At 42.9% G+C, this 144,179-nt stretch overlaps 2 protein-coding genes and 2 long non-coding RNA genes across 5 annotated transcripts; all 4 read left to right on the forward strand.

Annotated features, from left to right (window-relative positions):
- The first annotated feature begins 17,919 nt into the window (after positions 1-17,919).
- On the forward strand, positions 17,920-22,794 carry LOC127931276 (uncharacterized). 2 transcript variants are annotated; one of them, XR_008140592.1, is made up of 3 exons: positions 17,920-17,989; positions 20,611-20,688; positions 22,686-22,794. It is a non-coding gene; the product is annotated as an uncharacterized LOC127931276 (long non-coding RNA). The 2 variants fall into 2 exon arrangements; XR_008140593.1 differs by lacking the exon at positions 17,920-17,989 and adding an exon at positions 20,307-20,376.
- Positions 22,795-28,159: 5,365 nt separating this feature from the next.
- LOC127931075 (uncharacterized) lies at positions 28,160-28,616 on the forward strand. Its single transcript, XR_008139694.1, has 3 exons — positions 28,160-28,210; positions 28,241-28,360; positions 28,474-28,616. It is a non-coding gene; the product is annotated as an uncharacterized LOC127931075 (long non-coding RNA).
- A 2,258-nt stretch (positions 28,617-30,874) lies between these two features.
- On the forward strand, positions 30,875-93,178 carry mao (monoamine oxidase). The gene is made up of 15 exons (XM_052522122.1): positions 30,875-31,034; positions 61,120-61,214; positions 61,492-61,629; positions 72,867-72,971; positions 73,122-73,213; positions 73,493-73,634; positions 79,226-79,375; positions 80,120-80,279; positions 81,211-81,307; positions 81,407-81,460; positions 81,624-81,681; positions 88,459-88,556; positions 88,772-88,883; positions 92,228-92,290; positions 92,443-93,178. Exons 1-15 carry the CDS (start codon positions 30,890-30,892, stop codon positions 92,596-92,598), a joined length of 1,665 nt encoding a protein of 554 aa, XP_052378082.1. The 5' UTR covers positions 30,875-30,889; the 3' UTR covers positions 92,599-93,178.
- Positions 93,179-128,018: 34,840 nt separating this feature from the next.
- LOC118370603 (gamma-crystallin M2-like) lies at positions 128,019-129,316 on the forward strand. The gene is made up of 3 exons (XM_035755670.1): positions 128,019-128,075; positions 128,406-128,651; positions 128,965-129,316. Exons 1-3 carry the CDS (start codon positions 128,064-128,066, stop codon positions 129,262-129,264), a joined length of 558 nt encoding a protein of 185 aa, XP_035611563.1. The 5' UTR covers positions 128,019-128,063; the 3' UTR covers positions 129,265-129,316.
- Positions 129,317-144,179: the final 14,863 nt, after the last annotated feature.

Here is a 144,179-nt window from a genome sequence, read left to right on the forward strand (position 1 = left end):
TATAGCCCAGTCCAGAAACAACCCTTTTCCTCTTTATCTTACGTTTCTGTAGCCCTGAAGGAGATATTAGAGGTGTAAGCGATATGACAAAGCTCTCCTAAGTTCATCGGAAGGCTTAGAGTAGCCATCCCCAAACATATTGCTTATCTGGTCTTTTCAGAGCTGGTAACACCAAAACTGTATAGGGATATGGGTTATTTTTGGACTGGGTACTTGAATTGAATCCTGTTGTCCAGACTAAAATGTATGGTGGGACATCATCGCCCTCTGTTGGACCATTGGAATACGCACAACTGTTGAATAAACTCCACTCTCAAACATTGCCTGCAGTTTTGAGCAACTCTGTCCATGAACTAAATCTAAATCCTCATACAATATTTCTGGATCCTTTTCTAACCTTACAATGGTCTCACTGGAATTGATCCCCAACTCTGACAGCTACATTCTATCTCCTCTGTCGTTGCATGTCACAATGGTTTGGTATACTCATACTGCATTTCTACATCAACCCAAACTAAAGACTCATCTAACTACAGCCAACCCAGCCGTCTACGGCATAAACTATTAGCACCTCTACACATTCTCGGTAAACAGTGATAGCTCACCTGAAAGGCATTAGTATTGTTCTTTTTACATAATAAATGTCTAATGCGTGATGCATTTATCAAAGCAAATTGATAATTTGCATTGTAATAAACAATGAAAACACCTCGCAAACGGGAGAAACCAAATGATTTCCATGCATTCACCTAGATATATAGTATCTTCATTTGGTTATATTCTCACAGCAGGAAGATCATTCTGCAGCAACAGGAAATGTGAATTATCGTGTGGATTATAATGAATGGACATTTTTGTAGGGGTTGATACATTTTTTGTTTGGGCAAATCAAGCCTGACATTTTAAAGTGGAAATAATTCATTTTAGAAGCCTTTTTAAACCTACAAGTTTGAATTTCCTGTTGTCCAGGAAATTTCCTGCAACAACAGAGTGATCAAAATTACGATCCTACATCTATGCTAATATTTTATCACTGTTTTTATGAAGATTTATATACATTCTCCTGTTCAGCGAGCCCCATAGATATGGATACTTTTGGTATATAATTACCTGTATTATCAGATAGCCAGGACCTGGACTGCACTATAACAGAAGAGGAGGTTAGAAATTACACTTTATCTATGAAAACAGGGAAATCACCCGATCTGGACGGCCTTCCTGTAGAATATTATAAAAAGTATATTGACATTCCTGAGTTTATAAGGAAGTGCATTGGAGATGTTGTACCCACTATGACTATTAAAACCTACACTAAACAGAAACTGCGGAGAGATGGCGACATTCGCGCAAAACTGAAAGTGCGAAACACTGCATTCAACCATGGAAAGATGACTGGGAATATGGCCAAATATAAACATTTTAGTTATTCCCTCTGCAAGGCAATCAAACAAGCAAAATGTCAGTATTAAGACAAAGTGGAGTCGCAATTCAACGGCTCAGACACAAGACGTATGTGGCAGGGTCTAGGGACAATCACGGACAACATAAAGAAAACCAGGCACGTGGTCCGTGACGTCTCGTTTCCAGACAAACTAAACACCTTCTTTGCACGCTTTGAGGATAATACAGTGGCACCAACGCGGCCCGCTACCAAGGACTTCGCCCCCCTCCATCTCCATGGCCGATGTGAGTAAGATATTTTAAAGTGTTAACCCTCACAAGGCCGCCGGCCCAGACGCGTCCTCAGAGCATGCGCAGATCAGCTGGCTGGTGTGTTTACGGACATATTCAATCTCTCCCTATCCCAGTCTGCTGTCCCCACATGCTTCAAGATAACCACCATTGTTCCTGTACCCAAGAAGGAAAGATAACTGAACTAAATGACTAGATTTAGATGCACTATTGTAAAGTGGCTGTTCCACTGGGTGTCATAAGGTGTATGCACCAATTTGTAAGTCGCTCTGGATAAGAGCGTCTGCTAAATGACTTAAATGTAAATGTAAATGTAAATTTCCCCGCAGCACTCACTTCTGTCATCATTTGAGAAAATAATCAGGGGAGAGGTCTGTTGATACTCTGTTATATAGTCCTACAGGGGAGAGGTCGGTTGGTACTCTGTTATACAGTCCTACAGGGGAGAGGTCTGTTGGTACTCTGTTATATAGTCTTACAGGGGAGAGGTCTGTTGAAACTCTGTTATATAGTCCTACAGGGGAGAGGTCTGTTGGTACTCTGTTATACATTTACATTACATTTAAGAGGTCTGTTGGTACTCTGTTATATAGTCCTTACATTTAGTCCCTAGGGAGAGTTTACTTATACTCTGTTATATAGTCCACAGGGGAGAGGTCTGTTGGTACTCTGTTATATAGTCCTTACAGGGTGCATTCACCTTATGACATCAGTCTGTTGGTACTCTGTTATATAGTCTTACAATAGTGCATCTAAATATTTTACAGGGGAGAGAAGGTTTACTCTGTATATATCCTAGGTATTTGATACCTTAATAGTCCTACAGGTGGGGTTGTTGGTACTCTGTTATATGAACAGGTGGTCTGATTGACTCTGTTATATGTCCTGGCGTCGGAGGGAGTTTGTTCCACCTTACAGGGGAGCCAGAGCAGCATGTCTGTTGGTACTCTGTTATATCAGTCTGTTGGCTACTGGGAGGTCTGTTGGTACTCTGTTTGTTCCTACCAGAGGTCTGTTGGTACTCTGTTATATAGTCCTACAGGGGAGAGGTCTGAACAGGTCTGTTGGTACTCTGTTATATAGTCCTACAGGGAGAGGTCTGTTGGTACTCTGTTATATAGTCCTACAGGGGAGAGGTCTGTTGGTACTCTGTTATATAGTCCTACAGGGGGAGGTCTGTTGGTACTCTGTTATATAGTCCTAGGGAGAGGTCTGTTGGTACTCTGTTATATAGTCCTACAGGGGAGGTCTGTTGATACTCTGTTATATAGTCCTACAGGGCTGTTGGTACTCTGTTATATAGTCTTGGGGAAGGTCTGTTGGGTTATATAGTCCTACAGGGAGAGTCTGTTGATACTCTGTTATATAGTCTGGGGAGGTCTGTTGATACTCTGTTATATAGTCCTACAGGGGAGAGGTCTGTTGGTACTCTGTTATATAGTCCTACAGGGGAGAGGTCTGTTGGTACTCTGTTATAGTCTTACAGGGAGAGGTCTGTTGGTACTCTGTTATATAGTCCAGGGGAGAGGTCTGTTGGTACTCTGTTATATAGTCCTACAGGTGAGAGGCCTGTTGGTACTCTGTTATATGATCCCACAGGGGAGAGGTCTGTTGATACTCTGTCACAGTCTTACAGGGGAGAGGTCTGTTGGTACTCTGTTATATAGTCCTACAGGGGAGAGGTCTGTTGGTACTCTGTTATATAGTCCTACAGGGGAGAGGTCTGTTGGTACTCTGTTATATAGTCCTACAGGGGAGAAGAGGTCTGTTGGTACTCTGTTATATAGTCCTACAGGGGAGAGGTCTGTTGATACTCTGTTATGTAGTCCTACAGGGGAGAGGTCTGTTGGTACTCTGTTATATAGTCCTACAGGGAAGAGGTCTGTGGGTACTCTGTTATATAGTCCTATAGGGGAGAGGTCTGTTGGTACTCTGCTATATAGTCCTACAGGGAGAGGTCTGTTGGTACTCTGTTATATAGTCCTACAGGGGAGAGGTCTGTTGGTACTCTGTTATATAGTCCTACAGGGGAGAGGTCTGTTGGTACTCTGTTATATAGTCCTACTCTGTTATAGGGGAGAGGTCTGTTGATACTCTGTTATATAGTCCTACAGGGGAGAGGTCTGTTGGTACTCTGTTATATAGTCCTACAGGGAGAGGTCTGTTGGTACTCTGTTATAGGTCCTACAGGGAGAGGTCTGTTGATACTCTGTTATATAGTCCTACAGGGGAGAGGTCTGTTGGTACTCTGTTATATAGTCCTACAGGGAGAGGTCTGTTGGTACTCTGTTATATAGTCCTACAGGGGAGAGGTCTGTTGGTACTCTGTTATATAGTCCTACAGGGGAGAGGTCTGTTGGTACTCTGTTATATAGTCCTGGGAGGTCTGTTGGTACTCTGTTATATAGTCCTACAGGGGAGAGGTCTGTTGGTACTCTGTTATATAGTCCTACAGGGAGAGGTCTGTTGATACTCTGTTATATAGTCCTACAGGGGAGAGGTCTGTTGGTACTCTGTTATATAGTCCTACAGGGGAGGTCTGTTGGTACTCTGTTATATAGTCCTACAGGGGAGAGGTCTGTTGGTACTCTGTTATATAGTCCTACAGGGAGAGGTCTGTTGATACTCTGGTATATAGTCCTACAGGGTACTCTGTTATATAGTCCTAGGTCTGTTGGTACTCTGTTATATAGTCCTAGTCTGTTGGTACTCTGTTATAGTCTTACAGGGAGAGGTCTGTTGGTACTCTGTTATATAGTCCTACAGGGGAGAGGTCTGTTGGTACTCTGTTATATAGTCCTACAGGGAGAGGTCTGTTGGTACTCTGTTATATAGTCTTACAGGGGAGAGGTCTGTTGGTACTCTGTTATATAGTCCTACAGGGAGAGGTCTGTTGATACTCTGTCACAGTCTTACAGGGGAGAGGTCTGTTGGTACTCTGTTATATAGTCCTACAGGGGAGAGGTCTGTTGGTACTCTGTTATATAGTCCTACAGGGGAGAGGTCTGTTGGTACTCTGTTATATAGTCCTACAGGGGAGAGGTCTGTTGATACTCTGTCACAGTCTTACAGGGGAGAGGTCTGTTGGTACTCTGTTATATAGTCCTACAGGGGAGAGGTCTGTTGGTACTCTGTTATATAGTCCTACAGGGGAGAGGTCTGTTGGTACTCTGTTATATAGTCCTACAGGGGAGAGGTCTGTTGGTACTCTGTTATATAGTCCTACAGGGGAGAGGTCTGTTGGTACTCTGTTATATAGTCCTACAGGGGAGAGGTCTGTTGGTACTCTGTTATATAGTCCTACAGGGAAGAGGTCTGTTGGTACTCTGTTATATAGTCCTACAGGGGAGAGGTCTGTTGGTACTCTGTTATATAGTCCTACAGGGGAGAGGTCTGTTGGTACTCTGTTATATAGTCTTACAGGGGAGAGGTCTGTTGGTACTCTGTTATATAGTCTTACTCTGTTGGTACTCTGTTATATAGTCCTACAGGGGAGAGGTCTGTTGATACTCTGTTATATAGTCTTACAGGGAGAGGTCTGTTGGTACTCTGTTATATAGTCCTACAGGGAGAGGTCTGTTGGTACTCTGTTATATAGTCCTACAGGGGAGAGGTCTGTTGATACTCTGTCATAGTCTTACAGGGGAGAGGTCTGTTGGTACTCTGTTATATAGTCTTACAGGGGAGAGTTGTCTGTTGGTGAGATACTCTGTTATATAGTCCTACAGGGAGAGGTCTGTTGGTACTCTGTTATATAGTCCTACAGGGGAGAGGTCTGTTGGTACTCTGTTATATAGTCCTACAGGGGAGAGGTCTGTTGGTACTCTGTTATATAGTCCTACAGGGGAGGTCTGTTGGTACTCTGTTATATAGTCCTACAGGGGAGAGGTCTGTTGGTACTCTGTTATATAGTCCTACAGGGGAGAGGTCTGTTGGTACTCTGTTATATAGTCCTCTGTTGGTACTCTGTTATATAGTCCTACAGGGAGAGGTCTGTTGGTACTCTGTTATATAGTCCTACAGGGGAGAGGTCTGTTGGTACTCTGTTATATAGTCCTACAGGGAGAGTTATATAGTTACTGTTGATACTCTGTTATATAGTCCTACAGGTGAGAGGTCTGTTGGTACTCTGTTATATAGTCCTACAGGGGAGAGGTCTGTTGGTACTCTGTTATATAGTCTTACAGGGGAGAGTTGGTACTCTGTTATATAGCCTTACAGGGGAGAGTCTGTTGGTACTCTGTTATATAGTCCTACAGGGAGAGGTCTGTTGGTACTCTGTTATATGAGTCCCACAGGGGAGAGGTCTGTTGATACTCTGTTATATAGTCTTACAGGGGAGAGGTCTGTTGGTACTCTGTTATTATATAGTCTGTTGGTACTCTGTTATGTAGTCCTACAGGGGAGAGGTCTGTTGGTACTCTGTTATATAGTCCTACAGGGAGAGGTCTGTTGGTACTCTGTTATATAGTCCTACAGGGGAGAGGTCTGTTGGTACTCTGTTATATAGTCCTACAGGGGAGAGGTCTGTTGGTACTCTGTTATATAGCCTTACACGGGAGAGTTATGTTGATACTCTGTTATATAGTCCTACAGGTGAGAGGTCTGTTGGTACTCTGTTATATAGTCCTACAGGGGACAGGTCTGTTGGTACTCTGTTATATAGTCTTACAGGGGAGAGGTCTGTTGGTACTCTGTTATATAGTCCTACAGGGGAGAGGTCTGTTGGTACTCTGTTATATAGTCCTACAGGGGACAGGTCTGTTGGTACTCTGTTATATAGTCTTACAGGGGAGAGGTCTGTTGGTACTCTGTTATATAGTCCTACAGGGGAGAGGTCTGTTGGTACTCTGTTATATAGTCCTTACACTCTGGGGGAGAGGTCTGTTGATACTCTGTTATATAGTCCTACAGGTGAGAGGTCTGTTGGTACTCTGTTATATAGTCCTACAGGGGAGAGGTCTGTTGATACTCTGTTATAGTCTTACAGGGGAGAGTCTGTTGGTACTCTGTTATATAGTCCTACAGGGGAGAGGTCTGTTGGTACTCTGTTATATAGTACTCTCTGTTGGTATATAGTCCTACAGGGGAGAGGTCTGTTGGTACTCTGTTATATAGTCCTACAGGGGAGAGGTCTGTTGGTACTCTGTTATATAGTCCTACAGGGGAGAGGTCTGTTGGTACTCTGTTATATAGTCCTACAGGGGAGAGGTCTGTTGGTACTCTGTTATATAGTCCTACAGGGGAGAGGTCTGTTGGTACTCTGTTATATAGTCCTACAGGGAGAGGTCTGTTGGTACTGTTATATACTCAGGTATATAGTCTATAGTCCTACAGGGGAGAGGTCTGTTGGTACTCTGTTATATAGTCCTACAGGGAGAGGTCTGTTGGTACTCTGTTATATAGTCCTACAGGGGAGAGGTCTGTTGGTACTCTGTTATATAGTCTTACAGGGGAGAGGTCTGTTGGTACTCTGTTATATAGTCCTACAGGGGAGAGGTCTGTTTACATATAGTCCTACAGGGGAGAGGTCTGTTGGTACTCTGTTATATAGTCTGTCTGTTGGTACTCTGTTATAGTCCTACAGGGGAGAGGTCTGTTGGTACTCTGTTATATAGTCCTACAGGGTTGAGAGGTCTGTTGGTACTCTGTTATATAGTCCTACAGGGGAGAGGTCTGTTGGTACTCTGTTATATAGTCCTACAGGGGAGAGGTCTGTTGGTACTCTGTTATATAGTCCTACAGGGGAGAGGTCTGTTGATACTCTGTTATATAGTCCTACAGGGGAGAGGTCTGTTGGTACTCTGTTATATAGTCCTACAGGGGAGAGGTCTGTTGATACTCTGTTATATAGTCCTACAGGGGAGAGGTCTGTTGGTACTCTGTTATATAGCCTTACAGGGGAGAGTTATGTTGATACTCTGTTATATAGTCCTACAGGTGAGAGGTCTGTTGGTACTCTGTTATATGATCCCACAGGGGAGAGGTCTGTTGATACTCTGTCACAGTCTTACAGGGGAGAGGTCTGTTGGTACTCTGTTATATAGTCCTACAGGGGAGAGGTCTGTTGGTACTCTGTTATATAGTCCTACAGGGGAGAGGTCTGTTGGTACTCTGTTATACTCTGTTATATAGTCCTACAGGGGAGAGGTCTGTTGGTACTCTGTTATATAGTCCTACAGGGGAGAGGTCTGTTGGTACTCTGTTATATAGTCCTACAGGGGAGAGGTCTGTTGGTACTCTGTTATATAGTCCTACAGGAGAGGTCTGTTGGTACTCTGTTATATAGGGGAGAGGTCTGTTGGTACTCTGTTATATAGTACTCTGTTATACTCTGTTATATAGTCTTACAGGGGAGAGGTCTGTTGGTACTCTGTTATATAGTCCTACAGGGAGAGGTCTGTTGGTACTCTGTTATATAGTCCTACAGGGGAGAGGTCTGTTGGTACTCTGTTATATAGTCTTACAGGGGAGAGGTCTGTTGGTACTCTGTTATATAGTCCTACAGGGAGAGGTCTGTTGGTACTCTGTTATATAGTCCTACAGGGGAGAGGTCTGTTGATACTCTGTTATATAGTCCTACAGGGAGAGGTCTGTTGGTACTCTGTTATATAGTCCTACAGGGGAGAGGTCTGTTGGTACTCTGTTATATAGTCCTACAGGGGAGAGGTCTGTTGGTACTCTGTTATATAGGGGAGAGGTCTGTTGGTTATATAGTCCTACTCTGTTATATAGTCCTACAGGGGAGAGGTCTGTTGGTACTCTGTTATATAGTCCTACAGGGAGAGGTCTGTTGGTACTCTGTTATATAGTCCTACAGGGGAGAGGTCTGTTGGTACTCTGTTATATAGTCCTACAGGGGACAGGTCTGTTGGTACTCTGTTATATAGTCTTACAGGGGAGAGGTCTGTTGGTACTCTGTTATATAGTCCTACAGGGAGAGGTCTGTTGATACTACTCTGTTGGTATATAGTCCTACAGGGGAGAGGTCTGTTGGTACTCTGTTATATAGTCCTTACAGGGGAGAGTCTCTGTTATATAGTCCTACAGGGAGAGGTCTGTTGGTACTCTGTTATATAGTCCTACAGGGAGAGGTCTGTTGGTACTCTGTTATATAGTCCTACAGGGGAGAGGTCTGTTGGTACTCTGTTATATAGTCCTACTCTGTTGGTACTCTGTTATATAGTCCTACAGGGGAGAGGTCTGTTGGTACTCTGTTATATAGTCCTACAGGGAGAGGTCTGTTGGTACTCTGTTATATAGTCCTACAGGGGAGAGGTCTGTTGGTACTCTGTTATATAGTCTTACAGGGGAGACTCTGTTATATAGTCTGTCTGTTGGTACTCTGTTATATAGTCTTACAGGGGAGAGGTCTGTTGGTACTCTGTTATATAGTCCTACAGGGGAGATACTCTGTTGATAGTCCTACAGGGGAGAGGTCTGTTGGTACTCTGTTATATAGTCTTACAGGGGAGAGGTCTGTTGATACTCTGTTATATCTGTTGGTACTCTGTTATATAGTCCTACAGGGAGAGGTCTGTTGATACTCTGTTATATAGTCTTACAGGGGAGAGGTCTGTTGGTACTCTGTTATATAGTCTTACAGGGGAGAGGTCTGTTGATACTCTGTTATATAGTCCTACAGGGAGAGGTCTGTTGGTACTCTGTTATATAGTCCCACAGGGGAGAGGTCTGTTGATACTCTGTTATATAGTCTTACAGGGGAGAGGTCTGTTGGTACTCTGTTATATAGTCCTACAGGGGAGAGGTCTGTTGGTACTCTGTTATATAGTCTGTTATATAGTCTGGGAGAGGTCTGTTGATACTCTGTTATATAGTCCTACAGGGAGAGGTCTGTTGGTACTCTGTTATATAGTCCTACAGGGGAGAGGTCTGTTGGTACTCTGTTATATAGTCCTACAGGGGAGAGGTCTGTTGGTACTCTGTTATATAGTCCTACAGGGAAGAGGTCTGTTGGTACTCTGTTATATAGTCCTACAGGGGAGAGGTCTGTTGGTACTCTGTTATATAGTCCTACAGGGGAGAGGTCTGTTGATACTCTGTTATATAGTCCTACAGGGGAGAGGTCTGTTGGTACTCTGTTATATAGCCTTACAGGGGAGAGGTCTGTTGGTCCTACTCTGTTGATACTCTGTTATATAGTCCTACAGGGGAGAGGTCTGTTGGTACTCTGTTATATAGTCCTACAGGGGAGAGGTCTGTTGGTACTCTGTTATATAGTCCTACAGGGGAGAGGTCTGTTGGTACTCTGTTATATAGTCCTACAGGGGAGAGGTCTGTTGATACTCTGTTATATAGTCCTACAGGGGAGAGGTCTGTTGGTACTCTGTTATATAGTCCTACAGGGGAGAGGTCTGTTGGTACTCTGTTATATAGTCCTACAGGGGAGAGGTCTGTTGGTACTCTGTTATATAGTCCTACAGGGGAGAGGTCTGTTGGTACTCTGTTATAGTCCTACAGGGGAGGTCTGTTGGTACTACTTATATAGTTATATAGTCTACAGGGGAGAGGTCTGTTATATAGTCTTACAGGGGAGAGGTCTGTTGATACTCTGTTATATAGTCTTACAGGGGAGAGGTCTGTTGATACTCTGTTATATAGTCTTACAGGGGAGAGGTCTGTTGGTACTCTGTTATATAGTCCTACAGGGGAGAGGTCTGTTGATACTCTGTCACAGTCTTACAGGGGAGAGGTATGTTGATACTCTGTTATATAGTCTTACAGGGGAGAGGTATGTTGATACTCTGTTATATAGTCCTACAGGTGAGAGGTCTGTTGGTACTCTGTTATATGATCCCACAGGGGAGAGGTCTGTTGATACTCTGTCACAGTCTTACAGGGGAGAGGTCTGTTGGTACTCTGTTATATAGTCCTACAGGGGAGAGGTCTGTTGGTACTCTGTTATATAGTCCTACAGGGGAGAGGTCTGTTGGTACTCTGTTATATAGTCCTACAGGGAGAGGTCTGTTGAGTTATATAGTCCTACAGGGAGAGGTCTGTTGGTACTCTGTTATATAGTCCTACAGGGGAGGTCTGTTGGTACTCTGTTATATAGTCCTGGGAGAGGTCTGTTGGTACTCTGTTATATAGTCCTACAGGGGAGGTCTGTTGGTACTCTGTTATATAGTCCTACAGGGGAGAGGTCTGTTGGTACTCTGTTATATAGTCCTACAGGGGAGAGGTCTGTTGGTACTCTGTTATACAGGGGAGAGGTCTGTTGGTACTCTGTTATATAGTCCTACAGGGAGAGGTCTGTTGGTACTCTGTTATATAGTCCTACAGGGGAGAGGTCTGTTGATACTCTGTCACAGTCTTACAGGGAGAGGTCTGTTGGTACTCTGTTATATAGTCCTACAGGGGAGAGGTCTGTTGGTACTCTGTTATATAGTCCTACAGTTATATAGGGAGAGGTCTGTTGGTACTCTGTTATATAGTCCTACAGGGAGAGGTCTGTTGGTACTCTGTTATATAGTCCTACTGTTGGTAGTTATATAGTCCTACAGGAGAGGTCTGTTGATACTCTGTTATATAGTCCTACAGGGGAGAGGTCTGTTGGTACTCTGTTATATAGTCCTACAACTGTTGGTACTCTGTTATAGGGGAGAGGTCTGTTGGTACTCTGTTATATAGTCCTACAGGGGAGAGGTCTGTTGGTACTCTGTTATATAGTCCTACAGGGGAGAGGTCTGTTGGTACTCTGTTATATAGTCCTACAGGGGAGAGGTCTGTTGGTACTCTGTTATATAGTCTTACAGGGGAGAGGTCTGTTGGTACTCTGTTATATAGTCCTACAGGGGAGAAGTCTGTTGATACTCTGGTATATAGTCCTACAGGGGAGAGGTCTGTTGGTACTCTGTTATATAGCCTTACAGGGGAGAGTTATGTTGATACTCTGTTATATAGTCCTACAGGGGAGAGGTCTGTTGGTACTCTGTTATATAGTCCTACAGGGAGAGTTATGTTGGTACTCTGTTATATAGTCCTACAGGGGAGAGGTCTGTTGGTACTCTGTTATATGATCCCACAGGGGAGAGGTCTGTTGGTACTCTGTTATATAGTCCTACAGGGAGAGGTCTGTTGATACTCTGTTATATAGTCCTACAGGGAGAGGTCTGTTGGTACTCTGTTATATAGTCCTACAGGGGAGAGGTCTGTTGGTACTCTGTTATAGTCTTACAGGGAGAGGTCTGTTGGTACTCTGTTATATAGTCTTACAGGGGAGAGGTCTGTTGGTACTCTGTTATTAGTCCTACAGGGAGAGTTCTGTTGATACTCTGTTATATAGTCCTACAGGGGAGAGGTCTGTTGGTACTCTGTTATATAGTCCTTACAGGGAGAGGTCTGTTGGTACTCTGTTATATAGTCCTTACAGGGGAGAGGTCTGTTGGTACTCTGTTATATAGTCTACAGGGGAGAGGTCTGTTGATACTCTGTTATATAGTCTTACAGGGGAGAGGTCTGTTGATACTCTGTTATATAGTCTTACAGGGAGAGGTCTGTTGATACTCTGTTATATAGTCCTACAGGTGAGAGGTCTGTTGGTACTCTGTTATATGATCCCACAGGGGAGAGGTCTGTTGATACTCTGTTATATAGTCTTACAGGGGAGAGGTCTGTTGGTACTCTGTTATATAGTCCTACAGGGGAGAGGTCTGTTGGTACTCTGTTATATAGTCCTACAGGGGAGAGGTCTGTTGATACTCTGTATATAGTCCTACAGGGGAGAGGTCTGTTGGTACTCTGTTATATAGTCCTACAGGGGAGAGGTCTGTTGGTACTCTGTTATATAGTCCTACAGGGGAGAGGTCTGTTGGTACTCTGTTATATAGTCCTACAGGGAGAGGTCTGTTGGTACTCTGTTATATAGTCCTACAGGGGAGAGGTCTGTTGGTACTCTGTTATAGGGGAGAGGTCTGTTGGTACTCTGTTATATAGTCCTACAGGGGAGAGGTCTGTTGGTACTCTGTTATATAGTCCTACAGGGAGAGGTCTGTTGGTACTCTGTTATATAGTCCTACAGGGGAGAGGTCTGTTGATACTCTGTTATATAGTCCTTACAGGGAGAGGTCTGTTGGTACTCTGTTATATAGTCTTACAGGGGAGAGGTCTGTTGGTACTCTGTTATATAGTCCTACAGGGGAGAGGTCTGTTGGTACTCTGTTATATATAGTCCTTGGTACAGGGGAGAGGTCTGTTGGTACTCTGTTATATAGTCCTACAGGGGAGAGGTCTGTTGGTACTCTGTATATAGTCCTACAGGGGAGAGGTCTGTTGGTACTCTGTTATATAGTCCTACAGGGAGAGGTCTGTTGGTACTCTGTTATATAGTCCTACAGGGGAGAGGTCTGTTGATACTCTGTTATATAGTCCTACAGGGGAGAGGTCTGTTGGTACTCTGTTATATAGTCCTACAGGGGAGAGGTCTGTTGGTACTCTGTTATATAGTCCTACAGGGGAGAGGTCTGTTGATACTCTGTTATATAGTCCTACAGGGAGAGGTCTGTTGATACTCTGTTATATAGTCCTACAGGGGAGAGGTCTGTTGATACTCTGTTATATAGTCCTACAGGGGAGGTCTGTTGGTACTGTTATATAGTCCTACAGGGGAGAGGTCTGTTGGTACTCTGTTATATAGTCCTACAGGGGAGAGGTCTGTTGGTACTCTGTTATATAGTCCTACAGGGAGAGGTCTGTTGATACTCTGTTATATAGTCCTACAGGGGAGTTGGTAGTCTGTTGGTACTCTGTTATATAGTCCTAAGGGAGAGGTCTGTTGATACTCTGTTATATAGTCCTACAGGGAGAGGTCTGTTGGTACTCTGTTATATAGTCCTACAGGGGAGAGGTCTGTTGGTACTCTGTTATATAGTCCTACAGGGGAGAGGTCTGTTGGTACTCTGTTATATAGTCCTACAGGGGAGAGGTCTGTTGGTACTCTGTTATATAGTCCTACAGGGGAGAGGTCTGTTGGTACTCTGTTATATAGTCCTACAGGGGAGAGGTCTGTTGGTACTCTGTTATATAGTCTTACAGGGGAGAGGTCTGTTGGTACTCTGTTATATAGTCCTACAGGGGAGAAGTCTGTTGATACTCTGGTATATAGTCCTACAGGGGAGAGGTCTGTTGGTACTCTGTTATATAGCCTTACAGGGGAGAGTTATGTTGATACTCTGTTATATAGTCCTACAGGTGAGAGGTCTGTTGGTACTCTGTTATATAGTCCTACAGGGGAGAGGTCTGTTGATACTCTGTCACAGTCTTACAGGGGAGAGATCTGTTGGTACTCTGTTATATAGCCTTACAGGGGAGAGTTATGTTGATACTCTGTTATATAGTCCTACAGGTGAGAGGTCTGTTGGTACTCTGTTATATGATCCCACAGGGGAGAGGTCTGTTGATACTCTGTCACAGTCTTACAGGGGAGAGGTCTGTTGGTACTCTGTTATATAGTCCTACAGGGGAGAGGTCTGTTGGTACTCTGTTATATAGTCCTACAGGGGAGAGGTCTGTTGGTACTCTGTTGGTACTCTGTTGATACTCTGTCACAGTCTTACAGGGGAGAGGTCTGTTGGTACTCTGTTATATAGTCCTACAGGGGAGAGGTCTGTTGGTACTCTGTTATATAGTCCTACAGGGAGAGGTCTGTTGGTACTCTGTTATATAGTCCTACAGGGAGAGGTCTGTTGATACTCTGTTATACTCTTACAGGGAGAGGTCTGTTGGTACTCTGTTATATAGTCCTACAGGGGAGAGGTCTGTTGGTACTCTGTTATATAGTCCTACAGGGGAGAGGTCTGTTGATACTCTGTTATGTAGTCCTACAGGGGAGAGGTCTGTTGGTACTCTGTTATATAGTCCTACAGGGAAGAGGTCTGTTGGTACTCTGTTATATAGTCCTACAGGGGAGAGGTCTGTTGGTACTCTGTTATATAGTCCTACAGGGGAGAGGTCTGTTGGTACTCTGTTATATAGTCCTACAGGGGAGAGGTCTGTTGGTACTCTGTTATATAGTCCTACAGGGAGAGGTCTGTTGATACTCTGTTATATAGTCCTACAGGGGAGAGGTCTGTTGGTACTCTGTTATATAGTCCTACAGGGGAGAGGTCTGTTGGTACTCTGTTATATAGTCCTACAGGGGAGAGGTCTGTTGGTACTCTGTTATATAGTCCTACAGGGGAGAGGTCTGTTGGTACTCTGTTATATAGTCCTACAGGGGAGAGGTCTGTTGGTACTCTGTTATATAGTCCTACAGGGGAGAGGTCTGTTGGTACTCTGTTATATAGTCCTACAGGGGAGAGGTCTGTTGATACTCTGTTATATAGTCCTACAGGGGAGAGGTCTGTTGGTACTCTGTTATATAGTCCTACAGGGAGAGGTCTGTTGGTACTCTGTTATATAGTCCTACAGGGGAGAGGTCTGTTGGTACTCTGTTATATAGTCATATAGGGGAGAGGTCTGTTGGTACTCTGTTATATAGTCCTATAGGGGAGAGGTCTGTTGGTACTCTGTTATATAGTCATACAGGGGAGAGGTCTGTTGGTACTCTGTTATATAGTCCTACAGGGAGAGGTCTGTTGATACTCTGTTATATAGTCCTACAGGGGAGAGGTCTGTTGGTACTCTGTTATATAGTCCTACAGGGGAGAGGTCTGTTGGTACTCTGTTATATAGTCCTACAGGGAGAGGTCTGTTGGTACTCTGTTATATAGTCCTACAGGGGAGAGGTCTGTTGGTACTCTGTTATAGTCCTACAGGGAGAGGTCTGTTGATACTCTGTTATATAGTCTTACAGGGGAGAGGTCTGTTGGTACTCTGTTATATAGTCCTACAGGGAGAGGTCTGTTGGTACTCTGTTATATAGTCCTACAGGGGAGAGGTCTGTTGGTACTCTGTTATATAGTCCTACAGGGAGAGGTCTGTTGATACTCTGTTATATAGTCTTACAGGGGAGAGGTCTGTTGATACTCTGTTATATAGTCTTACAGGGGAGAGGTCTGTTGGTACTCTGTTATATAGTCCTACAGGGGAGAGGTCTGTTGATACTCTGTACACATATAGTCTTACAGGGGAGAGGTCTGTTGGTACTCTGTTATATAGTCTTACAGGGGAGAGTCTGTTGATACTCTGTTATATAGTCTTACAGGGAGAGGTACTCTGTTATATAGTCCTACAGGGAGAGGTCTGTTGGTACTCTGTTATATAGTCCTACAGGGGAGAGGTCTGTTGATACTCTGTCACAGTCTTACAGGTGAGAGATCTGTTGGTACTCTGTTATATAGCCTTACACGGGAGAGTTATGTTGATACTCTGTTATATAGTCCTACAGGTGAGAGGTCTGTTGGTACTCTGTTATATGATCCCACAGGGGAGAGGTCTGTTGATACTCTGTCACAGTCTTACAGGGGAGAGGTCTGTTGGTACTCTGTTATATAGTCCTACAGGGGAGAGGTCTGTTGGTACTCTGTTATATAGTCCTACAGGGGAGAGGTCTGTTGATACTCTGTTATATAGTCCTACAGGGGAGAGGTCTGTTGGTACTCTGTTATATAGTCCTACAGGGGAGGTCTGTTGGTACTCTGTTATATCTGTTGGTACTCTGTTATATAGTCCTACAGGGGAGAGTTATATAGTCTTACAGGGAGAGGTCTGTTGGTACTCTGTTATATAGTCCTACAGGGGAGAGGTCTGTTGGTACTCTGTTATATAGTCCTACAGGGGAGAGGTCTGTTGATACTCTGTTATATAGTCCTACAGGGGAGAGGTCTGTTGGTACTCTGTTATATAGTCCTACAGGGGAGAGGTCTGTTGGTACTCTGTTATATAGTCCTACAGGGGAGAGGTCTGTTGGTACTCTGTTATATAGTCCTACAGGGGAGAGGTCTGTTGGTACTCTGTTATATAGTCCTACAGGGGAGAGGTCTGTTGGTACTCTGTTATATAGTCCTTCTGTTGGTACTCTGTTATATAGTCCTAGTCCTACAGGGGAGAGGTCTGTTGGTACTCTGTTATATAGTCCTTACAGGGGAGAGGTCTGTTGGTACTCTGTTATATAGTCCTACAGGGGAGAGGTCTGTTGGTACTCTGTTATATAGTCCTACAGGGGAGAGGTCTGTTGGTACTCTGTTATATAGTCCTACAGGGAGAGGTCTGTTGATACTCTGTTATATAGTCCTACAGGGGAGAGGTCTGTTGATACTCTGTTATATAGTCCTACAGGGAGAGGTCTGTTGGTACTCTGTTATATAGTCCTACAGGGAGAGGTCTGTTGGTACTCTGTTATATAGTCCTACAGGGGAGAGGTCTGTTGGTACCTCAGGGACTGTTGGTACTCTGTTATATAGTCCTACAGGGGAGAGGTCTGTTGAGTTATATTGTCCTACAGGTGAGAGGTCTGTTGGTACTCTGTTATATAGTCCTACAGGGGAGAGGTCTGTTGATACTCTGTCACAGTCTTACAGGGGAGAGATCTGTTGGTACTCTGTTATATAGCCTTACAGGGGAGAGGTCTGTTGATACTCTGTCACAGTCTTACAGGGGTGAGGTCTGTTGGTACTCTGTTATATAGTCCTACAGGGGAGAGGTATGTTGGTACTCTGTTATATAGTCCTACAGGGGAGAGGTCTGTTGGTACTCTGTTATATAGTCCTACAGGGAAGAGGTCTGTTGGTACTCTGTTATATAGTCCTACAGGGGAGAGGTCTGTTGGTACTCTGTTATATAGTCCTACAGGGGAGAGGTCTGTTGATACTCTGGTATATAGTCCTACAGGGGAGAGGTCTGTTGGTACTCTGTTATATAGTCCTACAGGGGAGAGGTCTGTTGAGTCACAGTCTTACAGGGGAGAGGTCTGTTGATACTCTGTTATATAGTCTAACAGGGGAGAGGTCTGTTGGTACTCTGTTATATAGTCCTACAGGGGAGAGGTCTGTTGATACTCTGTTATATAGTCTTACAGGGGAGAGGTCTGTTGGTACTCTGTTGGTACTGTTATATAGTCCTACAGGGGAGAGGTCTGTTGGTACTCTGTTATATAGTCTTACAGGGGAGAGGTCTGTTGATACTCTGTCATAGTCTTACAGGAGAGGTCTGTTGGTACTCTGTTATATAGTCTTACAGGGAGAGGTCTGTTGGTACTCTGTTATATAGTCCTACAGGGGAGAGGTCTGTTGGTACTCTGTTACATAGTCCTACAGGGGAGAGGTCTGTTGGTACTCTGTTATATAGTCCTACAGGGGAGAGGTCTGTTGATACTCTGTCACAGTCTTACAGGGGAGAGGTCTGTTGGTACTCTGTTATATAGTCTTACAGGGGAGAGGTCTGTTGGTACTCTGTTATATAGTCCTACAGGGGAGAGGTCTGTTGGTACTCTGTTATATAGTCCTACAGGGGAGAGGTCTGTTGGTACTCTGTTATATAGTCTTACAGGGGAGAGGTCTGTTGGTACTCTGTTATATAGTCCTACAGGGGAGAGGTCTGTTGGTACTCTGTTATATAGTCCTACAGGGGAGAGGTCTGTTGGTACTCTGTTATATAGTCTACAGGGGAGAGGTCTGTTGGTACTCTGTTATATAGTCCTACAGGGGAGAGGTCTGTTGGTACTCTGTTATATAGTCCTACAGGGGAGAGGTCTGTTGATACTCTGTCACAGTCTTACAGGGGAGAGATCTGTTGGTACTCTGTTATATAGCCTTACAGGGGAGAGTTATGTTGATACTCTGTTATATAGTCCTACAGGTGAGAGGTCTGTTGGTACTCTGTTATATGATCCCACAGGGGAGAGGTCTGTTGATACTCTGTCACAGTCTTACAGGGGAGAGGTCTGTTGGTACTCTGTTATATAGTCCTACAGGGGAGAGGTCTGTTGGTACTCTGTTATATAGTCCTACAGGGGAGAGGTCTGTTGGTACTCTGTTATATAGTCCTACAGGGGAGAGGTCTGTTGGTACTCTGTTATATAGTCCTACAGGGGAGAGGTCTGTTGGTACTCTGTTATATAGTCCTACAGGGGAGAGGTCTGTTGGTACTCTGTTATATAGTCCTACAGGGGAGAGGTCTGTTGGTACTCTGTTATATAGTCCTACAGGGGAGGGGAGAGGTCTGTTGATACTCTGTTATATAGTCCTACAGGGAGAGGTCTGTTGATACTCTGTTATATAGTCCTACAGGGGAGAGGTCTGTTGGTACTCTGTTATATAGTCCTACAGGGGAGAGGTCTGTTGGTACTCTGTTATATAGTCCTACAGGGGAGAGGTCTGTTGATACTCTGTTATATAGTCCTACAGGGGAGAGGTCTGTTGGTACTCTGTTATATAGTCCTACAGGGGAGAGGTCTGTTGGTACTCTGTTATATAGTCCTACAGGGGAGAGGTCTGTTGATACTCTGTTACAGTCTTACAGGGGAGAGGTCTGTTGGTACTCTGTTATATAGTCCTACAGGGGAGAGGTCTGTTGGTACTCTGTTATATAGTCCTACAGGGGAGAGGTCTGTTGATACTCTGTTATATAGTCCTACAGGGGAGAGGTCTGTTGGTACTCTGTTATATAGTCCTACAGGGGTTGGAGGTCTGTTGATACTCTGTTATATAGTCCTACAGGGGAGAGGTCTGTTGGTACTCTGTTATATAGTCCTACAGGGAGAGGTCTGTTGGTACTCTGTTATAGTCCTACAGGGGAGAGGTCTGTTGATACTCTGTTATATAGTCCTACAGGGACTGTTATATAGTCCTACAGGGGAGAGGTCTGTTGATACTCTGTTATATAGTCCTGTTACAGGGGAGAGGTCTGTTGGTACTCTGTTATATAGTCCTACAGGGGAGAGGTCTGTTGGTACTCTGTTATATAGTCCTACAGGGGAGAGGTCTGTTGGTACTCTGTTATATAGTCCTACAGGGGAGTCAGTCTTACAGGGGAGAGGTCTGTTGGTACTCTGTTATATAGTCCTACAGGGGAGAGGTCTGTTGGTACTCTGTTATATAGTCCTACAGGGGAGAGGTCTGTTGGTACTCTGTTATATACAGGGGAGAGGTCTGTTGGTACTCTGTTATATAGTCCTACAGGGGAGAGGTCTGTTGGTACTCTGTTCTTATCTGTTGGTACTCTGTTATATAGTCCTACAGGGGAGAGGTCTGTTGGTACTCTGTTATATAGTCCTACAGGGGAGAGGTCTGTTGATACTCTGTCACAGTCTTACAGGGGAGAGGTCTGTTGATACTCTGTTATATAGTCTTACAGGGGAGAGGTCTGTTGGTACTCTGTTATATAGTCCTACAGGGGAGAGTTCTGTTGATACTCTGTTATATAGTCTTACAGGGGAGAGGTCTGTTGATACTCTGTTATATAGTCTTACAGGGGAGAGGTCTGTTGGTACTCTGTTATATAGTCCTACAGGGGAGAGGTCTGTTGATACTCTGTCACAGTCTTACAGGGGAGAGGTATGTTGATACTCTGTTATATAGTCTTACAGGGGAGAGGTATGTTGATACTCTGTTATATAGTCCTACAGGTGAGAGGTCTGTTGATACTCTGTTATATAGTCTTACAGGGGAGAGGTCTGTTGGTACTCTGTTATATAGTCCTACAGGTGAGAGGTCTGTTGGTACTCTGTTATATAGTCCTACAGGGGAGAGGTCTGTTGATACTCTGTCACAGTCTTACAGGGGAGAGGTCTGTTGGTACTCTGTTATATAGTCCTACAGGGGAGAGGTCTGTTGGTACTCTGTTATATAGTCCTACAGGGGAGAGGTCTGTTGGTACTCTGTTATATAGTCCTACAGGGGAGAGGTCTGTTGGTACTCTGTTATATAGTCCTACAGGGGAGAGGTCTGTTGGTACTCTGTTATATAGTCCTACAGGGGAGAGGTCTGTTGGTACTCTGTTATATAGTCCTACAGGGGAGAGGTCTGTTGGTACTCTGTTATATAGTCCTACAGGGGAGAGGTCTGTTGGTACTCTGTTATGTAGTCCTACAGGGGAGAGGTCTGTTGATACTCTGTTATATAGTCCTACAGGGGAGAGGTCTGTTGGTACTCTGTTATATAGTCCTACAGGGGAGAGGTCTGTTGGTACTCTGTTATATAGTCCTACAGGGGACAGGTCTGTTGGTACTCTGTTATATAGTCCTACAGGGGAGAGGTCTGTTGATACTCTGTTATATAGTCCTACAGGGGAGAGGTCTGTTGGTACTCTGTTATATAGTCCTACAGGGGAGAGGTCTGTTGGTACTCTGTTATATAGTCCTACAGGGGAGAGGTCTGTTGATACTCTGTCACAGTCTTACAGGGGAGAGGTCTGTTGGTACTCTGTTATATAGTCCTACAGGGGAGAGGTCTGTTGGTACTCTGTTATATAGTCCTACAGGGGAGAGGTCTGTTGATACTCTGTTATATAGTCCTACAGGGAGAGGTCTGTTGATACTCTGTTATATAGTCCTACAGGGGAGAGGTCTGTTGGTACTCTGTTATATAGTCCTACAGGGGAGAGGTCTGTTGGTACTCTGTTATATAGTCCTACAGGGGAGAGGTCTGTTGGTACTCTGTTATGTAGTCCTACAGGGGAGAGGTCTGTTGGTACTCTGTTATATAGTCCTACAACTCTGTTATATAGTCCTACAGGGGAGAGGTCTGTTGGTACTCTGTTATATTGTCCTACAGGGGAGAGGTCTGTTGGTACTCTGTTATATAGTCCTACAGGGGAGAGGTCTGTTGGTACTCTGTTATATAGTCCTACAGGGGAGAGGTCTGTTGGTACTCTGTTATATAGTCCTGTTACAGGGGAGAGGTCTGTTGATACTCTGTTATATAGTCTGGGGAGAGGTCTGTTGGTACTCTGTTATATAGTCCTACAGGGGAGAGGTCTGTTGGTACTCTGTTATATAGTCCTACAGGGGAGAGGTCTGTTGGTACTCTGTTATATAGTCCTACAGGGGAGAGGTCTGTTGGTACTCTGTTATATAGTCCTACAGGGGAGAGGTCTGTTGGTACTCTGTTATATAGTCCTACAGGGGAGAGGTCTGTTGATACTCTGTTATGTAGTCCTACAGGGGAGAGGTCTGTTGGTACTCTGTTATATAGTCCTACAGGGGAGAGGTCTGTTGATACTCTGTCACAGTCTTACAGGGGAGAGGTCTGTTGATACTCTGTTATATAGTCTTACAGGGGAGAGGTCTGTTGGTACTCTGTTATATAGTCCTACATGGGAGAGGTCTGTTGATACTCTGTTATATAGTCTTACAGGGGAGAGGTCTGTTGATACTCTGTTATATAGTCTTACAGGGGAGAGGTCTGTTGGTACTCTGTTATATAGTCCAACAGGGGAGAGGTCTCTTGGTACTCTGTTATAGTCTTACAGGGAGAGGTCTGTTGATACTCTGTTATATAGTCTTACAGGTGAGAGGTCTGTTGGTACTCTGTTATATAGTCTTACAGGGGAGAGGTCTGTTGATACTCTGTTATATAGTCTTACAGGGAGAGGTCTGTTGGTACTCTGTTATATAGTCTTACAGGTGAGAGGTCTGTTGGTACTCTGTTATATAGTCCTACAGGGGAGAGGTCTGTTGATACTCTGTCACAGTCTTACAGGGGAGAGGTCTGTTGATACTCTGTTATATAGTCTTACAGGGGAGAGGTATGTTGATACTCTGTTATATAGTCCTACAGGGAGAGGTCTGTTGATACTCTGTTATATAGTCTTACAGGGGAGAGGTCTGTTGGTACTCTGTTATATAGTCCTACAGGGGAGAGGTCTGTTGGTACTCTGTTATATAGTCCTACAGGGGAGAGGTCTGTTGGTACTCTGTTATATAGTCCTACAGGGGAGAGGTCTGTTGGTACTCTGTTATATAGTCCTACAGGGGAGAGGTCTGTTGGTACTCTGTTATATAGTCCTACAGGGGAGAGGTCTGTTGATACTCTGTTATGTAGTCCTACAGGGGAGAGGTCTGTTGATACTCTGTTATGTAGTCCTACAGGGGAGAGGTCTGTTGATACTCTGTTATATAGTCCTACAACTCTGTTATATAGTCCTACAGGGGAGAGGTCTGTTGGTACTCTGTTATATTGTCCTACAGGGGAGAGGTCTGTTGGTACTCTGTTATATAGTCCTACAGGGGAGAGGTCTGTTGGTACTCTGTTATATAGTCCTACAGGGGAGAGGTCTGTTGGTACTCTGTTATATAGTCCTACAGGGGAGAGGTCTGTTGATACTCTGTTATATAGTCCTACAGGGGAGAGGTCTGTTGGTACTCTGTTATATAGTCCTACAGGGGAGAGGTCTGTTGGTACTCTGTTATATTGTCCTACAGGGGAGAGGTCTGTTGGTACTCTGTTATATAGTCCTACAGGGGAGAGGTCTGTTGGTACTCTGTTATATAGTCCTACAGGGGAGAGGTCTGTTGGTACTCTGTTATATAGTCCTACAGGGGAGAGGTCTGTTGATACTCTGTCACAGTCTTACAGGGGAGAGGTCTGTTGGTACTCTGTTATATAGTCCTACAGGGGAGAGGTCTGTTGATACTCTGTTATATAGTCCTACAGGGGAGAGGTCTGTTGGTACTCTGTTATATAGTCCTACAGGGGAGAGGTCTGTTGATACTCTGTCACAGTCTTACAGGGGAGAGGTCTGTTGATACTCTGTTATATAGTCTTACAGGTGAGAGGTCTGTTGGTACTCTGTTATATAGTCCTACAGGGGAGAGGTCTGTTGATACTCTGTCACAGTCTTACAGGGGAGAGATCTGTTGGTACTCTGTTATATAGCCTTACAGGGGAGAGTTATGTTGATACTCTGTTATATAGTCTTACAGGGGAGAGGTCTGTTGGTACTCTGTTATATAGTCCTACAGGTGAGAGGTCTGTTGGTACTCTGTTATATAGTCCTACAGGGGAGAGGTCTGTTGATACTCTGTCACAGTCTTACAGGGGAGAGATCTGTTGGTACTCTGTTATATAGCCTTACAGGGGAGAGGTCTGTTGATACTCTGTTATAGTCTTACAGGGGAGAGGTCTGTTGGTACTCTGTTATATAGTCCTACAGGGGAGAGGTATGTTGGTACTCTGTCACAGTCTTACAGGGGAGAGGTCTGTTGGTACTCTGTTATATAGTCCTACAGGGGAGGTCTGTTGGTACTCTGTTATATAGTCCTACAGGGGACAGGGGAGAGGTCTGTTGATACTCTGTTATATAGTCCTACAGGGGAGAGGTCTGTTGGTACTCTGTTATATAGTCCTACAGGGGAGAGAGGTACTCTGTTATATAGTCCTACAGTCTGTTGTTGTACTCTGTTATATAGTCTTACAGGGGAGAGGTCTGTTGGTACTCTGTTATATAGTCCTACAGGGGAGAGGTCTGTTGGTACTCTGTTATATAGTCCTACAGGGGAGAGGTCTGTTGGTACTCTGTTATATAGTCCTACAGGGGAGAGGTCTGTTGATACTCTGTTATATAGTCCTACAGGGGAGAGGTCTGTTGGTACTCTGTTATATAGTCCTACAGGGGAGAGGTCTGTTGGTACTCTGTTATATAGTCCTACAGGGGAGAGGTCTGTTGGTACTCTGTTATATAGTCCTACAGGGGAGAGGTCTGTTGGTACTCTGTTATATAGTCCTACAGGGGAGAGGTCTGTTGGTACTCTGTTATATAGTCCTACAGGGGAGAGGTCTGTTGATACTCTGTCACAGTCTTACAGGGGAGAGGTCTGTTGGTACTCTGTTATATAGTCCTACAGGGGAGAGGTCTGTTGGTACTCTGTTATGTAGTCCTACAGGGGAGAGGTCTGTTGATACTCTGTTATATAGTCCTACAGGGGAGAGGTCTGTTGATACTCTGTTATATAGTCCTACAGGGGAGAGGTCTGTTGATACTCTGTTATATAGTCCTACAGGGGAGAGGTCTGTTGGTACTCTGTTATATTGTCCTACAGGGGAGAGGTCTGTTGGTACTCTGTTATATAGTCCTACAGGGGAGAGGTCTGTTGATACTCTGTTATATAGTCCTACAACTCTGTTATATAGTCCTACAGGGGAGAGGTCTGTTGGTACTCTGTTATATAGTCCTACAGGGGAGAGGTCTGTTGGTACTCTGTTATATAGTCCTACAGGGGAGAGGTCTGTTGGTACTCTGTTATATAGTCCTACAGGGGAGAGGTCTGTTGGTACTCTGTTATATAGTCCTACAGGGGAGAGGTCTGTTGATACTCTGTTATATAGTCCTACAGGGGAGAGGTCTTTGGTACTCTGTTATATAGGGAGAGGTCTGTTGGTACTCTGTTATATAGTCCTACAGGGGAGAGGTCTGTTGGTACTCTGTTATATTGTCCTACAGGGGAGAGGTCTGTTGGTACTCTGTTATATAGTCCTACAGGGGAGAGGTCTGTTGGTACTCTGTTATATAGTCCTACAGGGGAGAGGTCTGTTGATACTCTGTCACAGTCTTACAGGGGAGAGGTCTGTTGGTACTCTGTTATATAGTCCTACAGGGGAGAGGTCTGTTGGTACTCTGTTATATAGTCCTACAGGGGAGAGGTCTGTTGATACTCTGTCACAGTCTTACAGGGGAGAGGTCTGTTGATACTCTGTTATATAGTCTTACAGGGGAGAGGTCTGTTGGTACTCTGTTATATAGTCCTACATGGGAGAGTTCTGTTGATACTCTGTTATATAGTCTTACAGGGGAGAGGTCTGTTGATACTCTGATATATAGTCTTACAGGGGAGAGATCTGTTGGTACTCTGTTATATAGTCCTACAGGGGAGAGGTCTGTTGATACTCTGTCACAGTCTTACAGGGGAGAGGTATGTTGATACTCTGATATATAGTCTTACAGGGGAGAGGTCTGTTGGTACTCTGTTATATAGTCCTACAGGGGAGAGGTCTGTTGATACTCTGTCACAGTCTTACAGGGGAGAGGTATGTTGATACTCTGATATATAGTCTTACAGGGGAGAGGTCTGTTGGTACTCTGTTATATAGTCCTACAGGGGAGAGGTCTGTTGATACTCTGTCACAGTCTTACAGGGGAGAGGTCTGTTGGTACTCTGTTATATAGTCTTACAGGGGAGAGGTCTGTTGATACTCTGTTATATAGTCCTACAGGGGAGAGGTCTGTTGATACTCTGTTATATAGACCTACAGGGGAGAGGTCTGTCAAACTCCCAACCCAATTTTGTTACACTCAAAAGAAGTGTGGAGAATATTACACAAGATATGTGGAATTTTACATCTATAACAAGAATACTCATCATCGTGGCACAATCCTAGGCTAAAGACATGAAACAAATCTGTGTACTGGAAACAGTGGCTAATGAAAGGAATTCATACTATAGGTGATCTGTAAAATGAAGATGTTTTAATGTCATACTCAGATTTGGTACAAAAATATGATGTGAGAGAAATATTTCTGGAAATATTTACAATTGAGAGAATGTTTGTTAACAGGCTATCAACAAATTCCAGGAAAGGACCCAATAGCTGTGTATTTGGAATTACCCAAACATAAAGCAGCCATTTTTGACTCAATAGTTAGTCATCTGCAGAGTGAACACTGTAAAAACCTCAGAATAATATGGCAAATTGACCTTAAGTGTGAAATTGAGGATGATACCTGGTTGAAGATCTTGTCCAGCTCAGGGAGGAACATAAGGGAAGCGAGTGGGAAACTTTCTCAATACAAAATACTACATAGGTTTTATTGGACCCCAACAAGGCTTCATATCTGTGTTGGAAATGTCATAAAGACACTGGGACATTTTTACACGCAATATGGGAATGTGCATTAGTGCTACCAAATATCTGGAGGAATGGTTTGAGATAACAATTCCAGTTTCACTGAGAATATGTCTCTTGGGCAATAGAACTGAGTTACCTAATGTAACACGTGAGAAATTTGCACTGATCACTGTGGGTATCGTTATAGCAGCTAGAGTAATCGTTAGAATTTGGAAGGGTCATGCCACTCCTACTCTGAAACAGTAGATAGAATCAATGTTGGAGGTAGCATAGTATGAACACATGTTTGCTAGGATCACTGGTAGAATTGACAATTCTAGAAGCTGGATACGTTTCTAATACTGGGAGGTGATGACTTATGCTTGTGAACCCATTTAGTTATGTACTGTAGCTTGTGAGATACTATTTGACTGTGTATGTGTGCTATGTTGGAGGATATGTCTTGATGTCATGCTCAATGTTTTTATGCTGTACAATGTTTTATTTGACACTTTTATTAGTTTGTTTGTCACGAATACCACCGAAGGTGGCTCCCCTTCCTGTTCGGGTGGCGCTCGGCGCTCGTTGTCGCCAGTCTACTAGCTGCCACCGATCCCTTTTTCCTTTTCGTTTGTTTTTGTCTAATTGTTTTCACCTGTTCCTTGTTGGGGTTTTGGGATGGGTGTTATTTAAGTTTGTTTAGCCCGCTGGTGATTGTGCGCGCTTGAGGTTATTTTACGTTAGTGGTGTTTGTGTACTTTTGGGTTTTCGCTGTCTGGTATTTTGGTAACAGTGGTTTTGGGTTTGTTGCGCCTGTGTTTTGGGCTTCACCCATGTTTGTACCTGTTACTGTGCTTGAGGACATTAAAGTGTTTTTTCCCCGTCTACCTTCTGCTCTCTGCGTCTCCACACCCATCACTCTCCCGTCTACCTTCTGCTCTCTGCGTCTCCACACCCATCACTCTCCCGTCTACCTTCTGCTCTCTGCGTCTCCACACCCATCACTCTCCCGTCTACCTTCTGCTCTCTGCGTCTCCACACCCATCACTCTCCCGTCTACCTTCTGCTCTCTGCGTCTCCACACCCATCACTCTCCCGTCTACCTTCTGCACACCCATCACTCTCCCGTCTACCTTCTGCTCTCTGCGTCTCCACACCCATCACTCTCCCGTCTACCTTCTGCTCTCTGCGTCTCCACACCCATCACTCTCCCGTCTACCTTCTGCTCTCTGCGTCTCCACACCCATCACTCTCCCGTCTACCTTCTGCTCTCTGCGTCTCCACACCCATCACTCTCCCGTCTACCTTCTGCTCTCTGCGTCTCCACACCCATCACTCTCCCGTCTACCTTCTGCTCTCTGCGTCTCCACACCCATCACTCTCCCGTCTACCTTCTGCTCTCTGCGTCTCCACACCCATCACTCTCCCGTCTACCTTCTGCTCTCTGCGTCTCCACACCCATCACTCTCCCGATGTTACATTGTTTGTGAAAAAAAATACTAACTTTATTTTTTTTTAAGAATAAAAAAAAAAGGTATTGAGTCAATAAGTATTCAACTCCTTTTTTATGGCAACCCTAAATAAGTTCAGGAGTAAAAATGTGCTTAACAAGTCACATAAGTTTCATGGACTCACTCTGTGTGCAGTAACAGCGTTTAACATGATTTTTGAATGACTAACTCATCTCTGTACCCCACCATATTGGAAGGCAAGGTCCCTCAGTCGAGCAGTGAATGTCAAAGACAGATGCAGCCACAAAGACCAGGGAGGTTTTCCAATGCCTCGCAAAGACCAGGGAGGTTTTCCTATGCCTCGCAAAGACCAGGGAGGTTTTCCAATGCCTCGCAAAGACCAGGGAGGTTTTCCAATGCCTCGCAAAGACCAGGGAGGTTTTCCAATGCCTCGCAAAGACCAGGGAGGTTTTCCAATGCCTCGCAAAGACCAGGGAGGTTTTCCAATGCCAAAGACCAGGAGGTTTTCCAATGCCTCGCAAAGACCAGGAGGTTTTCCAATGCCTCGCAAAGACCAGGGAGGTTTTCCAATGCCTCGCAAAGACCAGGAGGTTTTCCAATGCCTCGCAAAGACCAGGGAGGTTTTCCAATGCCTCGCAAAGACCAGGGAGGTTTTCCAATGCCTCGCAAAGACCAGGGAGGTTTTCCAATGCCTCGCAAAGACCAGGGAGGTTTTCCAATGCCTCGCAAAGACCAGGGAGGTTTTCCAAAGCCTCGCAAAGAAAGGCACCTGTTGGTAGATGGGTACAAATACAAAAAAGCAGACATTGAATACCCTTTGAGCTTGGTGAAGTTGTTCATTACACTTTCGATGGTGTATGAATACACACAGTCACTACAAAGATACAGGTGTCCTTCATAACTCAGATGCCGGAGAGGAAGGAAACTGCTCAGTGATTTAACCATGAGGCCAATGGTGACTTTAAAACAGTTACAGAGTTTAATGGCTGTAAAAGAGAACAATTAGGATGGATCAACAACATTGTAGTTACTCCACAATACTAACTTAATTGACAGAGTGAAAACATTCCAAAACATGCATCCTGTTTTCAACAAGGCACTAAAGTAATATTGCAAAAAATGTGGTAAAACAATTAACGTGTCATCCTGAATACAAAGTGTTAACACTGGTTCCAGTGTGTATATGATCCCACTCTTTCAATGTTGATTCTAACACTGGAGAATTTGCTGTGCAGCATGGCACTTTACTAGTTTAAACCATGTGGGATCTAACTCAGATTATATGATTAACCACAATATACCCATTATGGATCATATACTACACTGTACTGGACACTCGCTTAGGACACAGATCTCTGCCTACGCACTCTCTATATTCTACACTACACTGCTCTATACTGCACAACATGCTCATTGTTATCCCCCATGAAAGGCTAGTATAGCAGTAGGTCAAGGTCCCTAGACACCTCCACAAGTTACCCAAGAGATCTACAGTCACTGAGGGTCCAGGACTAGAGAAAGGGCTGGGCCTGGGCTAGAGAAAGGGCTGGGCCAGGGCTAGAGAAAGGGCTGGGCCAGGGCTAGAGAAAGGGCTGGGCCAGGGCTAGAGAAAGGGATGGGCCAGGGCTAGAGAAAGGGCTGGGCCAGGGCTAGAGAAAGGGCTGGGCCAGGGCTAGAGAAAGGGCTGGGCCAGGGCTAGAGAAAGGGCTGGGCCAGGGCTAGAGAGAGATGGGCCAGGGCTAGAGAAAGGGCTGGGCCAGGGCTAGAGACAGAGATGGGCCAGGGCTAGAGAAAGGGCTGGGCCAGGGCTAGAGAAAGGGATGGGCCAGGGCTAGAGAAAGGGATGGGCCAGGGCTAGAGAAAGGGCTAGGCCAGGGCTAGAGAAAGGGCTGGGCCAGGGCTAGAGAAGGGCTGGGCCAGGGCTAGAAGGGCTGGGCCAGGGCTAGAGAAAGGGATGGGCCAGGGCTAGAGAAAGGGATGGGCCAGGGCTAGAGAAAGGGCTAGGCCAGAGCTAGAGAAAGGGCTGGGCCAGGGCTAGAGAAAGGGCTGGGCCAGGGCTAGAGAAAGGGCTGGGCCAGGGATAGAGAAAGGGCTGGGCCAGGGCTAGAGAACGGGCTGGGCCAGGGCTAGAGAAAGGGCTGGGCTAGGGCTGGGCCAGGGCTAGAGAAAGGGCTGGGCCAGGGCTAGAGAAAGGGCTGGGCCAGGGCTAGAGAAGGGCTGGGCCAGGGCTAGAGAAAGGGCTGGGCCAGGGCTAGAGAACGGGCTCAGCCAGGGCTAGAGAAAGGGGCTCAGTTAGCTGGAGGTTGTTTTGGACCCCATGGCAGTGTAAAAGGCTCATAATCAGAGAGTGAAAAATGCCATTTATTCAGTGTTTTGATGACCAAATATTTCCACAAGGGGGCAACATAAATGACTAAATCCAAATTGTAAATAGATTTATACGGACATACCTATATAGCCTATGGTTTACAGTATGAATAACAACTAATAAATGTATCACACGTAACGGTGTTACTTAGCTCATGCTTTGCTATCTAATTGCTATCATGTTCAGTCATGAAGACTTGTCATGACTTTTCCATGCAAAATAACTCATATATAATGTTAGCCTTTCTATAATGACCATTGATCAATGTCTGGTCACAAGTGAAAAACTTTAAACTGACCCTCCATAACTTGATACTGCAACACGTCACCTGATACGGTATCATGCATATACTCTAACTGTAATCTTGTTTTACAGGATTAGTGGCTCCATGTGCAGGATTGCAAAACAACACATTGCTACTAAACATGCAATCACACTAGCTTATCTCAGTATATCATGTCCAAATTATATACTACAGTAGGTCAAGACAATTGGAGCAGGTGTCGTTCTAGGACAAAGATCATGTGTGGTCCCTCTCTCACCCCTGACATCAGAATAAAATTATCCAGAGTAGGCTAGGCTGCAACCCGTAGGCGGAGTCGGCTCAAATGGGTTGGTCTCCCCCGCTTTTAATACAGATGCCATCCTCTGTTCGCCTGGCATCCAGCACCGAGCGAGGCGAGCGAACCGCAGGCAGCGGACGTACAGAGAGAGACCGGCAAAACAACACCATGACATCACAGAACACATACGACGTTATTGTGATCGGCGGAGGAATATCAGGTACGTGCAATTTAAAGGGAAGCTTCCAAACAATTTACTGCAGTGAGTAATTAGACTGCTGGGAATATTACAATAGACTGCGAGGGAGGGAATCGATAGGAACTCGGGGTGATATGATATTGTAAGAATAGCAGCCACATCGCTTTATGTAAGTGGCCAACTGTTGCAGCACAAATGTGCAACACTGTAGCCCACAAGTCAGACAATAAATGTGCGCTATTATTGTAGAGGCATATAGCCTACATTTGCCATGATTGAATACGCGTTATTCTTAATCAATGCGGACTTATTGTACAGTTTCAGTTCATCTGCGTGTGTTTGCTTGTAAGATAGTCTCTTCCGTGAAACTGCATCGACTGATAACATGTGGCTTTATAGTAGGAGTGTCCAAATGCAACATGTTGCACCATATTGCTTTAATATCGTAACAACAGTGTGGTTACAATTTAACAACTGGAGCATCTTTGTTCCTGCTATTCTTTGCTGTCATGCACTTCATATGATGAACATGCAATATAGGCTATATGGCATTTGACTTCCCGACTTGTGTTGCTGTAGCCTAATTCTCCACATCACAGTCACAAACTTTAAAAGCCTTATTTTACCTTATACAGGGTTGCTAAGTTACTTTCTAAATGTAATCTATTACAGTTACGTGTTACCTGTCCAAAATTGTAATCAGTAACATCACTCCCAAACTACGTAACGTAACCGGATGACTTTCAATACGTTTTGGATTACTTTCCCTTTAAGAGACATAGAATAACACGAAAATGATCCATCAAACGCATTTGGTGTGTTATAGTGGTCTCTGACCTGTGTTTACACTGGCTCAGGTGGAGCAAATTTAAACTTGACACTTTTTTCAATGTTGAATTGAATGACATTGAGAAAACTGAAAGGTGGTTTAAAATGCTTCAAAAGTTAGTAATTTTTATTTTAAATTGTCAGACTTGATTTGAGCTAACAAAAAAAATGCATCAACCCCTATACACATTTCCATTCATTATAATCCATACAATAATGCACATTTCCTTTTGCTGCAGGATACATTTCATGCTGTGCGAAACTGGTCAAATTAAGATCCTACACCTGTATGTCATGTCAGCATTTCACACAACTAGCAGTCACAGTTTGCCTGATATGTCATTGCCTGAGATGTAATTTGTGTTGCTGATCATGATTTCATCTTATCTCACACATAAACTGTGTCCTGATTTGAAAGTCTGACTGTGTGATGATTCTAACCCCACATAATGCATATGGCTAGTTGGTGGTGTGGCATTTGCTGTGTGTAAATAGCTGTATGGGTGTAGCCTCATAGAGGGCTGTACAGTCCCAATAAAAATCAAGTCTGCCTTATAAGCATCAATGCTATGAGTAAGCATCCACTTAAATAGGGATTGCATATAGAATACGGTAGCAGCAATATTAGTTATATTTGTATAGCGGATGTGAGTCAGGCTCACGGTTTCATGATGCAGTACCTGCGGCTTTAAAATCACTGTCACCTTCAGCCCAACAGGGAATTTTCTCTTGGTAAAATGGTTAAGAAGTTGTTTTCTCCTGTGGGAAAACAGGGTTCAGGTCCTGCCTGTGACATGAATATAATATATATTTTTATTGTCACCTAGGTGCAATGAAATGTGTTGTATTACAGGTTCAGCCATAGCCTTTGAGCAAGGCACATCGACCAATTTTTTTCACATTCTCTATGCAGCTGGAGAAAGTATATCTCCTCCCACATGGAATATGTTGGATTAGAGCATTCAAATATTGTTGCCAGTGAAATTGTGGAAAATAATGCTTACTGTATGCTATGGCTGAATCAATATCTGTAATCATGTGCCCTCCAGTGGAGGCTCCTCAGAGCAGGAAGGGGGTGACCATCCTCCTCAGTGAATTTTATAATTGTTTTATTGTAAAACATTTAAAAAGGTATCCTTTTAAGATAAAACTACACTAAATATAATCACGTCACCAAATAATTGATTAAAACACACTATTTTGCAATGAAGGTCTACAGTAGCCTCAACAGCACTCTGTAGGGTAGCACCATGGTGTAGCCGGAGGACAGCTATCTTCTGTCGTTCTCTGGGTACATTGACTTCAATACAAAACGTAGGAGGCTCATGGTTCTCACCCCCTTCCATAGACTTACACAGTATTTATGACAACTTCCAGAGAATGTCCTCCAACCTATCAGAGCTCTTGCAGCTTGAACTGACATGTTGTCCACCCAATCAAAGGATCAGAGAATTAATCTAGTACTGAAAGCATAAGCTACAGCTAGCTAGCACTGCAGTGCATGAAATGTGGTGAGTAGTTGACTCAAAGAGAGAGAAAGTTGAACAGTTTTGAATAAATTAATTTATTCCAAAATTATGTAGAAGCAAGAAAAAGCTAGATAGGGGCTCCCCGAGAGGTGCAGCGGTCTAAGGCACTGCATCTCAGTGTTAGAGGTGTCACTACAGACCCTTACTGACTGTACACTGTAAAGTTACTGCATGATTGTAGCGGGTGACAAAAATGTAGGCTGTGTGTAGCGGTTATGATATGGTTTGGCTTAGACAGGTTTTTTCGCCTGGACACAAGCAGCTGATGTGTTGTGCATTGAAGTCTACAAGCAAAGGTAAAAGGTGGAGGAGGAGAGTGCATAGATGCGAGAAGGAATCCAATTTGGCAGCTATGAATGTGAATTGTATTTACGCGTGATCAGTGATGTATTCATTCATCCGATTCTGTTGAAAAACGTTTCTTAAACAGAAGCAAATGCAACCAAACGGGCATAAACATACCTGAATTTGTCCAATAGAAACTCTCGTTTGCAACTATTGGACTAAGGATTACACACTATATATGCAGGCAAGAGTGTGAAAGGCGGTATTGAATGTATCACTGTCTGTCCATGTGTCCCTGTCTGTCACCTCAAATGTTTCTCTCGGCCTGTGTGCACCTATGTTGTAAACTTTCATTCATAGGCTAGGTTGTAGGAACCTCATGATGGGTACAGGGAAAATGAGAGAATCGTGTAGTAGCCTAAACCAATCGCGTGTTACATTTAACTGGGTTAATGGATATGAATGACAGTCATCCAAAATGCTGTAATAGAAATAAGGCCATGTTCATGAGAAAAATGTTGCGTCCTTCCTCAACTGAAACGGCACTAACCGCCACGGGTGCCTTCCAAGTCTGAACTCCAGACTTGGCTAGGTTGAACCCATTTTTATTTCTACAGTTTTAGAAGCTGAGTGGCGAGTAATAAATAGTAAGTAAACTCTTTTCTTTTCTGGAGACAGAACAAGAGGTGTCAAATGTCTTGTTTGAGGAAGTGTCACACAGGGCTATTACAGCTTTCGACAAGTGGAACCTGTGTTTAAACCGAGTTTGGGGAAACATTGATTGAGGCCAATCAGTGCTGGCAGACAGTCAATAAAGAGCTCAACTACTAATAGGACAGACCATGTTAAATATCTGGATTAAAACCAGCTGATCAACTGCTACGCCAATGTTCCTGTTAGTGAATCACATGTCATTTCAAATCCATTATATTAATGTCCATACTACAGCCTAATGTATCAGTTACGCTGTTACATGTAGTTTCAGAGAGGTATTTTGGCCTGTCTGTGAATGACTATGATTAATAAATGAGAATTCCGCAGAGAGGGTTCCGCAGAGAGGGTTCCGTAGAGAGGGTTCCGTAGAGGGCTCCATAGAGAGGGTTGTCTCAGGGTTGAATTGAAGTGGAATAGAGTTTTCATCACTTGATGTTGAATTTATTTATTTTATTTTGTATTTAACCTGTATTTAACTAAGCAAATCAGCTAAGAACAAATTCTTATTTACAATGACGGCCTCCCCCGGCCAAACCTGGCCTACCCCGGCCTCCCCCGGCCAAACCCCGGCCTACCTCGGCCAAACCCGGCCTACCCCGGCCTCCCCCGGCCTACCCCGGCCAAACCCGGCCTACCCCGGCCTCCCCCGGCCAAACCCGGCCTCCCCCGGCCAAACCCGGCCTACCCTAATCCAGACGATGCTGGGCCAATTGTACACCGCCCTATGGGACTTCCAATCACGGCTGGTTGTGATACAGCCTGGAAAACATACACAGCATTAAGATATTGCCTGCAAACCCGAACCTTATAGGTAAACTCAGCATTGTCTTAAGCATATCCACCACCTCTGCAATATACATTACTCCTTTGTATTTACAAAAGCATGTCTCTGCATGTTTACATATGAATCATAGTGTGTCACACTTTGCTCCTCTCTCTTTCTTTCTCTTGTTCTCTTTCTTTCTCTCTCTCTCACTCTCCTACAGTTACACTAGGACAAGGTTGAAATATCTCAGTTTGTCTGTGCTGTTGCCCTTTAGAAGGTGACAATGAGGCCCACTTATTACAATCACTGTCTCTAGTCAAGTGCTTCTCCTTAAGTACCGAGCAGTGGAGAGCTGTGTTCTCTTCTGGCTGCAAATTGTCCTCTGCAATTCACCATGCAGCCACGAGCCCCTTGGCCCCCAGGGGTGCTAGCAGCAGCACTGGATAGGTGAGGTGAAATGTGTTGTTTTACAGGGTCATAGTAGTACGGTACCCCTGGAGCAAATTAGGGTTAAGTGCCTTGTTAAAGGGCACATCATCATATTTGTACCTTGCACCTGAGGTATTTGAACAAGCAACATTTTGGTTTCTGACCCAATACTCTAACCACTAGGCTACCTGTCACCTCTACACTCTAACCACTAGGCTATCTGCCACCTCTACACTCTAACCACTAGGCTACCTGCCACCTCTACACTCTAACCACTAGGCTACCTGCCACCTCTACACTCTAACCACTAGGCTACCTGCCACCTCTACACTCTAACCACTAGGCTACCTGCCACCTCTACACTCTAACCACTAGGCTACCTGCCACCTCTACACTCTAACCACTAGGCTACCTGCCACCTCTACACTCTAACCACTAGGCTACCTGCCACCTCTACACTCTAACCACTAGGCTACCTGCCACCTCTACACTCTAACCACTAGGCTACCTGCCACCTCTACACTCTAACCACTAGGCTACCTGCCACCTCTACACTCTAACCACTAGGCTACCTGTCGCCTGGAAGAACCTTTTGGGTTGCCACACAGGAACCTTTCCAGTTCAAAAGGGCTCATCAAGGAACCCCCCCCCGAAAATGGTCTCAGAAGAACCCCTGTGATGGGAGGGATTCACATGTTTACCTTTTTGATCATATATTGTAGAGGGGGCAGCCTATCAGATCGGAGGCATGGCTTTCAGACAGTTATTTCTGCCTTTAGCATAAATGTAATTCCTGTTCATCATGTTAAGTTCATACACTACAAATCGTTTTATTATTCTAATAATTACAGAGCAGCGAGAGGAATAAAGTAGTAACTATTCCAACTTTGGGATATGCATAGGCTCTTGAAGAGCTCAGACACCTCTGTTAGCCTCATTGTAGCTACAAAACTGTCAGTGTTCAACCTCAATGTTGATACATTGAAACATTAAAGGTTCCTCGAAGAACCCCTCAACTAACTGAATGTGCAAAAATGAACCATTGACTAGCAATGGTTCCCTGAGGAACTCCAGGGGTTCCTTGAGGATCTCTAGGGTTCCTTGATTCCGAGAGTGTAGAGAACATTTAACAGAGACTGTTACCAAACCAGAGAGAGAGAGACATTTATAGTGTTGATGCTGGTGTTAAATGAACTCTGTAAGTGTTAAATTATCACTCATTAGTGTAACAGAACCCCGGTGTTGGTGTTAGTAACCAGTGTTAAGCCAAAACTACACTCATCATTATCATATTTCCCAGCATGCTTTATTGCAGGTTGATTTTTAGAATTGTTTCTGATTTACAAGTCAATATTTTAATATGCAATTAATAACATCATTATTTAAAACGATAACAAAGTGGTAACTATTGAAACATTGGGATACACATAGGCACTTGAGGAACTCAACTTGTATACACCACATGAAGCTACAAAAGTGTCAGTGCTCAACCGTAACATTTTTGACAATACAACAAAACAGATTAACAGGAGTGACGTCTACTCTCATGGGTGGCCAAAAATAACTATCGCAAAGCCAAGCCCCTACTGAAACCATGCCTGCAGGCCATTAACCTAACTAAGTGACCCAACTGGCTGGGTCACAAATAACCTGTTTGTTCTGTCCACTATTAACTAGTGATGGAGAAAGAGAGCTTTCTGAAGCATTGGGATTTTCCAGCCAATTGTGTCAAATAGGTTAATTACTCAAGGATCTGATCAACACAGTGTACACTAGTGACACCTGCTGGTGAAAATAATTTAGACCAGCCAAATTATTATAGACGATGTCCCACACGCCATAGCCTTTTTTGTCTTTACTGAAACCAATACCAAATCAAAAAGTTGTCTGCTTCTGATAAAGTAATACAGGTATCGGCACACTGCTTTGACATACACTGCTTAACGATTTGGACGCAGGCTTGGTTTGACTGGGCTGTTGACTGAGGGCCAGATATTTATAGAAAGCAGCTGGATTCCCCTTCTCCTGAACCTTTCCCCTGGAACATTGGTGTAAAAGTTAAGTGGCTGTGTAATTGCATCACGCTCAATAGAAATTCTGGGTCAAGACTCAGTAGATGTTTCCAAAGGCCTTCAGTCAGCCAACTCCAGCTTGCCTTTTGTATTAGTGTTAGCGGAGGCAGAGAGCCCTGCAGTCAATGTGTTGTGGAACACAAGATAAAACAGCTGTGGGTTAGGATTATCTACAGTATTGTAGCTACAGTACTGTTTATGCAAAGGATTTTGCAGAAAATGTTCAGGGGCTTCAGGGTGTAAAGAAGGGATCATCAACTAGATTCAGCAGCGGGACGATTTTTTTCTTGAGCAGCTGGTCGGGGGGCCGGAACATAATTACAAATAATTTGTAGACTGCAAATTGACTGCAAGAAGCTCAAACATATATAATATTTGACTAAAACATCATTTCAAATCTTGCTGACATTTCTATACGATCATTATGTGTGGAAATAGTTGAGAACAGATTTCCTGAATTAAAATCACTTGGAGCTGATTTCCTGGTGTTACAGTCTTTCATAAAAATGAAAACTCAAATATGTAAAGACCAACTTAATTCAAAGCAAATCAAAGTACATTTTATTTGTCACATGCGCCGACGAATACAACATCCACGACTCGGTGAAGCATAAAATATTACAGTTTTTAAATGTCCCGTTGGTAGGATATACTTTCTTTCAGTTCGTCCCATTTATTTTCTAGCGATTGAACGTTAGCTAGCAGAACGGAGGGCAAGGGCAGGTTAGCCACTCGTCGCCTGGTCCTCACAAGGCACCTTGATCTTTTGCCTCTGAATCGTCGTTTCCTTCTCTAGGGAATCACAGGGATCGGGGCCTGGTCTGGTGTCAACAGTATATCCCTCGTGTCCGACTCATTGAAGAATACAGCTTATCTTAAAATACTCAGTTCAATCCCAGTTCTGATGTTTAGAAGCTCTTTTCAGTCATAGGAGACGGTAGCAGCAACATTATGTACAAAACAAGTTACGAACAACGACAAAAAACAAACAAAATAGCATGATTGGTTGAGGGCCAATAAGACGGCAGCCCTACCCACCGGCTCCACCATGAACTTAGTGCTTGTCTTATGTCTATAAATATGGGTGTGGTACACTTCCTGGAGATTATAAGCGCAGGCTCTATGTGTTTTATACCTACTTACTAAAGAATGTGCGTTTGATCTCACTTGACTACCTCTCTAAAGAGGGCACAGTGTTCTGTGTGCCGGTATACAGTCATTTCAGGTGTTCTCATCACTCTGACAAACATCAGAGAGAGAGAGATAGAGAGCGAGAGAGCTATTCAAATCCATAGCTGCCATTGTTTCCAGGGTGAGAGAGACACAGCTGAAGCCTCGAAGAAACATCGCAAACATTAATATGTAGCAGGTAAATAAAGTAGAGCACATACACTACCGATATATCTAATGATAATAGTTAATTGATAGCTTTTCTTGCTTGCACAGCTGGAAAGACAGAGGGAATATTATAGATAGGGTGGTTGATGAGTCCACACTGACATATGAGCTCTTTATTGTTATATAACGGGATGTTAGATAATGGCAGTCAAGCTGTGGGAGAGGTTCAAGAGTACTGCAGGGACTCTAATACTAAGATGATTCATTGTGATTAATTGATAGATTGATTGATTGATCTGATCGATGATCAAATCATGCACCTCTGGCAGGGGAAAAAGTACACCAATACATCAAGGACCAAACACAGTAAGGTTGAATCCTTATTCCCGGTTTAGTTTAGTTTATTAGGATCCACACACACAGCTACTCTTCCTGGTGTCCACATAAAGCATACAAATACATGATAAACAAAAAGTACAAAATGGTTATAGACAAGAACAACATATGATATTACATTACATTCAAAATAAAACATTAAATAAGAGTTATATATTGGAAAGACCAAGAGACAACAAAAATACAATCTACACACTATTCATACAGCAGATATTTGATCTTTGAAGGGTTCTTCCTAGAACTCTCTGAACAGTTCCGTCAGCCTTATTATCCTCTAAAATTAAACTGTCTATTACCTCAAAGGCAAAACGCAGTAACTACTCGGTAACTCGTTTTTTTGGCTAATCAGCCAAATATTTTGCAGGTAGATAAGTGATAATGCACTGATGTATATCAACCATGACCACTGATTTGACCTATGACAGATTCTGCACTCTGCCTTTGTATGACCTTAAACAACTATATTGGTTATGCAAAGGCAAAGTGCAGTATCTTCAATCTAAATGTGTTTATCCAACTTTCTTGTTGGTTTTCTGTTTTCTGTGTGAGTTCTAACTACATTTCAACTGTATTTACTGATTATATGTAGTTATATTTTCATGTTTTTAATGTTGTATTGTAGTAACCCTCAAGCATTTTTTTCAACCACAAGGTAAGGACTATTTCATCAAGCAGAATGTTCATACTTAAAACTTTGTGCAGTTTCTACAATGTATGTCAGGTTGTGGGCTACTGGTATAGAAGTCAGGTGCAGGAGAGCAGAGAGTTGTGATCAGGTGCACACTTTATTTGGCAGAAGCAACAACAGACGGACGCAATTGTGTCAAAAAACCTCATGACAAAAGTGAAAAGCGTGACAACAGTCACAATGATGCAAATGTTTAACAATTAAACATAATTTGTGTTTAACACGGTACCCGGGGAAAACCCAGCCGGGCGCGTCACACAAAACACGTAACAAAACAATCCCACACAAAGACATGGGGGGAACAGAGGGAATATATTTGTAGTGTGATTAGGGAATGTAAAGCAGGTGTGCGGGGAAACAAGACAAAACAAATGGAAAATTAAAGGTGGAGCGGCGATGGCTTGAAGGCCGGTGACGTCGACCACCGAACGCCGCCCGAACAAGGAGAGGAGCCGACTTCGGTTGAAGTGATAAATGTCTTCATCCAACTTTCTTGTGTTTTTTTCTTATTTGACATTGTATGGACATTGTTATTACTTAGGGGGTCATAGGTCAAATCAGTGGTCATGGTTGATATGCATAGACATTTACTTAATAGTAAGATAATACATTATCACGTGTCTACAACATATTTGGATGGAGAGCCAATACATTTTTAAGCCATTTTTCTCAGTTTCACTGTTTGCAAGGTTACTGCTCTTTTGCCTTTGTATGGCAAAGTGGGTAACTGCTGTCACAACAAGGTGTATCAAAGCCAAAGTGCAGTAACTTCAGTTATTGCTGTTTGCCTCAGTTTTTACTTGGATTTTGTAGTTAATGCAAATTTCACACTCCATTTTCTCTGAAACGGAACATAATTGAACCAGTACACTTTGTCAACTGATTTCAGTTTGAACTCAATTTCTACCAAAAGTGTAGTTACTGCGTTTTGCCTTTGTAGGACATTATACATTACATATATCATAAGGCCATTCTTTGACGGGCTAGTTATACCCTAACACAGTGGTGTTAGGAAATACCTGGCCACATCAAGCCTGCAAGTCACATTATGCTTGCAAAGTGATGTGTATTTCCTATTGGGATCCAGTCAGAGTAAGGATATCTAACAATTGGGGCTCTTAATCACCCACAACTGTTTTCCTTCTAAATGACTGCCAGGGTAGGGAAGACTGATTACTTAGATGACATAAATCATCTAAACTGGAAAAAACATCTTAGTAATGGTGCATACAGTAAGTCTAACAGATTGTATTCGGTTTTTTTTTAAACGTAGCTTTGTTATTTATCTTTGTGTAGCATAAGAATAATCAACCAGTCAATGTACATGCAAAAACACAAATATTGAAAAAAAATATTCTGAAAATCAACCTGCAATAGAGCATGCTGGGGGTGAGGGGGTTACTTCTGAATCAACACTTCTTGCCTTCCAACGAATCATAATTTCCTTCCAAAGGATCATTTAAGAACCCATTCTTCAAAAAATGGTTCTTAGGATGTTAAAGGTTCTAAGTAGAATCCTTTGCCTTATGAAGACCATTTATTCAGATGAATTTATTCAGCTTCGTAGAACCTTATCCCTCTGCAAAGGACCCTTTTGGAACCCTTTTCCTAAAAATGTAGGGAAAATAGGCTCATCTCTCTCTCTCTCTCGCTGTCTCTCCATCAGTCTCTCTCTGACTCTCCCTTTCTCTCCCTCCCTCTTTCTCTCACACACTCCCTCCCTTTCTTGTCTCTTCCCATCGTCCTCATCTCTTCCCATCTGCCTCCTCTCTCTCTCTCTGTCTCCCTCCCACTTTCTCTCTCTCAATCTCTCACCATCCTGCGGACATGACCTGTTTACCGTGCAATTTCACACATCTCTCCTTATAATTGCTTTTCGATACAGCTGCTTTGTTTGATAGATCTGAAAAGGCAATCACTGTCTGAGCCCTTACGTCTTGTAAATGTCTCCCCTCTGCCGGATCGATACACAGCATTTTAGGGCCTAAGGACAGTGGCAGAATGTCCTCTTGTTGTGTTCTTGGTATTGGATTTTTGTTTTGTGTCGCTGTTCTGTGTTGGCAGAGCCCAGGGAAAGAACATTCCACGTTATCTGGGAGATAGAACAGTCCCATCTTACTCTTTTGACATGTTTTGAGGTTCACACACACACACACACACACACACACACACACACACACACACACACACACACACACACACACACACACACACACACACACACACACACACACACACACACACACACACACACACACACACACACACACACACACAGCTGGCTGCCTTTAGTAATCCTGCCAGGTTAAGAGAAAACAAGTGTCAAACTGTAAGCAGTGTGCAGACAATGCCGTAGCAACTTCTATGGTCTTATGTCTAGCCCTGTCTTGGATCTGTTTAGTCAACTCCTCCCTTACGGAAAAACCTTATGAATTTCACATGTGAACACGTGATCGCGTGTGACCTCATGAAATCACATTTGATTTAATGGGAAGTTAATCTGATAACGTGATAACATGTGAAGCAACATATGATGACATAAAACTACACGTGACAACGTTTGAAAACTCAGGTGTCAAATGTAATTTAGAATATTTTACATTGAAAGGCATAATTGACGTTAATTAAATTTAAACAGTCATGGTCCCCTGCAGGTTTTGTCTAGTTCCCGGTTTGTTCCCGGTTTGTTCCTTGGGGATCCAAGGACATTTTTTAGAACGTTCTATCATGGTCCCCTGGAGGTTTTTGTCCAGTTACGATGTAAATATGATAAATGTAGAACTAGTTACTGTGTTTTTACAGCTAAGTTAATAGACAGTATGCTGATACTTGGGAATCAACCTCCTGGTTACTAACTACCTGAAGTTCCTACTGCACCACCAGGTCTGCTGGTGTAATGGAAATTGGCAAAAATACATTTCTGCAATTTGTGTCACTCCCTGACCTTAGAGAACCTTTTTATTTCTCTATTTGGTTAGGTCAGGATGTGATTTGGGTGTGCATTCTAGTTTTCTATTTCTTTGTTGACCGGGTATGGTTCCCAATCAGGGCAGCTGTCTATCGTTGTCTCTGATTGGGAATCATACTTAGGCAGCCTGTTTTCCACCCTAGTTTGTGGGATCTTGTTTTTGCGCAGTAGTTGTCTATCCCTGCAGAACTTTACGCTTGTTTATATTTTGTTGTTTTGTCGGTGTTTCAGTGTTAAATATCATGAACACTTTCCACGTTGCGCTTTGGTCTCATTCATTCAACGACGGACGTAAGACTTTGCCTGACGTTGCAGTAAAATAATGTAAATATATACTACTTGGTGTTATTTCTATGAAATGACAGTATTCTGATTTCAATTAGTGTAAAAAAAACAGTAATTTTGTACTGTAACAACATTTGGGATTTGAAATAAAACCTCTTGGTCACTAACAACCTGAAACATCCTGCTTTACAGTGCAGCTATAACACCAGATCTTCCAGCATGAAAAAGATTTGGCCACGGACTTAATGCATTTCTGCACTTTGCTAAAAGCTGCCCAGAATCAAGTCAATAATTGTCCAATAATCACCACCAATATAACATCAACATAAAACTACCAGTGATCAAGGACACTTGACATAGAGTACACATCAGGGGTAGGCAACCCTGTTCCTGGAGTGCCATAGGTACTGCAGGATTTTGTTCAAACTAGGCCCCACACCCGACCAGCTGAGCCAGTTGATCAGTTCAGTGATTGCCTAAATTCAACACACCTGGTCATCCAGGTCGGTTAAATCAAAAACATGATGTGCTTCCAGCACTTCATCCCTGGTATACATTAACACTTTGGGGATTTGAACTTGCACTTGTGGTATATTGGCCATATACCACAAACCCACCGGGTGCCTTATTGCTATTATAAACTGGTTACCAAAGTAAAAGTATTTTTTTGTCATAACCATGGAATGCTGTCTGATATACCACGGCTTTCAGCCAATCAGCATTCAGGGCTTGAACCTAATTTATAATTGTAAATATATCCATTGTGCACATGTGCATAACTATAGATAGGAGAGTTTGAGTGATGAAAGTTGGACAGAGGATCTCGAAATCTCTGAGCGAGAAACACTAGGACAAACTTAAAAACAAATGTTAGGCTATTTTATGGCAATTGGGCTGTTATCATGTGCCAGATAATGACTAAAAACCTTTATAACTTTATAACTGTATTTGCAATTTCAATAGGCATAGGCTACAGACTAATATCTTGGTTTATAATTTTAATTCAACTTTGCCGTGGTTTGCCTGGATAGATGCAGGCAGCCTATAGGCCTACATCTCATTTCAGATAGTCTACTGAATGATTTAGCAGACTCATTTATTAAACATGAATAGTTTGTCGATTTCGAAGTAAGAGGTGCTTCTGTTTCCCAATAGCCTGCTGGAATAGGCTACTGAGGATGGGCTCGTAATTTCAATCACTGAATTAAATATTAATAATATGTACATGAACTGAATTTGCTTGTCAACAACAGCCATTGTTTATTTATTTTATTTTTTTATCCTGTAACCAAATCTGATTGACTGTTACCGTCAGTCTAATGCTTTCCAACAACTGATTGGCATTTGCTTTGATAACTTCCAATTTATTTAACTAAACATGGCCATAATAATTGCATAATAACACAAGGCTACAACAACAATACGCTGACGTTATAGGCTATTTATGAAATACGTTTGCCAGCTCCAGGTAGGCTACACAAGTGGCACAAATTGTTTTGCAATGACTCCAGTGATATAGGCCTAGTCATTTCAACATATTCATTGTATCAAATGGTAGGCTACAATGGCATATAAATGAATAGGCTACTTGATGGACAACAAATGTAAATGTATCATTCTGTCACGTTCTGACCTTAGTTCCTTTGTTTTGTCTTTGTTTTAGTATGGTCAGGGCGTGAGTTGGGGTAGGCAGTCTATGTTCTTTTTTCTATGATTTGGGATTTCTGTGTTTGGCCTGGTATGGTTCTCAATCAGAGGCAGCTGTCTATCGTTGTCCCTGATTGAGAACCATACTTAGGTAGCCTGTTTTATTTTCTGTTCAGTGTTTTTTCAGCACCATACAGGACTGGTTGTTTTATTTCAGTGTTCAATTATTTTATTAAAGAATATGGACACTTACCACGCTGCGCATTGGTCCTCCTCTTCTTCCGCCGACGACCATTAAACATTCTCCACATTTAATGTCAGTTTCATTGAGTACTTTTCCCCCTAACAAAAGCAGGTGAGGGAGTTCCATAATTTCCATTTAAATGTTCCATAATGACAAGTTTAATAGCCTACCTACAACTGGTAAAAAGTTGTCACATTGTGCAAGTGTGCTGCTCTGTCTCCTCTCACTCATTTGACTCAGCCAATAGGGGACTAAGCTGCATGCTGCTGTGCTCTCTCAACACACACACATCCCTAAGGCCCTCCCCACCACTCACTCAATAACATAGTTAGCAGCAGCAGGTCACAGTGAAATACTTAAAAAAAAAATGTTTTAAGAGAAATACAATGTTGGCGACAGTGCAATTTAGAAGTAGCCCAAAAAACCAGCAACCCGCTACCAATACATTTTCACCCGCGACATTGTTTTGAAAGTAGCCCAATTTGCGGGGAAAATGGCAACCCTGATGCCACTAGCAATCTTGCCAGGCTTGGTTTATTCGAGGCGTGGCTTTCAGCCAGCTCTTTTTAGTCTTCCGTAAGAGGGGCTGTCATCCCAATGAATCTGGTCTGTTCATAGACATTATGCTTTGACACTGTTAGTTCTGCAGGTTTGTTAAAGGCCGGCATAAGTGCATGTGATACCAAGCATTATAAGAGCTTTAACTTATAGCTAGTTACCATGCAATTGTAATACTCATTTTCCTATCAGACGGTCAGTTCAGTGAGTATGATGGATTAGATATGGTAAGTTACTGTGAAATTTACAATAAGTCCCTTGTAACTATTATAGTTGACAGTAAGTTATTGAAAATTAAACATTAACCTCCTGTGAACCAGTTGCCATTAAAGAGGAACAAACAGACAATCATAATACCAGTAAAAAAGATCAAATTCCGAGTTTATGCTACAAAACTTCAAAAGAGGTTTTAAAATGAGTTTGTATTTGACTCAACATTCCATGATGCAGAGTAAGGCATTGTTGGCAGAATAGATGGAGGCAGTTCAATGCATGATCAGTATAATTCACTAATACATTTCTTGGTAGTCCAACAAATATTGCTATCAGGTTGTAAATCACAGCTGGCCTTGTACATTGTGTGCTGTCTCAAGTCAATCGAGATTCAGTTTCAATTACTCCATATTTTGGATCAAAACGGACTAATGTAACTAAGGCTGGGAATGTCAATTCAATCAATCTAGCAAGGGCAATGATACGTCAGTCAATACATGGCTAATAGGCTAACTTATCTATTTACGTAGCTATTCATTTAGCGAGCTAAAAACACCACCACTTAACACACCCTCTAACTCTTCGGAAGTGAAATCTTGTATACCCAAATCCTTCTCTGCAGCTGCCACCACAACATCTACTATATGTTCTTGGTAACAAATAACCATCTGGTGGCACTGCTGAGGCAATAATGCACTCCAGACCAAAAGTTCAATTCCCGAGAGCATTTTCGCACACTTAGGGCTAGATTCTATCAGAGCCATGCTAGCAAACACCTGCATAGCAGTTGTGTCGGAGGTAGAACTGCGTTAGTGCTGTCAAATCCACAAGTGTCTCCTGGCATTGTACCTGAAGAGGAAATTGCCATTGGCTGCATGGAGCTGCATTAACAGAAGTCCCATGCAGCCTTGTTTACAAGTTGGATTGTGATATGTAATCTACACATTGACAAGGCTGATATAAATCCTTTAATGATTTTCAATTTGAGTGTTATTATTTCTATATAGCCTACACTTTCTCGTTCTGAACTTCTAGCTTAAGTAGTGTGACTTCATGACAATAACCAACACGAGCAGCTGCTAACAGATTTGACAGCTCTAATGCACACCTCCAACACTGCCAAACACTGCCTGTTTACGCTTGATCAGAAAGAATCCAGGCCTCAAGTGTCTCTGAGCACTGTTACTTTTTAGTTGGTGTTGTAAGATAATGGCACAATTATTGACTTGATTCCGGGCAACTTCTAGCAAAGTTCAGAAATGTATTGTTGATAATAAATCTATGGCCGATCTCTATCAAACGTTGTTATCACCTGGGAGCAAGAGCAGCAGTGTGCAGCCTTTCCCTTTCTGTTTTCCACGAGTTTGGCTACAACTCCAGCACCTGTAGAAAGTACCTGAATGTGCGCATGTTCTTCAGCTTTTGTACACAATCTCTATCATGGCCACAGACCCTATGGACGAAGCAGAAAATGCAGGTTGCTGTCATTTAAGAGGTTGTGACTTTAAATCCCAGGTGAGGTTGCATCCAAAGTAGCCAATGTTTAGGTCAATTCCATTTAAGTTCCAGTCAATTCAGAATGTAAAACCAAATTTAAATTCCTTTTTTCCCCCCGATATTGGAATTTCTGTGTACTTCCTGAATACAGTATATTTACTGACAAAATACAGTTCAGTTGTAGAATATATACTGAACAAAAATACAAAAAAAAATATTTAAAAAATATATAAATAAATAAATTAGGCCCTAATCGTTGTCCGTCGCTTTTTATTTTATGTGACCTTTATTTAACTAGGCAAGTCAGTTAAGAACAAATTCTTATTTTCACTGACGGCCTAGGAACAGTGGGTTAACTGCCTTGTTCCTGCTTGTGCCTGCCTGCCCATACCATAACCCCACGGCCACCATTGTGCACTCTGTTCACAACGCTGACATCAGCATACCACTTACCACTTGTCATACACGTGGGTCTGCAGTTGTGAGGCCAGTTGGACATACTGCCAAATTCTCTTAAACAACATTAAATTTGGCAACATCTCTGGTGGACATTTATGCAGTCAGCATGCCAATTGCACGCTCCCTCAAAACTTGAGGCATTGGGTTGTGTGACAAAATGGCACATTTTAGAGTGGCCTTTTATTGTCCCCAGCACAAGGTGCACCTGTGTAATGAGCATGCTGTTTTATCAGCTTCTTGATATGCCACACCTGTCAGGTAGATGGGATGATCTTGGCAAAGGAGAAATGTTAACAGGGACGTAAACAAATTTGTTCACAACATTTTGTGTGAATGAATATTTCTGGGATCTTTTATTTTAGCTCTTGAAACATGGGACTTTACATGTTGTGTTTATATTTTTGTTTAGTGTATTAAAAGTTGTTTCCATTATTTTCACCCCAGCTCAGTAGCCAGTAACTTACTGTAAAATGACAGGATTTGTTTTTTTTAACAGTTTGTGCCATAAGCGTATCTAAAGTATCCTATAAGTTTAAATGCATTTGCAAGTGAGGAATGCCATGTTCATTTGCAGGATGGGAAAAACGTACCTTCGTGCATTGCAATTTACAGTAAATACACTATATATGCAAAAGTATGTGAACACCCCTTCAAATTAGTGGATTCAGCTATTTTAGCCAAACCCATTGCTGACAGGTATATAAAATCGAGCACACAGCCATGCAATCTCCATAGACAAACACTGGCAGTAGAGTGGCCTTACTGAAGAGCTCAGTGACTTTCAACGTGGCACTGACATAGGCTGTCACCTTTCCAACAAGTCAGTTTGTCAAATTTCTGCCCTGCTAGAACTGCCGGTTAACTGTAAGTGCTGTTATTGTAAAGTGGAAACAGCTAGGGGCAACAATGGCTCAGCCGTAAAGTCGTAGGCCACACAAGCTCCCAGAATGGGACTGCCGAGTGCTGAAGCAAGCACCACGTAAAAATTGTCTGTCCTCGGTTGCAACACTCACTACTGAGTTCCAATCTGCCCCTGGAAGCAACATTAGCACCATAACTGTTTTTCGGGAGCTTCATTAAATGGATTTCCATGGCCGAGCAGCCGCAGACAAGCCTAGGATCACCATGCGCAATGCGTCGGCTAAAGTGGTGTAAAGCTCACTGCCATTGGACTCTGGAGCAGTGAAAACGCGTTCTCTAGAGTGATGAATCACGCTTTACCGTCTCGCAGTCTGACGGACGAATCTGGTTGGGGCAGATGCCAGGAGAACGCTACCTGCCCCATTGCATTAGTGCTAACTGTGAAGTTTGGTGGTGGAGGAATAATGGTCTGCATCTGTTTTTCATGGTTTGGGCTAGGCCCTTTAGTTCCAGTGAAGGGAAATGTTAACGCTACAGCATACGATGACATTGTAGGCGATTCTTTGCTTCCAACTTTACAGTTTGGGGAATGCCCCCGTACACAATGCGAGGTCCGTACAGAAATGGTTTGTCTGGATCGGTGTGGAAGAGCTTGACTGGTCAGCGCAAAGCCCTGACCTCAACCCCATCGAACACCTTTGGGATGAATTGGAAAGCCGACTGCAAGCCAGTCCTAATCGCCCAACATCAGTGTCCGCTCTCACTAATGCTCTTGTGACTGAATGGAAGCCCCGCAGCAATGTTTCAACATCTAGTGGAAAGCCTTCCCAGAAGCAGCAAAGCCGGACCAAATCCATATTAATGCCCATGATTTTGGAATGAGGTGTTCAATGAGCAGGTGTCCACATACTTTCGTTAATGTAGTGTATATAGCAAAACACTAATACAGTATCCTATTAATGTAGAAATGTACTGTATAATGGCTGTACAATTTACCATAAAATGAACAGCAATGGCTTACAGTGTAGTTTCATGTTATCAAATGTTGAACCCAAAAATGTCACATGTGAATCTTTCTTTTTTGAACACTTCGTGTTATTTCACATAATTTAACACTCAGTGTTATATTACCAAAATCCACATGTAAAACTTCACGAGAAATATCATCACGTGTGAAGTGTTCCAAAAACACATGGTTTCACATGATTTCACATGTGCAAAGCATGTGATTTTCCACTTGTGAAATCATGTGGTTTTTCCGGTAAGGGCTATGGTGATTGTTGACCATATAGCCCAAACAGATCTGGGTTCAGGCTAGTCTGTTGGCTGTCTCAGGCTGAGAGATTCCTGAGGCGTTGAAAAGGAACGACTCTTGAGTTAAAGGTGGATGTCATGTCACCTCCCATCTGCAGCGCTGTCGGTGATAATGTGAAGTGATCATGTGATTTTGCCATTAGAAGAGAGGGGGAGGGAGGGAGGGAGGGAGAGTGAGGTTGAGAGAGAGAGACCTGAGGGACAGCCGGTGAGAAGTACAGTGTGATTTTCATATACTTTGTGTTGTTGTCATTGCTGTTAAAATGAGTCACAATCATCATTGTTGCTTAATTACAAACAGTCTAGTATATTCTTGTATTTGACAATCATCGCTATATGTTTACTTTGACAATGTAAGTGTTTTCTTTCCATGTCAATAAAGTATACTGAATTGAATTGAGAGAGGGAGGGTTTGGCATAGACGAGGGAGATGGGGGAAGAGGGGGGAGAGACAGGAGAGCAAAAAGAGGGATCAAAGTCGGTCATATAAGGAGGGATATATGAGGTGACTGACGACATGTCTGGTCTGATTGGGTGAAACGGAGATTAGAGCTACTAACAGTGTCACATAGATTACAGCAGGTTAGAATCTCATCTATTACAGTGGAAATTTGATTAGATTTACGTAATCATAGTTGGACTCCTATTCAGAAAGCTTCTCAGAGTAAAAGTGTTGACCTAGGATCAGTTTCCCCTGTCAATAAAATGTTATTCGTTAAGATCTGAAAGACCAAACTAACCCTGTATCAGCACTCTGAGACTTTGTGAATACCAACTCTGTGGCCTTTGTCTGACTGCTGAGATGGCCATGGTACCTGAAAGTGTTTACATTCAACGGGACTGTCATGACAGCTTGCACTTGTCTTTTGCATACCCTTTTGCATACCCTTTTGCATACCCTTTTGCATAGCTGATGTTTCACAACTTCTTTGTAAGGATACTGAGTAAGCTATTGAAAAAATAGTCTCCAACTTGTGTTTGTTTTGTGGACTGGCTGTAAGATGTCGTTTGGCTTCTGAAAAGAGGCAAGGCATTCGAACAACAATGGACACATTTACCCCTGCCAACACACACACACACACACACACTTTTGCACAGTAACACGGTTGTCCTCTCAATCTTGTTTCCCAGTGAAAAGCTCTGTGTTTTGACACTGGCAGATGCAAAATGAGGCAGGTGAATGTTTGCAGTGGGGTGGACAATTTGTAACCCAAGATTTTTCAAATGCTGTGTTGGACTGTGCACTCCTGTGTTTGTGTCCTTAGGAGCGCACGTACATGTGTGTGCGTTGGCGTTGGCTTGTATTTGCGCGCGCGCACACGAGTGTGTACTTGTCATACAAACTCTGTAATCTATTGTAGTCCTCTTTGGTTGTTGTTTCTCAGAAGCAGAAAGTTGCGGAGGCTGGGATTTTAAAAGGCTGGCAAACAGTAGCTATGCAGAGAGCAGACCGTGAGAGTAGAAAGAGCTGTCTGGATTTCTCCCTTCACTAACATTAGAGAGAAACCACCACACAATCAGGTCAGCTACTGCCTGAAGGTGCTGGGCGGAGAGAGGAGAGGCTGGATGCGGAGAGACAGAGAAGGAGATAAGGAGAGAGATAATGACAGATAGAGAATGAGAAAGATGAGAATAAACAGGGGTAGAGATAGGAAGAGACGGAAGGCAGGCTGTGTGCACACTGCCCACAAAATGAGGTGGAAACTGAGCTGTACTTCCTAACCTCCTGCCAAATGTTTCACCACCTTAGAGATACTTTTTTCCCCACAGATCACACGGACCCACAAAGAATTAGAAAACAAATCAAACATTGATAAACCCTCATATCTGTTAGGTGAAATACCACAGTGTGCAAACACAGCAGCAAGATTTGTGGCCTGTTGCCATGAGAAAAGGGCAACCGGGTGCAGCACAAACAAACATCTCAGTTCACTGGTCACGATGGCAACACCCATCCGTAGCACGCGCTCCAGCAGGTGTATCTCACTGATCATCCCTAAAGCCAACACCTCATTTGGCCGCCTTTCGTTCCAGTACTCTGCTGCCTGTGACTGGAACGAATTGCAAAAATCGCTGAAGTTGGAGACTTTTATCTCCCTCTCCAACTTCAAACATCAGCTATCCGAGCAGCTAACCGATCGCTGCAGCTGTACATAGTCTATAGGTAAATAGCTCACCCTTTTTCACCTACCTCATTCCCATACTGTTTTTATACTGTTTTTATTTATTTACTTTTCTGCTCTTTTGCACACCAATATCTCTACCTGTACATGCCCATCTGATCATTTATCACTCCAGTGTTAATCTGCAAAATTGTATTATTCGCCTACCTCCTCATGCCTTTTGCACACATTGTATATAGACTGCCCATTTTTTTCTACTGTGTTATTGACTTGCTAATTGTTTACTCCATGTGTAACTCTGTGTTGTCTGTTCACACTGCTATGCTTTATCTTGGCCAGGTCGCAGTTGCAAATGAGAACTTGTTCTCAACTAGCCTACCTGGTTAAATAAAGGTGAAATAAAAAAATAAAAAATGACAAGATGGCGCCGACGGAGAAGGGCGACATCTTACGAGTTCCGACCCAACTTTGCTATTTAGTGTCTTTTATCGTGTTTATCTTTCCTTTCTTTGTACAGAAAGACCATACTATTGTCACACATGACCGCCAAAACACTTCTGGACATCAGATCGGCAGTTACTAACCTTGATTTAGACTTAAATACAACTTCAACTCTGACTCAGCTGTTCCACTCTTTCCGGACCCTATTCCTTTGTTCCATGAGCTACCAAAACACAGCAGGCGTAAACGTGGGAGACAAGGTGGAGTCCTAGTGAAATTGAGGTGAAGAGAAACTGAACGGCGCTCCCCTCCGTTCTATTGGCAAATGTCCAGTCACTGGAGAATAAGATGGATGAGCTTCGTTCGAGAGTCTCCTATCAGAGGAAAGCTTCAATATTATGTCTTTCTGAAACGAGGCTGGATGAGCTGATCACCATTGTCCCTGTTCCCAAGAGCTCCAAGGTAACCTGCCTAAATAAGTATCGACCTGTAGCACTCACATCTGTAATTATGAAGTGCTTTGAAAGGCTGGTCATGATACACATCAACACCATCATCCCAGAAACCTTACTGTAGACCCACTCCAATTCGCATACTGCCTCAACAGATCCACAGATGATGCAATCTCAATTGCACTTCACACTGCCCTCTCCCACCTGTGCAAGAGGGGAAATAGCTATGTGAGAATGCTGTTCATAGAATACAGCTCAGCGTTCAACACACAAGTGCCCCCCAAGCTCATCGCCAAGCTAGGGATCTTGGGATAGAACCCCTCCCTCTGCAACTGGATCCTGGACTTCCTGACAGGTCAGCCCCAGGTGGTGAGGGTAGGCAACAACACCTCTGCCACGCTGACCCTCAACACGGGGCCCCCTCACGGGTGTGTACTCACTGTTCACCCACGACTGTGTGGCCGCGCACGACTCCAACACCATCATCAAGTTTGCTGACAACATGGCAGTGGTAGGCCCAGTCACCGAAGGAGAAAGAGGAGAGAGCACGCCCCCATCCACATCGACGAGGCTGTTGTGGAACAGGTTGAGAGCTTTAAATTAATTGGTGTGTGTGTATGTAGGGTTGTGTCACTAAGGAGTTAACATGGTCCACACACACCTGCACAGTCGTGAAGAGGGCACGGCAGCGCCTCTTCCCTCTCAGGTGGCTGAAATGTTTTGGCATGGGCCCTCGGATGCTCAAAAATATCTACAGCTGCACCATTGAGAGCATCTTGACTGGCTGCATCATCGCTTGGTACGGCAATTGCACTGCCCTTGACTGCAATGTGTTACAAAGGGTAGTGCGGACAGGCCAGTTCATCACTGAGGCCGAGCTCCCTGCCATCCAGGACCTCTATACCAGGCGGTGTCAGAGGAAGGCACAAAATGTTTCCAAAGACTCCAACCAAACGCTACTGGAGCATCGGCTCTTGGACCAACTGGCTCCGAGACAGCTTCTACCCCCAAGCCATAGGTCCTCCCTGTATATAGCTCCACATTGATCTGGTACTTGTACTCCCTGTATATAGCTCCGCATTGATCTGGTACTTGTACTCCCTGTATATAGCTCCACATAGATCTGGTACTGGTACTCCCTGTTTATAGCTCCACATCGATCTGGTACTTGTACTCCCTGTATATAGCTCCACATTGATCTGGTACTGGTACTCCCTGTTTATAGCTCCACATCGATCTGGTACTTGTACTCCCTGTATATAGCTCCACATAGATCTGGTACTGGTACTCCCTGTTTATAGCTCCACATCGATCTGGTACTGGTACTCCCTGTATATAGCTCCACATTGATCTGGTACTGGTACTCCCTGTTTATAGCTCCACATCGATCTGGTACTTGTACTCCCTGTATATAGCTCCACATAGATCTGGTACTGGTACTCCCTGTTTATAGCTCCACATCGATCTGGTACTTGTACTCCCTGTATATAGCTCCACATTGATCTGGTACTTGTACTCCCTGTATATAGCTCCACATAGATCTGGTACTGGTACTCCCTGTATATAGCTCCACATTGATCTGGTACTGGTACTCCCTGTATATAGCTCCACATTGATCTGGTACTGGTCCTCCCTGTATATAGCTCAACATAGATCTGGTACTGGTACTCCCTGTATATAGCTCCACATTGATCTGGTACTGGTCCTCCCTGTATATAGCTCCACATTGATCTGGTACTTGTACTCCCTGTATATAGCTCCACATTGATCTGGTACTGATACTCCCTGTATATAGCTCCACATTGATCTGGTACTGGTCCTCCCTGTATATAGCTCCACATTGATCTGGTACTTGTACTCCCTGTATATAGCTCCACATTGATCTGGTACTGATACTCCCTGTATATAGCTCCAAATTGATCTGGTACTGGTACTCCCTGTATATAGCTCCATTCTAGTGTATTTGATTTTATTCCTCGTGTTACAGTTTTTTTTTACAATCGCTAGGACCCATTTCTCAACACCTAGTTCACTTTTTCAAAACTCTTCACACAGTTCTCCTAACCAACTTTTAGCTTGGCACAGCAGTTCATTTCGCATCCAAAATGCACCGAAACTACCAAAATACTTCATGTCTCAAATCAACACATTTTTCCATAACACTAGCAAAGGTTGTCACCCAACAAGCACACTTTGTCACTCATAAAACAATGACCTGAAAAACACTAACAACAGGTAGCATTACGCAATGTTTTCTTTTGTAAAATGTCTTTTCAGAACAAGAATGACACCTCTCTACTGTTTAGAATTCACTGCAGTATATGTTACAGGAATGAATCAGACATGATGCAATATGCTTCAATATGTTTTATGTCATTTTTTGGCATTGAGAGATTCCAAAATACAATAATTTGTATATACACCATCTACCGATACAGATACAGTAGCAATGCTAGTCAACCCTGTCTTCTGCATTTGGCCACAGGTTCTCATCCAAATCACATCTTATGTTATCTTGGGCAATACACCTAGGAAATAATATTTTGGCATGCCTGGTCCATCCCTGGCAATCTTCTTTTGGCATGCCTGGTCCATCCCTGGCAATCTTCTTTTGGCATGCCTGGTCCATCCCTGAAAATCTTCTTTTGGCATGCCTGGTCCATCCCTGAAAATCTTATTTTGGCATGCCTGGTCCATCCCTGGCAATCTTCTGCAGATGTCCAGGCATCCAGCATTCATTGCGTCCTGGAGGGACATTTGATCATGTGGATGGTGGTCATAAACCTTCCAGCTCAACAAGGAAAATAATTCCTCTATGGGGTTGAGGAATGGAGAGTAAGGGAGGAGGAAAAGTGACACCATACTGTGATGGGCTGTGACTGCAGGAGTGGTGAAGTGCCACATTGTACCGTACAATTACAAACGTTGGCCGATTTCGCCTGCAACCCTTTCCTCACCTGGTACAACCCTTCCATAGAGGTCATCCAGAAATGAAATGAGACGCTCGGTGTTGTACGGCCCAATTAGCTGTTTGTGTAACATCAATCCATCAGAGGATATTGCTGCACACATTGTGTTGTTGGCACCCCTCTGGTCCGGGACATTCACTGTGGCTCTTTTCCCAACCACATTCCTTCCTCGCCGCCGTGTTTTGGCCAAGTTGAAACCAGCCTCATCCACAAAGACGCATATGTTGGGTGTTTGCCTGGCTTCAATCTCCATGACTCTCTAAAATAAATCCACAAGGCAACACAAGAGTTAGGCCACTACAGTAGTTTACATTATGCCTTAAAACAGGCCATTATGTGCCTCTGCCCTGTTTGGTTTAGTTCAGAACCAGTTCTGTATTTTATAGTCATCTTACCTGGACATATTGGTTCCTGAGTTGTTTGACTCGTTCAGAGTTCCTCTCCAAGGGGACAGTGTACAACTTCTTCATTCTGACTTTATGTTGTTTCAGGACTCTAGAAATAGTTGTTATTGTTACATTGTGAATATTTCCAAATGTAATGTTGTCTGCCAACACTCTGTCCCAAATCTCTGAGTTTTATGTCATTGTTTCTGATGACCATATCAACGTTTGCAGTTTCCTCACAGCAGTGAAAATCCTACCTCTCCCGCCTGTGGGAGGTAACCATTGGCTCCTAAGCAGAAATACAGAAACAATTACACACAAGTGGGTTTGGAGGCTTTGCTCAATTTACTTCTGTAATTCAGTTCAGTCAGATGCCCTTGCAGAATGCACATCTTACCTGTTGTTTTGCTGGAAATGTCTCACAATAGATGCCACTGTTGAGCGTTGCAGATTTGTCTGCACTCTCAGACCAGCCTCTCTCATTGATAGACCATGAATTATTACATGATCAGTTATAGGAGCCATAATCTCATCTGAGACAACAGCTCTTGATCTTCCTCAGTCTTCTTCTACCACGCCAGCCCTGTACCCCAATCCTAAATCTAACCAACCAGCCCTATACACCAATCCTAAACTTAACCAACCAGCCCTATACACCAATCCTAAACCTAACCAACCAGCCCTATACACCAATCCTAAACCTAACCAACCAGCCCTATACACCAATCGGACTTCAAAATAGTGTCTCCTATAATTGAACTGGGAATTAAGTTATACCAGCATTAATCACTGCATTGTAGAGTTTTTTTGTGGAATGAAATCAATGTCTCTACTTCCAAGTAAAAAGGGAAACAACCATTGGCCATATTGCAGGGCAATTTTGATATACCATTTATCACAAAGTTCTTTATTTATTTATCACTTCCCTTAATCTTTCAGAGATTCTGCCTCTCTCAGGCTCTTCTCTCTCCTCTCTCAGGCTCTTCTCTCTCCTCTCTCAGGCTCTTCTCTCTCCTCTCTCAGGCTCTTCTCTCTCCTCTCTCAGGCTCTTCTCTCTCCTCTCTCAGGCTCTTCTCTCTCCTCTCTCAGGCTCTTCTCTCTCCTCTCTCAGGCTCTTCTCTCTCCTTTCTCAGGCTCTTCTCTCTCCTCTCTCAGGCTCTTCTCTCTCCTCTCTCTATTCTCTCGTTTCAGCTAGATAAAAGGCAGCAGACAAACTGCATGTGCCTATAATATTCTTAGATGCTCAGCTGCTCATTTCATTTCATGTATTTCATAACACACTCATTGTTGTCTCGTCCCAGCCAGACAAATGACCTCTATCCAAACGGAACAAAGAAATCCTCTGACTGGATCCTTATTTTATATTCATAATTTTCTTCTGAAAAAAATAATATACCCCCAAATGGGTTTTTGATCAGAGCAAAACCTCAGGGGTAAAGTTATCTTGTTTTTCCAGAGTGCTGTCGGCATAAACAACAAGGTTAAACAGTCGGAGCTTGTTTTTGTTTTGGACAATTGCGCTTGTCTGACCTTTGGATAGAGAACACCTAATAGCATCAATTTACTTAAAAGAAGTAGTAGTCCCCAGAGCGGTGTGTGTGTGTGTGTGTGTGTGTGTGTGTGTGTGTGTGTGTGTGTGTGTGTGTGTGTGTGCAGAAATGGGATAAACGAAGGGAGGGATGGCGGGATGGAGAGGGGGCCATGAGAACATTTAGACAGATGGGAGCTCCTGTTGAGAGATGGCAACACGGACCGTGGAGATGAATACAGTGTGTCTTTATTTATCAAGTCCATCTCTCCACTCTCGCTCTCTCTATTCAACTCCTCCATCTCTCCCCTCTCTGCCCCCTTTTACGTTCCTCTCCTTTAGCCTCACACACTACCTCCCTCTCCTCTAGTTACCTCCTGTTGGCCTCAGCTCTAGATTTTCCATGCAGTATGTAGAGCAGTGCCTTGGGGTGAATATCCACACTTCTCCCAGTAGGAGAGAATGTAATACAGTCTGTATTCACTGGACAAACTAGCACCTCCATTGTGTCAGAGCATTATAAAGTGCGTTTTGGCACACAGTTTCTGCTTAGGATGGTTGTGATGTGTTTTACAACCTGCTGCAAAGCACACTTTTCCAGGAATCCTTTTTTTGTCGTATGAGTGTGTACTGAGACATTCTGAATGGATCCTTGGCACTGGGACACTGCTGCCTGTGTGTCTTCTGTCTGAATGCCTGCTCGACTGACAAAGGCCAGAGGCTCCATTGTGCCTAATCCTTTGTGTGTGTGTGTGTGTGTGTGTGTGTGTGTGTGTGTGTGTGTGTGTGTGTGTGTGTGTGTGTGTGTGTGTGTGTGTGTGTGTGTGTGTGTGTGTGTGTGTGTGTGTGTGTGTGTGTGTGTGTGTGTGTGTGTGTGTGTGTGCATGAGGGCAATGGAGAAGTTTGGTAATGCATGACAAGTATGCTTAAACCAACATAAACCGTGGTAGCTTTCCAGGCTGCTCTGCAGAAATGGAGGGATAAACGAAGGGAGGGATGGCGGGATGGAGAGGGGGCCATGAGAACATTTAGACAGATGGGAGCTCCTGTTGAGAGATGGCAACACGGACCGTGGAGATGAATACAGTGTGTCTTTATTTATCAAGTCCATCTCTCCACTCTCGCTCTCTCTATTCAACTCCTCCATCTCTCCCCTCTCTGCCCCCTTTTACGTTCCTCTCCTTTAGCCTCACACACTACCTCCCTCTCCTCTAGTTACCTCCTGTTGGCCTCAGCTCTAGATTTTCCATGCAGTATGTAGAGCAGTGTCTTGGGGTGAATATCCACACTTCTCCCAGTAGGAGAGAATGTAATACAGTCTGTATTCACTGGACAAACTAGCACCTCCATTGTGTCAGAGCATTATAAAGTGCGTTTTGGCACACAGTTTCTGCTTAGGATGGTTGTGATGTGTTTTACAACCTGCTGCAAAGCACACTTTTCCAGGAATCCTTTTTTTTGTCGTATGAGTGTGTACTGAGACATTCTGAATGGATCCTTGGCACTGGGACACTGCTGCCTGTGTGTCTTCTGTCTGAATGCCTGCTCGACTGACAAAGGCCAGAGGCTCCATTGTGCCTAATCCTTTGTGTGTGTGTGTGTGTGTGTGTGTGTGTGTGTGTGTGTGTGTGTGTGTGTGTGTGTGTGTGTGTGTGTGTGTGTGTGTGTGTGTGTGTGTGTGTGTGTGTGTGTGTGTGTGTGTGTGTGTGTGTGTGTGTGTGTGTGTGTGTGTGTGTGCGTGCGTGCGTGCGTGCGTGCGTGCGTGCGTGTGTGTGAAATGTAATGTCTTATTGAATCAAGCTCTAGACTGAGATGGCCCTGGTGTCACTATGGTGATGAGAAAGGCCCATACTACTTCTGTAGCTAAATATCATTCAGTCACAATAACAAACAAGTAGCCATTGGCCAAATGATCCTGCTGGTGGTTATCTCTCCAGGGGGGGTGTTGGACAGTGGACACCCCTGCTTTTGACTCTTGTATGGTATTGAAAACACTATTGAAAACACTATTGAAAATCCTATTGAAAACACGATTGAAAAGCAAGAAACAAAACAAGACAAAATGACTGATATGAGCTTGACCTTTATGGTTTGGACTGGGAGTGGGCTGACTGTTGAGTGGGAAAACCACCTAAAAGTGGTTTTCTGCGGTCACCAAAGTACAACCCTTTGAAGAACCCTTTTGGGTTCCTTGTAGAACCCTTTCCACAGAGGTCATGTTATATTAAACCATAAAGGGTTCTACCTGGAACCAAAGAGGGTTCTACCTGGAACCAAAAAAAGTTATACAGTACAATTGGGGACAGTGTGTGTGTGTGTGTGTGTGTGTGTGTGTGTGTGTGTGTGTGTGTGTGTGTGTGTGTGTGTGTGTGTGTGTGTGTGTGTGTGTGTGTGTGTGTGTGTGTGTGTGTGTGTGTGTGTGTGTGTGTGTGTGTGTGTGTGTTGGGGATGTGAAAGTCTTCAGCTATTTTCTGCTCTCAGCACTTCCTTGATATTGAAATAAGCAGGGGATCAGTTGATGTGTTTGTCTCTTTCTCATTACATTTTTAAATGTACTTGTCTGACATTTTACTGCATTGTTAGGAGCTAGTAACATAAGCATTTCGCAGCAGCGGCTATAGCATCTGCTAAACTGTGTACACGATCAATACACTTTGATGTGATTTGATTTACACAACCAATACAAATGTACGACATTTACAAATACAAAATGTTCCATCATCAACTTACAAAACACAATCATAAAAACAAATTCATTCTTCAGTCAAATGGTCACCAATTAGCCACCTGAATTGCCCTAGCAGCACCAAAACATAACATTTTAGAGAGATTTCTGGAGTTTATTCCACCTCTGGCCTTCTGTTTTCTCACAGACTCATACTGTATCACAGCCTGCTATATCACTGGGCTATACTCTCCTGTTCTACACAACAGGACAAACACATGGGGAGGACGAGAGAGGGGATATGGAGAGGAGGGACATACCAAAATTATTTATGTTCAAATTTGGATTGTTTACACAAAATGTTTCTTCATTTCATCAACATTTAGATGTTCAGCTGGCATGTTTACACTAACCTCTCCCTCTCTCTCTGTCCACTCTTTGTCTCGTTCAGGGCTGAGTGCAGCTAAGCTACTGAAGGAGAAAGGGCTGAGTCCTGTGGTTCTGGAAGCAAGAGATCGGGTTGGTGGACGGACCTTCACCGTACGGGTAAGACCTCAGTCAGACCACAGGCAAAGTCAAAGTCTAATCCCTATAAGAATCCAGTTCTCTCTCTGATGACCGTACCAGGTCTCTCTCGAGATGCTGTCTAGTAGCTTAACTTGTGTTATAATTTAAAGCATTTTCAAGCAACTGATTTGGTTAAAGATTTAAAGTAAATTGATGGGATTAGGATTTTCCACTTCTTGTCTGATGAACCCTCTCTCTCGCTCTCTCTCTATCTCTCTCCCGCTCTCCCTCCCTCCCTTCCTCCCTCCCTCTCCAGAATGAGCAGACTAAGTATGTTGACCTGGGTGGGGCCTACATCGGGCCTACACAGAATCGGATCCTCCGATTGGCTAAAGAGTACGGAGTCGAGACCTACAAAGTCAACGAGGAGGAGAGGCTGGTGCATTATGTAAAGGTGTGTGTGTGTGTGTGTGTGTGTGTGTGTGTGTGTGTGTGTGTGTGTGTGTGTGTGTGTGTGTGTGTGTGTGTGTGTGCGTGCGTGCGTGCGTGCGTGCGTGCGTGCGTGTGTGCGTGCGTGCTGAAACCCAGTGCGGGACCACATAGGCCACGTCTGTCCATGTCCTACTTATTTAATTGAACAGAACAAACACAGGACAGATACAACACTGTTAGCAGGGCTTGGCTGCAGTTAGTATTGACCACTTCCATTAAACCAGGTGTACACAACATCCTAACATCACTGAGCCTCTCACATTACACCACCGTTTTTCCTGTAGTGTTGTTTGTCTTACCAACAGAGTGTTGCGTAGACAACACCATCTGGCACAGACAGGGGGTCACAGGCTACATGCATGTAAAGATGTCATTAGATTTAACGCTCAGAGCAGCCTCGGAGCAGCCTCATAAAGGTTTTCAGTCACGCTTGCCATACAAAGCTGAAATATCTAGCCAACCTTTTGAATTGAAAACATTGCTTGTGAACTTCAGAGCTGTAACGATTTGACACTTTGGTTTTGGTTGAAGGCGAGTACATGCCCATACTAGTAGCAGTCATTGCTCTTGCTACATGGATAATGTTAAACAACGTCATCATCTCACTGGCTTCTTCTCTGCTCTTATTGGCTATTGCTGATCACCGTTCTCAGAACTTGTCTCACACTAGAAGAGCATTGCTGATTTTGTGCCGATAAATGAAAACATATATTTGAAAATATTGGGTCGTCTGGGACGGCTCAAAGATGAGATCGACACCCCTCAGATTGTGTCTCTGACTCGCTCACATGAAATGTGATGGCCGCGCATCCTGTGTAGGCAACGCCATGTGGATTTTGTCTCCGATCTCAAAAACGTGTCTGGGACAGCTAAATCGGGGCCAAAATCATGTAGTGTCCACCCGGCTTTAGACAGCCAGAACAGAATCTGTTTTCTCACATTCTAATGCAGAGGAAATGCATGTCTCTCTTCCAGTCATGACTATCTGGCCATGCTTGAAAGGACTGAACACAATCGGGCCATGCTAGAGAAGACATGACCTCACTCAACCCTTACCCCTAACGCTAGCACTCATGTCCACATACCGGTTCAACCATAACCCGCAAGCACAACCCTAACCCTAGCTTCATGCCCACATCCTGGTTCAACCCTAACCCTAGCTTCATGGCCACATCCTGGTTCAGCCCTAACCCTAGCTTCATGGCCACATCCTGGTTCAACCCTAACCCTAGCTTCATGTCCACATCCTGGTTCAACCCCAATCCTAACCCTAGCTTCATGGCCACATCCCAGTTCAACCCTAACCCTAGCTTCATGTCCACATCCTGGTTCAACCCCAACCCTAACCCTAGCTTCATGGCCACATCCCAGTTCAACCCTAACCCTAGCTTCATGTCCACATCCTGGTTCAACCCCAATCCTAACCCTAGCATCATGGCCACATCTCGGTTCAATCCTAACCCTAGCTTCATGGCCACATCCTGGTTCAACCCTAACCCTAGCATCATGGCCACATCTCGGTTCAACCCTAACCCTAGCTTCATGTCCACATCCTGGTTCAGCCCTAACCCAAGCATCATGGCCACATCTCGGTTCAATCCTAACCCTAGCTTCATGGCCACATCCTGGTTCAACCCTAACCCTAGCTTCATGTCCACATCCTGGTTCAGCCCTAACCCTAGCTTCATGGCCACATCCTGGTTCAACCCTAACCCTAGCTTCATGGCCACATCCCAGTTCAACCCTAACCCTAGCTTCATGTCCACATCCTGGTTCAACCCTAACCCTAGCATCATGGACACATCCTGGTTCAATCCTAACCCTAGCATCATGGCCACATCCTGGTTCAACCCTAACCCTAGCCTCAACCCTAACCCTAGCTTCATGGCCACATCCTGGTTCAGCCCTAACCCTAGCCTCAACCCTAACCCTAGCTTCATGGCCACATCCTGGTTCAACCCTAACCCCAGCCTCAACCCTAACCCTAGCTTCATGGCCACATCCTGGTTCAACCCTAACCCAACCCTTAACTCTAACACCATGGCTACACAGCCCCGCATGTGCGTCCTCGTGCGCCATCATGCACATGTTGATTTTTGTCTATCCCCACCAGACGTGATTATGACACGCAACTGTGAACCAACTAAATTAATTTGGGGACAAGTATAAAGACATATGAAACATCCATGGATGTGCTGTTGCTAGCATTTTGTCCCGGGAGATGAACATTGATCCCCTTTTTAGCTGGTTCTTTGTAGAATCTTGACCCAGATCATACAAAAATGTTGTTTCTCTACTCTGACGATTAATCCACACATAAAAAGGTACGTTTTTAGTTAATTATCTTTGATTAATATCTTCTCGTTGTCTTTTATACAACTACTGTATGTGAGGTTGTATCTTTGTGAAAACCAACAAGGAGATGGGAAATGCGGGACTTGCCGAGCGTCTCAAATAGAACCAAGTTCTATTTTAGCATTTGGCATCACAGATGCATCATAGCATTTGTCATCACAGCATTCTTAAGCGTGCCATCAGTGTGGTTAAAATGATTGAATAACAATGTATGTGTACATTTATTTTGAAACACTCACACACATAACGTGACCTGTTACAAAGTGCTTATACAGAAACCCAGCCTAAAACTCCAAACAGCAAGCAATGCAGATGAACAAGCACGATGGCTAAGAAAAACTCCCTAAGAAGAAACCTAGAGAGGAACCAGGCTCTGAGGGGTGGCCAGTCCTCTTCTGGCTGTGCCGGGTGGAGATTATAACAGTACATGACCATTAAGGCCAGATCGTTCTTAAAGAGGTTCAAGTGTTTATAGATGACCAGCAGTATTAATTACATCAGGAGTAGATGTCAGTTGGCTTTTTATAGACAAGCATTCAGAGGTTGAGACAGCAAGAGCGGTGGAGAGAGACAGGGAGAGAGGGAAAGAGGGAGGGAGGGAGAGAGAGCGGGAGAGGGGGAGGGAGGGAGGGAGAGAGGGAAAGAGGGAGGGAGGGAGGGAGAGGGGGAGGGAGGGAGGGAGAGGGAGGGAGGGTCGAAAACAGCAGGTCCGGGACAAGGTAGCATGTCCTGTGAAGAGGTCAGGGTTCCATAGCCGCAGGCAGAACAGCTGAAACTGGAGCAGCAACACGACAAGGTGGATTGGGGACAGTCAGGGGTCATCAGGCCAGGTAGTCCTGAGGCATGGTCCTGGTGCTCAGGTCCTCCGGGAGTGGAGACAGAGGGAGATGGGAGAATTAGAGGGAGTATACTTAAGTCACACAGGACACCAGATATGACAGACTGACTCTAGCCCCCCGACAGGAACGAAGTGACGCACCCCTCCTCGGGACGACATGGAAGAGCACCAGTGAAGCAGAGAATCCCAGAGCCGGCCAGGCAGAGACAGGACGGATCGTCACTCCTTGCCATTCACCTTCGCACCAAGAGATGAGTCTTCAGTAATGACATAAAGGTCGAGACAGAGTCTGCATCTTTCACATGGATAGGCAGACCATTCCATAAAAATGTAGCTCTATGGGAGAAAGCCCTGTCTCTGGCTGTTTAATGTCCACATCCCTGTTCAACCACAACCCTAACCTCAACCACAACCCTAACCTCAACCACAACCCTAACCTCAACCACAACCCTAACCTCAACCACAACCCTAACTCTAAACCCTACTTCATATAGTTCTGATAACAATATCGTCCTTTCCAGCATGGCCATCTAGTGATTACCCACCCTCTCTGCCTGTGTATCAACCACATGACCCTCAGTGCATCCAGCCTCTCTCCAGCATTAGCGGTGAGCGCTAGCGACTGGAGATGCTAATCTCTGCCTCAAGGAGTTTTCTAATATAGTTTCTCCTCCTCTGAGTGGCCCAGGAGAGAGGGAGGAAGGAGAAAGAGAGACAGAGAGAAAGAGAGAAAAGAGAGAGCTGCAGCCACCCCCATTTCTCTTTACCTCTCTCTCTCTCCCTCTCTCTCTCTCTCCAACATATTCCTCCATATCTTATTATAGTAGGTACACCACCGTTCTTAACACACAGCATTCTGTACCTCCTTATTAGATTGGTCCCTCTGGTTCCACCCATATACCCAGGCTAACCTACTCTCGCTGCTGTAACTCAATGGGCTCTCCGAACTGGTTAGGAAGGCACTTCTCTTCCTGTTTCTACTGTATGGGCCTTTGTTTCATACAGTGGTGTAAAGTATTTAAGTAAAAAATACTTTAAAGTACTACTTACGTATATTGTGGGCCATCTGTACTTTACTTTACTATTTATATTTTTGACACATACTTTTACTTCACTACATTCCTAAAGAAATGATTGTACTTTTCCCTGATACCCAAAAGTACTTGTTAATGGTCCACTTCCCTACTGCCTCTCATCTGGCGGACTCACTAAGCACATGCTTTGTTTGTAAATTATGTCTGAGTGTTGGAATGTGTTATATAAGGAATTTGAAATGATTTATACTTTTACTTTTGATACTTAAGTATATTTAAAACCAAATACTTTCCGACTTTTACTGCAGTAGTATTTTACTGGGTGACTTTCACTTTTTCTGAGTCTCTTTCTGTTAAGGTATCTTTACTTTTACTCAACTTTGAAAACTGGGTACTTTTTCCACCCTTCCTATGTATGGAGTCATACGCTTAAACATGGAAACACACACACACACACATTGCAATGCCCTTCACCCCCCCCACACACACACACACACACACATTGGTATGCCCTTCACCCCCACGCACACACACACAGCAGAGAATGAGATAAGACATGTTTAAAATGCAGCATAGTGGTCATGTGGATGATATCGCTGTGTTCAGTGGATCTCGGACCTATAGCGGAAGAGCCTTCTGGCACATGACATCACTCAAACCTTCTCTACTGGGCATGCCCAGAACCACCCCTACATCTCAACAGTCTAAGGTGCCTTCCCCTTCACGTCTCCTTCCCTTCCCTTCTGATTCAGAGGGGTTGGGTTAAATGCAGAAGGCATGGATGTCGTTTAAGGCGGAGGCATCTCTCTGATTCAGAGGGGTTGGGTTAAATGCGGAAGACACATTTCAGTTGAATGCATTCAGTTGTACAATTGACTAGGTATCCCCCTTTCCTTCCTCACCACATCTCCTTCCCTACATATCAATAGTCTATAGATGCCTTTCTTTTCACATCTTCTATCCTACACCTCAATAGTCTAAGGTGCCTTCCTCTTCACATCTCCTTCCCTACGTCTCGATAGTCTAAAGTGGATTCCTCTTCACATCCCCTTAACTTAGGGAGAAAGCATTGAGTGATGTTCTGCCATTTGTCTGTCGTTGATGCGCCATTCATTTGGCACGATGTGTTTTAGGGACCACCTGCCAGTGGGTGTCTGACTGACATTTGCGGCCATTTGTACATGTAGAATCGGTTTGCGTATGACGTCCAAATTACATTACTACAAATATTAATAGCTAATTAGCTAATTTTTTGATGGCTATATATAATACAAATCAAGGTGAGGGCGATGGAAATGCATTTGGCGGTTGATCTACTTCTGTTCTGTAAATGGCACTGAGTGCTTTTTTCGAAGGATGGATCCCAGTCTTTTCAGGGCTATGGGATACGGTGTGTCAGGGGTGGTCTGCCGGGCATTGGGATGACAACACAACTCGGGATGAGGAGGGCTTTTAGTGGGTGGAATAGTGGGGACCAATTGGAGGTTTACTTAGTAGAAATGCAAATATCATGGTACAGTTATATAGACACTCAATTATCATGTTACTTTTTAATGGTACGTTTACAAACATATATTTTGATAAATAGAATTGAAAGTTGTGTCTCATTATGGTAAGTGGTGAAATAAGTACAGCCAGTTACAATTGTAATGGCCTAGCAGATAATAAGAAAAGACGTTTACCTGGCTAAAAGAGAAGGAATATAATATCTATTGTTTACAGGAAACTCATTCAACAATTTTAGATTAAGTTTTGTGGAAAAAGGACTGGGGGGGGGGATATATTTCTCCAATGGGCAAAGAAATTCAAAAGGGGTGATGGTTTTAATTAACAGTAATTTTGATCCAAATGTGCAAATTGTCCAAACAGATCCTCAAGGTAGATGGATTATTTTAAATATGTTATTGGACAATAAACAGATATGGCTTATTAACCTATACGGTCCAAATAATGATGATCCAAGCTTCTTTGAAAATATATATAAGAATTTATCAACTCTACAAGCAACACTAGACTCTATTATTTTGGTGGAAGATTTTAATACGGTCTTAAATACCTCTATGGACCGGAAAGGAAATCACACTATAAACTATCACCCTCAGGCACTTAAGGAAATCATGAATGTCATGGATATATTGGAATTAGTGGATATATGGAGGCTTAAATACTCTGACCTAGTGAGATATACATGGCGGAGGCTTAATCAAGCTAATCATCTTGACTACTTTCTTATGCCATACATTCATAAAAAGTGTTGATAGGGGACAGAATGCGGTCGGATCATCACATAATTGGCAAATATATTACTCTTACAGAATTTCCACGAAGGCGAGGATATTGTAAATTTAATCAAAGCCTACTAGATGATAAGTTGTTTAGAACTAGGACAGAATAATTTATAACGGACTTTTTCCACACATAACATAGGTACAGCAGATCCCCTTATTGTATGGGACACTTTTAAGTGTGCCTTTAGAGGCCATGCAATTCACTACTCATCTATAAAACAAAAACTATTTAGATCAAAAGAGTCCATATTAACAAAGGAAATTGAAGGACTAACAGTCAGTTAGATAGCAATACAAACTGTACCATAGAGGCACAGAATAAGTTAGAGGAAAAACAAATGGAAGAACTTATTCAAGAAAGATCCTGTAACGGTTTTCTAGGTGTGGTGAAGGAGAGTCGGACCAAAATGCAGCGTGTAGATTACGATTCATGTTTAATGAAGAAAACACACTAAACACAAACACTACAAAACAATAAACGTAACAAAAACCGAAACAGCCTAAACTGGTGTAAACTAACACTAGACAGTTACAAGGACACTAAGGACAATCACCCACGACAAACTCAAAGAATATGGCTGCCTCGATATGGTTCCCAATCAGAGACAACGATAAACACCTGCCTCTGATTGAGAACCACTCCAGACAGCCATAGACTCTCCTAGAACACCCCACTAAGCTACAATCCAATATATACACACCAAAACCCCAAGACAAAACACACCACAATACAAAAACCCCATGCCACACCCTGGCCTGACCCAATACATAAAGATAAACACAAAATACTTCGACCAGGGCGTGACAGATCCAGTGTAATATATTATAAAAAATAACGCGAACTGGATGGAATATGGGGAGAAATGCACCAAATTCTTTTTCAATCTTCAATATAGAAATGCTACCAAAAATGTATATATTGAAACTTGTTACAAATGGAGTCACACATGAAAGAGAAAGTAAAGTACTTATCCCAGTTCAACCCTAGCTTCATGTCCACATCCCAGTTCAACCCTAACCCTAGCCTGTCTAGCTTCTGTAGACACAGAGTACTAAGAACTGGACGTGGTCTTTTTGCGTCACTATAGTTCACATGCTTCTGAGGAGCTCGCATTCTTAGAGTAACCAAGTGCTCTGATTGGCTACAGGGAAGTAGACATGAATCAATGTGAGTGTTAGTTCAGTCCAGTCACTCTAGTCACACTGTAGTTTTATTGACATGATCTATTTCAGCCTGCCACAGGCTGCCGGACATGCCACGAGCATGTGGAATAACCAAGAAAGCAGTTACGAATGTGGGCTGCAGGGTCACACGTCAAATTTGAGACTCCACTGACTTATGGGCTCTAAATACAGTGTGTCTCTCCGTGTGAAATCACATGTTTCCAGCTGATTTTCCTCAATTAATGGTTTCCTTTCTGAAAGGGATATTTGTTCCTCATTTAAGATGTTGTAATGCAGCTCGACTCTGAGTTCTGACGTTACCAGCAGCTCAGCGGAACCCCTGTGTGCCGGTGTTTTCTTAGCCACTATCTCTATGTCTGAGATCTAGATATGATCTGATATGATATGTAAACATCATTATTAAAGTGTCATTATTAAAGTGACTAGTGATCGATTTATTAAAGTGGCCAATGATTTCAAGTCTGTATGAAGGCAGCAGACTCTCTGTGTCAGTGATGGCTGTTTAACAGTCTGATGGCCTTGAGATGGAAGCTATTATTCTTCGGTCCCAGCTTTGATGTACCTGTACTGACCTCACTTTCTGGATGGTAGCAGGGTGAACAGGCAGTGGCTCGGGTGGTTGTTGTCCTTGACGATCTTTTTGGCAATCATAACCTGTATCACAGAGTGAGTGTGTGTGTTTGTTAGTGTGTATTTCCATCCCTTCCACCATTAAAATGCAACACCCCCAGAGAGTGAATTATCTCAGTACTGTACTTTACTAGCTAATGTCATGTGGATAACTCAGGTGCGATATCGGTTGTAACTGATAAGGACACATTACAACCGTAGCTCTTTTCATCAAGACTTGGACTTTCCATTGATAGTAACTAGGACAAATGCCATACTGTAGAATATATCATAATAGTCACTAGTTAATCACTAACTATATACTGAGTATACCAAACATAAGGAACACCTAATAAAAGAGAGAGGGCAGAAAGTTTGATATATATTTTTGTATGTTGCACATGTACTTATGCAGAGTTCTTCAGCCCTATTCTTGCATGTCCTGAGAGCAGGCCCTAAGAAGCTTTGGATAAGTAGACGTTGATGTTGTGACCAAAATTTAATTAAAATAAATTAGGCTCAGATTGGGTTTAGCGTGCCAAGAGGAACTGTGAAACAACTTTGTAAGATGCAGTTTTAGAAAAGCATGTACAAAGAATGTCTTTCATAAAACGTGTACTTGAATAGCCAAGATCAAGTCTTTTGACTGTTATAAAATTATATGAGTAATACATGAAATAGTCTGAGTTTCATGAAATACAGACATTCATTTACTTTTTCAAGGAACAATATATAGTGCATCGCAGAGATGCTTTCATCTGGGGTCAACCAACTAAAGGTCCTATATCAAACACTTCAGGACTAAGGGCTATAGTACAGTATAAGGACTATAGTACAGTATAAGGACTATAGTACAGTATAAGGTCTATAGTACAGTATAAGGACTATAGTACAGTATAAGGTCTATAGTACAGTATAAGGTCTATAGGTCCACAGCTTCCTCACCATTGTCTATGTACTCTATTTCAGACACTGTCTCTCATTCTCTCTCTCTCTAGTAGTTATATGTTTAATGGGCCTTCAGGTAGACCCATTTAACTGTCAACCTAAGTGATTAATACCAGTTATATAAGAGTAACACAGACAGAAACACACAAACACACACTGTTGAATGAACTGATATGGCTTTCCCAGTCTATTTTCTAAAGTCCCACTTTCAATGGAAATGTCTAGAAATCACAAATAAATTAACTCTACACTACTTTACAAACCTGTAGGGGTTGAGAAATAGTGTGAGCATGAGATTGAGATAATCTTATCTGCCTTGCTGAATGTGCAATTAGCTGCTATCTTTGATCTGGAGTGAAATATGAAGCAAGCTGCCTTATCGTAATCCGCCCCCAATGGAGCTAGCTGTGGGGTAGGGATTGCCTCACAGCTCCCTCTGTCAGAGAGAAGGCAGAAGATCAATGTGTATAGGGAAGGGCATTCAACATGCATGGCACTTACACAAATGACTGATGATTGGCTGAGAGAAATTCATAATAAAAAGATTGTGGGAGCTGTTTTGTTAGACGTCAGTGTGGCTTTTGACATTAACGATCATAGTATTCTGCTGGAAAAACTTACAGTATATCTTATGTCTTTACACACCCTGCTATATTGTGGATTGAGAGTTAACTGTCTAAGAGAACACAGAGGGTGTTCTTTAATGGAAGCCTCTCATAATCCAGGTAGAATCAGGCATTCCCCAGGGCAGCTGTCTAGGCCCCATACTTTTTTCAATCTTTGCTAATGACCTGCCACTCGCACTGAGTAAAGCCTGTGTGTCTATGTATGCTGATGACTCAACACTGTACACGTCAACTACAACAGCAAGTGAAATCACTGCAACGCTTAACAAAGAGCTGCAGTCAGTTCCAGAATGGGTGTCAAGGAATAAGTTAGCCCTAAATATTTCAAAAACTATTCACTTAAACCTCAACTAAATATTGCAATGAATAATGTGGAAGTTGGGGAGATTGAACTGCTTGGAGTAACCCTGGATTGTAAACTGTTATGGTCAAAATATTTTGATGCAACAGTAGCTAAGGTGGGGAGAGGTCTGTCCATAATAAAATGTTGTTCGGCCTTCTTAACTACAATATCAACAAGGCAGGTTCTACAGGTCCTAGTGTTATTGCACCACAAAGAGGGACTTAGGAAAATTACAACTGGTCCAGACAGGGCAGCACGGCTGGCCCTTAAATGTACACGTAGAGATGTCTGTTTAAACTACTAGCACACAGCTTGGAAACCCATGTATACCCCACAAGACATGCCTCCAAGTCCAGAACAGACTATGGGAGGTGCACAGTACTAAATAGAGTCATGGCTACATGGAACTCTATTCCACAATCCAGTAACTGATGCAAGCAGTAGAATCTGATTTTAAAAAAACAGAACAAATACTTCTAATGGAACAGTGAGGACTGTAAAGAGTCACACACAAAGGTACAAATACACGGATACAAACACACATAACATACACACTATACACACACGTACATCTGGATAGTGTTGTAGTAGAGTAGTGGCCTGAGGGCACACACTTAATGTATTGTGAAATCTGTTGGTTATAATGTCGTCACTGCCGTATTTGGTTGCCTTGGCAGCAGCTAATGGGGATTCATAATAGATACAAATACAAATGTGTAGTTCAGTTCAGAAACATTTGCAAAATATTGCTTTTTCAGATCACTCTTAAGTCTATAGTGATGATGATGATGCTGATGATAAAGATAATGCTGTTACTGCTGATGATGATGAGGAGGAGGATGAGGAGGAGGATGATGAATACGAAGACTAAGATGATGATGAAGATTGATATTACGATGAGGAGGAGGATGATGAAGATGTTGAAGCTAACTAACCCTTCCATGTCTTCTCCCATGCATGTTGTGTCCTACAGGGAAAGTCCTACCCATTCAGAGGCTCCTTCCCCCCCATGTGGAATCCATTTGCCCTGATGGACTACAACAACCTGTGGAGGAAGATGGATGAGATGGGCAGCGAGGTAAACACACACAGCATCCTTTTCTGTCTAGTGCTGCCATCCCCTCCACATTTCAGGCCCAATCCCAAACCAACCCCTACTCCCTAGTCTCTAGCTATTGATACTTCTTGATGGTCCCACCCTCATAGTGTATTTGTGTGTGTGTTCCAGATCCCCAGAGAGGCTCCATGGAGGGCTCCCCATGCTGAGGAGTGGGACAAGATGACCATGAAGCAGCTCTTTGACAAGATCTGCTGGACCAAGTACTGTACTACACCCATTTCACAATACACACAGGACCATTCAACCCCATGGAGCATCACTTTTTATAGTCTTTGTGATTGAGTGATTACATGTGTGTGTGTGTGTGTGTGTGTGTGTGTGTGTGTGTGTGTGTGTGTGTGTGTGTGTGTGTGTGTGTGTGTGTGTGTGTGTGTGTGTGTGTGTGTGTGTGTGTGTGTGTGTGTGTGTGTGTGTGTGTGTGTGTGTGTGTGTGTGTGTGTTGTCTGTGTGCATGTGCATGCTACTCCCTCTCCTCACAGTTCTGCGAGGCGGTTTGCCACTCTGTTTGTGAACGTGAATGTGACCTCTGAACCCCACGAGGTGTCGGCCCTGTGGTTCCTCTGGTACGTCAAGCAGTGTGGAGGGACCATGAGGATTTTCTCCACCACCAACGGAGGACAGGTACTGTACACAACTGTCCGTCTGGCTGGTTGTCTGTCTGTCTGGTCTGGTCTTGTCTTGTTATCTCTCTGACCATGTGGACTGGCTCTTACATATCCATACAGAGTTCTGCACACTTAGAAAAAGACAAATGTTCTTTGTAAGGCAATTCTACCTTATAACATTTAACATCCTAAGAACCATTTTTGGAAGAAAGGATTCTTTGATGATTCTTTGGCAATAAGGATTATTTTGATGGCAAAAAGGGTTCTTTGGAAGGCAAGAAGTTTTCTACATAGAGACATATATTATATTTCCCAGCATGCTCTATTGCAGGGAGATTTTCAGAATTGTTTGTTTTCTAAACTAATCCAATCTGTTAGTAGTTGGACTTAAATAGAGATGGTGCCGACAGAGATGGCCGCCTCGCTTTACGTTCCTAGGAAACCATGCAGTTTTTTGTTTTTTTTACATGTAATTTCTTACATTAGTACCCCAGGTCATCTTAGGTTTCATTACATACAGTCGAGAAGAACTACTGAATATAATAGCAGCGTCAACTCACCATCAGTACGACCAAGAATATGACTTTCGCGAAGCGGATCCTGTGTTCTGCCTTTCATCCAGGACAACAGAATGGATCCCAGCCGGCGACCCAAAAAAACGACTTCGTAAAAGAGGGAAATGTAGCGGTCTTCTGGTCAGACTCCGGAGACGGGCTCATCGTGCTCCACTCCCCAGTATACTTCTCGCCAATGTCCAGTCTCTTGACAACAAGGTTGATGAAATCCGAGCAAGGGTAGCATTCCAGAGGGACATCAGAGACTGTAACGTACTTTGCTTCACGGAAACATGGCTCACTGGAGAGATGCTATCGGAGTCGGTGCAGCCAGCTGGTTTCTCCACGCATCGCGCCGACAGAAACAAACATCTTTCTGGTAAGAAGAGTGGCGGGGGCGTATGCCTTATGGCTAAAGAGACGTGGTGTGGTCACAAAAGCATACAGGAACTCAAGTCCTTCTGTTCACCTGATTTAGAATTCCTCACAATCAAATGTAGACCGCATTATCTACCAAGGGAATTCTCTTCGATTATAATCACAGCCGTATATATTCCCCCCAAGCAGACATATCGATGGCTCTGAACGAACTTTATTTGACTCTTTGCAAACTGGAATCCATACATCCTGAGGATGCATTCATTGTAGCTGGGGATTTTAACAAGGCTAATCTGAAAACAAGACTCCCTAAATTGTATCAGCACATCGATTGCGCAACCAGGGCTGGCAAAACCTTGGATCACTGCTATTCTAACTTCCGCGACGCATAAGGCCCTGCCCCGCCCTCCTTTCGGAAAAGCTGACCACGGCTCCATTTTGCTGATCCCTGCCTACAGACAGAAACTAAAACAAGAAGCTCTCACGCTGAGGTCCGACCAATCTGATTCCACACTCCAAGACTGCTTCCATCACGTGGACTGGGATATGTTTCGTATTGCGTTAGACAACAACATTGACGAATACGCTGATTCGGTGTGCGAGTTCATTAGAACATGCGTTGAAGATGTCGTTCCCATAGCAACGATTAAAACATTCCCAAACCAGAAACCGTGGATTGATGGCAGCATTCGCGTGAAACTGAAAGCGCGAACCACTGCTTTTAATCAGGGCAAGGTGACCGGAAATATGACCGAATACAAACAGTGTAGCTATTATTCCCTCCGCAAGGCAATCAAACAAGCTAAGCATCAGTATAGAGACAAAGTAGAATCTCAATTCAATTCAGCAGGCCCAGACGGCATCCCCAGCCGCGCCCTCAGAGCATGCGCAGACCAGCTGGCTGGTGTGTTTACGGACATATTCAATCAATCTCTATCCCAGTCTGCTGTTCCAACATGCTTCAAGAGGGCCACCATTGTTCCTGTTCCCAAGAAAGCTAAGGTAACTGAGCTAAACGACTACCGCCCCGTAGCACTCACTTCCGTCATCATGAAGTGCTTTGAGAGACTAGTCAAGGACCATATCACCTCCACCCTACCTGACACCCTAGACCCACTCCAACTGCTTACCGCCCAAATAGGTCCACAGACGATGCAATCTCAACCACACTGCACACTGCCCTAATCCATCTGGACAAGAGGAATACCTATGTGAGAATGCTGTTCATCAGCTCGGCATTTAACACCATAGTACCCTGGGTCTCGATCCCGCCCTGTGCAACTAAGTACTGGACTTCCTGACGGGCCGTCCCCAGGTGGTGAGGGTAGGCAACAACATCTCCACCCCGCTGATCCTCAACACTGGGGCCCCACAAGGGTGCGTTCTGAGCCCTCTCCTGTACTCCCTGTTCACCCACGACATTGTGGCCACGCACGCCTCCAACTCAATCATCAAGTTTGCGGACGACACAACAGTGGTAGGCTTGATTACCAACAACGACGAGACGGCCTACAGGGAGGAGGTGAGGGCTCTCTGAGTGTGGTGTCAGGAAAATAACTTCACACTCAACGTCAACAAAACTAAGGAGATGATTGTGGACTTCAGGAAACAGCAGAGGGATCACCCCCCTATCCACATCGATGGAACAGTAGTGGAGAGGGTAGTAAGTTTTAAGTTCCTCTGCATACACATCACAGACAAACTGAATTGGTCCACCCACACAGACAACATCGTGAAGAAGGCGCAGCAGCGCCTCTTCAACCTCAGGAGGCTGAAGAATTTCGGCTTGTCACCAAAAGCACTAACAAACTTCTACAGATGCACAATCGAGAGCATCCTGGCGGGCTGTACCACCGCCTGGTACGGCAACTGCTCCGCCCACAACCGTAAGGCTCTCCAGAGGGTAGTGAGGTCTGCACAACGCATCACCGGGGGCAAACTACCTACACCACCCGATGTTACAGGAAGGCCATAAAGATCATCAAGGACAACAACCACCCGAGCCACTGCCTGTTCACCCCGCTATCATCCAGAAGGCGAGGTCAGTACAGGTGCATCAAAGCTGGGACCGAGAGACTGAAAAACAGCTTCTATCTCAAGGCCATCAGACTGTTAAACAGCCACCACTAACATTGAGTGGCTGCTGCCAACACACTGACTCAACTCCAGCCACTTTAATAATGGGAATTGATGGGAAATTATGTAAAATATATCACTAGCCACTTTAAACAATGCTACCTAATATAATGTTTACATACCCTACATTATTCATCTCATATGTATACGTATATACTGTACTCTATATCATCTACTGCATCTTTATGTAATACATGTATCACTAGCCACTTTAACTATGCCACATTGTTTACATACTCATCTCATATGTATATACTGTACTCGATACCATCTACTGCATCTTGCCTATGCCGCTCTGTACCATCACTCATTCATATATCTTTATGTACATATTCTTTATCCCCCTACACTTTTGTGTATAAGACAGTAGTTTTGGAATTGTTAGTTAGATTATTTGTTGGTTATTACTGCATTGGCGGAACTAGAAGCACAAGCATTTCGCTACACTCGCATTAACATCTGCTAACCATGTGTATGTGACAAATAAAATGTGATTTGATTTATTTATTGCACCTGTTACTGGGATGGTTGTTCCAGTTTAGATGATGGGGTAGTTCATCTTCCCTACCCTGGCAGTCATTCTGAATGCAGGTGATAAAAAATTCCACTTTTAGAATATCCTAACTCTGGCTAGATTACAATAGGAATTGCATATCACTTTGCAAGCCAACATAATGTGATTTGCAGGCCTGTTGTGGCCTGTAAACCAGGAGCTTCCTAACACCACTGTGTTAGGGTAGATAGAACTTCAAAGAAAGGTTGTATAATATATGTAATTATTTTAAAGTCTAATAATGCTGGTGGAACCTTTCATTGATGGTTCTAAGAACCCTCCAAAGAGAAAAGTGTTCTCGGTAGGACCCTTCATAGAGGGTTCCCGGAATAACTTTTAGATGCTAAAATGGTTATTGGTTGAACCCTTCATAGAGGGTTTTATGCTGAACCCTTCATAGAAGGTTTTAGGTACAACCATATACAGGGGTTCTATGAAGAACCCTACATAGAATAAGGAGAAGTTTGCCCTGTTTTTGGCTTGGGTTCTAGGTTTGCTGTGCTGAGCCTCTCACACAGAAGCCTCTGAACTGAGCTCAGAAAACTATCCTCCATGTTAGCACAAAACATTCCACAACAATAACATTCTCATTTGGATTCTACTTAGATTGTCACTAACATGAAACCTCTGGTGGCAAAATTAGCCATTCTAAATCTTACCATTCCCTAGCCCTATAGAGCCGTCCTTCACCCCCCCCCAAATTAGCCTTGTTCATTCCCTGCTCTCTAATTTATAGGAATAATCCCTCCCTCCACAATTGCTGTTGTTCAGAGCCCAGGGAGAACCCATTATTCTGGTTTACTTTGAAAAGCTGAGTGGCTCCATTGCCTAGGTGACGGTTGAAGGGGATGTGTTGGAGTAATTAGAGAATGTTGTTGTGAGGTCATCCACTTTCATTTCCTGTTTGGTCCGCCCCGCTCTCTGGCTCCAAATGTTTTCATCCAGTGTGTTTATTCTCCAGGTAGAGCAATAGAGAAAGTTTGTCATGAGTTGATATAGCATTTGCCCTCCTTTTTGAGGTCAATTGCATTTGCTCCTATGTTGAAGTCAATTGCCATGCATGCCAAGCAGAGTTGCATATTCTCTGCAGATAAATTGTCCTCAGTAGAGTACTGCTATGGTATGCAGATGCATAATAAAGATCTGCTATGCTGTAGGTCACTGTCCCAAATCCCTATCCATCTGTTCAACTCAAAACAACTATATGTGTACATGTGTTTTGAAACAAACAACTTTTCTTGGTTGCAGGTGAAAGTATAACATCCCTTACAATCATGCAGAAATTTCCCAATGCCAACATCCGTTTTTGACCTGCCTTGAGACCCTGTTGTTATAGCTGGCCCAATCTCACAGTGGAAGGAACACAATGGGTTTCCTATTAGAGAAAGCTGAGGGAAGTTTACACGAACCATATGGAGAGGGTCAAAGGTTACTCAGCGTTGTGTACTTTGTAATGTGGCCTTGACAAGACCCACTCTCACTTTACAATATACCCGCCTACCTGACTGATTTTGGTTCGCTACAGTTCAAATGAGTGTTATTGTACTGTCTTCTAAGGCCAGCCTAGATCAAAAGAGGGTCTGACAGCTCACCACAGAAACATCAGTCAACTGCCCCTAAGACACCCCTGAGTGTCTTAGGTATATTTAGGGAGGCAGAAGAAGGAACAGAACAACAATTTCATGTCTCATAGGGTGTAAATCTAGCACTGATGTCATTAGGATTAGGAGAGCGCGTATTCTGACGCTAGGATTCAGCCAATAGAAAATACTACATCTAACTTTGTCAAAAGTATTGCACTTCAGTAATAGTCCACTGTAAAATAAAGGTGCCTTTTCCTGTCTTGTGTTTTTCCCAACCCTCTGAACATTACACAAACACACCCAGGCTGGAAGCAGCACGGGGTCAGTCGCAGAGCAGGTTAGGTCTTATTACCATTGCGTGTATTTGATTCATATGACTGATGATACAGTATTTACATTTCAGGAGAGGAAGTTTGTGGGCGGTTCCAGCCAGATCAGTGAGTGTATGGCCAAGGAGCTGGGTGAGTGTGTCAAGATGGAATCTCCCGTCTACAGGATCGACCAGACAGGGGACATGGTCGAGGTTGAGACTCTCAACAAGGAAACATACAGGGTGAGTGAGAGAGCAGTCGTCTCCGATCCATCAACCTATTGATGATGTCAGCCCACACTGTAAAAAATGCAACTTGTTTTTACGGTAACTTACTGGCATCCAGTTACCTTTTAGTTATTGTTAAAAAAAAGTAACAGTATGTTACCATATCTTTCCAGAAAACATTCATATTTACAGTAACCTTTTACAGTAACTGACAGGTAACTTGTTGCTGTAAATTAGCAAAAAAAACAAGTTACGGTTTATAAAGTGCACATTCCACTGTGTTGAAACCTACTGATTTCAGGTTGTGCCTCTGCTGCCATCTAGAGCTCGGATGTTCATAATACATGACACCTCATAAGTTCCATGTTGTGACTAATGTACATCTATCTGCATTCTAGAACTCCTGGAACATTCTAGTAATCCTTCATTTATCCATACAACTCTGTACTTACAGGGCCCCTTAGTTTGTGTGTGCGTGCCTGTGTGCTGTGCATGCCTGCATGCGTGCGTATGTTTGTCTGCATTTGTGTGTGTGCGGGCGGGCGGGAGTGCATGTGTGTGTGTGTGTGTAAGCCTGAGGACATTGTTGTCAGTAAGCTGGTCTTCATCTCTCTATCCAGACCACATCCTCTTTCCCTGTTAAAACCCATTAAGCAGAAGTACCCTAGAGCTGCTTAGTCACCCAGGGAGAACTGGAGAGGTACACACTACACACCACGTAGGCCTCAACTCTTCTCTGGTGTGTTTTGTTTCTCCCAGGCGAAGTATGTGATTGTGGCGACCGCCCCTGGTCTGAACCTGAAGATGCACTTTAACCCCGAGCTGCCCCCGCTCAGAAACCAGCTGATCCACAGGGTCCCCATGGGCTCTGTCATTAAGTGTATGGTCTACTACAGAGAGAACTTCTGGAGGAAGAAAGGTAAGGAGTGAGGACGGGAGAGAGGGTCCATGGGCTCTGTCATCAAATATGTGGTATACTACAGAGCTAACTTGTGGAGGAAGAATTGTAAGGAGGGAGGGAGGGAGGGTCCGTGGTCTCTGTCATCAAATATGTGGTATACTAGAGATATAACATGGAGAAATAAATGAAGGACTGAGGGATTGATGTCCTCTCTTTCTTTCCTTTTTTATTGATCCCTTCTCTCTCCTCTCTTCCCTCCCTCCTTATTCCTGTCTATTGATCCCTTCTCTCTCCTCTCTTCCCTCCCTCCTTATTCCTGTCTATTGATCCCTTCTCTCTCCTCTCTTCCCTCCCTCCTTATTCCTGTCTATTGATCCCTTCTCTCTCCTCTCTTCCCTCCCTCCTTATTCCTGTCTATTGATCCCTTCTCTCTCCTCTCTTCCCTCCCTCCTTATTCCTGTCTATTGATCCCTTCTCTCTCCTCTCTTCCCTCCCTCCTTATTCCTGTCTATTGATCCCTTCTCTCTCTTCTCTTCCCTCCCTCCTTATTCCTGTCTATTGATCCCTTCTCTCTCCTCTCTTCCCTCCCTCCTTATTCCTGTCTATTGATCCCTTCTCTCTCCTCTCTTCCCTCCCTCCTTATTCCTGTCTATTGATCCCTTCTCTCTCCTCTCTTCCCTCCCTCCTTATTCCTGTCTATTGATCCCTTCTCTCTCCTCTCTTCCCTCCCTCCTTATTCCTGTCTATTGATCCCTTCTCTCTCCTCTCTTCCCTCCCTCCTTATTCCTGTCTATTGATCCCTTCTCTCTCCTCTCTTCCCTCCCTCCTTATTCCTGTCTATTGATCCCTTCTCTCTCCTCTCTTCCCTCCCTCCTTATTCCTGTCTATTGATCCCTTCTCTCTTCCTGTTCTCTTTCTCTCCTGAATCTCACTCCTCCCCCTCTCTCAGGGTACTGTGGCACTATGGTGATCGAGGAGGAAGAGGCCCCCATCAGCTTGACTCTGGATGACACAAAGCCTGATGGGACTGTGCCCGCCATTATGGGGTAAACACAGATATTTAGTTTCCTGCATCCCAGTATGAGTACCCATAGAGAACACGAAACTGTGGTAATAACTGTATTTCTCCGGTTCCTCTGTCACAGCTTCATCCTGGCCCGTAAGTGTAGGAAGCTATGTGAACTGACCAGAGAGGAGAGGTAAACATCTGTCTGACTGTTTAACGTGTTCAGTACCTACAGTGTGTTTTACTTCACTTCATCATGTGTATACTATGCTAGGAGGAATGTCCATGTGTACTAGCATTGAGAGTTTAACCCTATCCCTTCCTTAACCCTTAAAGATGGTTGTTGTCCCCTGTAGGAAGAAGAGGATCTGTGAGATCTACTCCAGAGTGCTGGGCTCAGAGGAAGCTCTGCATGTGAGTGGAACCATTACTACTATTATGACTACTACTACTACTACTATTACTACTACTACTACTACTATGACTACGACTACTACTATGACTACTCTATTATGACTACTACTACTATGACTACAACTACTACTACTACTACTAATACTACTTTGACTACTACTACTACTACTACTATGACTACTACTACTACTACTATGACTACTATTACTACTACTACTACTACTACTACTGTGACGACTACTACTACTATGACTACTACTACTACTACTACGACTACTATTATTACTATGACTACTATGACTACTATGACTACTATGACTACTACTACTACTACTACTACTACTATGACTACTACTACTACTACTACTACTACTACTGTGACGACTACTACTACTATGACTACTACTATGACTACTATTACTACTATGACTACTATGACTACTACTATGACTACTATTACTACTATGACTACTATGACTACTACTACTATGACTACTATCACTATGACTACTATTACTACTACTACTATGACTACTATTACTACTATGACTACTATTACTACTACTACTACTATGACTACTATTACTACTACTACTATGACTACTATTACTACTATGACTACTATTACTACTACTACTACTATGACTACTGACTACTATTACTACTACTATGACTACTATTACTACTACTACTACTACTATTACTACTACTACTACTACTATGACTACTACTACTACTACTACTATGACTACTATTACTACTATGACTACTATTACTACTATGACTACTATTACTACTACTACTACTATGACTACTATTACTACTACTACTTACTACTACTATGACTACTATGACTACTATTACTACTATGACTACTATGACTACTATTACTACTACTACTACTATGACTACTATTACTACTACTATGACTACTATTACTACTACTACTACTATGACTACTATTACTACTACTATGACTACTATTACTACTACTATGACTACTATTACTACTACTATGACTACTATTACTACTACTATGACTATTACTACTACTACTACTATGACTACTATTACTACTACTACTACTACTATGACTACTATTACTACTACTACTACTATGACTACTATTACTACTACTATTACTACTACTGACTACTATGACTACTATTACTACTACTATGACTACTATTACTACTACTATGACTACTATTACTACTACTATGACTACTACTACTATGACTACTATTACTACTACTACTACTACTACTATGACTACTATGATGACTACTATTACTACTACTACTATGACTACTATACTACTATTGACTACTATTACTACTACTATTACTACTATGACTACTATTACTACTATGACTACTATTACTACTATGACTACTATTACTACTATGACTACTATGACTACTATGACTACTATGACTACTATTACTACTACTACTGACTACTATTACTACTATTACTACTACTATGACTACTATTACTACTACTACTACTACTATGACTACTATTACTACTACTACTATGACTACTACTACTACTACTACTACTGACTACTATTACTACTATGACTACTATTACTACTACTACTACTACTACTATGACTACTATTACTACTATGACTACTATTACTACTACTACTACTACTACTACTATGACTACTATTACTACTATGACTACTATTACTACTACTATGACTACTATTACTACTACTACTACTACTATGACTACTACTATTACTACTACTATGACTACTATTACTACTACTACTACTACTATGACTACTATTACTACTACTACTATGACTACTATTACTACTACTATGACTACTATTACTACTACTGACTACTATGACTACTATTACTACTACTACTACTACTATTACTACTACTATGACTACTATTGACTACTATGACTACTATGACTACTACTACTACTACTACTATTACTACTACTATGACTACTATTACTACTATTACTACTACTATGACTACTATTACTACTACTACTACTACTACTATGACTACTATTGACTACTACTACTACTACTACTATGACTACTATTACTACTACTATGACTACTACTACTACTATGACTACTATTACTACTACTATGACTACTACTGACTACTATGACTACTATTACTACTACTACTACTATGACTACTACTACTACTACTACTACTATGACTACTATTACTACTACTACTACTATGACTACTATTACTACTACTATGACTACTATTACTACTACTACTACTACTATGACTACTACTACTACTACTATGACTACTATTACTACTACTACTACTACTACTACTACTATTACTACTATGACTACTATTACTACTACTACTACTACTATGACTACTATTACTACTATGACTACTATTACTACTACTACTACTATGACTACTATTACTACTACTACTACTACTATGACTACTATTACTACTACTATGACTACTATTACTACTACTACTACTACTATGACTACTATTACTACTACTACTACTATGACTACTATTACTACTACTATGACTACTATGACTACTATGACTACTATGACTACTACTACTATGACTACTATTACTACTACTACTACTATGACTACTATGACTACTACTATGACTACTATTACTACTATGACTACTACTACTACTACTACTACTGTGACTACTACTACTATATGACTACTATTACTACTATGACTACTATTACTACTACTATGACTACTACTACTATGACTACTATTATGACTACTACTACTACTACTGACTACTATTACTACTACTATGACTACTATGACTACTATTACTACTACTATGACTACTATTACTACTACTATTACTACTACTATGACTACTACTATGACTACTATTACTACTACTATGACTACTATTACTACTACTATGACTACTATTACTACTACTACTATGACTACTATTACTACTACTACTACTACTATGACTACTATTACTACTACTACTACTATGACTACTATTACTACTACTATGACTACTATGACTACTATGACTACTATTACTACTACTATGACTACTACTACTATGACTACTACTACTACTACTACTATGACTACTACTACTATGACTACTACTATGACTACTATTACTACTATGACTACTATTACTACTACTACTGACTACTACTACTATGACTACTATCACTATGACTACTATTACTACTACTACTATGACTACTACTACTATGACTACTACTACTACTATGACTACTATTACTACTACTACTACTACTATGACTACTATTACTACTACTATGACTACTATTACTACTATGACTACTATTACTACTACTACTACTATGACTACTATTACTACTACTACTACTACTACTATGACTACTATTACTACTATGACTACTATTACTACTACTACTACTACTATGACTACTATTACTACTACTACTACTATGACTACTATTACTACTACTATGACTACTATTACTACTATGACTACTATTACTACTACTACTACTATGACTATTACTACTACTACTACTACTATTACTATGACTACTATTACTACTACTATGACTACTACTACTATGACTACTATTACTATGACTACTACTACTACTATGACTACTATTACTACTACTACTATGACTACTATTACTACTACTACTATGACTACTACTACTATGACTACTATTACTACTACTATGACTACTACTATGACTACTATTACTACTACTATGACTACTACTACTACTATGACTACTATTACTACTACTACTATGACTACTACTACTATGACTACTATTACTACTACTACTACTATGACTACTATTACTACTACTACTACTACTATGACTACTATTACTACTATGACTACTATTACTACTATGACTACTACTACTACTACTACTATGACTACTATTACTACTACTACTACTACTACTATTACTACTACTATGACTACTATATTACTACTACTATGACTACTACTACTATGACTACTACACTATGACTACTATTACTACTACTATGACTACTATTACTACTACTACTACTACTATGACTACTATTACTACTACTACTACTATGACTACTATTACTACTACTACTACTACTACTACTATTACTACTACTACTACTGACTACTATTACTACTATACTACTACTATGACTACTATTACTACTACTATGACTACTATTACTACTATTACTACTACTATGACTACTATACTATGACTACTATGACTACTATTACTACTACTATTACTACTATGACTACTATTACTACTACTACTACTATGACTACTATTACTACTACTACTACTACTATGACTACTATTACTACTACTATGACTACTAAATGGCTACTATGACTACTATTACTACTACTACTACTATGACTACTATTACTACTACTACTATACTACTATTACTATGACTACTATTACTACTACTATGACTACTATTACTACTACTACTATGACTACTACTACTATGACTACTATTACTACTACTACTACTATGACTACTATTACTACTACTATGACTACTATTACTACTATGACTACTATTACTATGACTACTACTACTACTATGACTACTATTACTACTACTACTATTGACTACTATTACTACTACTACTACTACTATGACTACTATGACTACTATTACTACTACTACTACTATGACTACTATTACTACTACTATTACTACTACTATGACTACTATTACTACTACTGACTACTATTACTATGACTACTACTACTACTATGACTACTATTACTACTGTGGAATGTATGCTGACTAAGTACTATGACTACTACTATACTACTACTACTACTACTATGACTACTATTACTACTACTACTACTATGACTACTATTACTACTACTATGACTACTACTACTACTACTGACTACTATTACTACTACTAATACTAATAATAATAATATACTACTATTTAGCTGACTACTATTATCCAAAGCGACTACTACTATGACATGTGTGCATACTACTCTACTATGGGTGGTCCCTGACTACTATTACCCACTACCCTGGCGTTACTACTATGACTACTAACTGAGCCACAGAAGGACCACTACTATGACTACTACTACTATGACTACTATTACTACTACTACTACTATGACTACTATTACTACTACTACTACTACTATGACTACTACTACTACTATGACTACTATTACTATTACTACTACTACTATGACTACTATTACTACTACTACTGACTACTACTACTATGACTACTATTACTACTACTACTACTATGACTACTATTACTACTACTATTACTACTATGACTACTATTACTACTACTATTACTACTATGACTACTATTACTACTACTATGACTACTACTACTACTGACTACTATGACTACTATTACTACTACTATGACTACTACTACTACTACTATGACTACTATTACTACTACTGTGACTATAAAACTACTACTACTATGGCTATACTACTATTATATACTACTACTACTACTACTACTATGACTACTATGACTACTATTACTACTACTACTACTATGACTACTATGACTACTATTACTACTACTACTACTACTATTACTACTACTACTACTACTATGACTACTATTACTACTACTGACTACTATTACTACTACTACTACTACTATTACTACTACTACTACTACTATGACTACTACTACTACTGACTACTATGACTACTATTACTACTACTACTACTATGACTACTATTACTACTACTACTACTATGACTACTATTACTACTATTACTACTATGACTACTATTACTACTACTACTACTATGACTACTATTACTACTACTATGACTACTATTACTACTACTACTAATACTACTACTACTATGACTACTATTACTACTACTATGACTACTATTACTACTACTACTACTATTACTACTACTACTACTACTATGACTACTATTACTACTACTATGACTACTATTACTACTACTACTACTACTACTACTACTGACTACTATGACTACTATTACTACTACTACTACTATGACTACTATTACTACTACTATTACTACTATGACTACTATTACTACTACTACTACTACTATGACTACTATTACTACTACTATGACTACTATTACTACTACTACTACTACTACTACTGACTACTATTACTACTACTATGACTACTATTACTACTACTACTACTACTATTACTACTATTACTACTACTATGACTACTATTACTACTATGACTACTATTACTACTACTACTACTATGACTACTATTACTACTACTACTACTACTACTATGACTACTATTACTACTACTATGACTACTATTACTACTACTACTACTAGCTTCTATTCTATGAAAACATTGCACCATATTGTAGATAGAAGTAGAATTGTGAACCACTCGAAATTCATTGACAGCTGTGGATGCAAGCACTGACCATCAATTAGTTTGTTTGCAAATATTATAGTAAAACAAAGCTTATATTTTGGGTTCTGATGGGTGACTATGACTATGATGATGTCATTAGAGATCAGATCAGTCAGCACCTAAAATCAGCAGAGGTAATTACCACACACACACACTGTGACACACACACACACTAAGCTCATCAGGCAGTTCTACATTTTATTCTTAAACAATCAATGGGTATTTATCATAAATGTATAGGTCCAAGGATGGATGTAGCAACTAAGGATTGTAAGCTTTAAGTTTGAAATGAGTACTAACCCCCAACCCTCTCTGGCCCAGCCTGTGCACTATGAGGAGAAGAACTGGTGTGAGGAGGAGTATTCTGGAGGCTGCTACACTGCTTACTTCCCCCCTGGTATACTCACCCAGTACGGCAAGTAGGTAGCACACACACACACACACACACACACACACACACACACACACACACACACACACACACACACACACACACACACACACACACACACACACACACACACACACACACACACACACACACACACACACTGTGACGTTATCTAACCTTTTATTTAACCTCCCCTCCTCCCTCTCTCCTTCTGCTCCTTCTTCTCCTCCCTTCTCTTTTTAGGGTTATCAGGAAGCCAGTAGGCAGACTGTACTTTGCAGGCACAGAGACAGCTACTGAGTGGAGTGGCTACATGGAGGGGGCTGTTCAGGCAGGGGAGAGGGCCGCCAGAGAGGTGAGAGCCTTCCCAAAGCAGTAATACACTCCCCTACACTCTTAGAAAGAAGGGTTCCAGAAGGGTTCTTCAGCTGTCCCCGTAAGATAACCCTTTTGGGTTCCATGTTGAACCCTCTGTGGAAAGGGTCCTTCATGGAACACAAAAGGGTTTTACCTGGAACCAAAAGGGTTCTAACTGGAACCAATAAGTGTTCTTCAAAGGGTTATCTTATGGAGACAGCCAAAGAATCCTTTTAGGTTCTAGATAGCTCATTTTGTTCGAAAGGGGTACATATTTATTTGGACAGTGAAGCTAAAACTTTTTATTTGACTCTATACGCTAACATTTTGGATTTGAGATCAAATTTTTATATGAGGTGACAGTACAGAATGTCACCTTTTATTTCAGGGTATTTTCATACAGTACATATTTGTTTAACCGTTTCCAAATGAATGCACTTTATATCTAGTCCCCCCATTTGAAGATGTCATAGGTATTTGGACAAATGCACTTCTAGTGTTCTGCATTTAGTCAAAAGTTGAGTATTTGGTCCCATATTTCTAGCACGCAATGAGTACATCAATCTTGTGACTCTTCAAATTTTTATGGATGCATTTGCAGTTTGTTTTGGTTGTGTTTCGGATTATTTTGTGCCCAATAGAAATGAATGATAAATCATGTTTTGTGTCCTTTTTCAGTCATTTTTATTGTAAATAAGAACATAATATGTTTCTGAGCACTTCTACATGAATGTGAATGCTACCATGATTATGGATAATCATGAATGAATCGTGAATAATGATGAGTGAGAAAGTTATAGACGCACAAAATGATGCCCCCAAAACATGCTAGTATCTCACCATTAGAAATAACAGGGGAGGTTAGCAGGTAGCGGGTAGGAGCGTTGGGCCAGTAACTGAAAGGTTGCTAGATTGAATCCTGGATTGAGCACTGTTAACCCACTGTTCCCCGGGCGCTGTGGATGTTGATTAAGGCAGCCCCCCGCACCTCTCTGATTCAGAGGGGTTGGGTTAAATGTGGAAGAAACATTTCAGTTGAATGCATTCAGTTGTACAACTAACTAGGTATCCCCCATTGTCTTAATTTTTTGGGGGGGTCCTGACAAGAAAAAAACTGTCAGGGGAGGTTCTCTTCTGCACTGTTCAACCAATCAAGTAAATGTGGAGGAGAAGTGAAGACGGAGTTTGTCCAAATACTTATGACACCTTCAAATGGGGGGACTAGATATATATAAGGTGCCCTGAATTCTAAATGGCAAACCAGATACGGCAGGTAAGCTAGTGGTTAGAGCATTGGACTAGGAACCGAAAGGTAAAAATCTGTCGTTTTGCCACTGAAGGCACTGTTCCTAGGCCGTCATTGAAAATAAGAATTTGTTCTTAACTGACTTGCCTAGTTAGATTTTTTTTAAATACACTGTCTTCGGAAAAGTATTCAGACCCCTTGACATTTTGTTACGTCACAGGCTTTTTCTAACATGTATTAAATTGTTTGTTTTCCTCATCAATCTACACACAATACCCCATAATGACAAAGCTTTAAAAGAAAATGTTTGCGTTTTTTTGTGCTAATTTATAAAAAAACTTTTAAAAACTGAAATACCACATTTACATAAGTATTCAGACCCTTTACTCAGTACTTTGTTGAAGCACCTTTGGCAGGAATTACAGCCTCGAGTCTTCTTGGGTATGACGCTACAAGCTTGGCACACCTTTATTTGGGGAGTTTCTCCCATTCTTCTCTACAGATCTTTGCTCCATTCATTTTTCCCTCGATCCTGACTAGACCCAGTCCCTGCCGCTGAAAAACATCCCCACAGCATGATGCTGCCACCACCATGCTTCACCATAGGGATGGTACTAGGTTTCGTCCAGACGTTACACTTGGTATACAGAGTTCAATCTTGGTTTCATCAGACCAGAGAATCTTGTTTTTGGAAAACTCCCAGCGGGCTATCATGTGCCTTTTACAGAGGAGTGGCTTCCGTCTGGCCACTCTACCATAAATGCCTGATTGGTGGAGTGCTGCAAAGATGGTTTTCCTTCTGGAAGGTTCTCCCATCTCCATAGAGGAACTCTAGAGCTCTATCAGAGTGACCATCGGGTTCTTGGTCATCCCCCTGACCAAGGCCCTTCTCCCCCAATTGCTCAGTTTGGCCGGGCAGCCAGCTCTAGGAAGTGTCTTGGTGGTTCCAAAATCTTCCTTTCAACAAAAATGGAGACAACCGTGTTCTCGGGGAACTTCAATGCTGCAGAAATGTTTCGGTACCCTTCCCCAGATTTGTACCTCGACACAATCCTGTCTCGGAGCTCTATGGACAATTCCTTCAACCTTATGGCTTAGGTTTTGCTCTGACATGCACTGTCAACTGTGGGATCTTATATATACAGGTGTGTGCCTTTCCAAATCAGATCCAATCAATCGAATTTACCACAGGTGGACTCCAATCAAGTTGTAGAAACATCTCAAGGATGATCAATGGAAACAGGATGCACCTGAGCTCAATTTCGAGTCTCATAGCAAAGGTTCTGAATGCTTATGTAAATAAGGTATTTCTATTTTGAATAAATTTGCAAAAAAAATTAAACCTGTTTTCGCTTTGTCATTATGGGGTATTGTGTGTAGATTGCTGAATTTTTTTTCTTTATTTAATCGATTTTTTGAATAAGGCTGTAACGTAACAAAATGTGGAAAAAGTGTAGGGATCTGAATACTTTCAGTGATGTGTACGCCAAGGAACTTGAAGCTTTCCACCTTCTCCAGTATGGTCCCATCTATGTGGATAGGGGCATGCTCCCTCTGCTGTTTCCTGAAGTCCACTATCAGCTCCTTTGTTTTGTTGATGTTGAGGGAGAGGTTATGGACTAGAAGTCCACTCCTGAATACCTGTTCTCCAAGGAGGCGTCTCTGGGATCATTTCAATTGCCCTGGGTGTTACGAACAAAGGATCCAATTTGGGAAAGTTGTATTCCTGGTCGAAATGCTGGTAAGTTACCGCCGCTCTGATATCCAAAAGTTATTTCCGGCTTTATGTAATAACAGACAAAACGTAATGGGCTAATAATGTAAGAAATAACACACAAAAAACAATATACTGCAAAGTTGCTTAGGAGCTAGAAGCAGAGCTGCCATGTCTGTCGGCGCCACCATACAACTTGATCTCAGTATTTTGCCAAATTGAAAGGTTTAGCTTCACTGTCCAAATCAATACGCAGGGGAGTGTATATTTATTTCATATACCCCCCAACAAATGTTAAAAATATATATATTTCAAAGAAATTGTGGTACACATGGTCTTGTGTGTTGTTTTTGTATCGTAAATGAATGAATTGTTGTTCCAGATCATGTGTATGATGGGCAGGATTCCTCAGAATCAGATCTGGCAAACAGAGCCTGAATCAATGGTAAGGATTTCAATACTTTATAATTCACATATAAAACAAATTTAAATCTAAATGTAAAGTATCTAAAGGACATTAGTGAATGTAGACCTAACTTTGTGCCCCCGTCTCTCTCTCTCTCTCTCTCGCTCTCTCTCTTTCTCCCTCTCACACAGGAAGTCCCACCACTCCCATTCGTTACCACCTTCTGGGAGCGGAACCTCCCGTCGGTGGGTGGGTTCATCAACTTCCTGGGCGTAGCCTCTGTCCTGTCTGTTGCCACGACAGCAGGCCTTTTGGCCTATAAGAAGGGGCTTCTCACCTGGAGCTAAACCTAAACCCCTCCCACTTTCCTCATTCTTCTCTCCTGTATCTCTACAGAGCAATTCTCCAATGGCACCCTATTCCCTGTACAGTGCACTACTTTTGACCACATGTGGCTATGGTTCTAAAGTAAAGCACTATATAGGGAACAAGGTGCCATGTTAGATGTAGCCACTGTGTGTTATAGGCCTTGGTAAAGACTGTTTAACTCTGTCATTCACTACTGTACCATCACCCCCATCCATTGTTCTAAAACTAGTGTAAACAGTCTCCCAACAGACCATCTCTCAAGACCAACTCACAATAATGGTGTCTGTTCTGCTAAGATTTGTGTCTTTGACACCTTAGATTTGCGATGGAAGATGTGAGTGGATAGAGAGAAAGAGTGTGTGTGAGAGAGAGGGGGGAGTGAGAGAGAGAGGGGGAGTGAGGGGGAGTGAGAGAGAGCAAAATAAACCAAAATAATTCAGACTCTTTAACCAATGAAGGATGACAACTAAATCAGAGTTAATGAAAAAGAAACAGTAGCTGATGACCATTATCATTCCAGAAATGTCCAATAAATTCACAAACCTGCGTTGACTGTTTGAGGATAGTCAAGACTAATTTGTGTGTGTGTGTGTGTGTGTGTGTGTGTGTGTGTGTGTGTGTGTGTGTGTGTGTGTGTGTGTGTGTTGTGTGTGTGTGTGTGTGTGTTAATTACCGCTGCTGATTTTAGGTGCTGACTGATCTGGTCTCTAATGGCATAGAAGCTGTAACCAGCTCTAAGATGACGTTTAGTAAAGTCATAATAACAGTTTAGTAACGTCAAAATAGTGTCTGAATACCTGTGTTATTAATGTAACCAAAATCCTACATCTAGAGTTGAGTCTCCATCAAGCTGCTCTTAATAGTCATGGTATGCCTTGTATAGAGAATGGAAGTATTTTTATGTATTTCCTCCATATATCATGATTTCTGTCATTGTTGTTTCCATTCTAATCTCCTATGAGCAAATTTGAAATATCATGTGTTTCATTTTATATTTGCCATAGTTTACAATGTGGCTCAGTCCTCGATGATAATCATAAACTGTATGTTGAAGATGCCCATTATACTTGGAAGTCATTTTAGAGACAATCCTTTTATTGTCTGGGTCTATAACCATTTTTAAAATACTAAACTAAACAAAATACTAAGAATATTTGACTACAGTACTACAAACATGTGATATTCTCCCATAATCAAAAGCGAGAGCTCCATCCATTATGTCACTACCTAACACTGTGTGCGTGTGCATGCGTGCGTGCATGTGTGTGTGAGTACACTTATTGTGTCTGTCTCTCCATGCATTCTTGTGTGTGTGTGTATATGCATTATTGTGTGTGTGTATGCATTATTGTGTGTGTGTGTGTGTGTGTATGCATTATTGCGTGTGTGTGTGTATGCATTATGTGTGTGTGTGTGTGTGTGTGTGTGTGTGTGTGTGTGTGTGTGTGTGTGTGTGTGTGTGTGTGTGTGTGTGTGTGTGTGTGTGTGTGTGTGTGTGTGTGTGTGTGTGTGTGTGTATGCATTATTGTGTGTGTGTGTGTGTGTGTGTGTGTATTCATTATTATGTGTGTGTGTGTGTGTGTGTGTATGCATTATTGTGTGTGTGTATGCATTATTGTGTGTGTGTGTGTATGCATTATTGTGTGTGTGTGTGTGTGTGTGTGTGTGTGTGTGTGTGTGTGTGTGTGTGTGTGTGTGTGTGTGTGTGTGTGTGTGTGTGTGTGTGTGTATTCATTATTATGTGTGTGTGTGTGTATGCATTATTGTGTGTGTGTATGCATTATTGTGTGTGTGTGTGTATGCATTATTGTGTGTGTATGCATTATTGTGTGTGTGTGTGTGTGTGTGTGTGTGTGTGTGTGTGTGTGTGTGTGTGTGTGTGTGTGTGTGTGTGTGTGTGTGTGTGTGTGTGTGTGTGTGTGTGTGTGTAATCATGGAAAGACCTTATATGTAACCATTCTATTTTAATGCTCTCGTTGCTACATGTTGAGATGCTGTATTAGATTTATCACAGAAATATATTAGGCAGTATTTATTGAGCTGGCTAACCATTAGCCAGGGAAATAAACACTGAGTATCTAACCTTATGATATTGGTTCTCCCATATATTTCTGCTGAAGCCAGAGCATTGAGTTTCCTTATAGCGATAGCAAATTTCCCCATGATACTGAATAAATAGTTTCACAGTTTTTTTCAGCAGATATAGAGATTTTTGTCCCCCCAAAAAATATGTATTGAAAAGATTTATATCCAATAAGATATAACCCTTTTTTACAAAACAACAGAGGAATTAAAAGATACTGCTCCTCAAAAAATGTGAGGGAATTAAAAGATAAATAAATAGATTAACCAAATTATTGCTCTAAGTAGATAAGAGTATCAACCTGTAAACCCATCTGTTCTGAAGCGTACTGTACATTCGTACATTGAGTGGTGGATTAACGTGGTGTCGTCCCGAAGACGTGTGCGTACGTCGTGAGTATAGTCTGTCGTGCCTTATTACAAGTCGTGGTGGTGTGTTGTCATTTATCAAGTGCCTGTGTGACTATGAAACTCTTTTCCTGTCCCCTCCTCCCACTTTCTCCCACTTTCTCCCTCCTCCCACTTTCTCCCTTCTCCCCCATTTGGCATTAACTAGAGCAACCATTCTTGGATTGAGTGTCACCCTCCTACAGTAGGACAATGACTGAGCTCTGTTTCCTACAGGATTAGCTCAGCCTCTGAGGCTAAACAAACAATCAAGCTAACTTCCATGATACTACAGTTAGCTTTCTACCACCATGTGTGTATGCGTGAGCCTTAAAATGGCAGACTGTGAACTGTGTAAATCCGCCCATCCGTCTCCAGTGAAGCTATTTAGATGTTCTGTAATGTTGTTATTGATGTACTCCTCTGATAAGCTATCTATCCTTAGTTTACATACTACCTTGGCACTAAACTTTAACTGCTAACCCCAGGCCCCAAGCATTGCATCTTTTCGCCTCAACATAGCTTTTGCAACCTGGTTGTAACTAGAATCTGACAAAGAGGGATTGGACAACGATGTCAAGAAAGATCTCAACATTCTCTAAGAAGTATAGTAGAAGTATAGTCTTTATAATCTACATTATAAAGTTGGTGGTTCGAGCCCTGAATGCTGATTGGCTGAAATCCTTGGTATATGAGACCATATACCACGGGTATGACAAAAATATCTAGTTTTACTGTTCTGATTACGTTTGTAACCAGTTTATAATAGCAATAAGGCACATCGGGGGTTTGTGGTATATGGTCAATATACCATGGCTAAGGGCTGTATCCTGGCACTCCGCATCGCGTCGTGCTTAAGAACAGCCCTTAGCCGTGGTATATTGGCCATATACCACACCCCCTCGGGTCTTATTGCTTAAGTATATAATGGTTCTGACTGAAAACTAGTGAATGGAACTACAGGAACCAACTGGAACCTTTAGAACTACAGCTCCCAGCTGCTCCTCTGATTCCCTTTATGACATCATCAGTGTCCTATAGATGCAGTAAAGAGGTACATGGAACGCACACTGTGGGGGGTAGAAGAAGGATGCCAGATTGGCGCACATTCAACAAATCTGATCTAACAAAATGGATATTCGTCAAATCTGTCATGTGGTTACTAAAGTCTGATTTGGATATATTTGGCTGTTTTTGCTGCATAACATAGCATATAGAAATCGGTGGTGCTAGTCAAAGTTGTTTTTAACTGTAATGCAGTTGATTGGTGTTGACATGAACATGTGTTGTGGTTGAAATCCATATAAGAATTATACTCAACATACAGTAGTGTGGGATACACATAAACAATAGCCTAAATGTAGGCAAATTTAGCTGGGGGGGCAATGGGGAGATTGAGGATCTTTACCCTACGGCATCCCCACCCCCCCGCATTTCCATGGAGTTCCATTGACCTCTTTTGCACATCTATTCCTCTCTGTGTCTGGTTCTAGCCCTGAGATTGCTCTAATCTATTCCATCCCTCTCCCACTGGCTGTGTGTATGAAGTCTCCAACTTTCTAGTCGTGTAATTGCATTCTTTAATGTCTTTGTATGATTTCTCCACAAAGCTGATGATAAATTATTTGAAATGTACCTCCTACTGGTCTCTTGTCTTTTATGTGTGTGTGTGTGTGTGTGTGTAGGACTGCAGGGCAGGATTGTGAACTAGCCAAATCAACGCATGCGAGTGAGTGAATGAATGAGTTAGATACAGTTCATTTGGAAAATATTCAGACCCTTTGACTTGTTCCACGTTTTGTTACATTTTAGCCTTATTCTAAAATGGATTCAATTATTTTTTCCCTTCATCAATGTACACTCAAAACCCCATAATGTGCAGATCCTCTCAAGCTCTGTCAGGTTGGATGGAAGCGTCGCTGCACAGCTATTTTCAGCTCTCCAGAGATGTTTGATCGGGTTCAGAGACATGTCCCGAAGCCACTCCTGCGTTGTCTTGACTGTGTGCTTAGGGTCATTGTCCTGTTGGAAGGTGAACCTTTGCCCCAGTCTGAGGTTCTGAGTGCTCTGGAGCAGGTTTTCATCAAGGGTCTCGCTGTACTTTGCTACGTTCATCTTTCCCTCGATCCTGACTAGTCTCCCAGTCCCTGTTACTGAAAAACTTCCCCGCAGCATGATGCTGCCACCACCATGTTTCATGGAATGGTGCTAGGTTTCCTCCAGACGTGATGCTTGGCATTCAGGCCAAAGTGTTCGATCTTGCTTTCATCAGACCAGAGAATCTTGTTTCTCATGGTCTGAGAGTCCTTTAGGTGCCTTTTGTCAAACTCCAAGCGGCTGTCATGTGCCTTTTACTGACAGGTGTGTGCCTTTCCAAATCATGTTCAATCAATTTAATTTCCCACAGGTGGACTCCAATCAAGTTGTAGAAACATCTCAAGGATGATCAATGGAAACAGGATGCACTTAATTTCGAGTCTCATAGCAAAGGGTCTGAATACTAATGTATATAAAGTGTTTCTGTTTTTAAAAACCTGTTTTTGCTTTGTCTGTAGGGGGTATTGTGTGTAGATTGATGAGAAAAATATATAATTTGATACATTTTAAAACAAGGCTATAACGTAACAAAACGTGGAAAAGGGGAAGGGGTCTGAAGACTTTCCAAAGCTAGTAACCTTGGACTGTAGTCTGTGGTCTCCAGATGTTGACCTATAGCCCTGTTTATACATGCATCCTTTGTCCTGGTCTTGCCCACTTTCTGATTGTGCCCACATGTTTAGACTGGTATAGACGATTGAAAGACGCATTGTGATATGATTGTGGTCACGAAACCCACATGTTAATGCAAGGTGTAAACAAGGTCTTAGTCTGATTCCAGTGTTAAGTGGTGTCCTTCAAGCCCACTTCACTCAACTAACTGTCTGGCTGGAAGGCTGGCTGGGATCTAATGGGTGGACAATGTCAGGCATACACAACAGGCTGCAGTAGCTCTAGCCTCCACATAGAGGCAGTAGCCAGTCACAAATTAAGCTCTCTCCAAGGGGAGAACGACTGCCCCCTCTCATTGACCACGTTTACATGTGCACCCCTATCCGCTTCCGGTCTTATTCGGGATAAGCTGTTTACATGCACCTTTGATATCCCCCTCACGAGTGTGAACAGAATATTGCTCCTTTAAGTTCATATGGGTTCGATGGAATAGTAACTGAAATACGGACACTGACTGTAGGCCTATGACCTCTCACATGTAGCATAATACAATATGAACTCTTGTTGAAATTCTGAATTTCTTGCAGTAAAATGATACAATACATTTGAATTTTATCTCTGGAACAAGAGTGGAGGTATATATTTTATATGTGAATATGTGTGTAATGTATTATCTTTGATGCAAGCAAACAGTATTTCAACCACCTAAACTATGCGCCCAAGACAAACTGATTGTCTTATCAGCCCAGTCCAAGCTCTCCTCTGTCCTGGCACCCCAATAGTGGAACCAGCTTCCCCCTGAAGCTAGGACAGCAGAGTCCCTGCCCATCTTCCAAAAACATCTGAAACTGCACCTCTTCAAAGAGTATCTTAAATAATCCCACAGCACCCCCCCCGGCAAAAAATTGAAATAAAGCCTTACATGATCTAACACTCACACTTTTTTTCCTTACTGGCTCAGACTTTGCTGAAAGCTACTTTATTGAAGGAAAATGTATTTACTGTGACTGTGATGACTTAAATGTAAATGTAAATGTATCCCACCTAGCTATCTTAAAATGCACTGGATATATTACTAATGCACTGGATAGATGACTAATGTACTGGATAGATTACTAATGCGCTGGATAGATTACTAATGCACTGGATAGGTTACTAATGCACTGGGTAGGTTACTAATGCACTGGATAGATTACTAATGCACTCGATAGATTACTAATGCTCTCGATAGATTACTAATGCACTCAATAGATTACTAGTGTACTGGACAGATTACTAGTGTACTGGACAGATTACTAGTGTACTGGACAGATTACATAGATTACTAGTGTACTGGATAGATTACTAATGTACTGGATAGATTACTAATGTACTGGATAGATTACTAGTGTACTGGATAGATTACTAATGTACTGGATAGATTACTAGTGTACTGGATAGATTACTAGTGTACTGGATAGATTACTAATGTACTGGATAGATTACTAGTGTACTGGATAGATTACTAGTGTACTGGGTAGATTACTAATGTACTGGATAGATTACTAATGTACTGGATAGATTACTAGTGTACTGGATAGATTACTAGTGTACTGGATAGATTACTAGTGTACTGGATAGATTACTAATGTACTGGATAGATTACTAGTGTACTGGATAGATTACTAATGTACTGGATAGATTACTAGTGTACTGGATAGATTACTAGTGTACTGGATAGATTACTAATGTACTGGATAGATTACTAGTGTACTGGATAGATTACTAGTGTACTGGATAGATTACTAATGTACTGGATAGATTACTAATGTACTGGATAGATTACTAGTGTACTGGATAGATTACTAGTGTACTGGATAGATTACTAATGTACTGGATAGATTACTAGTGTACTGGATAGATTACTAATGTACTGGATAGATTACTAATGTACTGGATAGATTACTAATGCAGTGGATAGATTACTAATGCACTGGATAGATTACTAATGCACTGGATAGATTACTAATGCACTCGATAGATTACTAATGCACTCGATAGATTACTAGTGTACTGGACAGATTACTAGAATTATTATGGTGGATCAAAATGTGCAGGTAGTGATTTGTTTGACAATCTTGGCCAGGACACTCTTGAAAAATAAATCTCAAATCTCAGTGAGCAATTCCTGGTTAGATAAAGGTTAAATAAAATAAAAAAGAGGAAAACCTATCACACAAACCCATGATATGCGACACAGCCTGCGCAGACCATGAAAAACCACAGTAAAGATGTTTACATGCCACAGTATCCCATCAAAGATAAGCATATCCCAGGCATCTTATCCAGGTTTCTCATAACTGGAATAGAAGCTATTTTGGGGTTATTGTAAACGGGATATGATGTTTATATGCGCAACTCAAGAACAGAATACTTGAGTATCCCAAATAATAGGGAGATATGGGTGTGCATGTAAACATGGTCATTGAGGATTTCAAGTTCAAAGCCTACCGGGGTACTGCAGGCAATGTTTTCAGGAAGCAGAGTCCCCCAATTATAGTAATTTGGAGTATAGCGATCTTAATGGTCAATATTCGTGGGTATACAAGTTTTCCAAACACACCAATGCTTTATTTTATTTTGCCAGATGTATGTCCTTGAACCAATTATTTTAAAACCGCACAAAGAAGTTAGAAACACAATGTGCAGCCTGCAGTACCCCAGACTGCCTTCAACTTGAGATACACAATGAGAGGGGGCAGCACTGAGCTTGCCTGCAATGTCACTTCCTAGAGTAGCTCAAGTTGTGCATGCAATGTTTCCAAAACGTCCTCCATGAGGCAAGATGGCGAAGCTCTAAAATGACACTTCCTGATCTTCAAATGCGCCACTGAGACTTCACATAGGGAACAATGGGGGTGATGTCATCAATGACTTTGGCCATTCTTTTTACAGTCTATGCTAGTGCTGAGCGGTTCATTTTCATCTTTAAAAAACTTATTGACCAAGGGTCAATTATTTGAATTTCATTATTTTTCTTCTGTGACCTTGATGTGCAGTATCAGATCAAGCCTGAACTGTGCTATGTAGTAGGGAGTCTTAGTTTACAACAGGCCCAAATTCTACATAGTTTAGTACAGAAAACGTGGTAATTGACTACGACTATAATCCATGGCGTGCCTGCTTAAACTTTCCAGTCTGTGTGGAGCAAACATGGAGACTGAGAGAGGAGAGAACACAAGATCGAGAGGGATGGAAAGAAGTTCCTTTGCGAGCATGAAAATGCAAGATCTAACTGATTGATAGTTTGCAGTCAGAAAAGTATGCCTTACTTACTTTGAAGAACTACTCAAATTGTGATTTTGTCAGACAGCATAGGCAGCAGCTCTATAGAGACAGTGCCCACAAAGCTAAGGACCCTGGGACTAAACACCTCCCTCTGCATCCTGGACATCATGACAGTCCGCCCCCAGGTGGTAAGGGTAGGCAACAACACATCTTCCACACTGATCCTCATCACTGTGGCCCCTCAGGGGTGCATGCTTAGTCCTCTCCTGTACTCCCTGTTCACCCACGACTGCATAGCCTAGCACGATTCCAACACTGTCATTAAGTTTGCTGCCGACACAACAGTGGTAGGTAGGCCTGATCACCTACAACGATGAGACAGCCTATAGGGAGGAGGCAGAGACCTGGCAGTGTACGGACAACACCCTCTCTCTCAATGTGAGCAAGACAAAGAAGCTGATTGTGGACTATAGGAAAAGGAAGGCCGAACAGACCCCCATTAACATCGACTGGACTGAAGTGGAGCAGGTCGAGAGTTTCATGTTTCTTGGTGTCCACATCACCAATGAACTGTCATGGTCCAAACGCACCAAGACAATTGTATGGAGGGCACGACAACACCTTTCCCCACTAAGGAGACTGACAAGATTTGGCATGGGTCCCCAGATTCTCAAAAAGTTCTACAGCTGCACCATCAAGAGCAACCTGACCGATTGCATCACCGCCTGGTATGGCAACTGCTCGGCATCTGACCATATTGCGCTACAGAGGGTAGTGCGTACGGCACAGTACATCACTGGGGCCAAGCTTCCTAACATCCAGGACCTATATACTAGGCGGTGTCAGAGGAAGGCCCAATAAATTGTCAAAGACTCCAGTCACCCAAGTCATAGATTGTTCTCTCTGCTACCGCACTGCAAACGGTACCTGAGCACCAAGTCTAGGACCAAAAGGCTCATTGACAGCTTCTACCCCCAAGCTATAAGACTGCTGAACAACTAAACAAATCAAATAGCCACCCAGACTATTTACATTGAACCACCCCTTTTTGTTTTTTACACTGCTGCTACTCGCTGTTTATTAAAAGTCTATGCACAGTCACTTTACAAATGACCTTGATTAACCTGTACCCCCGCACATTGACTCGGTGCCGGTACCCCCTGTATATCGCCTTGTTATTGTTATGTACATTACTTGTGTTACCTTTTGATTGCTTTGATAATTTAAAAAAACTTTTTTTTACTTTAGTTTATTTAGTAAATATTTAGTCAACTATTTTTCTTGAACTGCATTGTTGGTTAGGGGCTTTAAGTAAGCATTTCACGGTGAGGTCTACACCTGTTGTATTCAGTGCATGTGACAAATTAAATATGATTTGATTTCAATTGATGACTAGGAATGAAATAATAAAGCCATCAATTAAAACAAATATTTTATAACAAATATAAAGTAATGTGAATACATGATAAGTGATAAGAAGTAATGGTTAGTCACTACTATCATGGGACTTGTATTAATTGTTTTATTCTGTGTTACAGCATTCAACACACATAATGCATAGTTCATTTAATGTCTAATAAAACAATAATCAAAATCACAAACAAACAAAAAAATTCAATGATCAAACCGAAACAACCTCAAAAAGCACTAATCGCTCAGCACTGGTCTATGCTCTATCCCTAGGCCTGTGGCAGAGGGATATCATTCAGCACACACTTTTTCCAATTCATCATTGATGTACACTGACTATACCAAACATTAGAAACACCTTCCTAATATTGAGTTGCATGGAGGTTGAAAACTGACTTGTATCACGGATGACCCGGCTGGAAAAACCCAGCTGCGTTGCAGTTCTTGAAACAAACCAGTGCAACTGGCACCGACTACCATACCCCATTCAAAGGCACTTAAATCTTTTGTCTTTCCCATTCACCTTCTGAATGGCAGTAGGTGCCATTCTTCTTTAACCTTGTTTAACCTGTCTCCTCCCCTTCATCTAAACTGATTGAAGTGGATTTAACCTTTACAGGATTGGTAGGCTAATGCGATTAGCATGAGGTTATAAGTAACAAGCACATTTCCCAGGACATAGACATATCTGAAATTGGCAGAAAGCTTAAATTCTTGTAAATCTAACTGCACTGTCCAATTTATAGTAGCTATTACAGTGAAAGAATACCATGCTATTGTTTTTTATTTTTTATTTTTTTATTTCACCTTTATTTAACCAGGTAGGCTAGTTGAGAACAAGTTCTCATTTGCAACTGCGACCTGACCAAGATAAAGCATAGCAGTGTGAACAGACAACACAGAGTTACACATGGAGTAAACAATTAACAAGTCAATAACACAGTAGAAAAAAAAGGGGAGTCTATATACAATGTGTGCAAAAGGCATGAGGAGGTAGGCGAATAATTACAATTTTGCAGATTAACACTGGAGTGATAAATGATCAGATGTCATGTACAGGTAGAGATATTGGTGTGCAAAAGAGCAGAAAAGTAAATAAATAAAAAACTGTGGGGATGAGGTAGGTGAAAATGGGTGGGCTATTTACCAATAGATTATGTACAGCTGCAGCGATCGGTTAGCTGCACAGATAGCTGATGTTTGAAATTGGTGAGGGAGATAAAAGTCTCCAACTTCAACGATTTTTGCAATTCGTTCCAGTCACAGGCAGCAGAGTACTGGAACGAAAGGCGGCCGAATGAGGTGTTGGCTTTAGGGATGATCAGTGAGATACACCTGCTGGAGCGCGTGCTACGGATGGGTGTTGCCATCGTGACCAGTGAACTGAGATAAGGAGGAGCTTTACCTAGCATGGCCTTGTAGATGACCTGGAGCCAGTGGGTCTGGCGACGAATATGTAGCGAGGGCCAGCCGACTAGAGCATACAAGTCGCAGTGGTAGGTAGTATAAGGTGCTTTAGTGACAAAACGGATGGCACTGTGATAAACTGCATCCAGTTTGCTGAGTAGAGTGTTGGAAGCGATTTTGTAGATGACATCGCCGAAGTCGAGGATCGGTAGGATAGTCAGTTTTACTAGGGTAAGCTTGGCAGTGTGAGTGAAGGAGGCTTTGTTGTGGAATAGAAAGCCGACTCTTGATTTGATTTTCGATTGGAGATGTTTGATATGGGTCTGGAAGGAGAGTTTGCAGTCTAGCCAGACATCTAGGTACTTATAGGTGTCCACATATTCAAGGTCGGAACCATCCAGTGTGGTGATGCTAGTCGGGCATGCGGGTGCAGGCAGCGATCGGTTGAAAAGCATGCATTTAGTTTTACTAGCGTTTAAGAGCAGTTGGAGGCGACGGAAGGAGTGTTGTATGGCATTGAAGCTCGTTTGGAGGTTAAATAGCACAGTGTCCAATGACGGGCCGAAAGTATATAGAATGGTGTCGTCTGCGTAGAGGTGGATCAGGGAATCGCCCGCAGCAAGACCAACATCATTGATATATACAGAGAAAAGAGTCGGCCCGAGAATTGAACCCTGTGGCACCCCATAGAGACTGCCAGAGGACCGGACAGCATGCCCTCCGATTTGACACACTGAACTCTGTCTGCAAAGTAATTGGTGAACCAGGCAAGGCAGTCATCCGAAAACCGAGGCTACTGAGTCTGCCAATAAGAATCTGGTGATTGACAGAGTCGAAAGCCTTGGCAAGGTCGATGAAGACGGCTGCACAGTACTGTCTTTTATCGATGGCGGTTATGGTGTCGTTTAGTACCTTGAGTGTGGCTGAGGTGCACCCGTGACCGGCTCGGAAACCAGATTGCATAGCAGAGAAGGTACGGTGGGATTCGAGATGGTCAGTGACCTGTTTGTTGACTTGGCTTTCGAAGTACTTAGATAGGCAGGGCAGAATGGATATAGGTCTGTAACAGTTTGGGTCCAGGGTGTCTCCCCCTTTGAAGAGGGGGATGACTGCAGCAGCTTTCCAATCCTTGGGGATCTCAGACGATATGGAAGAGAGGTTGAACAGGCTGGTAATAGGGGCAATGGCGGCGGATAGTTTCAGAAATAGAGGGTCCAGATTGTCAAGCTCAGCTGATTTATACGGGTCCAGGTTTTGCAGCTCTTTCAGAACATCTGTTATCTGGATTTGGGTAAAGGAGAACCTGGAGAGGCTTGGGCGAGGAGCTGCGGGGGAGCCGGAGCTGTTGGCCGAGGTAGGAGTAGCCAGGCGGAAGGCATGGCCAGCCGTTGAGAAATGCTTGTTGAAGTTTTCGATAATCATGGATTTGTCGGTGGTGACCGTGTTCCCTAGCCTGAGTGCAGTGGGCAGCTGGGAGGAGGTGCTCTTGTTCTCCATGGACTTCACAGTGTCCCAGAACTTTTTGGAGTTGGAGCTACAGGATGCAAACTTCTGCCTGAAGAAGCTGGCCTTAGCTTTCCTAACTGACTGCGTGTATTGGTTCCTGACTTCCCTGAAGAGTTGCATATCGCGGGGACTGTTCGATGCTATTGCAGTCCGCCACAGGATGTTTTTGTGCTGGTCGAGGGCAGTCAGGTCTGGAGTGAACCAAGGGCTGTATCTGTTCTTAGTTCTGCATTTTTGAACGGAGCATGCTTATCTAAAATGGTGAGGAAGTTACTCTTAAAGAATGACCAGGCATCCTCAACTGACGGGATGAGGTCAATGTCCTTCCAGGATACCCGGGCCAGGTCGATTAGAAAGGCCTGCTCACAGAAGTGTTTTAGGGAGCGTTTGACAGTGATGAGGGGTGGTCGTTTGACTGCGGCACCGTAGCGGATACAGGCAATGAGGCAGTGGTCGCTGAGATCCTGGTTGAAGACAGCAGAGGTGTATTTGGAGGGCCAGTTGGTCAGGATGACGTCTATGAGGGTGCCCTTGCTTACAGAGTTAGGGTTGTACCTGGTGGGTTCCTTGATGATTTGTGTGAGATTGAGGGCATCTAGCTTAGATTGTAGGACTGCCGGAGTGTTAAGCATATCCCAGTTTAGGTCACCTAACAGAACAAACTCTGAAGCTAGATGGGGGCAATCAATTCACAAATGGTGTCCAGGGCACAGCTGGGAGCTGAGGGGGTCGGTAGCAGGCGGCAACAGTGAGAGACTTATTTCTGGAGAGAGTCATTTTCAGAATTAGTAGTTCGAACTGTTTGGGTATGGACCTGGAAAGTATGACATTACTTTGCAGGCTATCTCTGCAGTAGACTGCAACTCCTCCCCTTTGGCAGTTCTATCTTGACGGAAGATGTTATAGTTGGGTATGGAAATCTCTGAATTTTTGGTGGCCTTCCTGAGCCAGGATTCAGACACGGCAAGGACATCAGGGTTAGCAGAGTGTGCTAAAGCAGTGAGTAAAACAAACTTAGGGAGGAGGCTTCTGATGTTGACATGCATGAAACCAAGGCTTTTTCGATCACAGAAGTCAACAAATGAGGGTGCCTGGGGACATGCAGGGCCTGGGTTTACCTCCACATCACCCGCGGAACAGAGAAGGAGTAGTATGAGGGTGCGGCTAAAGGCTATCAAAACTGGTCGCCTAGAGCGTTGGGGACAGAGAATAAGAGGAGCAGGTTTCTGGGCATGGTAGAATATATTCAGGGCATAATGCGCAGACAGGGGTATGGTGGGGTGCGGGTACGGCGGAGGTAAGCCCAGGCACTGGGTGATGATGAGAGAGGTTTTATCTCTGGACATGCTGGTTGTAATGGGTGAGGTCACCGCATATGTGGGAGGTGGGACAAAGTAGGTATCAGGGGTATGAGGAGTGGGACTAGGGGCTCCATTGTGAACTAAAACAATGATAACTAACCTGAGCAACAGTATACAAGGCATATTGACATTTGAGAGAGACATACAGCGAGGCATACAGTAATCACAGGTGTTGAATTGGGAAAGCTAGCTAAAACAGTGGGTGAGACAACAGCTAATCAGCTAGCATAACAACAGCAGGTAAAATGGCATTGACTAGGCAACGGGCCGACAGATAAAACAAACAAGCAGAATGGAGTACCGTGATTAATGGACAGTCCAGCGTGCATCAGCTATGTAGCCAAGTGATCAGAGTCCAGGGGCAGCGGTGGATGGGGCAGGGGGGCTGGACTGGCGAGTGTTATCCAGGTTAAAAAAAACTAACAATGACTAAATAGCTTGTAGCTAGTTAGCTGGTTAGCTTCTGGAGGTTCTTGAGTGTGTTCTAAAAATAAAAATAATAGCGATTCCGTATCACATTGGGTGAGGCAGGTTTCCGGAAGGTATAAACAAATTTTTAAAATCGGGAAGAGATAGAAAGTACATATGGGCCACTGCGATGCAGACGGTTAGCAGGCCTGTGCTAACAAGCTAACAGATTAGCAGGCCGGGTTAAACAAGGTAGTAGTTAGCGGACCTGGGCTAAACAAGCTAGCAGTTAGCATGCTGAATTAGCAAGCAAGGAGATAGCGAAGGCTAGAAAGTTAGCCTTTGGAGGACGTCGCGATGGGGTGAGTCTGTTTATTCCTCTTCATGCAGTGACATCGATAGACCGGTCGTGGATCCGGGTATAGAAGCCCAGGAGTATGCTAGGAACACAGGAGCTCTGGCCGGGCTAGCTTCAAGCTACATGGGTGGAAACGCTAGCCAGGAGTAATCAACCAGGGTTGCGGTTTAGCTCGATAGCTAGTTGTGAAGATCCAGCTGAAAAAAATGTTCCATTTGCGGAGGGAATCCGGGGATGAAAAATAAATAGGTCCGTTATGCTCGAACTGGCGAGAGCTTTCCGAGCTAAAGGTTAGCTGATGACCGGTTAGCTGAAGACCGCTAGCATAGCTGGTGGTTAGCTGGCTAGCTTCAATTGAGGGGTTCCGGTTCAAGTAAATATAAATACTTTAGGAAAAGTAGCTACATTGAGTAAGGCAGTAAGGGTGAGTAAGGGTGAGGCGGATTGCAGGAGAGTATTTGGAAGCTTAGGTTTAGCAAAATGCTTTTAAAGATATGCGAAGAAAAATATCTAAAACGAAAAAGAGACGATATTTACAGATATTTACAGAGAGACGATACCACAGGACGACTTACTGCTACGCCATCTTGGATGCTCAACCAGGAGAGTGCACAGTTATGAACTTGAAAAGTTATTAATAAACCAATTAGGCACATTTGGGCAGTCTTGATACAAAATGTTGAACAGAAATGCAACGGTTCATTGAATCAGTCAAAAACATTGCACATACAGTGCTGCCATCTAGTGGCCAAAATGTGCCTGGGCTGGAATAATACATTGTGGCTTTTCTATTGCATTTCAAAGATGATGGTACAAAAAATACAAAAGAATGCATGTTTTTTTTCTTTGTATTATCTTTTACCAGATCTAATGTGTTATATTCTCCTACATTCATTTCACATTTCCACAAACTTCAAAGTGTTTCCTTTCAAATGGTATCAAGAATATGCATATCCTTACTTCAGGTCCTGAGCTACAGGCAGTTAGATTTGGGTACGTCTTTTCGGGCGGAAATTGAAAAAAAGGGTCCTATCCTTAAGAGGTTGACAAGGGATCATAGCTTTCACCTGGTCAGTCTGTCATGGAAACAGTGTTCTCAATGTTTTGAACACTCATTGTATATCTTCAGTTCAACATCCCACTGACATGTTGAAAAACAAACTATACCTCTTTTAAACCCTTCCTTTTAAACTCTTCTTTTATCCTGTTATGCACTGGAGAGTTCTGCTTATCTCTGCGGCTCCAGTCTCCAGTTCAGTGTGCATGTGTGCGTATATGCGTGTCTCTGTCTGTCTGTCTGTCTGTCTGTCTGTCTGTCTGTCTGTCTGTCTGTCTGTCTTTCACCCAGAACCCCAGTTCAAAAGAGCCATCAGTGTTCTGCAGAGATAAGGAGCAACACAGGATAACACACCTTTGTATAAAAACAACCACTGACCAAAAAACAGCTGTGAAAACTAAACTTCACGTACTAACCTCTCATTTAAGAAGGATTGTAGACAATAGGTTATTGAAATACCCTAATTTTAAAGATGTAATCCGCACTAGGGGGAAACAGTGCCACTGGCCGCCCCACCACCGCTGTTATTGTTTTTAGATCATTCAATTAAACATTGACCATCTAATAGTCAAATCGTAGGTCAGCTGGTTTTACTATTTTTTGCAATTTTCTGGTGTTTTTTTGGTGGAAAACTGAGGAGGTCAGACATAACACCTCATCCTTATTACCCATAGATAAACAGGCTACAAATGTTTTAACAATTTAAATGTTTTAGTGAAGCTTGCATTTATTTGCCCCTCCCTGTTGCACACAATATTTAAGATGAATGCATCAACTCTGTTACGGTCAACCCTGTTAATTTATTTGGCTCTCAAAATTACTATCGTCATATTTTTATTTAACCACTTGAGATGGGAAAAAGTGGTTTTTATTAAGTTGTACAGGTGCTCTTTGTGACAGAATATAAACATTTGGTAAAATATATGCAGTATTTTATTTTTTACCAAGTTACGCTACTCAAAAGGCACTTAATTGGTGAAATGACCCCTTCGTTGCCGAGCTGAGGAGCATGGTAAAAAAAAAATGTGCAGGGGGAAAAAAAATGTGTTTGTTATTTGCAGTAACTTATTTGTTGTTGTAATATCGCAAATGGATGTTTCACCACTAAGGATTCCAGCGTTAATAATAATAATAAAGAATTGTTTTTGTCAGCCAAGGGAAAGTCACTGATGCTGAACAGAACTCCCAAAAGGGTTTGCATAAGAAACATCTGTTTTATAGGAAATAAAACCAGTATTGCATTATTCAACAATAACCCTTTTCACACAAATTGTCTTTTTACATACATTGCCCTTTTCAGCATGGTTCCAGCAACTATAGTCACTACACTGTAAAGGGGTTACCATGAATTTGACAGTAGCTTACAGGCAGCTCGGTGGCAAGTAAAAGTCTGTATTTCATATTACAATACATTTTCAGTAATATAAATACAGTATCAAAGCAAGTACTGTGTAATGGCACACAGTACAATACTGTAAAATGTACTGCATTACGCTGTAAAAAAGTCAAAGCTACCGTAATCGGAAACGAATGAATGAAATTTGTTGAGGGTAGGCAATTGTATTTTACTGTAATTACAAGGGATTGGTGCAAGCAGGTTGGCTGCTAGGTAAAGTATTCACAAACATTACAGCATGTTAATGAATATTTTGTATTATCTATCACTTGTACTTCTAGAGGCCTTAACAAAGGCTTCCAAACTGGCAACAACTACAGGTCAAAACAGACCAAAAGGACGTGGCAAAAAGCACAACCATTTAAGGTTGAAGACTTGCTGCCACTCATTTTACATTACATTTAAGTCATTTAGCAGATGCTCTTATCCAGAGCGACTTACAAATTGGTGCATTCACCTTATGACATCCAGTGGAACAGCCACTTTACAATAGTGCATCTAAATCTTTTAAGGGGGGGAGAGGTGAGAAGGATTACTTTATCCTATCCTAGGTATTCCTTAAAGAGGTGGGGTTTCAGGTGTCTCCGGAAGGTGGTGATTGACTCCGCTGTCCTGGCGTCGTGAGGGAGTTTGTTCCACCATTGGGTGGCCAGAGCAGTGAACAGTTTTGACTGGGCTGAGCGGGAACTGTACTTCCTCAGTGGTAGGGAGGCGAGCAGGCCAGAGGTGGATGAACGCAGTGCCCTTGTTTGGGTGTGGGCCTGATCAGAGCCTGGAGGTACTGAGGTGCCGTTCCCCTCACAGCTCCGTAGGCAAGCACCATGGTCTTGTAGCGGATGCGAGCTTCAACTGGAAGCCAGTGGAGAGAGCGGAGGAGCGGGGTGACGTGAGAGAACTTGGGAAGGTTGAACACCAGACGGGCTGCGGCGTTCTGGATGAGTTGTAGGGGTTTAATGGCACAGGCAGGGAGCCCAGCCAACAGCGAGTTGCAGTAATCCAGACGGGAGATGACAAGTGCCTGGATTAGGACCTGCGCCGCTTCCTGTGTGAGGCAGGGTCGTACTCTGCGGATGTTGTAGAGCATGAACCTACAGGAACGGGCCACCGCCTTGATGTTAGTTGAGAACGACAGGGTGTTGTCCAGGATCACGCCAAGGTTCTTAGCGCTCTGGGAGGAGGACACAATGGAGTTGTCAACCATGATGGCGAGATCATGGAACGGGCAGTCCTTCCCCGGGAGGAAGAGCAGCTCCGTCTTGCCGAGGTTCAGCTTGAGGTGGTGATCCGTCATCCACACTGATATGTCTGCCAGACATGCAGAGATGCGATTCGCCACCTGGTCATCACTCCAATCTGTCCCATATACATTTTAAATTGTTGGGGCACTATAACCACATAGGAGTTGAATTGGTACAGCATTCTCACTCACAGGTACAACAAATATAGCCTCTTACAAGGCACGCCTCAAAATATGTTAATGAGCCAGAAACAATACCATGCACCCACTAATGGTCAAAAAGTTTTTGGCGCTCCAAAAATACGGTAAAGCACTGTAATTTGTGGGGTATAATTACAGTACCATTCGAAATACAGCAATTCTTTCCCACAATGCACCATAATTTACAGTATACTGGAGTAAAACATATTTTACTGTTGATAATACATAAAGTTAACGTATAATTAAACATTTTCCATTACAGTGTATGTATCCAGGCCAGCTCAGGAAGCTTGGCTTGACTCTGCACCTGAGTAAAGCATAGGGAAGGCAGGGGGAGACATGGGGAAGGCAGGGGGGGGCAGGGGTGAGTCAAGGAGGAAAATGGGTGCTTAAGACTGGAGGTGGGGCCCTGAGGCTCTAAGGCCTTACTGAACACTAAGGCCTTACTGTTTCATGAATCTGCTCCAGTGGCTGACGGATTGGGAGGCAAATTGGCTGTGTCAGATTTCATATCACAGCTGGAGCCATGGAGCTGGGCTATAGTCCAATAAGGTGGGGATAGTGGTGTGTGTGTGCACGTGTGTTACTATAAGCTTGTGTTTTCATATGCATTTGTTGTTGTTGCCTTTACAACTGATACAAATGCAGAAAATATTTGAACATGTGTAAACACCATCTCCTTGTCATGATCCATCACAAAGACAATACAAAGAACATGTTAACAGTGTTGTCAGTCTTGCCACAGCCAGGTTCCTGATAGGCCATATGGCAGTCAGAGTCTTCTCTGTTACATAAACCCACTGCAGTCTCACAAACATATGCCCAGAGCGTGTTAAAGCTCTTTACCGGAAACCCAAATCTCAGTAACTAAGCCAGATTACACACATATACATACACAGCACCCCAAGCAGTGATTACACAACCTTCTAGCTGTCAAAGATTAGACTTGTGATCGAGCAGAATGTGACATCAGTGCAGTGTGTTGTATCACAACCCAGGACATTTACTCAGACACACCATGACTGATCTAAATCATGTGTTTATGGTTTAGAGGACAGAGAGCAGGCCATTAACTCAGAAATACCATGACTTATCTAAAACCAATCTTTATGGTTTAGACACTAGGTGTGGCACTGAGTTGGCAAACCCAATTGCTGCACCTTTTCCCGGCACCTTCCCTGTTTGGTGGCTAATGGAGCCCAGCTGAGGGTAATAAGTCAATCAAGTATGTGATTGGCTAGACAATCAGCCCTAACAGTTGATTCGGCTGCTGCTGTTCCTGTTCGAGGGCTGGAGATGGCAGCTGACAGGTTAGGGCTGAAAGACGATCAGGTTACGATAACGGTTGGTCAATTATGAAATAAAATGTAGTTTGAGCTGTTTACTCTGCCTCAGTGAGTCTCTGTACCCTGAGACCAGTGGTGTAAAGTACTTAAGTAAAAATACTTTTACATACTACTTTAGTTGTTTTTGGGGGTTATCTGTACTTTACTTTACTATTTATATATTTGACAACTTTTACTTATACTCCACTACATTCCTAGAGAAAATAATGTACTTTTTACTCACATTTTCCCTGACACAAAAAAAACCCCGTTACATTTAGAATGCTCAAGCAGGAAAGAATTATGGCACCTATCAATATAACGCTTTGTCATCCCTACTGTCTCTGATCTGGAGGACTCACAAAACACAACTACTGTGTTTGTAAATTACGTCTGAGTGTTGGTGTGCCTGTTTCTGTCCGTATTGCTTGATATAAGGAATTTGATGTATAGCATTTACTTTTACTCAAATATGACAATGTTGTACTTTTTCTACCACTAATTAAGTATATTTAAAACCAGATACTTTTACTCAAGTAGTGTTTTACTGGGTAACTTTCACTTTTACTTTAGTCATTTTCTGTTAAGGTATCTTTACTTCTACTCAAATATGACAATTGAGTACTTTTTTTCCACCACTGCCTGAGACCCACTTAGCTTTGGTTCGTGGCAGTGGCTCCTCCCCAGGCTCTGTCACAGCAGGCCATTCACTCAGAAACGTAATGACTGATCAAGAACTGAGTTTGTGAACTGTTATTGTACAGTCGTGGCACAAATATTAATTTCCACAAAGTTTTCTGCTTCCGTGTCTTTAGATATGTTTGTCAGATGTTACTATGGAATAGTGAAGTATAATCACAAGCATTTCATATGTGTCAAAGGCTTTTATTGACAATTACATTTTCCAAGACCTCTGCAATCCACCCTGGCATGCTGTCAATTAACTTCTGGGCCACATCCTGACTGATGGCAGCCCATTCTTGCATAATCAATGCTTGGTTTTTGCCCACCCGCCTCTTGAGAATTGACCACAAGTTTAAGGTCTGGGGAGTCTCCTGGCCATGGACCCGAAATATCGATGTTTTGTTCCCCTATCCACATAGTTATCACTTTTGCCTTATGGCAAGGTGCTCCATCATGCTGGAAAAGGCATTGTTTGTCACCAAACTGTTCCTGGATGGTTGTGAGAAGTTGCTCTCTGAGGATGTGTTGGTACCATTCTTTATTCATGGCTGTGTTCTTAGGCAAAATTGTGAGTGAGCCCTTGGCTGAGAAGCAACCCCACACATGAATGGTCTCAGTATGCTTTACTGTTGGCATGACACAGGACTGATGGTAGCGCTCACTTTGTCTTCTCCGGACAAGCTTTTTTCCGGATTCCCCAAACAATCGGAAAGGGTATTCATCAGAGAAATTACTTTACGCCAGTCCTCAGCAGTCCAATCCCTGTACCTTTTGCAGAATATCAGTCTGTACCTGATGTGTTTCCTGGAGAGAAGTGGCTTCTTTGCTGCCCTTCTTCACACCAGGCCATCCTCCAAAAGTCTTCGCCTCCCTGTGCGTGCAGATGCACTCACACCTGCCTGCTGCCATTCCTGAGCAAGCTCTGTACTGGTGGTGCCCCGATCCCGCAGCTGAATCAACTTTAGGAGACGGTTCTGACACTTTGGGGCGGCAGCGTAGCCTAGTGGTTAGAGCGTTGGACTTGTAACCGGAAGGTTGCGAGTTCAAACCCCCGAGCTGACAAGGTACAAATCTGTTGTTCTGCCCCTGAACAGGCAGTTAACCCACTGTTCCCAGGCCGTCATTGAAAATAAGAGTATGTTCTTAACTGACTTGCCTGGTTAAATAAAGGTAAAATGTAAAAACAAAAATTTAACTTGCTGGACTTTCTTGGGCGCCCTGAAGCTTTCTTCACAACAATTGAACTGCTCTCCTTGAAGTTCTTGATGATCCGATAAATGGTTGATTTAGGTGCAATCTTACTGACAGCAATGTCAGTAAGTGAAGCCATTTTTGTGCAATGCAATGACGTGTTTCCTTGCAGGTAACCATGGTTGACAGAGGAAGAACAATGATTCCAAGCACCACCCTCCTTTTGAATCTCCAGTCTGTTATTCGAACTCAATCAGCATGACAGAATCTCCAGCCTTGTCCTCGCCAACACTCACACCTGTGTTAATGAGAGAATCACTGAAGTGATGTCAGCTGGTCCTTTTGTGGCGGGGCTGAAATGCAGTGGAAATGTTATTTTGGGATTAAGTTCATTTGCATGGCAAAAAGGGACTTTGCAATTAATTGCAATTCATCTGATCACTCTTCATAACATTCTGGAGTATATGCAAATTGCCATCATACAAACTGAGGCAGCAGACTGTGAAAATTAATATTTGTGTCATTCTCAAAACTTTTGGCCACGACTGTCCATCATATTCCATTGAGAAGGTGTATGTCTTTGTAGACTATGGTATTCTGAATCAGAAGGTGAGATATTGTGCTGCAGTAAGCATATGCACTTCTGTATAGTAGTAGAAGTTTATTTTGACTGAAATTGAAGTAATTTTAAGATTGTTAATCCGTTGGAGTGTGTTTAATACATTTGATTTAGTTCATTCAAAGTAATCCATCTCTTCTGAAGCACGGCACTGTAAATAGTAACGATCAAATAGCACATATTAACCAATGCAGTCAGCCTTTTGGGGGCCCTAAGCAAAATGTTGTTTTGTTTTTGTGTCTTTTATTTTCGCTTTTGTGCACCACCATCAAACATTTGAAGATTATTGAAAAGGTATTTCACATCGATTTAGATGGTAGGGTTTCTCTACATAGCTTGTTTTGTCACATAAACTGAAATTACAGTATGTGAACTATTAGAAATTTAGCAACCAGGAAATGGTGAAAAGATTTCTGCATATTGCACCGTTAAAGAAAGTTTTAGATTTAGAAGATTTAGCCATTTTATAACAAATTGTATGCAATTCTACTCATTTTGCCATGGGGCGGAGAGAATAATTTGACCATGATAACTACAAGTTTAGATAGCTGGACACTAGACGAATTTATCAATCTAAAACAATTTATCTGACGTGTGCTAAATTATTTACATAAGAAGATCAAAACTGCTGGTGCACAACCGTTAAAACAAAATGGTATTCTACTATTCTAACTCTCAACAGTAAGGGGGAGGCTAAATGATGTTGGTTTTCATAGGAACGAAGTATACCTCCATAAATGTTCCTTTTCTTCCAAGAGTGTCTGAATAAGAAATAGATGGCAATTACAGATTTTGACAGATAACATTTTTCTTCAGATATGTAGGCCTACAGAATCACTGAGAGTCCAGAGAGTGAGAGAGAGAGTGCAGGGATGCAGAAAAAAATGAGAGATACTAGGGATATAAGGTCATAACTTTCTCCCCCCCCCTCTCCCTCCCCCTTACTCTCTCAGGGTTTAGAACTAGAGAGAGAGAGCTTCAGTAGACATATATCCCTCAGTGAGAAGCCAATCTTTTTTACTTTACCGCAGTAATTTCCCCACCAAGGGGATTAGACTCTGGGACTCACTCACTTCACTCTCCATCCAGCATCAGATTTACTCCCTCCATCTATTTATTTACTGCTCTGTGTCCGACAAAAGGATGGAGGGATGGAGAGAGTGACAAAGTGCTAGGCTGAAATTAAAAGTCAGAGCCTGGTGTAATTCACTCTAATTACTTTTCTCATTCTGCCAGGAAGGGAGGAAACCGTTCTCTTCTTCTCTCTGAGTGCTTAGCTGACTGACTCCCTGCTCTTTTAGACGAGAAGAAAGATGTTAGAAGTCAGCTAGATGGTCTGTAGACCAAAGAGACACAGCTGTTTGTCTTCCAAGAGCATGCTGTCTGTCTGCTTGTGTTTCAGTTGGTCCTCTCCAGTCCCCATTTCACTAACTACTACATAATTACTGTTCAGCTGATGTTTACCCATCTTGCTGTCTCGCAATTTAATGTTGATTGCCACGAACAGCACATTCATTCTGACATGACATAGCCGTAGCTCCTTCAAACAGCTGCATGTCCTCTGGGGTCTCCAAAGGTGAAACAAAGGGGCCATGGCCGTAAGAGAGGCCTATCTCTGTCTGTCTCTGACACAGTATAATTAAAATAATCTCCTTCTTTCGTTTACTCTCCCTCGTATCTTTCCTCTCAGCATAATGCACTTCTCTCTCCTAGTCTCCTTGGCCTTCCTTCTTTTCTCTCTCTCTATCTCCCCCTCTCTTTCTAACTCTCCCACTCTCTTACACTCTCCTTTATCTGTCTGGAGCATGTGTCAGTGTGAGTAATGTGGATCGTTAAGCAGCTGTGATCAGAATAGATCCTCTCTATGCTTTATCAGTGACACCACACAGCCCCCTATAGCTAATGAACCAGACACACTACCCAACTCACTGGTAAACCCGGCTAGCACATATAGTAGGGGGTGACAGGTAGCCTCGAGGTTAGAGCATTGGCCAAGTAACCAAAAGTCACTGTGTCCTTGAGCAAAGCACTTAACCCCAATTGCGCTGGACAATGGTGACCTTGGCCGTGACCCCACTCCCTGCGGTTGTCTTAGGGGGAGTACAAGTGTTTAACAGTATAAGTATAAGCACCCCAAAATTAATAATTACATACTGTATTTTCACACTTTATTTCTAGGGACAGTCCTGTATGGACTCACAAAAATAGATATATTTTCACACCTCGAAAATGGTCTTAGGTCAAGCTGGATATAGACTGTATCATTACAAGTTCAGTCCTAAGCAGGTTCCAAGTAAGTGTTTCACTGTTAGTCTACACCTTTATGAAGCATGTGACAAATAAAATGTGATTTGATTTGAGTCTCATTCTGCCTACCCCTCTGATTTACTACATTACTATGTTCCCTTGGTTTGCACAGTGAGTAAGTCATTCTTAATTAAAAGAATACAGTTGAGCTGAGATTATGGTTGGATTTCTCCGAGAAGGCATCTAACGAATCTAGACATTCTAATTCATTTGAACGCTAATGGGAAATCCTTTGGAGATCCCAGCAGTGCTGTGCAATAAGGCAGCAACCTGACTCGCAGAGCACCTTTCTGGGCACAGTTGACTCTCCGTAGCCTCCTGCCACTCGTGTGTGTGTGTGTGTGTGTGTGTGTGTGTGTGTGTGTGTGTGTGTGTGTGTGTGTGTGTGTGTGTGTGTGTGTGTGTGTGTGTGTGTGTGTGTGTGTGTGTGTGTGTGTGTGTGTGTGTGTGTGTGTGTGTGTGTGTGTGTGTGTGTGTGTGTGTGTTTTGGCAGGGGCCGAAGATCATGACAGTGAATAGTCATGCCCAGGATAAATAATGGTCCCTAATAATAATGATATGTGTATGTGTTGCCATAGTAATGTTTGACATGACAACTAAGGGATGCTGCGGTAATTATCACCTCCTGCGTAACTCACATTGTAAATCTGTCTATTGAACTAGGGAACTCAAACTTGCAAGGATCATTCCTCTGTAAAAAAAAGGGAATAAAACGCATTAAGTATTGGCCTGTCTCAATCCTGTGCATTTTATCGAAGGTCATGGTAAAATATTATGTTCGAGCAGATTGATAGTTATATTTCCTTACACAATCTACTATATGAGCTCCAATCTGGCTTTAGGAATCACTTGCGTACTAACTGACCACATCAGGAATCAAGCAGATAGAACATTTGTAGTATGGTTATGTTAGATTTCCAAAAGGCGTTTGATACAGTGGATAATGATATTCTGTTAATCAAACTAAGAACAATGAGCTTGAACTTCTTTGGCATACAGTGCACTGTTCAGAATTTCGGATGATTGACGTGCCCAAAGTAAACTGCCTGTTACTCAGGCCCAGAAGCTAGGATATGCATATCATTGGAAGCATTGGATAGAAAACACTCTGAAGTTTCTAAAACTGTTAAGATAATGTCTGTGAGTATAACAGAACTGATATGGCAGGCAAAAACCAGAGGAAAATCCATCTGGAATTTTTTTATTTTGAGGTCACAGGCCATTTCAATGCTAGCCTATGGGATATATAAATAGATAGGACCCAGATTGCAGTTGCTATGGCTTCCAATAGATGTCACCAGTCTTTAGACAGGGTTTCAGGCTTGTTTCTTGAAAAATGAACAAGTAGTTGTATTTCTTCCAAGGTGTCTCTCATTAGAAAAGTACTCTTGTTGGCACGTGAATGAGGTGCGCGCTCTTCATTATTTATCTTCTCTATTGAACATACTATTCTCCGTCTTAAATATGATTATTTATTTAGATATTAGAATACCTGAGGATTAATTAGAAACATCGTTTAACTTGTTTGGACGAACTTTACCGGTAACCTTTTGGATTCGTTTGTATGCATGTTGAATGAGTGGATTACTGAGATCATTGGCATCAACTAAACATACTTTTGTGGATATAAGGAAGGACTTTATCGAACAAAACAACAATTCATTGTGTAGCTGGGACCCTTAGGATTGCAAATAGATGAAGATCTTCAAAGGTAAGTGATTTATTTAACTTGGTGACATGGGGGCAGTATTGAGTAGCTTGGATGAATAAGGTGCCCAGAGTAAACTGCCTGCTACTCTGTCCCAGATGCTAATATATGAATATTATTAGTAGTATTGGATAGAAAACACTCTGAAGTTTCTAAAACGGTTTGACTGATGGCTGTGAGTATAACAGAACTCATATGGCAGGTGAAAACCTGAGACAAATCCAACCAGGAAGTGGGAAATCTGAGGTTTGTAGTTTCATTTAAGTGATTGCCTATCCAATATGCTGTGTCTATGGGGCCAGATTGCACTTCCCAAGGCTTCCAGCAGATGTCAACAGTGTTTAGGAAGCTGTTTGAGGCTTCTATTGTTGGAAGGGCGTTGAATAAGAGCTGTTTCAACAAGTGGACTAGGCTGTGGCCAACCAGTTGTTTACTGCGCGGTCACCCGGTGAATACGCTATTGTCAGGTTGGAATATTATTGACGATTTATTATAAAAAGAACCTAAAGATTGATTGTAAATATTGTTTGACATGTTTCTACAAACTGTAATGGAACTCTTTTGACTTTACGTCTGGATTTTGCGCTCACGCATTGTGCCTTTAGTGAACTAAATGTGCAAACAAAACGGAGGTATTTGGACATATATATGGACGTAATCGAACATAAATAAACATTTCTTGTGGGAGTCCTGGGAGTGCATTCCGATGAAGATCAGCAAAGGTAAGTGAAGATTTATAATGCTATTTATGACTTTTGTTGACTCCACAACTTGGCGGGTAACTATATGGCTTGCTTTTGTGACTGAACGCTGTTCTCAGATGATTGAATATTGTGCTTTTGCCGTAAAGCTTTTTTGAAATCTGACACAGCGGTTGCATTAAGAACAGGTGTATCTATGTAAAACATGTATCTTTCATCAAAGTTTATGATGTATTTCTGTTATTTGATGTGGCTCTCTGCAATTTCTCCAGATGTTTTGGAGGCATTTCTGAACATGGCGCCAATGTAAACTGAGGTTTTTGTATATATATATATATATATATATAAAAATAAAAAACATACATGTATTGTGTAACATTGAGTCCTGGGAGTGTCATCCGATGAAGATCGTCAAAGGTTAGTGATTCATTTGATCTAATATTCTGCTTTTTGTGACACATCTCTCTGGTTGGAAAATGGCTTTCTGTGACTAGTTGCTGACCTAACATAATGATATGTTCTGCTTTCGCCGAAAAGCCTTTTTGAAATCAGACCCTGTGGTTGGATTAATGAGAAGTGTATCTTTAAAATGGTGTAAAATACTTGTATGGTTGAGGAATTTTAATTATGAGATTTCTGTTGTTTTGAATTTGGTACACTGCACTTTCACTGGCTGTTGGCGAGGTTTTTGAAATCTGACAACGTGGTTGGATTAACAAGAAGCTTAAGTGTTATGCACGTGAGTGAGGACCCAAAAGCGGTTTAACAAATACAGAGTCCTTTAATGTCAAAACACAGGGAAGACATAGATCCTCTTCAGATGTATATAATGGCAAAATAGACAACCCGCAGAGAGGGCGACAAATGAATCATAAAGTCCTTCTGATAATAACAGAAGAGTCCCCTTCTTAGCAGCAGAGGAGAATAGCTGGGTTAGAGTCCCTTTCTTAGCAGCAGAGGAGAATAGCTGGGTGAGCGGCGACAGACTGTTGGTCTCTCTGGGTGGTCTCTCTGGGTTGGTCTCTCTGGGTAGGCGCGGGTCGCAGAGGACAGGACCTGATCACACGTAGCATCAGATGAACAGGTAGATTCCGACAGGACGGGACAAGGGTGAAGCAAACAAGACGATAGTTTGGTTCTGGCATGAGAAACTCAAACGGGAATCTGACAAAGACAGAAGCAGGAACAGAGAGAGAAATAGAGACCTAATCAGAGGGAAAAAGGGAACAGGTGGGAAAAGGGTGAACGAGGTAGTTAGAGAAGATGAGGAACAGCTGGGGGAAGGAGAGGAAGAGAAGGTAACCTAATACGACCAGCAGAGGGAGACGGAGTGAAGAGAAAGAACAGGAACAAGACATAATATGACAATACATGACAGTACCCCCCACTCACCGAGCGCCTCCTGGCGCACTCGAGGAGGAAACCTGGCGGCAACGGAGGAAATCATCGATCAGCGAACGGTCCAGCACGTCCCGAGAGGGAACCCAACTCCTTTCCTCAGGACCGTACCCCTCCCAATCCACTAGGTACTGATGACCACGGCCCCGAGGACGCATGTCCAAAATCTTACGGACCCTGTAGATAGGTACGCCCTCGACAACGATGAGGGGGGAGACGAGCGGGGTGTGAAGAATGGGCTTAACACAGGAGACATGGAAGACCGGGTGGACGCGACGAAGATATCGCGGGAGAAGAAGTCGCACTGCGACAGGATTAATGATCTGAGAAATACGGAACGGACCAATGAACCGCGGGGTCAACTTGCGAGAAGCTGTCTTAAGGGGAAGGTTTTGAGTGGAGAGCCATACTCTCTGACCGCGACAATATCCAGGACTCTTAGTTCTACGCTTATTAGCGGCTCTCACAGTCTGCGCCCTATAACGGCAAAGTGCAGACCTGAACCTCTTCCAGGTGCGCTCACAACGTTGGACAAAAGCCTGAGCGGAGGGACGCTGGACTCAGCGAGCTGAGACGAGAACAGCGGAGGCTGGTACCCAAGGCTACTCTGAAAAGGAGATAGCCCGGTCGCAGACGAAGGAAGCGAGTTGTGGGCGTATTCTGCCCAGGGGAGCTGTTCTGACCAAGACGCAGGGTTACGAAAAGAAAGACTGCGTAAGATGCGACCAATAGTCTGATTGGCCCGTTCTGCTTGACCGTTAGACTGGGGGTGAAAGCCGGAAGAGAGACTGACGGAAGCCCCAATCAAACGGCAAAACTCCCTCCAAAATTGAGAGGTGAATTGCGGACCCCTGTCCGAAATGACATCTGACGGAAGGCCATGAATTCTGAAAACATTCGATGATGATTTGTGCCGTTTCTTTAGCAGAAGGGAGCTTAGCGAGGGGAATAAAATGAGCCGCCTTAGAGAACCTATCGACAACCGTAAGAATAACAGTCTTCCCCGCTGACGAAGGCAGTCCGGTGATAAAATCTAAGGCGATGTGAGACCACGGTCGAGAGGGAATGGGAAGCGGTCTGAGACGGCCGGCAGGAGGGGAGTTACCGGACTTAGTCTGCGCGCAGACCGAACAAGCAGCCACGAAACGACGCGTGGCACGATCCCGAGTGGGCCACCAAAACGCTGGCGAATGGAAGCAAGCGTACCCCGAACGCCGAGGTGGCCGGCTAACTTGGCAGAGTGAGCCCACTGAAGAACGGCCAGACGAGTAGGAACGTGAACGAAAAGAAGGTTCCTAGGACAAGCGCGTGGCGACGGAGTGTGAGTGAGTGCTTGCTTTACCTGCCTCTCAATTCCCCAGACGGTCAACCCGACAACACACCCCTCAGGGAGAATCCCCTCGGGGTCGGTGGAGACTACTGACGAACTGAAGAGACGAGATAAAGCATCAGGCTTGGTGTTCTTAGAGCCCGGACGATAAGAAATTACGAACTCGAAACGAGCGAAAAACAGCGCCCAACGAGCCTGACGCGCATTAAGTCGTTTGGCAGAACGGATGTACTCAAGGTTCCTATGGTCAGTCCAAACGACAAAAGGAACGGTCGCCCCCTCCAACCACTGTCGCCATTCGCCTAGGGCTAAGCGGATGGCGAGCAGTTCGCGGTTTCCCACATCATAGTTACGTTCCGACGGCGACAGGCGATGAGAAAAATACGCGCAAGGGTGGACCTTGTCGTCAGAGAGGGAGCGCTGAGAAAGAATGGCTCCCACGCCCACCTCTGACGCGTCAACCTCGACAACGAACTGTCTAGAGACGTCAGGTGTAACAAGGATAGGTGCGGATGTAAAACGATTCTTGAGAAGATCAAAAGCTCCCTGGGCGGAAACGGACCACTTAAAGCACGTCTTGACAGAAGTAAGGGCTGTGAGAGGAGCTGCCACCTGACCGAAATTACGGATGAAACGACGATAGAAATTTGCGAAGCCGAGAAAGCGCTGCAGCTCGACACGTGACTTAGGAACGGGCCAATCAATGACAGCTTGGACCTTAGCGGGATCCATCTTAATGCCTTCAGCGGAAATAACAGAACCAAGAAATGTGACGGAGGAGGCATGAAAAGTGCACTTCTCAGCCTTCACATAAAGACAATTCTCTAAAAGGCGCTGGAGGACACGTCGAACGTGCTGAACATGAATCTGGAGTGACGGTGAAAAAATAAGGATATCGTCAAGGTAAACGAAAACAAAGATGTTCAGCATGTCTCTCAGGACGTCATTGACTAATGCCTGAAAGACAGCTGGAGCGTTAGCGAGGCCGAAAGGAAGAACCCGGTATTCAAAGTGCCCTAACGGAGTGTTAAACGCCGTTTTCCACTCGTCCCCCTCCCTGATGCGCACGAGATGGTAAGCGTTACGAAGGTCCAACTTAGTGAAAAACCTGGCTCCCTGCAGGATCTCGAAGGCTGAAGACATAAGAGGGAGCGGATAACGATTCTTAACTGTTATGTCATTCAGCCCTCGATAATCTATGCAGGGGCGCAGGGACCCGTCCTTTTTCTTAACAAAAAAAACCCCCGCTCCGGCGGGAGAGGAGGAGGGGACTACGGTACCGGCGTCGAGAGCTACAGACAAATAATCTTCGAGAGCCTTACGTTCGGGAGCCGACAGAGAGTATAGTCTACCCCGGGGGGGGAGTGGTTCCCGGAAGGAGATCAATACTACAATCATACGACCGGTGCGGAGGAAGAGAGGTGGCCCTGGACCGACTGAACACCGTGCGCAGATCGTGATATTCCTCCGGCACCCCCGTCAAATCACCAGGCTCCTCCTGTGAAGAAGAGACAGAGGAAACAGGAGGGATAGCAGACATTAAACATTTCACATGACAAGAGACGTTCCAGGAGAGGATAGAATTACTAGACCAATTAATAGAAAGATTATGACAAACTAGCCAGGGATGGCCCAAAACAACAGGTGTAAAAGGTGAACGAAAAATTTAAAAATAAATGGTTTTGCTATGATTACCAGAGACAGTGAGGGTTAAAGGTAGCGTTTCACGCTGAATCCTGGGGAGAGAACTACCATCCAAAGCGAACAAGGCCGTGGGCTCCCCTAACTGTCTGAGAGGAATGTCATGTTCCCGAGCCCAGGTCTCGTCCATAAAACAGCCCTCCGCCCCAGAGTCTATCAAGGCACTGCAGGAAGCTGACGAACCGGTCCAGCGTAGATGGACCGACAAGGTAGTGCAGGATCTTGAAGGAGAGACCAGAGTAGTAGCGCTCACCAGTAGCCCTCCGCTTACTGATGAGCTCTGGCTTTACTGGACATGAAGTGACAAAATGACCAGTGGAACCGCAATAGAGACAGAGGCGGTTGGTCATTCTCCGTTCCCTCTCCTTAGTCGAGATGCGGATACCCCCAGCTGCATAGGCTCAGCACCCGAGCCGGCGGAGGAAGATGGTAGTGATGCGGAGAGGGGGCAACGGAGAACGCAAGCTCCTCTCCATGAGCTCGGCGACGAAGATCAACCCGTCGCTCTATGCGAATAGCGAGTTCAATCAAGGAATCCACGCTGGAAGGAACCTCCCGGGAGAGAATCTCATCCTTTACCTCTGCGCGGAGACCCTCCAGAAAACGAGCGAGCAAAGCCGGCTCGTTCCAGTCACTGGAGGCGGCAAGAGTGCGAAACTCAATAGAGTAATCTGTTATGGATCGATTACCTTGACCCTGGAAGCTCCCTCCCCAAAAACAGAACGATCAAAAACCCGTATCATCTCCTCCTTAAAGTCCTGATACTGGTTAGTACACTCAGCCCTCGCCTCCCAGATTGCCGTGCCCCACTCACGAGCCCGTCCAGTAAGGAGAGATATGACGTAGGCGATACGAGCTGTGCTCCTGGAATAAGTGTTGGGCTGGAGAGAAAACACAATATCACACTGGGTGAGGAACGAGCGGCATTCAGTGGGCTCCCCAGAGTAACACGGCGGGTTATTGATTCTGGGCTCCAGAGATTCGGAAGCCCTGGAAGTGGCCGGTGGATCGAGGCGGAGATAGTGAATCTGTTTTGTGAGGTCGGAGACTTGTGCGGCCAGGGTCTCAACGGCATGTCGAGCAGCAGACAATTCCTGCTCGTGTCTGCCTAGCATCGCTCCCTGGATCTCGACGGCTGAGTGGAGAGGATCCGAAGTCGCTGGGTCCATTCTTGGTCAGATTCTTCTGTTATGCACGTGAGTGAGGACCCAAAAGCGGTTTAACAAATACAGAGTCCTTTAATGTCAAAACACAGGAAGACATAGATCCTCTTCAGATGTATATAATGGCAAAATAGACAACCCGCAGAGAGGGCGACAAATGAATCATAAAGTCCTTCTGATAATAACAGAAGAGTCCCCTTCTTAGCAGCAGAGGAGAATAGCTGGGTTAGAGTCCCCTTCTTAGCAGCAGAGGAGAATAGCTGGGTGAGCGGCGACAGACTGTTGGTCTCTCTGGGTAGGCGCGGGTCGTAGAGGACAGAGGTACCTGATCACACGTAGCATCAGATGAACAGGTAGATTCCGACAGGACGGGACAAGGGTGAAGCAAACGAGACGATAGTTTGGTTCTGACATGAGAAACTCAAACGAGAATCTGACAAAGACAGAAGCAGGAACAGAGAGGTAAATAGAGACCTAATCAGAGGGAAAAAGGGAACAGGTGGGAAAAGGGTGAACGAGGTAGTTAGAGAAGATGAGGAACAGCTGGGGGAAGGAGAGGAAGAGAAGGTAACCTAATACGACCAGCAGAGGGAGACGGAGTGAAGAGAAAGAACAGGAACAAGACATAATATGACAATACATGACATTAAGCTTTTAAATGATGTACGACACTTGTATTTCCATGAATGTTTAATATTATGATTTTTGTATTTTGAATTTCGTACTCTGCAATTTCACCGGATGTTGTCGTAAGTGTCCCGCTAGCGGTTCATGGGCCCTATTAATAACTTAGCCATAAAATGGGTTAGCTCTTATCTGCAAGGAAGAAAACAGTGGATGATGGATAGGACCCTGTCTAAACCCAAAACCTTGAACTGTGGGGAACCCCAAGGGAGTGGGTTGGGCCCACTTTTCTTTCTGTTGTATATAAATCATCTGAAATCTGTCTGTACATGTAACCTTTTCCTCTATGCAGATGATTCTGCACTGTTGATTTCCCACAAAGACAAAAATGGGGTTAAGAAAGCCCTCAGTGCTGAACTTCTGAATGTCAGTATATGGCTGTATGACTATAAGCTGTCACCCCACCTTGGAAAAACAGAGTCCATCATTTACAGGTCCAAAGTGAAACTGAGGAAATGCCCTGACTTTAAGGTGGTAGTAGGTGACATAGTAGTCACAGCAAAAGACTCAGTTAATTATATTGGATGTATGTTGATAACCATCTGACAGGGGAGAACATGGGACAAAAAGTTATCCACAAAGTGAACCATGAAATGTGGTTTCTGTGAAGAACCTCTATATTTCTGGATAAGAATGCAGTGGTGGCATTGGCAGAAGCTCTTATTCAGTGCCACAAGATGGCTCAAAGTGGAGGAGAGATTAAATTGTGTCTTGTACATAAGATTGTACATATTATGGTCCCCGGGTACCTATGAAACGACTTTAACTTCGTCGAGGATAATCCACTGGAAGCAGTGAAACTGATGTTGATCCTTCTAGATTTAATAGTGGTATGGGGAAATAAACTTTTTTGTACTGAGCTGCCATTCTTTGGAATAGTCTTCCAAAAGAATTGAAAACTATAATCTCCATAGGCAGTTTCAAGTTCCCAGTGAAAAAAATGGCTAAATAGCGGCATGTCTCAAAAGTGAGTTGTAAGTGGGTGAGAAGGACATGCCTGGGATAGCATATGGTCAGCCTTTTGGTGCCTATTGTGTATTATATTGTGATTTTCTTGTGTGTATATATAAGATAATTAATGCTGTATATATTAGGGGTATGTGAGACAAGGGAGATGTACCTGTCCAGAGTTGTTTATTAGGAAATGGATCTGTACTAATTACAGTAGCTCATTATACGAAACAAACAACAATTTTGTCTGTCATTGTTTGTCGCTTCTACAATGGAAATAAGCATTCAAGCTTTATTGTGTTATCCTTGATGATTTTCTTAAGTTCTATGTGGCGATGTCACCGGCTGGAGCTCCCTTATGTATGTTTTTATTATTTTTATTGCCTAATAAATTCAATCAATCAATCAGCTTACTATTTATTGCCTCTATTTGCTAAACTGGACTCCCAAAAGAATATAACAATCTGGATAACACTTTACTTGGTACCGAACACATTATTAAACCTGAATACGTGGTCATTAAACATGAATCCAAAATAACAGCAGTTGGTATAGACTTATGATGTGATCATGGCTATCACATTCAAACAAACTAAAGCGATAGAGCACGTTTACTCTACACGGAACACTACCGAGTGTGATTTGAAACATGGCAAAGAGACCATTGTGTACGAGCTCAAAAAGCTCAGTTGCATTGACTTTTCAATGGGGAAAAAATCTATTCTAAAGTCTTCTAGCACTCTGCAGGCCTCTATACCATATGTTGCTGGGTCAGGGCTTTACACAATGGGAGGCCACAGGCTCTTTGGGTTTAGTCAAGTATAAAGGTGAGGGCTAAAACAGACGGGACATCAGTGTAGCAGCAGCAACACAGCTCTCAGGAACAACTGCAATCATGATGGGCAAAGTAAGCTACTGTTTTATCCCACACTTAAAACACACTGTGTTTTAATTCACCAATGTCTGAATAATGGCTGGTTAAGTGAATCGCCATTTTAAAGTGATAGTTACCTTTTTTTAACGTGAGGCTTCTTTTCGACATCCATACAATGTTGTTGTTTCCTCCAAACAGTTATTAAATTTGTTCACTGGTTACTTTGCAAAACCTATGATAATTTAACATTTGGGAGCATGTAGCAATGCTAGTTATAAAGCAGCTCGTATCTGCAGATTCATACATTTGATTTATGTTTATTTATGTTGCCATAATATTGTAAATATTTTTTGGTGCTCCCAGATCACCTTCTACGAGGACAGGAACTTCCAGGGCCGTTCCTATGAGACCAGCCAGGACTGCGCTGACATGTCCTCCTTCCTGAGCAGGTGTCACTCCTGCAGGGTTGACAGCGGTTGCTTCATGGTTTACGATCGTAACAACTACATGGGAAACCAGTACTTCATGAGGAGAGGCGAGTACCCTGACTACCAGCGCATGGGAATGGGAATGAACGACTGCATCCGGTCCTGCCGCATGATCCCCATGGTAGGTGGAGAGAAGAGTGGATGCTATTCCACAGTGGAAGCTAACAATGATGCTTTATATAGAATTCACAAAGCATATGTGAACAATGCAATATTTCCCCATTCCATAAGAGGCCCCGTTGGCCCCCAAAGAGGCCCTATGGCCAGAGCCATGGATGGCGCTGTCTATGGCTATTGGCTTCCCGATGGCTGTTGTAATAGCCGTTAAATTACAGTAGGGTGAAGCAAAACAGGTTTTAATGGTTGTACTCTCATATTATAGACATGTATATACCATTTCCCTGATCCATGTACCTTTGCTTTCCTCCTAACAGCACAAAGGAAACTTCAGGATGAAGATCTACGAGAGGGAGAACTTTGAAGGTCAGATGCACGAGATGATGGACGACTGTGACTCCATCCAGGAGCGTTACCGTATGTCCGACTGCCAGTCCTGCAACGTCATGGAGGGCCACTGGCTGATGTACGAGCAGCCCCACTACAGAGGCAGACAGATGTACATGAAGCCTGGAGAGTACAGGAGCTTCAGTCAGATGGGCATGGGAGGCATGGGAGGCATGGGAGGCATGAGGTTCATGAGCATGAGGCGTATCATGGATAATATGTCTATGTAACATGCTCAGATGTTGTATGAAAAAAAGTTGAATAAAATATGTTCCCAATTTATATTTCTTGCATAATTTTCTTGTTTTTGGGAGTTTACTCAGAACACTACCTGTTATAATGGGTATTTCACCCTCACAACTTTAACATTTAAAAGTTTAGGATATATATATTTTTAAATAGGTAGGTAAGTGTAGTAGGCCACAGCAATACAGTGCTTCCACTATACACATCCCAACCATAGGGGGCAGCAGCAACCTGGCCAAATACTGAGTGTGCTAGTAGGTTTGATAAGTGAATGATTGCTCACAAGTTTGGGGGATTGGTGAACATTGACATTTTGGTAGTATGGATAGTTGGCTTCATAACAATATGTATGTGTGCTGGATATACAGTAATATCCATTGATATCTCAGTTCTTCAAGTTAGGAAAGAATACTCAACCTTGTCATGCGATTTTGCTGTGCCATTGATGTGCACAATTTCAAGGATTAACAGTCATACAGGCAATACAGTTGTACTATGTAACAATAGCCTATGTACTTATGTTGCAAAATGACACTGTACGTCAAAGGAAGCTAGTGAGGGGAGAGTGGATCATGGTGATGGCTGGGATGGAATTAGTGGAATGGTAACAAACATATTCCGTTCCAGCCATTACAATAAGACCTTCCTCCCATTTAAAGTGACACCATCCAATACTGCTGTAAATGTCCATGTAACTACATGTTAATACTGTAACACTAGATGGCTCTGCCAGGAATGCTTTTATGCAGCAGCTTCTAAAATAGTGACTTCAGTCATCAACACTGTATAGCTCTGTATTGAATTAGCTACAGCTGTCATGTCTATGAGGCTGGGTAAATGTTTCCTTCAACACTGAAAGCCTTACAGGGAACATGGAGCTAATCACAACTAGTTCCAAATGACTTTTCTGATTCAGAACCTGCAATGATTACATCGGAAAGGTAACTGTGTAGAATGTGATTTGATTATTCCGCCTCGACGAAGCCCTGGCGTGTGGTTTCTCCCCGAGAGAGCCAGTCAGACCCTGTGTGTGTGTGTGTGTGTGTGTGTGTGTGTGTGTGTGTGTGTGTGTGTGTGTGTGTGTGTGTGTGTGTGTGTGTGTGTGTGTGTGTGTGTGTGTGTGTGTGTGTGTGTGTGTGTGTGTGTGTGTGTGTGTGTGTGTGTGTGCGTGCGTGCGTGCGTGCGTGCGTGCGTGCGTGCGGGTGTGTGGGTGTGTGCGTGCGTGCGTGCGTGCGTGCATGTGTGTGTGTGCGTGTATCCAATCACTGTCTCGCTGACTGTCTGCATGAAATAGGACTCTAAGCTGTTTTAACAATTGCCCTGTGGAAGTGGCCATCTTCTCTGATCTGGTCACACATGAACAGACATGCCAGCCAGGGAAGAGACAGAGCCAAGGAAGACAGAGTAGTAGTAGTAATTCTGTCAGTAAACACCATACATCTCAATCCAAAAGTCTCATCACAGGTAAATTACAATCCACCTCAAACACACACAGCCTCTTGATTGGGTCTTGAGCCATCCTTGATCCGTACTTAATTCATACTTTCAGCCTTCCAACTTCTGCTGAATTATCGTACCTTTATTTTATTCAGTGTAATTTAGAACACAGGCAAAGCAACACATCAGCAGCAATGCTACGATTAGGGGAGTCAAGGATATACTTCATGGAACTTCCTCTAGACTTGATCAGAACTGAGAAAACAGGAAATCAGGAATCTCCTCCAGAACTATAGAGGACCTGTCAATCACAAGCCTCAGGGTGTGTATCCCAGAACCTCAATTCCCCTTCTTACATTGCATTAAAACAATGTTCTCGGATGTGCTACAATTATACATATTTCAGTATTACTATTAGTGTAGTAATGGCCATTCATCTTAAAGCTCTCTGTTGTTATATGATAACCACACACCCTGTGGACTCGAATGGCTTTTTTCAAGCCAGTAGACTGTTAACACTAAACTGGGCAGTACATTCTCTCTCACAGAATGAACAGGAACCATTATACTTAGTACAAGAAAGCCTATCAGTGTGTATTGTGTAATATAGCAAAATCTCAGTATGATTAATACTTATCATAGCACATACTAGCACATAGCACATACTAGCACATAGCACATACTAGCACATAGCACATACTAGCTCATAGCACATACTAGCGCATAACACATACTAGTACATAGAGCTACACTCTCAGAAAAAAAGGTACTATTTAGAACCTTGAATGGTTCTTCAGCTGTCCACATAGAATAACCCTTTGAAGAACCCTTTTTGGTTGCAGGAAGAACCTTTCTACAGAGGGTTCTACATGGAACCAAAAAGGGTTTTACCTGGAATTAAAAATTGTTCTACTATGGGGATAGCCGAAGAACACTTTTTGAACCCGTTTTCTAATAGTGTAGATCTCTCTCTCTCTCAATGTATAAAATATAGCCAACCCTCACCATACCCTCACCTGTATGTGCACGGGCATCAATCTCTCTTATTGTAGCCTGAATGACTCTCTATCCTTCGAGAGCTGAAGTGGACTATAAGAAAGGCTAAATCTACCATAAATATGTTTCCCAGAGTCACAGGCTTGTACAAGTTGGCAGTTTCAATTTGGTCCTCCAAATGGGTCGATTTAGATCTTGACATAAATCCTTGTATTTTCGATCTGTTTGAATTCCATTTTTTTGTTCCTTGGGTTTCATGCTTCATGGAATCATATGTTTCGCCAACACAGCACAATCTACTAAGAACTATTCTGGATAGAAACATGTGAGTGTGTGTATGTGCATGAGGGTGTTTGTCGGAGCTGTCTGTTTCATTCATTCATTCAGACAGACAGACAGACAGACAGACAGACAGACAGACAGACAGACAGACAGACAGACAGACAGACAGACAGACAGACAGACAGACAGACAGACAGACAGACCTTCTCCAATAAGACATCCAGAGAGATAGTCCTGACACACCCCTCCCAGGCACAACAAAGTCATTTGTATTCAATTATAAAAGCCAAATGTGGAGCTTGACAGCATTCATGGCAACACTAATTCAGTTGATGTAATAGAAGACAGGGTGGTGAATAGGGAGACTGAGAGACTGGTACAGTACATATCTTGTTAGCAGCACATTTCTCTCTGTCACAATGATAATGTAGCGTGGTTCCAGATCTGTTGGTGCCATCTTACCAACTCCTATGGTCATTATCATGACTTCCTTCCCTCTCTCTTCACGTCCCTCACAAAATGTATTCTCTGCCTCCCACTCCATGCACATATTCCTCTACAACATCAAAGCAGAATTCACTTGTGGGCAGAAGCGACTACAGGTTGACTGTGGGAGAAAAGCCAAAGTACATGCTTGTGTGCTTTTTGTATTTGCACATGTATATGTGTAAACTACACACTATAGCGATGATACATCCAAGAGACAACCAGAGGTCAAAGTTCAAACTCCAACCTTTCTATGGGGTGTGGGAGGACAAACGGAGGCATGAAAACCATCTAAATTACATCATCTGATGTCATGTTTTAATCAAGGGCAGCGTAGGAGAGGGAGATGATGGAGAGAAACCCAGGAAGAAGGGAGGTGGGAAGGGGAGGTATGCTCTGCTGTGCTGCTGTGGTGAGAGTGGGAGCTGCAGGTGACAATTATAGCTACGGAGCATCAAACACACAAAACGTGTGAAACATAAGGGTTCTCCCCCACACACTCACACACACTGCAGAGGTAGAACACTAGAACTAACATTTTTCTGCAGGTGTGACACGACGGTTACAGTAAGAGAAGAGCTGGCAGCTGCTCTCGCTCTCTTTTTAGCATCAGTTGGAGCTGCTTCATCTGGACAGTGGAAGATCTATCTGACCAGCACTACCCCCATCCCCCTGTCTCGCCCCAGTCAGTCTCTCTAACCCCCTCTCTCTATGCGTGCTAAAACCTGACATTTGGTGTCATGCTGGAAGCAGCAGGATAGAGAGAGGGGTAAAGCAGAGGAGAGCTGGGGAAGAAGAGAGAGAGAGGGAGGAGTAAGAGAGAGAAGGGGGAGAAAAGTGAAGGGATGTGAGTGAAAGAAAGAAAAAGGGAAAGAAGCCAGAACAGTGTGTATGTGAAGAGAGTAACAGAGAGAGGAAGATGGGAAGATGATGTGAGAAGCAAACCAAGAGAGAGGGCGCGAGAGAGGGAGGGTGAGAGAGACAGAGAGAAGGGGAGCAGTTTCCATAGTAACCCGTGGGTCGGGTGGGTCCAGGGTGCCAGCAGAGAGTGAGGAAGAGAGAGAGAGAGAAAGCGAGGGAGATAGAGGTAGAAAGATGGTTGTATTCAGGTTTAATTGCTGTTCCTTACAGCTCCCCAGCCCAATCTCTTCTCAGCCCAGTGAATCATGTGCTGTTGGGGGATAAATAAATAAAAACAAATACAAAGTTGCACATTGGCTCCTGAAGAGAAACAGCTTCACCTGAAAACGTAATGCTATGACTATAACTACTGTTCCCTGAAGGAGGGAAACGAGGTACAACGCAACTATGGGGAGTCGCATTCTTGCGACTTTAACTGAAGAACAAAAATCCCACCGAAATCAGTGCCTCGCTGGAAGCCCCCCTTCAATTCTGCACCTCTATTCACCAAACCCAGGAACAGGCGATGCGAGGCCAAATAGGTATTGTACCTTCGTTTTCCCTCCTTCAGGGAACAGTAGTTATATTTAGAATGTTACATTGCCTTTCAGTAGCTACTCTCAGTACAACACAACTATGGGAAACTAGAATCCCACCCAAAGCCGGCCACAGCGGATACCAAATTTAATGGCCCATGGCAGACCAACCAGACCTCCACCCCGCAAGATGCGGGGATCCTAACCAACTGTGGTATTTTGTTCATTTCTTCGCAATGTTTGTAACTCCTTTTATACATAATGTTGCTGCTACCGTCTCTTATGACCGAAAAGAGCTTCTGAACATCAGAACAGCGATTACTCACCTCAAACTGGACAAAGATGTTTTCTTAAATGAGTCCGACGCAAATTATATACTGCTTTGTCAAGACCAGGCCCAAATCCCCATCATCAGTGTGAAGAAAAGACAGAGGAAAAGAGGGTGGGGTGCCTTGTAAGAATTAGCCGAAGAGTAGGTAAACCACCACTTCCCTCCGTATTATTGGCCAACATGCAATCATTGGAAAACAAACTGGACAATTTACGATTAAGACTATCCTACCAACGGGACATTAAAAACTGTAATATCTTATGTTTCACTGAGACGTGGCTGAACGACGACATGGATAATATAGAGCTGGCTGGCTTCTCCGTGCATTGGCAGGACAGAACAGCCACGTCTGGTAAGAAGAGGGGTGGGATGTATGTCTATGTGTCAATAACTCAATAACTGCTGGTGCATGATGTCTAATAATAAAGAAATCTTGAGGTATTGATCGCCTGAGGTAGAATACCCCATGCTAAGCTGTAGACCACAGCTGTATTAGGCCATAAGCAAACAAGAAAATGTTCATCAAGAAGTGGCGCTCCTAGTGGCCGGGGACTTTAATGCAGTAGAACTTAAATCAGTTTTACCTAATTTCTATCAGCATGTCACATGTGCAACCAAAGGAAAACAAAACTCTAGACCACCTTTACTCCACACACAGGGCCGCATACAAAGCTCTCCCCCGCCCTCCATTTGGCAAATCTGACCATAATTCTATCCTCCTGATTCCTGCTTACAAGCAAAAACTAAAGCAGGAAGTACCAGTGACTCTATCAATACGGAAGTGGTCAAATGACGCAGATGCTACGCTACAGAACGGTTTTGCTAGCACAGACTGGAATATGTTCTGCTATTCATCCAATGGCATTGACGGGTATACCACCTCAGTCACCAGCTTGATCAATAAGTGCATTGACGACATCATCCCCACAGTGACCGTAAATTCATTTCGCAACCATATGCCATGGATTACAGTCAACATCTGCACAGAGCTAATGGCTAGAGCTACCGTTTTCAAGGGGCGGGACACTAATCCATACACTTATAAGAAATCCCTCTACGTACTCAGACGAACAATCAAACAGGCAAAGCGTCAATACAGAACTAATATTGAATCCTACTACACCAGCTCTATGTACTCAGACGAACAATCAAACAGGCAAAGCGTCAATACAGAACTAATATTGAATGCTACTACACCAGCTCTGATGCTTGTCGGATATGGCAGGGCTTGAAAAATATTACGCACTACAAAGGGCGTGAGCTGCCCAGTCACGCGAGCCTACCAGACAAGCTAAATGCCTTTTATGCTCGCTTCGAGGCAAGCAACACTGAAGCAGGCATGAGAGTACCAGCTGTTCCGGATGACTGTGTGATCACGCTCTCCATAGCCGATGTGGGCAAGACCTTTCAACAGGCCAGACGGATCACCAGGACGTGTACTCAAAGCATGCGCAGACCAACTGGCAAGTGTCGTCACTGACATTTTCAACCTATCCCTGATCGAGTCTGTAATACCTATATGTTTCAAACAGAACACCATACTCCCTGTGCCCAAAAAAACAAAGGAAAATGATATAACCCCCCTGTAGCACTCACGTAGCCTTGAAGTGCTTTGAAAGGCTGGTCATGGCTCACATCAACACCCTCATGCCAGAAACCCTAGACCCACTCCAATTCACATATCACCCCAACAGATCCACAGATGACTCAATCTCATTCGCACTTCACACTGCCTTTTTCCACCTGGACAAAAGGAACACCTATGTGAGAATGCTGTTCATTGACTACAGCTCAGCATTCAACACCATAGTGACCCCAAAGTTAATCACTAAGCTAAGGACCCTGGGACACCTTCCTCTGCAACTGAATCTTAGACTTCCTGATGAGCCGTCCCCAGGTGGTAAGGTTAGGCAACAACACATCTGCCACTCTGATCCTAAACACTGGGGCCCCTCAGTGGTGCGTGCTTAGACCCCTCATGTATTCCCTGTTCACCCATGACTGCATGGCCAAGCACGATTCCAACACCATCATTAAGTTTGCTGATTTAAAAAAATTTTTTATTTCACCTTTATTTAACCAGGTAGGCAAGTTGAGAACAAGTTCTCATTTACAATTGCGACCTGGCCAAGATAAAGCAAAGCAGTTCGACAGATACAACGACACCGAGTTACACATGGAGTAAAACAAACATACAGTCAATAATACAGTATAAACAAGTCTATATACAATGTTAGCAAATGAGGTGAGGAGGGAGGTAAAGGCAAAAAAGGCCATGGTGGCAAAGTAAATACAATATATCAAGTAAAACACTGGAATGGTAGATTTGCAATGGAAGAATGTGCAAAGTATAAATAATGGGGTGCAAAGGAGCAAAATAAATAAATTAATTAAATACAGTTGGGAAAGAGGTAGTTGTTTGGGCTAAATTATAGGTGGGCTATGTACAGGTGCAGTAATCTGTGAGCTGCTCTGACAGTTGGTGCTTAAAGCTAATGAGGGAGATAAGTGTTTCCAGTTTCAGAGATTTTTGTAGTTCGTTCCAGTCATTGGCAGCAGAGAACTGGAAGGAGAGGCGGCCAAAGAAAGAATTGGTTTTGGGGGTGACTAGAGAGATATACCTGCTGGAGCGTGTGCTACAGGTGGGAGATGCTATGGTGACCAGCGAGCTGAGATAAGGGGGGACTTTACCTAGCAGGGTCTTGTAGATGACATGGAGCCAGTGGGTTTGGCGACGAGTATGAAGCGAGGGCCAGCCAACGAGAGCGTACAGGTCGCAATGGTGGGTAGTATATGGGGCTTTGGTGACAAAACTGTGACACAACAGTGGTAGGCCTGATCACCGACAATGATGGGACAACATATAGGGAGGAGGTCAGAGACAAAGGATCTGATCATGCACCATAGATAAAGGAGGGCCGAACAGGCCCCCATTAACATCGACAGGGGTGAAGTGGAGTGGGATGAGAGTTTCAAGTTCCTTGGTGTCCACATCGCCATGGTCCAAACACACTAAGACAGTTGTGAAGAGGGCACAACAACACCTTATCCCCCTCGAGAGACTGAAAGGATTTAGCATTGGTCCCCAGATCCTCAAAACATTCTATAGCTGCACCATTGAGAGCATCCTACTGGCATCCTCACCACCTGGTATGGCAACTGCTCGGCATTTGACCTTAAGGCGCTACAGAGGGTTGTGCGTATGGTCCAGTACATCACTGGGGCCAAGCTTCCTGCCATCCAGGACCTCTATATTAGGCGGTGTCAGAGGAAGGCCCAAAAAATTGTCAAGGACTCCAGTCACCCAAGTCATATACTGTTCTTTCTGCTACCGTACGGCAAGAGCTCCAAGTCTTGGACCAAAAGCATCTTTAACAGCTTCTACCCCCAAGCCACAAGACTGCTGAACAATTAATAAAATGGCCACCCAGACTATTAACATTGACATCCCCCCCACCCTTTGGTTTTACACTGCTGCTACTCGCTGTTTATTATCTATGCATAGACACTTTACAAATTATCTCAACTGACCTGTACCCCCGGACATTGACTCGGCACTGGTACCCCCTGTATATACCTCGTTATTGTTACATACTTTTCTTGTGTTCCTTTTTGATTCAATTATTTTTTCACTTTAGTTTATTTAGTATGAATGACCTTGCTCAAAAAGCTCCCGTTGGAACATTAAAATGTCTCCCAGGGAACTCTGAAATGGAACAATTAATTTATTTTGGCACCGAATCTCAAATGACTGCCAATTATGTGCATTCAGTCCTCTCATGGAGAGGTGCCCTTGCGGGCTAAATAGTAGCAATCAAGTTCAGAGTTAGCTAACCTGGCTAGAACGCTATGCAGTGCTTGTTTAGCTAGCCTGGTCTCAAAAGTCTACATAGGACCAGATCACCAATATGGGACCGGACCCTTCATCAACAACTCTGGGAAGAGAGGCAAGCGGTGCTTGACCAAGGCAGACACAGGCGGCAGAGGGGTAACCATCAAACCTGTCTGACTCTCTATTCGAGTAGCCTCCCGTAACTGGCGACAGAGCGCACAGGAGCTGGGTTGAGTGTGGGCAGCTTCAGCATACACCACGCTCAGGCAGACAAGACATTTGCTCAAACCAAAGTCCCAAACCATCTCCGCATCCTGCAACTCAGACTCCGCTGAGGTATGGGTACCCGGGAGAGCGAGTCACTATCGGAAATACCAAGCCCCCTCAAGAATGCTACACGATTGTCAAGAGAACCTGCACCTTGGACTATTGGAACAGTGCCATAGTCCGCTGATACCTTTCCCCAGTGCCGCACACTAACTGATTCGAGCGAGGGCAGACAGAATATGTGCCAAGAGAAACAAGACAACAAACGTGAGTATCTTCGATTCATCTGGGCACAGTCGCGAACCTGGCTGGTAAGCCTTCGTTGTTTCGGTCACGTTAGCCCTCTTACTCATTCCTACAACCAGGCCAAGCAATCCGAAGAATAACTAATTGGTTTGTGGTCGGAAACTAGGAGAACAAATACAAACTCCAGAACACAACGTCCAGAGGGTGAGCACGCTCTACCACAAAGGGACAGATTAGTTGGTGCCAACTTAGTCTCACTTTGTCTCACCAATTTGTTCTGTTTTTAGCATGAACCGTTCTTGCTCACATCGAGGTGAAGAGCGGAAGAATTGAAGGAATGAATCCGAGCCTCAAGCTTATCACCTGTGGAAGGTAGGGGTTCCAGCGAAATGCGGATTTCATTGTCCTTGTCAGGCGTGATTTTAGTTTTTCAATCTAAGTTGCGAGAGTGTGACTCTCCATAGTTGTGTTGTACCGAGAGTACCAACTGAAAGGGAACCTAAAGACAGCAACTGTCTTGTCCAAAACAAGAGCGTTGGCGTTAGCTCAAAGGGTTAATGCTGTCTTCCTTCGCAATGGACCATATCCATTTTTGGGACACCCTCACTTTCATACCTCACCTCTTTAAGCCAATCCTTAACCCCTTTCAGGTTCCTAAAATGGACACTGTATGCTGTCATGGTGAGGTGAGTGATGTCTTGCCAGCTGTGGCCGTGTGAAGTTGCCTCTATCTCTCTCCACTCAGAGTTTCAGTTCAGGTGAGGACAGTCAACACTCAGACAGTGGCCATTTAAGATAAGGGAGAGAGATAGCCACGGTGTCTGGAGAAGACTTTCTAATACTTTTACTCTCTTTCTCTCTCTCACACACATACATAGGCCTACACAGACCACCATATGCATATACCGTACACACAAGGACATGACCCTGTCATTGATTTGTGCTGGAATTCCTGGTCTGCAGTACCATGCTTTAGCAGCAGAGGTCTCTACACCCAAACTACTTTAGGACATGTAATAAAGTGTATCTTATCTTCTCTTACGTCAGTGGACCTTGTGTCAGAAAATAACAGATATTTTCCTAGGAATCAATAAATTGAAGCATGTTTTTGGGATCATTCAGTAGTTTTAAGTGATTAAGTAGAATCCTGTTGAAAATAATATTAAAAGTAGAATTTTTATTCCTGAAACAAAAGTTGAAAATTATACTGTTGCTGCTTCCTGTTGTCATCAATTTTTGATTTATAGCCCAGTGAACTTGGATATACCATATACAGCAGTGGAGGGTGACGGAAGGATCTATAGGAGGTCGGGCTCACGGTAATGGCTGGAATGCAGTGGTGGTCAGTGCCGTTTAAGATGAGGGAGAACAATTTACAGCATATTGGATGACTCTCTAACATATTCCATTCACCCAGTTCAGTATAACAGCGATCAGTTTAGGCTACTACATGATACTAGAATTTCCCCTATACCCATCATGTGGTGGATAGAACCTATCATATGAAGGAAAGTTTACAAAGTAGGTGCACACAGGTCGAAAGACAAATTTAAGGTGACAGGCAGTGACACGTGGACAGACAATACCGCCTTGCACACTCTGGCCAGTTGAAGTCTTTACATACACCTTAGCAAAATACATTTAAACTCAGTTTGTCACAATACCTGACATTTAATCCAAGTAGAAATTCCCTGTATTAGGTCAGTTAGGATCACCACTTTATTTTAAGAATGTGAAATAGTAGAGAGAATGATTTATTTCACCTTTTATTTCTTTCATCACATTCCCAGTGGGTCAGAAGTTTACATACACTCAATTATTATTTGGTAGCATCGACTTTAAATTGTTTAACTTGGGTCAAACGTTTCGGGTAGCCTTCCACAAGCTTCCCACAATAAGTTGGGTGAATTTTGGCCCATTCCGCCTGACAGAGCTGGTGCAACTGAGTCAGGTTTGTAGACCTCCTTGCCTCCACGCCTTTTCAATTCTGCCCACAAATGTTCTATAGGCTTAAGGTCAGGACTTTCTGATGGCCAGTCCAATACCTTGACTTTGTTGTCCTTAAGCCATTTTTCCACAACTTTGAAAGTATGCTTGGGGTCATTGTCCATTTGGAAGACCCATTTGCAACCAAGTTTTAACTTCTTGACTGATGTCTTGAGATGTTGCTCCTATATAGTCACAAACTTTCCTCCCTCATGATCCTATCTATTTTGTGAAGTGCACCAGTCCCTCCTGCAACAAAGCACCCCCACAACATGATGCTGCCGACCCCATGCTTCACTGTTGGGATGGTGTTTTTTGGCTTGCAAGCCTCCCCTTTTTCCTCCAAACATAACAATGGTCATTATGGCCAAACAGTTCTATTTTTAGTTTCATCAGAGCAGAGGACATTTCTCCAAAAAGTATGATCTTTGTCCCCATGTGCAGTTGCAAACCGTAGTCTGGTTTTTTTATGGCAGTTTTGGAGCAGTGGCGTTTTCCTTGCTGAGCTGTCTTTCAGGTTATGTCGATATAGGACTTGTTTTACTGTGGATATAGATACTTTTGTACCTGTTTCCTCCAGCATCTTCACAAGGTCCTTTGCTGTTGTTCTGGGATTGATTTGCACTTTTCGTACCAATGTATGTTCATCTCTAGGAGACAGAACACATCTCCTAACTGAGCGGTATGACGGCTGTGTGGTCCCATGGTGTTTATACTTGCGTACCATTGTTTGTACAGATGAACGTGGTACCTTCGGGCATTTGTAAATTGCTCCCAAAGATGAACCAGACTTGTGGAGGTCTACAATTTTTCTTCTGAGTTCTTGGCTGATTTATTTTTATTTTCCCATGATGTCAAGCAAAGAGGCACTGAGTTTGAAGGTAGGCCTTGAAACACATCCATAGGTACATCTCCAATTAACTCAAATGATGTCATTTGGCCTATCAGAAGCTTCTAAAGCCATGACATAATTTTCTGGAATTTTCCAAACATTTTAAAGGCACAGTCAACTTAGTGTTTGTAGACTTCCGAACCACTGGAATTGTGATACAGTGAATTATAAGTGAAACAATCTGTTGGAAAAATGACTTGTGTCATGCACAAAGTAGATGTCCTCACCGACTTGCCAAAACTATAGTTTGTTAACAAGAAATTAGGGGAGTGGTTGAAAAAGCAAAAAAAAACACTCACATAAAAAGTTGCATGGATTCATTCTGTGTGTAATAATAGTGTTTAACATGATTTCTGAATTTCAACCTCATCTCTGTACCCCACACATACAGTTTGTTTTCTGTTACGTCAATCAGTCGAGCAGTGAATTTCTAACACAGATTCAACCAAATCAACAAGGGACCTATTGGTAGATGGGTAAAACAAAACAAAAAGCAGACATTGAATATCCATTTGAGTATGGTGAAGTTATTAATTACAATTTGGATATCCTCTATCTCTGTGGCCTGTTGTTTGTATGCCTATCTGCCCTCTCGTTGGCTAGAATGGTCCCACCTCCTCCCGCCTGCCTTCCATCTTTGAGGACATGTATTTCCATTGTTAGAGCGGTCACTTGAATATCTTGTCAACATAATATACATTCTTTGATTCTACATAGTGACAGGGGTAGATATTAATCTGTTTAAAGCAATCGATTTAGTATGTTCTTGATGACTATAAACTTTTATATTAACATCACTAATCTGAGGTAAAAAGGATGTGTGATTCCATTCAGTTTATGTCATGAAAATGCAAGCTTGTGTAAGGTACACTTAGAAAAAAAGGGTTCCAAAAGTGTTATTTGTCTGTCCCCATAGGAGAACCCTTTTTGGTTCCAATTAAGGGTGTGGGAAGATTTCTACATGGAACCAAAAAGGATTCACCTATGGGGACAGCCAAAAACAACATTTCAGTTCTAGATAGCACCTTTTTTCCTAAGAGTGTAGTCACACATACGATTACTTTTTTTCTCACTAATTTAACCATTTAGAGAGTTTTAAAATATTCTAAACACAATTGAACCGGCCCCTCTAGATTAGAGCCATACTGTCTGTGCAGCAGCTTGAACGTTCCGAGTCCCTACTGTAGTTGTTCATGTACGGCACTTTTCATTTCATTCAGAAGAACAAATAAGAATCTAAATTATTTGGACCACATTACCACAATCTCCACTCTCTGTTGTAATCGGGCCAAACACTAGATGGTCACAGTAGTGAAAGGCTTTCCTTTGTGATTCAAGGTTAACACTTTTCTCTGGCTGTTCCTACATGTAGAGGAGAACCATTTATATTGATTGGGAGCAAATGCACTGCAGCTCTCATGGATTTGAGTATTATTCTCCTGTAAGGCATCTCAGCTCCTAGACGAGCCTCGCACTCCTCATTTCCACAAACTAACATGACTGTTTATCTGTCTGTGTGTGTGTGTGTGCGTGTGGCAGCCAGCCTCCCACTCTGAACCAGATAACCTAATAAACCTGGGTTGCAATAAGCAAAACTCCTTCTATGATCATTAACCACACAGTGTGTGTGTGTGTGTGTGTGTGTGTGTGTGTGTGTGTGTGTGTGTGTGTGTGTGTGTGTGTGTGTGTGTGTGTGTGTGTGTGTGTGTGTGTGTGTGTGTGTGTGTGTGTGTGTGTGTGTGTGTGTGTGTGTGTGTGTGTGTGTGTGTGTGTGTGTGTGTGTGTGTGTGTGTGTGTGTGTGTGTGTGTGTGTGTGTGTGTGCGTGTGTGCGCGTGTGCGTGTGTGCGTGTGTGCGTGTGTGCGTGTGTGTGTGTGCGTGTGTGTGTGTGTGTAACACTCTCCTCAGGGTGAAGTAAGAAAGTCAGAGACCACCCAAGGTAATCCTAGGAGATAAGGTAAGGTACTGTATGGTACGGTATTCAGATGTAGCTCTGAGGAGTTTTCACAGCAATACAGACCAATGGGACCCAAATCCAATCCATACTGCCTTCCTCCCTTCGAACCCCCAACGGAATTCATAAAAATATTCAGTTATGTTCTGTTGAGAGAATCTCCCTTGCTTCTCAATATCACATGTGGTGTCCTGTATCCCCAAATTGTTATTTTACCCAAAAATTACGAGATAATGGTGTGTTGAGGATTTCAAGGGGCCATCTGCATTCAGCTCAGCACACTGTCTTTTTTATGTGTGTGTGTGTGTGTGTGTGTGTGTGTGTGTGTGTGTGTGTGTGTGTGTGTGTGTGTGTGTGTGTGTGTGTGTGTGTGTGTGTGTGTGTGTGTGTGTGTGTGAGACGCACACACACATTACAAAGATGTGTGTGTTTTCAGATGCATTATATACTGAACAAAAACATAAACGCAACATGTAACAATTTCAAAGATTTCACTGAGTTTCAGTTCATATGTGGAAATCAGTCAATTGAAATAAATTAATTAGGCCCTAATCTATGGATTTCACATGACAGGAAATATAGATATGCATCTGTTGGTCACAGATACCGTAAAAAAAAAAATGGGCCTCATAATGGCCCTCAGGATCTCGTCAAGGTGTTTCTGTGCATTCAAATGCCATCGATAAAATGCAATTGTGTTCGTTGTCCATAGCTTATGTCTGCCCATACCATAACCCCACCATGGGGCACACTGT

The sequence above is a fragment of the Oncorhynchus keta genome, chromosome 7, assembly GCF_023373465.1.
Source record: "Oncorhynchus keta strain PuntledgeMale-10-30-2019 chromosome 7, Oket_V2, whole genome shotgun sequence".
NCBI lineage: Eukaryota > Metazoa > Chordata > Actinopteri > Salmoniformes > Salmonidae > Oncorhynchus > Oncorhynchus keta.

Excerpts from the sequence above, each read along its gene's own strand:
- mao (XM_052522122.1), top strand. The coding sequence starts at position 30,890 with ATGCCATCCTCTGTTCGCCTGGCATCCAGCACCGAGCGAGGCGAGCGA. Across the intron at positions 61,630-72,866 it reads GGCTGGTGCATTATGTAAAG|GGAAAGTCCTACCCATTCAG; the intron begins GTGTGTGTGTGT and ends TGTGTCCTACAG. Across the intron at positions 81,308-81,406 it reads ACTGTGCCCGCCATTATGGG|CTTCATCCTGGCCCGTAAGT; the intron begins GTAAACACAGAT and ends CCTCTGTCACAG.
- LOC118370603 (XM_035755670.1), top strand. Across the intron at positions 128,652-128,964 it reads CCTGCCGCATGATCCCCATG|CACAAAGGAAACTTCAGGAT; the intron begins GTAGGTGGAGAG and ends TCCTCCTAACAG.